The sequence below is a fragment of the Micrasema longulum genome, unplaced genomic scaffold, assembly GCF_059751315.1.
Source record: "Micrasema longulum isolate JH-2025_06_02 unplaced genomic scaffold, ASM5975131v1 h1tg000410l, whole genome shotgun sequence".
Lineage (NCBI taxonomy): Eukaryota > Metazoa > Arthropoda > Insecta > Trichoptera > Brachycentridae > Micrasema > Micrasema longulum.
Genome location: NW_028277610.1, coordinates 32,247 through 156,692, shown reverse-complemented (window position 1 = coordinate 156,692; position 124,446 = coordinate 32,247). Strand labels below are relative to the sequence as shown.

At 33.4% G+C, this 124,446-nt stretch overlaps 3 protein-coding genes and 1 long non-coding RNA gene across 7 annotated transcripts; all 4 read left to right on the top strand.

The window, feature by feature from the left end:
* The first annotated feature begins 14,346 nt into the window (after positions 1–14,346).
* LOC148281778 (fatty acyl-CoA reductase wat-like) lies at positions 14,347–77,607 on the top strand. 3 transcript variants are annotated; one of them, XM_088226128.1, is made up of 12 exons: positions 14,347–14,560; positions 34,989–35,147; positions 37,033–37,126; positions 42,890–43,012; positions 44,994–45,178; positions 46,978–47,064; positions 48,965–49,074; positions 50,676–50,737; positions 54,912–55,028; positions 55,108–55,249; positions 58,256–58,436; positions 77,109–77,607. In XM_088226128.1, exons 2-12 carry the CDS (start codon positions 34,996–34,998, stop codon positions 77,446–77,448), a joined length of 1,593 nt encoding a protein of 530 aa, XP_088082254.1. In that variant the 5' UTR covers positions 14,347–14,560; positions 34,989–34,995; the 3' UTR covers positions 77,449–77,607. The 3 variants fall into 3 exon arrangements, with proteins under 3 accessions (XP_088082254.1, XP_088082252.1, XP_088082253.1); XM_088226126.1 differs by lacking the exon at positions 77,109–77,607 and adding an exon at positions 64,344–65,976; XM_088226127.1 differs by lacking the exon at positions 77,109–77,607 and adding an exon at positions 64,344–65,976 and having other exon boundaries at positions 14,351–14,560; positions 34,972–35,147.
* A 1,053-nt stretch (positions 77,608–78,660) lies between these two features.
* Positions 78,661–85,322, top strand: LOC148281777 (uncharacterized). Its single transcript, XR_015822280.1, has 2 exons — positions 78,661–78,912; positions 84,173–85,322. It is a non-coding gene; the product is annotated as an uncharacterized LOC148281777 (long non-coding RNA).
* Positions 85,323–86,427: 1,105 nt separating this feature from the next.
* Positions 86,428–101,179, top strand: Brca2 (BRCA2, DNA repair associated). Of its 2 annotated transcripts, none has more exons than XM_088226123.1 (8): positions 86,428–86,693; positions 86,784–91,997; positions 93,143–93,338; positions 95,594–95,804; positions 96,187–96,389; positions 96,688–96,986; positions 97,100–97,835; positions 100,193–101,179. In XM_088226123.1, the coding sequence occupies exons 2-8, from the start codon at positions 86,806–86,808 to the stop codon at positions 100,442–100,444; spliced, it is 7,089 nt and encodes a 2,362-aa protein (XP_088082249.1). In that variant the 5' UTR covers positions 86,428–86,693; positions 86,784–86,805; the 3' UTR covers positions 100,445–101,179. The 2 variants fall into 2 exon arrangements, with proteins under 2 accessions (XP_088082249.1, XP_088082250.1); XM_088226124.1 differs by having other exon boundaries at positions 86,467–86,693; positions 89,601–91,997.
* A 2,727-nt stretch (positions 101,180–103,906) lies between these two features.
* Positions 103,907–122,105, top strand: Fibp (acidic fibroblast growth factor intracellular-binding protein). Its single transcript, XM_088226122.1, has 10 exons — positions 103,907–104,126; positions 105,913–106,009; positions 106,965–107,066; positions 107,645–107,872; positions 108,765–108,864; positions 111,684–111,811; positions 115,234–115,302; positions 116,835–116,921; positions 118,910–119,008; positions 120,995–122,105. The coding sequence occupies exons 1-10, from the start codon at positions 104,042–104,044 to the stop codon at positions 121,074–121,076; spliced, it is 1,077 nt and encodes a 358-aa protein (XP_088082248.1). The 5' UTR covers positions 103,907–104,041; the 3' UTR covers positions 121,077–122,105.
* Positions 122,106–124,446: the final 2,341 nt, after the last annotated feature.

The window sequence follows — 124,446 nt, the reverse complement described above, 5'->3', positions numbered from 1 at the left end:
TCTTGTCTTCCCCCTTGTCTTATATTGGATTCTTTTGTATCATCGTCACATCTGATTATAGCGGCCTCATTCTTGTATAGCGCCTGGATTATTCGTCTATCTGAATATTTGATATGAATTTTCTTTAAAATCTCGAAGAGTCTTTTCCAATCTACTTTGTCAAAGTAAATGACTATCGACGTGCTAATAAGCGACGTGATAACAATTTCTCACCATGGTTGTTTATCGTATTTGCGATCACAATGCAACATCCGATAACACCTAATATTAAATGTCAAGGTATTTACATTTCCCGACGGAAAATCCTGCTGCGCAATCACATATTTGAATTTCACCAGTGTAAATATGTTAAATATTCCAAATCTGCTATTTTTATTTATTTCTTTATTATTTATCACGCTGTTAATTGCATTTAGCCGGCGGTTGGCAAGCTAAATGTCAAGAAAAGTAGTCGCCATAGTAATTGTAATTTATTTTTTATACTTTATTTATTTATTTAACTTTTTGTACATAATGTTATTTGAACATTGGCGGGCTTATTGCCAAATGGCAATTTTTTCCTACCAACCAATAAAATAAAAGTTTTTTTTTTATAATCCAAGTTACAGAACATATTCAATAGAAAAAAAAAAGATTAAAAAGTTAAAAATATATAAAAATAGAAATAAACGTATTTGTTTATAAATTACCTTAAATCAAAACTATTATTCAATGGGAAAAAGGAAAAAAGAGGAAAGAGGAAAAAGGAAAGAAGGAGAGATTAAGGAAGAGAAAGGAGATGTTTCTTCAGACGTGATTTAAACAGAGATAATGTAGTAACATCTTTGATGGTGGATGGGAGATGATTCCACAGTCGAGCCGCATGGACACTATATGAGTTAGAGAAGAAAGAGGAATTGTGTATGGGTATTAAGAGAGTGCCTTGAGAATGAGAACGAAGAGGTAAACCATGAACTGATAAGCGTTGAAATTTTTCACACAGGTATATAGGAGCGTTAGGACTATGAAGTACATTGAACAGAAGTGAGAGGGGTGAAATTCTAATTTCCACTTTTTTGTATGAGATACTTCTTATTCTTTTGCAAATGCAATATATTGTATTCTTTTTTATAGTAAACGCCGATTTTTCGCCAGTGAACTGTATTTATTTACGAGGAAAACAAAAAAAAAACCGACACGAGCGTTGACTTATGACTGCGATAACTTATTTATTTATTAACAGACATTGTCCATGTATGTATACAGTTTATAGGGTTTAAATATTACAATAAAAGAATAGTTTAAAACATTTAAAAAAAGAAAAGAAGCATTGACAAACATAAGGGACATCGAGACAAGATCTGGACTATTTATTTAGTGCTCGTTTAAATCGTTGTAAACTTAAACCAAAAAATTCCAGATCTTGTCTTGAGTTAACAATACGACAAAGACGGGTCATTGGAGAATTAAGGCCATAGTTTGTTCTACGCTGATCGATGAACAGTACTTCATTCTTTCTCAACCTACGAGTCGGAATATTGAATTTTACTTGTCTCAGTGATGATGGAACATCGATTATACCATTTAGTATGCCGAACATATATATGGAGTCAATATTAGTTCTACATTTTTGTAGACTAGAAATATTTAACATTGACTTTATTTCAGCATAAGAATAATTATCTCTCTCTATTCCGAGCATCCGCGCTATTTTTCGAAGCAAGCGATGTGTGGCTGATTCAATGTGATTTATGCGATTGACATAGAATGGAGACCAGACCACGGAGGCATATCCTAGAAGAGGGCGAACAGTAGAGCAATAAAGAGTTTTGATTGTACGGACATTAGTAAAATCAGAGGATATTAATGAAGCCAAGTAATTTCAGTGATGTGTTTACTGTATTATCTATATGCTCGTTGTATGTCATTTTATAGTCCAAAATAACTCCTAAATCTCTGATGGACTTAACTACGTCAATTTTGGAGTTTTCTATTCGGTACTCGAAGGAAATCGGTTGTTTTGTTCTATGAAATGACATTATTTTGCATTTTTTTATATTTAGTTCTAATTTATTGACTTTGCACCATCGGTTAAAAGAGTTAATGTCTGATTGAAGAAGAAAACAGTCTTGTAAAGTTGTCACAATGAACAATAATGAACTTAAGCATGTTCATTATTGTTCATTGTGATTGCTGAAATGCTTAGCATGTTTTTAAGCACGTCGGTAGTTATTTGTGATTGAGCTACAGATGGTGTTTTTGTCCGTCCCTATTTATCGATTGATAGTGACCTCTGTCGATAAAATCAGTAATCTTGTTATGTTCATTTCTGCATCAATGAAAAAGTTCAGAATACAGTCGATAGATGTCAGCAATAGAACTGTTAAATTTTATAACGAGTTAATTATACCGCGCCCGCGGATTGTAAAGGCTATCTTCATCGGTACATACAGAGACGGTATACGTAACTTCTGTTACCAACTATAATATATCTATCTACCTCGGTATGTACTAACGACTTGTCAGCTCGACATCATATCGTCGGGATCGTTGAGCAATGACGCATGTGATTTGCTTCAAGTTTACGTGTCAACATGGACAAAAGAGTATGGTTTACTAATAAACCCATCTAAAACACAAATTATGTTTGCAGGTAGTCAAAGATTGCTTAGTAAGCTAGACGTATCTTCACTTAATCCTCTTAATGTCAATGGTACCAATATTCAATACAGGAAATCCGTAAACAATCTAGGAGTACAAATGGATGAACATCTCTGCTGGCGAGCTCATACTAATGAATTAAGCCGCAAAATATTTTTCAGTCTACACTCACTTAGACCCTTGTACAAGCATTACTACTACCCATTCTAGATTACGCTGATGTTTCCATGACTGATTTAAGCTGTGAGCAACTCGATAAACTTGAACTACTTCAGAATACATGCATAAGTAACATTTTTGGTCTTTTTCCTCTTTCCTCTTTTTTCCTTTTTTCCATTGAGTAATAGTTTTGATTTAAGGTAATTTATAAACAAATACGTTTATTTCTATTTTTATATATCCTTAGCTTTTTAATATGTTCTGTAACTTGAATTATAAAAATAAAACTTTTATTTTATTGGTTGGTAGGAAGAAATTAGCATTTGGCAATAAGCCCGCCAATGTACAAATAACATTATGTACAAAAAGTTAAATAAATAAATAAAAAATACGTGTAGGCGGTTGGATTTTTTTTACACTTTATTTCACAACTTGATAAGTGCAACAGTTTACCATTTGACATTTGGATTATAGTCCTTAAAATATAGCTAGATTAAAATGACAGCTGCCAAACTAATGCTACTAGAGATGGAAAGTACTGATCACTGACCATGTACCTATCAAATCTATTTTATCTGTTTTTCCATGCAAACATTAAACTCTTGTTTCCGAAAATTGACATAAAAACGCAAAAACAAGCCTATTATAGTTTGTTTAAGACAATTATTTACCAAAAATAAGACATTTTATCCTTTTTTTATGAACAATATCAAATGAATTATTTTTTTATCCAATTTATTTACATTGATCAATTTGCTCGAAGTAACCTTGTTCTTACAACGTTCTTACGTCATTAATAATTAGGTTTATTTTAAATTATAAATTATTATGAAAATAAAACTTTATTATTAGTGCTACACAATTTTAATTCTTTTACAAGAACACTACTACAGTTTCGGGATGGAGTTTTATATCACCCGTCGTTAAAAGAAGTGCTCTCCCGAAACTGTGGTAGTGTTCTTGTAAAAGAATAAAAATTGTGTAGTACTAATAACAAAGTTTTTTTTAAATTTTAATTTATAATGAAGTGTTACGAAGTGAATGCCGATTCAATTAACAGGTTTATTTTGGTATTTTTTTAGTTTTAAAGCTGATTCAACAATGTTTTGAGTATGTACAAATGCTTGCAGACTGGCTGGATTTTCTCCCTTTGGAGTTGTTCATATTTAAATTTGTTGCAATAGAGAGGGAAAACATTTTTGAGAGTGGAATATGGTAGTCTAGGGCTTATGACCTGTCATTGCCCGGTTTAAGTGGCTCATACTCAAAACATTGTTGAATTAACTACCTGGTAAAAGAAGAAGTGTAAAAAATTGGAAAATTGTTTTCAGGCGTTGCCTAGTAGGTGAATTGGTTCAGCCGGATGAATCTCAACCACATGATAAAGGTTTCAGCTCTTCAACTTCACAAAAGTCAACAAATGGAAGAGTTGTGGAAATGTGGACGTTCAAACATAAGCAGAATGGTGAATGTTACGCAGTGTGTAAAGTGGCCACTTAAACCAGCCAATGACAGGTCAAAAGCCCTGTAAATGCCTAGACTCCCATATTCCCTTCTCAAAAATGTTTTCCCTCTCTGTTGCAGCAAATTTAAATTAAAGCTGATTTTATATAATTATGCTGATTTATATGTCAAGCATTGTAAGAAAAAAATAAATTAACATGCCAGATACGAATGATTTTTCGTGTATCAATATAAATCACTCCTTAGACGTTACTACAAAGTTATGTCGTCACTTTTGCTGACAACTGTCATTTTAATCAAGCTTTATTTTAAGGACTATAGTTATAAAGATATTTTTTTTTTATAATTCCACATAAAAAAAGACTTAACATATTTTCTTTATATCAATTGAAAAAGATAGTCAACGTCCCATTTTTCGCACATCTGTCGTGCTCTATGATGCTGACGATACGATCGAATCAAACCAATTAATGACCCCGTAAATTCAGTCCTCGTTTCGTACTAAATTAAAATTAAAAATAGTTCTCATTTATATTTTAAATAGGCTTCTATGATAAAAAGTACCCACTCAAAAGCAATTATAAACTCCAATAAATCCCAATTTAAGCAAAAAATACTCGCTTGAACATAATTTTTATATGGCTTTTGACAATTGCCAAGACGGTATGCTGTACGATCGTCTGTATGTATCAACTTAGTGATTTCAAAGTCTCGATACGTATACTCTGGAATATAGTATAACAGATGAAAAAATATAATAACTATAGTCCTTAAAATATAGCTCGATTAGAATGACAACTGTCAAACTAATTTCATTAGTAATGGAAGTTACTGATCACTGATCAAATCGATTTTATCAGTTATTTCATGCAATCATGAAACTCTGTTTCCGAAAATTGATAATAAAAACGCAAAAACAAGCCTTTTATAGTGATTGAATACAGTTATTTACCAAAAATAAGACATTTATACTTTTTTCATGAACAACATCAAATAAATTATTTTTTAATTCGATCATTGATCAATTTGTCCCATCTCTAACGTTTTTGCAAAATGATGTAACCTTGTAAGAACGTCGTTAATAATGAGGTTTATTTTAGTTTTTTTTTTTTTTTAAAGCTGATTTTATATATTTATGTTGAATTATTTACTCATATCAAGAATTATATTTAAAAAAAAAAATTAACTTACCAAATACGAATGATTTTTCGTGTGTCAATATTAATCACTCCTTAGACGTTACTACAAAGTTATGTCGTCAGTTTTTCTGACAACTGTCATTCTTATCATTTTACATTTTAAGGATTATAAACTTATTTTTTTAAGTCCTAACATTTTTCATTTTAAAATCGAGCGATTGGTTAAGAACGAAACCTTTATGTGAAATTTAATTTAGATTGAGAGATTTTATATTTTAATTTTTTAATTTATTGCGAATGTATTTCGACAGAAGACTAACGTGGAAGAACCAAAAGAGAGCCAAAAGAGATGATTTGAATTTTCGATTGAGTCATACAAAGTATTATTGAAACCAGTGTGAACTATGTATGTAAAATTACGTAATTTTACCAAAAGGCGTGGTAAAATACGTAATTTTACCAAAAGGCGCGGTAAAATACGTAATTTTACCAAAAGGCGCGGTAAAATACGTAGTTTTACCAAATAGCGCGGTAAAATACGTAGTTTTACCAAATAGCGCGGAAAAATACATAATTTTACCAAGAGGCGCGGTAAAATACGTAATTTTACCAAAAGGCGCGGTAAAATACGTAATTTTACCAAAAGGCGCGGTAAAATACGTAGTTTTACCAAATAGCGCGGAAAAATACATAATTTTACCAAGAGGCGCGGTAAAATACGTAATGTTACCAAAAGGCGCGGTAAAATACGTAATTTTACCAAAAGGCGCGGTTAAATACCGTAATTTACGGTATTTTTAGGTTAGAAACAAATTCGACATATTAATTTTTATTTTACAAAGATGTAAAAAATACGAGTAGCATTGTTTTAGGACACTTTACATGACTGTGAAAACCAGGTTTAGATTGAGTGATTGTGGAGATTTATTATAAGTATAGGACGTTCAAGATCATTCTGTATGTACTATTTTTGATTAAAAATGTTTTGAAACTTAACAGGATCGGTGGACATAGGGTCCTTAGTTAAGGAGTTAACCTTAAGTTTGTGACCTTGAACGACCACTGCTAATGCCGCGATTTTGAAAATATGGTGCTTAAAATGAGTTTTTTGTGTATAATTACGTTCCTGTAGATTTTATGGAAAAAAAATATACCAAAGTCTGAGAAACTTAAATTTACTTAAAAATCTTAGTATTGTTTTTTTTCTTTAAACCAATATTTTCCACTCTACCCTCACTGTGAAAATTTCACATCTGTTATGTTAGTTTGTAATTAACCCTGAAGAAGGCACAGTATTGCCGAAACTAGTTGGTTGACAAATTTTAAAAATATAAGTGGTACATTAAAACAAAGTGATTTATTTTATTTTAATATATTAAATAATAGTGATCCACTAAGTAAGTGATTCAAACATCAAAATTACTAAAAATATTAGTTAACTTACTGCTGTTTTTATTATTACCAAAAAATATATTGGTTATTTAATCTATAAATGTACAACAGTATGAAAGAGATAAAATGTAAAGGTATTGTAGCAAAAATAGATAATTTTTCAGTAAGCTGCTTCTTGCATGCTGATGATGCAGTTCTGTTTTTAAGCAGCAACGAGGATTTGCAACAAATAGTCTCTAGAATGTATGATGTATGCTTGGAGAGCGAATTGGCGATGAACGAATATAAGTCAAAAGTGATGGTATTTGAAAGAGGAAGTGAGGTTACTGACTGCATAATTTATTAATTTATTTTGTTTATTTGTTTATTTTTGTACCACAACAGGCCAGGAGGCCCAATTACAGTGGTGAATTACATCACAGAACACCTAGGCTTGAGAAAAATCTAATTGTAATTTTTGTGTTCTCACCGGGAATCGAACCCGGAACCTTTCGTCTGTGAGTCAAGCGTCTTGACCACTACACCACGGAGGCCACCATAGTAAATGTAAACAACGAAGGTCTCGAACAAGTAGAAGAATTGGTGTATCTAGGAAGCATGTTTTAAAGAGATGGAAGAGTAGAAAAAGGTGTTGAAACTAGAAGGAATTCGGCCAACAGTTATTTATATTTTTTTATATCTTAAACAAGTAGAATTGTTTGTGTATCTGGGAAGCATGTTTTCAAGAGATGGAACAGTAGAAAAAGATGCTGAAAGGAGAGTGAATGTGGGCAACAAAATAAAAGGCGCATTAAGCACAGTAATTGCTAATAAAAATATATCAATCGAAGCTAAACTGGCAGTGCATAACGGAGTTTTAGTCTCAACATAGTCTCTCATATTAGTCAAAAATGCTGACATACATAAATATAACACCAGACAACAAAAACACTATCATATTGAAAAAGCAAAGACAAACACAGGACAGTCAAAAATACTACATAATGGACTTAAATACTACAACGACCTACCTTACTACTTAAAAACTTTTAATGGAGACAAATTTAAAATCAATCTGAAAAAGCACATGATAACTGAACTAACTAGACTAGACGAGACATAAAATGAATAGACAATATTAAATTTCTAATGTAACCCTAACGGGTTTTTTAAAATTGTAAATAAATAAAATAAAAATAAATAAAAAAACGCCTATGTTGGAAGTGAAACATGGAATTGGCAGAGAATGGATGAAAGCTGAGTGAATGCGGTTGAAACGCGATCTCTTCGACAAATGTGTGAGAAATCAATGTGAGACAGGGTTACAAATGATGAAATCAGACGAGAGTGTAAATCTGAGTGAAGTTTAATTGATAAGATTAAGAAAGGGTCTCTAAGATGGTTTAGTCATGTAGAACGAATGGTAAAACAAGTATATATGGCAAAAATGAACGGTAACATGAGACGAAGACGACCAAGAAAGACGTGGCATGATCAGATAAACCAAAATCTTAATTCTGGTCATGTCAAAAGCAGACAGAACCGAAGGGCATGTATGACAAGTTGTATGCATGCGGTAGAAGATGATGTAGAAATATTTGCCAGGAAAGACGTGTGTGGCGATCCATTCTCTCTGCCTAACCCTACGGGGAATTGGCGTGATGGTTCTTCTTCTTCCAAGTCGGTTCCTCAATGCTGAGGATCGTGATCACCATGAACACTTCTAATTAGTCTGTTCCACTCCAGTCTGTCCTCAGCCCGACGAACTGACTCATCAAATTTAGCCCCGTAGCCACCTTTATTTGGTCAGTCCATCTATATGGGATTCAACCCCGGCTTCTCCTAGCTTCAACTCGGCCAGACATTATTGCATTTTTTAGATTGTCTGGCTCACGTCTAGCAATATGTCCAAAGAAAGACAGTATCCTTCTCAAACACACCACTGATAGACGAGTTGTAATATGGAGCTCTTCCAGTATCGATGCATTCGTCCTTCTGGCTGGCCAAGGCACACGCAGCAGCCTTCTCCAACACCACATCTCGAATGCATCGATCCTCTTCCTCTCGTAGGCACGCACGTTTCAGCCCCATATAGAAAAACGGAGAATACCAGGGCTTCCATCAACCGCTTTTTTGTGTTTATTGATATACCTCGATCTCGCCAAATCTTCTCCAAACGGTTCATGATGGCGTGATGGTAGTAGTTGATTATTAGGAAAGCATCAATACAATTTATGGACCGACCTCGTATTACGCATTACCTACCTAATGGTACCTAACTTAATATTCAACGATCGGTCAAAAGCTAAAAGGTTAAAAACAATACTCTAATTAAAACACGTTGAGTGCTCGAGTTCCGTCTGTAATGAATATTAATGCAGAATACTCAAGCATTGGGTGTCTAAAATACTTTTGAGGTCTTTCACTCCACGAAAATCTCCATAAATATTTAAAAAATGGGCGAACGCGGCTACCACTACGCAACGGGGTGGACTTATCTTCAATCTCCATTCAATAAAAAATAAAAAATTAAATGCATACTGCAAATAAATCATGTTTTCGTAATATCAGCATATGTTAATTTTCATTTCTTTTCATAGTCATGTCATACCATATTTATGTGCTATAAACTTATTAATAATTAAAAAAGGAATGGCCCACGCTCAGACGCTGAAGTCTTTGTGGGCATTTTTTCCAATTTATGTTATAGCTTAATTTTCAGATGTTTTTTTTTTAAGTGTATTTTTGTATTATATTTATTTACATAGGTAAATATATGTATGGAAAAATAAACAAATAAAAAAAATAAATAAAAAAATTAAAATTAAAAAAGGAATTTTAGTGTTACGGAAAATTGGAATTAAAAAATGTTTTCTTACATGCGGTAAAAAATAATATATTTAAAATAGGGATTTTTTTTTTTTAAGGGTCCATGAAATAATGTCGGGTAAAATTTAGTTTTTGTGTATTTATTCATAATGCTTTTAAATTTTAAGCATAAAAAATATCATTTATATTTTAATTCCCGTGAAAACGGTTTATTGCATTGGCCACGCTCCTAATACGTCACGATTCGCTTGAATTTTGAAATTTCTCTGGGTCACATATTTTCGCCGATAAAACAGTTACTCTTTTAATCAATTTAATTTTATACACTGCTATTTAAATTTTTTAACTTAACTGCTTCCATTGCCTCTTTCATTGTGATTTTGGCAAATTATACGGAGGGCTTATGTCGGATGTTTACAATCAACAGTCAACAGAAGGAAAAGTTGAGGAAATATGAATTTTCAAACAAAGGCACAATGGCGAATGTTACACAGTGTGTAAAGTGGTTACTTAAACCAGCCAATGACAGATCGATAGACCTCTAAATGCCCAGACTTCCGTATTCCCTTCTCAAAAATACCACACAGCCACACAGCCAAACAGCCTTATCCACCATTGTTCTGTCGCTGGATCCGACCTATCGTCCACGTGTAAACAACGATTTGTAGGATAGGACATTGTTCCGAGACATTGACATGATATTAACCTCAACACTAATTGTAAATTGAAAATAAAATGTATGCATACACGGTGTTTCAAGGCCAGACAGCGAAACTTCAGAGGCACATTCCTCATATTGAACTTTAAAAAAAAAAAAAAAAAACAAAAACTATTTTTTTTCCTTTTTTTAATATAATTTGGGAATGAGGTCTATATTTATTTCTCGGACTAAAATATCCTTCGTAAAACGCTACCTAACCCTTAAAAAAATTAGATAAAAAACGTATTTTAACAACAAAGCGATACGCATCACACACGAAAAAGAAAAGCGCCTGGGTAGGTGAGGGGTAGAGGTTTTTGGAAGGAATGCATGCCCGATAAATTAAGGATTTACTCACTTTTAAAGTTATAAAAAAATATATTTTATTATTAAAAATCATTTTTAGGAAAAAAAATTATTAGGATTCTTTTTAAGGTTTACTATAAGGAATGTTCCTCTAAAGTTTCGGGTCTGGTCCTGAAACACCGTGTAAATGTGTCTGTGTAAATTTATTAAAACTATTTTTTTTTAGTTTTTTTTATATTTTTATTTTTAAATTGTTAATTTTATTATTCTTTTTTATGCATTTCTGTTATTTTATAAACTTGCCAAACACAAGAACCAGACTCTTATTTGGCCAGGTCAACCTTAAGTGTTTTTTAAATATTTTTTTATGTATAGTTTCCATGGTGTTAAAGGTTACTAATTACTAATTTTCAATATATTTTTTTTCATTTTAATTTATTATTTATTTATAAGTTTGTTTGTTTGTTTGTTTGTTTTTTGTTTATTTATTCTTTTTTTTTTTTTATTTATTTTTTATTTGTTTATTTTTTTTTTTTTTCATTCATTCATTTATCTTTTTTTATTTTATTTATTTATTTATTTATTTATTTATTTATTTATTTATTTATTTATTTATTTATTTATTTTTTTTTTTTTATTATTTATTTTTTTTTTTTTTTATTTATTTATTTATTTATTTATTACTTATTTATTTATTTATTTATTTGTTTTTTGTTTTTTATTTTTTTTATTTTTTTTATTATATTTATTTTAAAAAAAATATTATACGGCACAAGTGTCTTTTACAATATGAAATATACCAAACAATGATAAATCACTACTCAAACAATGATAATCAAACTAAAGTTTGATATGCAAAAATTTAAAAACAATATTAAAACATAACATGTATGTATGTCAGCATACAAAAGATATAAAAAAATATTAAAGAAATAAACACCAGATCATTAGCATAAGTAGCTTTTGCAAATAGTTCGTTAATTGTTACTATAGAACATTATAAAATATTTTTGATATTAAAATATTATTATTTAAAAAATATAATCATAACACAAATTTAAGGAAAAAAAAAAGTAATCTGTTAATTTCACTAAAATTTTATTGTGCACGCGGAAACATTTATTGACACAACAGAGTAGATAAGTAAAGGGTCATTTAATAAGAGTAATTGAATTAATGAACTTTGAACTTAAAATATAAAACAAATTTTATTTGACATAAAGCGGATATTTTTATATCATGTTAAATAATATTTGTTATTTTAAAGATAGTGTCATTCAAATTTCCCCCACGGCGTTGTTTAATCTGAGGTCTAATTTTCATTAATTCTTTCATTAGATTAGCAAAGTAGGGTAAAACAAAATTACTACACTGGCAACACTAACGAAAATTCCATTTTGTTTATTCGACAGTCTGACAGATGGAAAAATAAATTAATTTTTAAGTAATGCATTTGTTATATACACATTCTTTTACAAATTACAGATGAAATGTGATTGCATCCCGTTTCTCTAAGATCCTAGCAGTATTTCTAAACTTTAAAAAGACACGACACGGCATAGTTGAATTAAAATCAGGAGTTGTGTACTGAGCGACGTCTACAAAGAAACTAATGAGTCAAAACGTAAACCTACTCATTTATGAGTAGCTGAGTCGCCTTCTGTTTGATGTGCGTATGCGGTTTCTGGACTATTCTTAATTCTATGGGTACGGTACATTCATTTCTTAGTCTGTGTATACTAATATATGAGACTCACGATTTATGAAAAGGTATATATGAATTTGTTGAAATAAAAAGGCATCTACAAAAAATCGGCGTTACAGCTGATTTGTTTATAAACGAGTATCTACTTAATGTAATAATAGTGAACTTTGACTTCATTATTTAAAGTAAAATTTTAAAAAATACATTTTAAATTACCATATAAAACGGCTTTTCGATGCACAGATTCTAAAAATGTAACAATAAAATAAACTCATTCAAAGGGGGAAAATTACTTCAACTATTTATTTATTTATTTCGACAGCTTACGCCTTTGACAAAGTATAAAATAATATTAAAAAACAATTATAATGAAACAAAACACCTGAACATAGTATAGAAAATATAGGTACATGAAATATAATCAGCAGAAAATAAGAAAATAATAAAGAAAAATTAAATATGAAATTATAACATAGGTATGCAGCAAATTAACAATAAATAAAGGGTTTAATTATAAAAAGTATAGAAGTAACAGAGGCGATGTATCGTAGCATAAACAGTAACACAAGTATAACATTTTTATAATTTATTTTCAATATGAAGTACTTTTAATCCAGTGTCTTTATTGAAGTTATGATTATTTTCTATCAGATGAAATCTTAGAAATTAAAAAAAGCTATTCATAATAAGAAAACAATAATTAATAACCAAATAAACAATATTTCTTTTAGTCCTCTCCTGTCTTACTTCGAAAATAATGATATCAAATTATCACCCGTGTAAGGAAAAAAAAAACACTTGATTTATTGGGTCCACGTGTAGTATTTAGTGAACATGATAGAAATAAAATAAAAATGAATCAATTCATTAGTTACGTAAACCTTGACAAAGAAGCTTGTTTGCTTTGAAACCGGTCGGTGAAAAATAAAAATTAGTGGTTAAAAACAAAGTTGTTCTATTTATTTTATTATAATGAATAACCACAAAGTTAGTGCTTCAAATATAAACTTTATATATGAAAAAGAAGTGGTTAAAAAGTAATGATTTTAATTGGTATAAAGATAAATTAAATAAATCTAAGTTTCCACGTTTGTTTGCTAACATGTGGAGCCGTGGAGTAGGTTCAAACTATGCCAAATACTCATTTGGCATAGTTTGAACGATGCAAATCAAAAGCAAAAGAAGTATTTTGTCTCGTCCCACGCTGTCTCACATAAAAATTCACACAATTTAAAAGTTTGGGACTGTCAAGAACATTATTTAATAACTTGAAAAGCAGCACTAAATCTGACATTTACCTTCTATCACTAATACATATTAATTTTAGCTTCAATTATAATGTTTAATTTGAAATTCATGCATCTTAAAAACTTGTGTTAGACCTTCTCCACACTGTTTGTATGGGTACCCATATTCTAACTGGCTTTTTACTAGGGTCAAGTATAATATTTGCAATGCATCATCCTATATACATCCGTCAACGTTTATCAGTTCACGGTTTACCTCTTCGTTCTAATTCTTTAAGCGGTCTCTTAATACCCATCCACAATTCCTCTTTGTTCTCTAACACAAATAGTGTCCATGCGGCCCAACAGTGGAATCATCTCCCATCCACAAACTGAGATGTTACTACAGTGATGTTACTGAATGTTTAAATCGAAAAAACATCCCGTTTCTTTTTTAAATCTCTCCTCCTTTCCTCTCTTCTCTTTATTGCTTTTTTCCCACTGAGAAATAGTATTGATTTTAGGTTATTTATATCCGAATACAGTTAATTATATTTTGGTTTTTCTTAAGCTTTTTGTTTTATTTTTTATTGAATGTGTTTTGTATTTTAAATTATATAAATATTTTATTGATTGGTTGGAGTGAAAAAAATATATTCTTCACACTTCGCCCACTCCTCTGCAATTGGTGTTTTATCAATAAATAATACAATACACTAATACAAAAAATGACCCACAGTTGAAGAACAAGTGTAATTTTTTTGCTTTACTTTTATTCCATAGTTTGATACATCATTTTATGTACTTGACCAGTATGCGATTGATGGTCGCTCATAAAACATGTTTTTTTCTATGTACAAGTAAATATATAATTCTGAAGTGCTAAGAACTCGTAAATTTAATAAAATAATTATAAATCATTAATTGAACGGTTCTTTTTCTAATTGCAAAAAAAAATTAGTTCAGTGCATTAAATTTACTAAAAAGGTTTTGTGAAAATTGTAGTGCCAAAATAACAAAGGTAAGCAAAATGTTTTTTTTTTATACTTACGCATCGACAAAAGTTTCAGCTCTTTTTTTAATTTTTTTTTAAAATTATTTTTATTATTTATAAAACATATAATACAAAAATTTACATATTATACTCCCAGGAGTTATTAGAAACTCATTTGGGACCGTGCATAATAAAAAACATTTTTTTTGACAGTACATAATAGCATACAAATTAATACATCACAAAGTCAACATACGGAAGAATTGAAGGAATACAGATGTTCAAACAACGGCAGAATGGTAAATGTTACACAGTGTGTAAAGTAGCCAAACAACAAACCCTCTAACGGGTATGTACCCGTCAGAATAGTCGTTCCAATAAATGAAGGTGCTGGATATGAGACAACCGTACCTGAAAGAAGCACTTACACACTTCTTATTTTTATTTATTTATTTAACTTTTTGTACATAATGTTATTTGTACATTGGCGGGCTTATTGCCAAATGGCAATTTCTTCCAACCAACCAATAAAATAAAAGTTTTATTTTTATAATTCAAGTTACAGAACATATTCAATAGAAAAAAAAAAGATTAAAAAGTTAAAAATATATAAAAATAGAAATAAACGTATTTGTTTATAAATTACCTTAAATCAAAACTATTACTCAATGGGAAAAAGGAAAAAAGCGGAAAGAGGAAAAAGGAAAGGAGGAGAGATTAAGGAAGAGAAAGGAGATGTTTCTTCAGACGTGATTTAAACAGAGATAATGTAGTAACATCTTTGATGGTGGATGGGAGATGATTCCACAGTCGAGCCGCATGGACACTATATGAGTTAGAGAAGAAAGAGGAATTGTGTATGGGTATTAAGAGAGTGCCTTGAGAATGAGAACGAAGAGGTAAACCATGAACTGATAAGCGTTGAAATTTTTCACACAGGTATATAGGAGCGTTAGGACTATGAAATACATTGAACAGAAGTGAACAGAAGTGACTTCTGGTCGAAAAATAAGAAGAGATTTCAGCAAAATGTCCGTACGAGGTTTTCCCAAAGCACGAATTATGTCATACCCAAAGCCCGTACGACTTTTGCTCAAATACGTCTCTTCTCTATCGCGCCGAGAGTGTTTAATATTTAAGAAGACCGTATTAAGCTCTTAATAACAAAAAATCTTTTGAAAGGAGGAATTAAGGACTGGATTTTCCTTAGTGGGCGGGATTTGAGTGGGAAACTCCTTGATGATTTTCCAAATGTTTGAGTTTACTGTTTACCATATTGATGTGCCATATACTTGAGTTTTTATTGTAATTAATATTGTTGTGTTTCTGATCCTTTATAATATTTGTGATGATACACTCATGTGTCAGTGTCAACTAATTGCTCGTCTCAACTCAACCAAGGACTTTGGGTTCCACAGAGTTGGATCTTATGTCTCAAAAAATGTGTAATAAACTGTTAAGAAGTAAATAAATCGGAAGATCCGGCTATGGTCTCGTGGCTAGTGTCTCGGACTCGCGGTTTAAAGGTCCGTGGTTCGAATCCCACTCTACCCTAATTGTTAATGGAAAAAATTCCGGTGCCTATAAGTGTTCCGCTATTGCAGATTAGTCGGGGTGCCCAAGTTTACATGTTATTTTGTGTTCGTCAATCCTTTTCTTTGCTATGCACCCTGTTTGTCCTGTATTTACTTTATCACATCCTTGGCAACTTTATAAGAATCCTCTGGAAACGTAAGCTGTTTATAAACGGACATTTTTTCGCCATCGAACCGAAAATTTTACATAAACTGAATTGAAATACGCAGACACCCAAATGACATAAACAAAGACGACGAACTTTAATTAAACTCATGGTTCCCGGCACTACATACTTCGAAAACTAATAGAAATGTGCCTACTGCCGACTGCGGCACGGTACAAATTACTAGTACTTATACACATACTTTTTTCTACAAAACACTTAGTTTGCCCTGAAGATGGCTCCTGCAATGGTAGCCAAAACGTCGGAACAAATCCAGCACACACGGTATCACCCAAAAAATAAAAAAAATTATAACAGTGACCGCGAAAACCTTCGCACCTATATACCTTAACTTGATTCCCATTTTCTAATAATGATTTATTTACAACTCTTTAATAAAAATAATAAAGTGTTAAAAGTAAATAATATGGAAATATTTCACTTTAGGAAAGCTTTAAAAAATAATATTCCTTTATTAATAGTAAAAAAAACCTTTCAATATAGCCCGTTATACGATTTTCCATTGTAATGGTCACCCTTAACCTATAAAACTAACCCCGCTCTCTCCATCCCTTCGTGTTTTTTTCAACTATTTCTCAAACAACATAGAATATTTTCATAATCTAATCAGTGCATGTTTGTCCTAATCAGTGCATGTGCTTATTGAAATTAAACCCTGTGATATACAAGGCACAGCGTGGAACTTTGATTTCAACGTATCTAGATAATTTTTGTTACATGGTAGGTAAGATGATTAGTCATACGCTTTAGGTACCTATTCTGAAAAGTTAAAATATTACAATATTTGAGTTTGTCCAAATGTTTATAGACAAAATAGTAAATTTCACCCACTCGGGAGTCATTAAGATTAACAAATTACAACAGGGATGGAGAATACCTTAAAGAAGGGCACATGGAAGTCTAGGCATTTACAGGGCTTATGCTAGCAATGGCTGGTTTAAGTGGCCACTTTACACACTGTGTAACATTCACCTTTTTCCCTATGTTTGAACATCCATATTTCTTTAATACTTCCATTTGTTGATTTTAGTGAAGTTTAAGAGCTGAAACCTTTATTGTTGTAAAGATATTCTTCTGACTGAATTATTTCACATACTAGGCTACCAATCCAATTTTTAAACTTCTTCTTGGACCAATTGGTTTTATTACAATATATGAGTTTGTCCCTGTGTTGTGTTCTCCAAATGTTCTTCATCTCTGTTTTAATTTGTTAATCTTAATGACTCCCAGGGGGTAAAATCCAGTCATCTGTCTACAAACATTTGAACAAACTCAAAATACTGTAATAAAACCAACTGGTCCAAAAAGAACATTAAACATTGGAAAATTGATTTCAGGCGATGCCTAGTATATAAACTAAATCAGTCAGATGAATCTCTTCACAACAATAAATGTTTCAGCTCTTTAACTTCACTAAAATCAACACGTGGAAGAATTTAGAAATGTGGATGTAAAAACATAGGCTAAATGGTGAAGTTACACAGTGTACAAAGTGGCTACTTTAAACCAGCCAATGACAAGCTATAAGCCCTGTAAATGCCTAGACTTCCATATTCCCTTCTTAAAGGTATTTTACATCCCTGTTTATTTATTTATTATGGATAACTTATATAGCGCCATTTTCGTAATAAAATACCTCAAGGGCGCTTAACATGGTGATTCTATTGTTAAGTTAATTTAATTGAAGCTTTTAAATTTTTAATTTAATTATAATAATTTATTTTGTTGTCACGTGCTACGGATTTATTCAAATGATTTAGAGAACAAGTGGGTTTTAAGTTTTTTCCGAAACATCACTTCACTTTCACAGCCTCGCACCTCTGCTGGGAGAGCATTCCATGCCATAGGGCCTGCGACCGCAAATGCGCGTTCACTAAATTTAGTGCGCTGTTTGCGTAGAGGTATAATAACTTTTCCTCTCGCCGTAGACGTAGCTGATCTAAGCGTGAGGCGCCTGTCAGCTAGTTCATCTGGAATGCATAGTTCCCTTAGATATTCCGGAGCCGAGTTGTGCAGTGACTTATACATAAGCCAACAGAGTTTGTTGTAATTTGTTAATAACTGTGCTTTTTTTTAATTCATTATCAAATGAAGTTTCACTTGAAACGTGATTTCAAAATTATTGTATCGCTTGTCAATGTCAAAATACGTATTTGAAATATATTTTTATTTATTTATTTATTTATTTAATTTTACAATACGCCCAAGGGGCATTTACAAAAAATATACAGGTAAGTACAAACATAGTGAGTAAAAATTTAAAAGATAAACAACGCTTTTTTGTATACATGTAGAAACAATAAAAAGCATACTGCCATGCAAAATAAAAAGTGAAACTTTACATAGTAAAAAATAAAAAAATTAAAAAAATGTATATAAGAAAAGTAATCGAATTAAAAAGCAAATTGTAAATAACTTGTTAAGAATTTAAATAAAAAAATATATACATTTACATGTACTTAGACGTATAAAAAAAATTATATTAACATATAATTGTTAAGAACAAATAATAAAAATTAGTTTACTGTAAGTATATATAAAATAATAACATAATATCTGGTACACAAAAATATTTGATACATTAATTTCAGAAAAAGAAAATAATAAATAATAATACACATCAAAAACGAGAAAAAATTGTATGAAAAAGAAAGTTTTATTACGACATTAATAATTAGTTTCAAACAGTGCATTTAACTCTTAAAAGACTTTAGTAAATAATCCCTTTACGCGCGGTGATGTAACGTCGTGTTACCACTAGTAAAAGACGGAATATTCTAAAGTTCAGACATTTGAAAAAAAATAAAAACACGGAGACATACTGCTTAATAATTTCTTTCCCATAATTAATGCGAATACACATATAATTTAGCCCTGTTATAGCAAAATAAATTTAAAATCACAAATACGCCGCTCATGTTACGCGCGCGTGCGTCCCCCATCATTGTCATCAACCGACTGAAGACTAAATCTGTTTTAGACGACACCCGCCGCAGAACAGCGTCTCTGTCTTCCTTGATATGACTTATATCTTCGTGCTCTCTCCTGTATAAAGTATCTGTATAGATGTGTTGCTGAATTAGCGGACATTAATTCTTCGCATAGCAAGGATAAATATTTTTTGTATTAACATTTAGTATGGTTATACAAATGTTACTTTCTAAATCAAGTGTGAAAATGTCCATTTGAGGATTACAAAAAATATGAATTCAACTTTTTTTTTTAAATAAGAGAGATATATCAAGTCTTGTGTCCTATGTCGACTAGTGTGACATCACAGCCACACAAAAGTTAAGAACGTTTTAAAATGGATAATTGTCGTATTAAAAATGTCTATATCACAAGTAAGTTTGTTGGCTAAGGAATGTAAACCTGTATAGTATACAATATGTTCTTAAAATCCATTGAATGAATATGAAATATTTCTAATAACATGTAGACATTTGTTATGTCAAAGACAAATAATAATTATCAATGTTGCAGTGTCTCAGTAAACCGTTTTCATAATATTACATACACAAAATACCCTACGGAAGAAGTCTGACAAGAAACAATCAATGTTAGAGGGCCATAGATCAATACGGATTAGCAAGTATTGGCACTTCATTCGTCTTTGTAATTGAATTGTCGGAGGGTTTTCAAGAATCTTCAAAGAAATTTTCAAAGTCCTCCACTCAAGTAGCGAATGCCGAATCAGAATCAACGATGTTGTCACAGATTGGGTGGAGGTCACCACCGGAGTTCGTCAAGGTTGCGTTCTTGCACCGCTCCTTTTTATAATCCTCATGGACTTCATCCTAAGGAAGTCAATTCCACTTGATCGGGGAATATTCATCTCCTTCTCCCAAAAACACTGCAACCCAGAGTATGCCGATAATGCGGTTGTATTGACGAGTCACGGGTCTTTAGGCCACTGTTGACAGCGTAAACGGGTACTCCGCATGTTTAAAAATCAATGTTGCGAAAACCAATGTAGTGTGTAACACTTTATTCCTTGGTGTCCGAAATCCCCTGACTCTGTCAAACCAAATCATCGAAAAGGTCGAATGTTTCAAATACCTGGGAGTATATGTTACGGAAAATGGCCGATTTCAAAAAGAACTGGGAGCGCGGCTAGGAATAGCAGGCGCCGCATTCAACAGTATGAAGGCTGCCTGGAGATTGAATATTTACTCATTGAAAACAAAATGCCGCCCATATAACATCTGCATAACACCTATTCTCCTCTATGGAAGCGAATTGTGGCACCTCACTAGGGCCCAAAACAGCAAAATTTAGAGTTTTAAGAATAAGTGTCTTAGAGGAATCTTGGGTGTGCGGTGGTTTGACTTTATGTGGAACGAAAAACGGACGCAGCAAACTCCGGTGACAACTATCATCGAGCAAAGGTGATACTTTTGGCTTGACCGTGTACTGCAGATACCTCCTGAGAGCCTTAACCACGTTTGCTTATTTCACAAGGCATCAGGTTCTCGACGTCCTAGACGGCCACTGCTGACTGTTCGTTGGCAGTTCATGTCAGAACTACGAGCCGCGAACCTGACTTGAGAGGATGAACAAGAGCTGGCAGCTGACAGAGATGCCTGGAGGATCTTCGTGGACACTATATGCTTCAACTAGGGAGCGGACGTGGAATGATGATTTCAAGAATAACATAATGACAAAGAAATCGAGATGTCCAATCGACTATTGTCGAGTAGGTGACCAAACGTCTCATCTTTCCAGCATAAGGCTCCAGGACAGAGACAGGAGATAACTCACAAATTAATAACATATTAATAAAACGTTTTTCGACATTAAAATAACAATTTTAAAGAAGTATTGATTAAGCTAAGAACATGAGTTACCGGTGAAAGATTATACTATCGCTTTTCCAGGTCGATTTGTGCAGTATCTTAGCGTACATATAGGCATTTTAGTAATTGCGAGGAGAAAAGTAGCCGGCGAATGCTCGCAACAGACCAAAGTCCATTTTATCAAACATATGCTAATTGGCAGCAGGTTGGGGGACCACATTTCGAACGCTTACGTTTACTCTTGTTATACAGAGTGTTATTTAAACCCTGTCACATCCAAAACCACGATTATCAGTATGAGTAAGAAGACATTTTGGCACATTAAAATTAATTTTTTGATCGACTAAAATCTAAAAAAATAAAAAACAAATGGTTTCTTACTCCCATAGGGGAGAAACAAGGTGGGGGAGGGGAAGGCATGATACACTGTCAACCGCACAGCCGCGCCTCCCTCGCTTCTCCCCTGGAGAAGTAAGCAACCATTTGTTTTTTTTAAACATTTTATTTTTAAAATTTTCTTCGTTCTAAATCCTTTTTTTAATATGCTAATATGTCTTCTTGCCTATACTGATCATCGTGGTTTCAGATGTGACGGGGTTTAAAGAACACCCTGTATACCTCAATGACCACTCATGATATTATACGTATAAGTACCTAATATTGCTCTTACAAGGAGACTACAACAACAAACCATCACGCCGTTTCCCCGTAAGGGTAGGCAGAGAGGAAAGAACGCCACATCTTTGCATACAGATCTCGCTTTCTCTACATCGATACATCTTCTCATGCACGCGCGCCGATTATTCCGACATTTGACGTTCTTTCGCTGTCCATTCGCTCTACATGTCCAAACCAGCTCAGAGCTCCTTTCTTGATTTCGTCGATAATGCTTATCTCAGCCTTACATAATGTACGGATCTCAACATTTCTGCATCTATCGAACATAGTTTTACCGCACATTCGCCTGAGAGATCGCATTTCGACAGCATTCAGCCTACTTTCATCCCTGTTGTTCCAAGTACATACTTCGCTCCCATACATCAGGGTCGGGACCAGAACTCCGTTGTGAACTGCTTATTTTGCCTCTTGCGACACAAGGTCATAAGCCCTATAAATGCCTATACTATATATATTTTTCTCAACATTTGTGCATCTATCGTACAATTTTTTTACCACACATAAGCCTGAGAGATCGCATTTTCACGAGGAGACTATACACAGAAAATCCTTATTGTGCATGTTTTATGTTTTCTTATTTACGCGGACATTACTAAGTAATTAATAATAATGATTTAATTACTATACATGCCATTCGGTTGTATTTATTTAATTATTTTGTCAATGAATTTATAATTGTAATACATAACGTGTACCTATTTGTATACTGCAGAGGCGAATTGTTCATATAAGCAAATATAAGCAGCTTATCATTATTTTTAATAAAAACATGGTAATGATTTTCTGTTATTTTACGATTTGTCGGCCTCGTGGTGTAATGGTCAGCGCATTTGCCTACCATGCCTCGGGTTCAAATCCCAACATAGTTAATATGAAATATTATTTAAAAGGGTGTTTTTACACCCCAAGATGTTTGAGTTTATTGTTTACCATATTGATGTGCCATATATAATTAATGTACAGGAACTTTTAAAGATTTATTTTGCATTGTGCCAATCAATTTTGGAGTACGGTATAACCAGATGGGGTGGTGCGAGTGACACAGTTTCCAATAGTGTATTTGTTGCACAACAATCCATCATTAAAATAATACTCAGAGTCCCGATACAGACATCTACTGAAGAAATATTCCATAAATCACAACTTATGACACCAAAACAATTATACGCTAAAACAATCCTCACTTATAGATTCAAAAACTACTCTTACTCAAATGAAAGACATAACCCCCACAATACATCACATACAAATAATATAATCACTAGGATCTAGATCCTCAACACATAGACAACTTAAACAAATACAAACTAATACCACTTTCGGACAAAGGGATTTTGAGTATTATTCAATTAAAATCTATAACCTACTTCCACTATCTATTTAAGCAATTAGTAATGAGAAAATGTTTAAAAAGGCCATAAAAGAATGGATAGTGGAGCTAGGTAGAAGTAAAATGGATTGTCTCATTCGTCCATACCAATGCTGAATCAACTGCTCCACAACTGTATAGCTTATGTTAGGTTTTTGTTATTTTCATTGTGTGTTTTGTAATATAAATAATATAGATGTATATTATTGTTATCAAAAACATTTTTCACTTTGTGGTATGACATTTTACATTTATTTGTTTATAAATTTGTATAAACCACTTATTTTTTTATTTATTTTTTTTTAATTACACTTCGACCGGTTTCGAGGTTACTACCTCATCGTCAGGAATTTAACTAACTTATAATTACACGCGTTGCTATTTATATAATAAAATATTGTATGAAAGAGACAGAAAATTGAAAGAAAGAGAGAGAAAGAAGATAAAATAAATCATAACGGGAATAGTTTTAAAAGAGGACTCGAAGTTAAATTTAATTGATTATTTATTATTTGAAGTTTTTGATTAATGGCTTTACTAATTTCTAATCGTTCTAAATTATCTAAACGTAAACCATTTTTATTGACATGCAAAATTTCTACACACGTTTCTTGATTAAATTCATGGTTTTCGGATATAAGATGATTTGCGAATTCTGAAAAATTATTATTACTCAGACATCTTATATGTTCTTTGATTCTAACTTTAAATTTGCGTGAAGTTTTTCCAATATAGAAATTTGGGCAATTTAAACAATTTAATTTATAAATTCCCGAATGATTTAATTTATCATCCTTATCTTTACAATTTGTTAATATTTTACCTATGTTATTATTAGTATAAAAAGCTGGCCTAATATTGTAAGGTAAAATTTGTGCTATATTATTAGAAAATGAACTAATGTACAAAATTCTACGCCAGTTCTCATTTTTATTGGAAATATTTTGGGAACTGTATAAGTATTTTTTCCTATAGTTTAATTTAAGTTTTTTATTCAAAATATTGTCAATTAAATTTAGTTCATAGCCATTATTGAAAGCAATACTCTTTATTGTATTTAATTCTAAGTCAAAATTATTTTTATTTTTATTTATACCACTAAATTTATACCAGCTTCGCTTATTTCCTCCTAAAGAAAGATTACTTAAATTATTTGAAGATACTCGATTGGGAAATCGGGATTTTATAACATTATTTCCTAAGGGCTATTTTTCTTTGAGATGATACAGTTGACATATGACCATCGTTACCTTCGTGCAGTCAAATCGCGAGACGTGTGGCGCTCGATAGATACTCGATTTGGAAAACGGTATTTGGAACATTATTTCCTAAGGGCTATTTTTCTTTGAGATGATACAGTTGACATATGACCATCGTTACCTTCGTGCAGCCAAATCGCAAGACGTGTGGCGCTCGGCGTGGCTATTTTTGGCATTATTCATTTCTATTTTTTATAAACTTTGAAATATTTTTTGCATTAAAAAAATGGAGCATATAATACATTTAATACATACGCAGTGTAAATTATAATCGTTGTTTGAGTTGATTTCACAGATGAGAGATATTATTGTATCGTAAAAAAACATAGAAAAGTAACAATTTTATGCTATCAATATCAATACATATAATTCTTTTGTACGTTTGATGTCACCGAACTCCTTCTAAACAGCTTAATCGATTTACGTGCGGTTTTCGGTGAAACGTAGATCTTTGCGCTGCGCGTGTTCGTAGATATAATTTTATTTTCATCGACCTACCAGGATTGCATTCGACGAAAATGCACATACAAAAAATGGAAGGATGTTGTTTTTGTGTTTAAAAAAAGTTTGTTTTTGAATGTTTACAATCAACATTAGCTTTTTATGAATCCCAATCAGATTATTTCCTTAAATTATTTTTAATTTCTTCCCATTTATATATTTTTAATGGATTTTTAGTAATGGTCAAATAATGTTAACTTACATTCAATACATTTTCGAAAATCGCATTCATGAATAAAGTGCATCCCTGTTGGTGAGAAGACCAGAGTTTGACATTTGAAAAAATAATTCTATATTTAAAAATGAATTATTTTTAGTTTTGGGATTCAATCATAAACAAGTACCTAGGTACCTACTCATCAATAAAAAGTATTTTTCCTTTAATCCGGTCAGTTTTCCATGCTTTCACGACACAATTAGTCTTTTTTTAAATATTTCTTTTGGTTTTGAATTAAATGTCAAGGCCACGCTCAACCCGGCTGGCGTTTAAAGAATGACTCAATTTTACTTCATAATTTTAGAGGGCTCAGGGTAAAGTGTGGTCTGACTTTTCTTCATTAACACGTATTTTCTCCCTGGATTATGGCACTTGAGACGAGGACTCTTAGCCAATCGCATGAAGCGATAAAACAAAAAACTAACTATTATTACAAATATATGAATAGCTCAAAAAAGGCAAAAATAAATAACGTGTGCCCTTATCTCGTTCGCCTAGATCAGCCGTCCTTCCTTTATTCTTTCAAACAAGAGAAAATAAATATCATCCTCATTCCCTTTCCGCATGATGGTGCATAGGGCACGGCATTGGTAAACCCATCATAGCGTATCTCTAAAAAAAATACATGAAAGTAAGAAGATCAGTCTTACGCTTCAGGTACCAGTCCAGTGACTATGAAATATTGTAGTGTGAAAACCCGCCTTTTAAATAAATATTTCATATCAACCATCAAATTCAGGTTGTGGTCCTGTGGCTAGTGTCTCGGACTAACAGACTGAAGGTCTGTGGTTCGAATCCCACTCTACCCCAACTTGATTCCCAATTTCTAAGAGTGAGTTATTTACAACTCGTTGAAAATGGCCCTCAAAATTAAATATTTGGGTAATAAATAAGAAAGCAAATATTTATTTAAAAAAAAAAAAAAAAATTTAAAATCATATCGGGAATCGAACCCGAGACACATTACACATTACACCACGAGGCCGACATGTTGTATAAATCCATTAAAATATTTTATATTAAGTTTGATTTTTACATTTCTTTTACATTGTTTTAAACTTCTAATGAATGTGTTATGTAATTTTAAGGTTTGACTTTTGTCAGTAATATATGTTTTTTTTATTTTTAAATAATTAAGCCAAATATATTAATTTAAATTTCGCCGTACATGTTTGTAAAGTAAGAATAGAATTAAAATAATTATAAAGGTGCACATTTATAAACATTTTTTGTAGCTTTACTGTAAACAAAATCACCGTTCGCCACTGGTATATTGTTACTGTGTAAATAGCATGTCGTCCATAATTGACCTTAGCACCCCGACTGTCGAAGAACGTTATAATATGTCTATCAAATGCGTTCGATACAATACGTTGTATGTAGATAGTTTTATTTTATTTTTTACTTTATTTCGGTACACGAACATAGGAAATAATACATTAAATCTTATAAATTATAATGTAATACTTGATTTATACTTCCCAACAGTAAAATGAGGAAGTTCAGTGTTTTTTTTTTTTTTAATTATTTGTTAATAGACTGTTAAACTAAGTCAAAAATTATTTCACCTATTTCAAAATATAGAAACAGGACGTGCGAATTGAAGAATTATTTTTTCCAGAAGTACTTTGAATAAATATTGTTAGTTTATAGAGAATGCGCATCTTGAACATATACCTTTTAATATTTCACCGTTTTTGCTTGTATATGTAATTTTTAATACTATTTAAATGTTATTTGTGTTTTTTTCTTTTTATATACTTTTTTTGGCTTGTATACATAATTTCAATTTTTTCAACGTTTTTGATAAAAAAAATTAACCTGTATTGGGTGTGCGCATATTTTGTTAATTAAAAAAAATGATTTTATTTTGTACTAGTTCAGTATGTATATATACATCCATGTAATTTTTAAACTTTTTCAATTTTCTTTCCCAGATTGCATAATGTAAACATTATTTTGAATTTATTTCCATGCCTAGTATTCTGTTTATTCTGTTATTTTCAAGTATTTTTCATACCCTTTTTAATTTGTAGTATATCATAATTTTAATTTTTCTGCTTTTGTTAAATAATATTATAGTTTAAAATTATTATTTTTATTTTTTTTATTTTTTTTTATTTTCTTTTATTCAGGAAACATACAGTACAGTTACAAAGTTTAATATTTTACACAATTGGACTTAATTCTAATGGACCAGTGAAGTTTCCATATTAAAAAGCAATTAAATCTAATGTTAATTATGAAAGTATAAAAAAGAGAAGGAAAAAGAAAACATAAATGAAAGTTGTTTAAAAATTAAAATTTAAGTAAAAAAAAGATATTTTAAGGTTTGCAGTTTGTAGTGAGTATTTACAAATGGAAATAATATTAAAAATGAAGAAAATTTGTAAGAGTAATTAAAAATTAAGAATGGAAATAAAGAATGAAAAACATGCTCAGATGTAAAAAATAAATAAAATAGTAATAACATTATTTTTAAAAAAGGAAAAACATAAACACATATTTATTTTAAGGGATTCAAAGAAGCGATGAGAAGAATCTTTAAGTGAAATATAAGACAATAAATTTAGGTCAATTTAAAAAACATCTTCAAATTTAATGACACATTATAGTAAGAGCAGCAATATATTGATTTTATTAACATATATAATATAAGTAATTAAAAGTAGTTTAAAAGTTTAAAAACATGCCAATGGCAGCAGAGAAAAAAGAACAAATAAAGAAGGAATAACAAGTATAGCAAGTAATCTTTAAAATTTGAAAAAGCAATATAAGGAGAAGATTTTAAACCAAGAGAAGTCGATAAAATTTCATTAAAGCGATTTTAGTAGTAATACGAAATTTCAAAAGAGAAATTTGATTTATAATAATAATATTAATGTATGTAATTTGAGTGATATAAGAGAAAAAGGGACCAACCGGAGTTTTATTCAAAAGTTTTCAATACACTATTTTTAAATCATTGTAATCCTGTATGATAGATATCTATATGGTTAAAAAAGCAGACGTGTGCGTAAAAATATTTGTTTACTAAGTTGAACGTATATATAAATATGGTATTATTTAATAATATGTACTTGACCATCGGACTGTTGGCGGCCATAATAAATCATTGATTACTTCTGAATACACAGAGAGTTTTGTTGACAGTAAAGATACCTACATATTGCGCGGTTTTCTTTGAAATCCATTGAACGTGCCTTCATTTCAAAATAATCATTATGACGCACAAAACAGGTTACGGCAATCGACATTTTCGATGATTCTTAACCCTTTCCATCCCGAACAATTAAAAAAAAATATGATTCAATTTTTAAAATATTATTTTGTAATAATTATAATAATAAAAATACGTACATAGTTTTATTCCACTTTTATTTTTAAATTTTTACCAGTGACCGGGTTTCGTCGTGACCGACATTGTCAGACTGGTGGAAGACTAAACGAATTTCTATGTTATATACAAGTGCAAGCGGGAGATGTAAATCATGATTTTATGTAATTATGGAAATAAAAGAGTTTAACAACAACAACAACAACAACAAACCATCACGCCGTTTCCCCGTAAGGGTAGGCAGAGAGGATAGAACGCCACAACACTCTATCTTTGCATACATATCTCGCTTCCTCTACATTCATACATCTTCTCATGCACGCTTGCCGATTATTCCGACTTTTGACATGTCCATCTTTAAGTATTTGTTGGATTCGGTCATGCCATGTCTTTCTCGGTCTTCCTCTATTTCTGCATCCATCAACATTCGCATTGTAAATATTCTTAGCCGTTCTTTCGCTGTCCATTCGTTCCACATGTCCAAACCTGCGCAGAGCTCCTTTCTTGATTTTGTCGATAATGCTTGTCTCAGCCTTACATAATGTACGGATTTCAACATTTGTGCATCTATCGTACATAGTTTTACAACACATTCGCCTGAGAGATCGAATTTCGACAGCATTCAGCCTACTTTCATCCCTGTTTTTCTAAGTCCATACTTCGCTCCCATACATCAGGGACGGGACCAGGACTCCGTTGTGAACTGCCAATTTTGCCTCTTGTGACAAACATTTATTTGCCAAGGTCGATTTAAGTGCACCGTTCACTCTGTTCCCGGCACTCACCCTCCTTTCAATATCTTTCTCAGTCATTCCATCCCTAGTGACCATACTTCCCAGATACACAAATTCCTCTAGTTGTTTTAGTATAACTCCATTCACAGTGGTTTCACATTTAGTCATACTTTCATTTCTTTCAAAAACCATTACATTCGATTTATCGACATTCATCAGCAAATCGCTTCTCTTGCATACATCGTAGACCTTTGTTACCAAGAATTGCAGTTCCTCTTTGTTATTAGCAAGGAGTACAGCATCGTCAGCATACAAAAGACAATTGACTTTTAAATCATCCATTTTTGTTCCCATTCTTAAGCCTTTCAGTTCTTTCATGCAGTTATCGATATACACGTTGAACAACCATGGTGCCATAAAAGAATTTAAATAAAAATAATTTAAGTCAAGGGTTATAACAATACGTAATAATAGTAATATTATTATTATTATTATGGATAACTTATATAGCGCCATTTTCGTAACAAAATACCTCAAGGGCGCTTTACATAGTAATTCTTTTAAATTTGTAATTTACTACTACTACTACTACCATCACGCCATTTCCACGTAGGGGTAGGCAGAGAGAATGGACCGCCACACACGTCTATCCTGGCATACAATCCTAGCCTCTTCCACATTCATACATCTTGTCATACATGCCCTTCGGTTCTGTCTGCTTTTGACATGACCAGACTTAAGATTTTGGTTTATCTGATCATGCCACGTCTTCCTTGGTCGTCCTCATCTAACGTTGCCGTTCATTTTTGCCATATATACTTGTTTTACCGTTCTCTCGTCGTCCATTCGTTCTACGTGACCGAACCATCTCAGAGACCCTTTCTTAATCTTATCAATTATACTTGTCTCAGATTTACACTCTCGCCTGATTTCATCATTCGTAACCCTGTCATACATTGATTTCCCATACATTCGTCTAAGAGATCGCGTTTCGACCGCGTTCACTCGGCTTTCATCCTTCCTCTGCCAGTTCCATGTTTCACTTCCATACATAAGTGTTGGGATTGTAATTTAATTAAAATAATGTATTTTGTTGTCACATGCTACGGATTTATTCAAATGATTTAGAGAACAAGTGGGTTTTAAGTTTTTTCCGAAACATCACTTCACTCTCACAGTTTCGGACTTCTGCTGGGAGAGCATTCCATGCCGTAGGGCCTGCGACCGTAACTGCGCGTTCACTAAATTTAGTGCACTGTTTGTGTAGAGGTATAATAACTTTTCCTCTCGCCGTAGACGTAGCTGATCTAAGCGTTAGACGCCTGTCAGCTAGTTCATCTGGAATGCATAGCTCCCTTAGATATTCCGGAGCAGAGCTGTGCAGTGACTTATACATAAACCAACAGAGTTTGTATTCGACCCTCTGTGGAAAACGTAGCCAGTGTAGTTCCCGTAATAACAGTATAAGTGGAATAAAACTATTTACGTATTTTATTATTATAATTAAATATGCAGTTCCACCAAAAAATTTAAGTAGAAAAACTCCAAATGTTTTAATACTTTATGTTTATCTTCTTATAATGTATTATTTTTGTAATAATATGTGTATTTTATTGAATAAAGACTCATTGTTATTAATCAACCAAAACTTTGGCAAAAGGTATCAAGAAAATATTGGCCATTCAGAATTTTATAAACTGCCCGATAAGCTTAAATACGAAAAGTTCTGTAGAAAATCCAAGTATCGCAATTTAAAAATATTACTCAAATCGTTTTTATAGTGATAGTAATTTTTTAATTTTTTTTATTTTTATTTATTTATTTAATAACACAATTATACATTTTTACAATTTAAAAAAAATTTCACTTGTTATATTTTTACAAAAACTAAAATCCCACCAAGCCACTTTTTGTAGCTTGTTGGTGAAGATTATATTTATACTGACTTAATAATATTATTTACATTTATAAAAACAATGAATAACAGATAAAAATTAACATCCGGAAAGATCAGAATAAACATGTTTATACAAATAATAATATATAAATTTATTTTTCAAATACAAGAAAAAATATGAAAAATTAAAATATTTACACCTAAGCTACTATTCATATATAAACTCTCGATCGAGTAGCCACTCTCTTATTTTGCTCTTGTTACAATGTGAGTTAAATTTAAGTTCTTTTGGTAATAAATTAAAAATTCTAGGCACTAAATATTTGAGAGTTGTATTGCCATATTTATTACATACTTTTGGTACTACCAAGCCATCATTAGACGTGAAGCGTGTATTATGGTTATGTTTGAGAGGAAACTTGAATGTATTACTATGAAATTGTTCCAAAATGATGCAAAGCCACAGTAGTCCTCGAACAGGCAGAGTTATGATTGTTTTGTACAGGAGATCATTATTACTTCTTTGTTCGTAAATCTCTGCAGGTACAATTTGCTTAACTATAGAATACTGTAGACCCTGGATCATTTTAATATTAGTTTTAGTCGAATGTCCTACGACTATAAATGTAATTTATATAGATTGTGTAAAGTACGGTGTTTTATGTTTCTTATATGATGTTTTATGTTTTCTTACTATTTCGGATATATACTATGTATGGTATTATGTCGTCACAAAAAGGTTTTCGTTTTATGTACGGTCCCAAATGAGTTTTTTGTAATAACTCCTGGGAACATAATATCTACTATTTGTTTTATTATTAATAATAAAAATAATAAAAAATAATAATAATCTACCAACTAATGTCAGCGACACTTTTTTTTATTTATTTTTTATTTATTTACTATTTTTACAAACCCGTTAGGGTTACATTAGAAATTTAATATTGTCTAGTCATTTTATGTCTCGTCTAGTCTAGTTAGTTCAGTCGTCATGTGCTTTTTCAGATTGATTTTAAATTTGTCTCCAGTAAAAGTTTTCAAGGTAGGTCGTTGTAGTGTTTAAGTCCATTATGTAGTATTTTTGACTGTCCTGTGTTTGTCTTTGCTTTTTCAATATGATAGTGTTGTTGTTGTCTGGTGTTATATTTGTGTATGTCAGCATTTTTGACTAATATTATGTCGTCGTTTTGTATGTTTCCCAGTGTTATTTTGTGTACAATTTTTAAGGTCTCAATTTTAGTCAAGTAGTTTATGTCTAACTGGTGTGTTTTTTTGTACAGTTCAGTCGTAGAGGTCAGGTAGGGTAGGTTGTATGTTAGTTCAAGAATTTTATTTTGTTGTCTTTGTATTCTCGTTATGTCTGTCTTGTTACCAGTTCCCCAGAAGGCGATCATGTAACTCAATTACTTTTGACATAGGCTTCGTACATCATAATTTTTTCCTTTCTCGGTATAAAATCTTTAATTTTGTAGAAGAGGCTATGTAGTGATGCCATTACTTGAGTGAGTCCGTCTATGTGTTTTGTCCATTTTAATTGTCTGTCCATTGTGAGTCCTAGGTAAGTCACATGTTCTAGTTCTTTAAGAGTTTCGTTGTTTATTTTTATGTTCATGTTATGGTTCTTCTTTTGTGTTTCGAAATGTATTATATTGCATTTCTTGACATTTAGTGTTAAGAAGTTTTTGTTTGTCCATTCTAATAGTTTTTGCAAGTCATTGTTGATGGTTTAAGTCGTTTCAATGTCATTTTTGTTTTAATATAAAATTCCTAAGTCGTCCGCATAGATTGTTTTTTTTCCCATTATGTCAGTGTGTATTATGTCGTTAATGTATATTAAGAACAAAAAAAATGGTGAGGAATTTTTAAATACAATATTAAAACATGATTGAGAAGGAATATGGGAGTCTAGGCATTTACAGGGCTTATGGCCTGTCATTAGCTGGCCAATTTACACACTGTATAACATTCACCATTCTGCCCATATTCAAACATCCACATTTTCTCAACTCTTGCATCTGTATGACCTGTCATTGACTGCCACTTAAACCAGCCAATGACAAGTCATAAGCCCTGTAAATGCCTAGACTCCCATATTCGCTTCTCAATAATGTTTTCTCTCTCTGTTGCAATAAATTTAAATATAAATATCTTCCTAGGGAGGAAATCCAGCCACTCTACAAGCATTTAGACACACTCAAACATTGTTATTAATTAATGTTTATTACGCTTTTTTTTGTATTTCTAGATTTTCTTAATTATTTATTATTTGTCCTTTTAACAAAACATATACTTTTTAATAAACAAAAATTTACTAAATATCTACACTTTACTATGAAGAGAGGAGGGGAAAAGAGGGAAGATAGAGGGAGAAAGGAAAAACTAAAATATTTGGGATATTAAATTTCATACGTGATTGGAATGTATGTAAATAAAGAGGCATAATCGAGGCCCAGGGCCCCGATTACAATGGGAAGTTTACAATTATCTTCAATTTTATCTACAAAGAATAATTAAGTTTTCTGTATGAAAAGCAGAATATGAATACAATTTTTTTTCATCTAAACAATTCAATTATAGGTTACGGACGAAGATATTTTAAATGTTCATGTAAATATACTAATTTTCGTACACAAATATCGGTTTTTCTTTATAGACAGTCGAAGATAACCCTTGTTACTTCCCATCGTAATCGGGGCCCGAATCAGCCTACCTTCCTTCATTCTTTCAAACAAGAGAAAATAAATAGTATGTGATATAATTATATATTTAATAACGTTTTTTCACAAAGATAATGCCGATTTAATCAATAATATACATTCTTCATCGCTGTAAGGTATCTGTCAACCTGTTCTTGAATTTTCCTTGGGCATTTATTGCTTTCCTAGTACATGACAATTTTACGTCACAAAATAATTACCCCATACTTGGAAACGATCAATACCATATCAATTATGGTCATTCAGTTTCTCATATCGGTGGTCAATGTTAATCAATCTAGGGCAATAATTATATAATCCTTACATTTTTATTTTTTTTATAAATGAGAGTTGCATTATTTTTTGCCTTGTTTATAATATACAAGGTTTTTTTCCTGGGTGAAGATCTATGCGACATCCCATTGGTGATAGGTAATAAAGAACTCACACGAGAGGTAGTAGCAAGTTCTTCCTGTTGATAAATTACCTGGTCCATGAAGAAGTATAGAAATTGAAAAAATAATATTTTCAGGCGTTGCCTAGTATGTAGGTGAAATAATTCAATTAGATGAATCTCACCAGCATAAGTAAAAGTTTCAGCTCTTTAACTTCATAAACATCAACAGATGAAAGAATTGAAGGAATATAGATGTTCAAATATAGGCAGAATGGTGAATGTTACACAGTGTGTAAAGTGGTCACTTAAACCAGCCATTGACAGGTCATAAGCCCTGTAGATGCCTAGACTTCTATATTACCTTCTCTTAAATGTTCTTCATCTCTGTTGTCATGTTAATTTAATTTAATTTTTTAACAATTTAATTTGATTTAATTTAATTTAATTCAATTTAATTTTTTCTCCTCTCTTTATAGTTAAGTGTTAATTTTGTATATATTTTTATTTTGTCATCTTTGTTTTTAATTTTTTATAAAATTGTAAGATTCAATATAATTTTTTCTTCTTTATAAATTTGTATAATGGAATTTATTTTATAAAGAGTGTGTAAAGTGGCCACTTAAACCAGCCATTGACAGGTCATAAGCCCTGTAGATGCCTAGACTTCCATATTACCTTCTCTTAAATGTTCTTCATTTCTGTTGTAATATGTTGATATAAACAGCTCCCAGGGAGTTGAATCCAGTCCTTGTCTACAAAAATTTGGACAAACTCAAAATATTGTTAAATAAATAGTATTTTATTATTTCTAGAAACAAGATGGCGGAGCGTGAGGGTGGCGATATATCGTACAGAGATATGGTCGAACCTGAAGGTGAATCTCCTGTGAGGGATTTCTACGAATCAAGTGTTGTGTTCGTCACAGGAGCGACAGGATTTATGGGAAAGGTCCTTATAGAGAAATTACTCAGGTAAGAATTACGACCTTTCTGTGTCCGGGTGGATAATATTTTTGGTCGTAAGAAATATGACCAAATTCCTCATTCAAATTTGGTAAGGTATCCAAAACAAAATATTTTCATTGGATTTAATTCTACTTTCATTTTTTTATGTACAAGAAAGTATAGTGTATCGAATTTCATCTTGTTATGACATTATCAAACAAAAATATTAGTTTGATAGTGATCACGCCACTTGCCCGTTGGCAGATTGTTTGGCTCGCAATTATCTGGTTAGCGGAATGTGTTATCTTTATGCTTTGCCACCATGCTTTTACTTTTAAAAGCAGCCTTTGTTGTCCATTAAAAAAATATTCAAGTGCTTCTTAAAAGCATGAAATAGAAAAACAGGGTGATTGCGCCATTTGCCTGTTGGCAGATAAACGCTCGCAATTGTCTGGTTCGCGAAATGTGTCATCTTTATGCTTTGCCACTGAACCCTAATACAATGAATGCAATTCCTACCTTGCACTGGGGTTCCGATACCTTATTGTTTGGAACTTGTCTCGCGGCAGTCAGGATCAGATCAAATCCTGTGGTCATGAAGGAGGAACACTTGACGTGGTTTCTTGATTATTCTTACTACACGACACAGTTGATTACATTAATTATTAATCGCAAAGGTAACTGATTCGCGATCGCGGTAAGAAGTGAAAATATCTGCCCATGAATACTGACGGTTTGGTTATTAGCAATTGTTCTTTTGTTTTATGCATTTGAATACAGAATATGTTGGACCGGAGACGTAGTACCTACCCACGGTAAGAATCGCAACATCTTAACCGGAGCCCAGTAGGCAGCGAATAAATCCAACAAAGTAAATGTGGCGTAACCAGATAGTGTCCTAACAAGACGAAACGCGTCACATTGTACACCCTCGAATATTAAATAAAAATTGTACACCCTTGTATATTTTAGCGTGGCTATTATAATCACGTGTTTACACGGCTCCGGGATACAAAACACGAAAAAAGGAGTGAGACTCTATATATATGTGCAAACATTGCAATGTGACTCTCTATAAAGGCCAATGTTGACAAAATTTTCATACAAAACTGATTTATTAAATTGTTTCAAATAAATATGAGGAGTTGACATTTTAAGTTTGGGAGCTCTTGTGACGGACAAACAAACACGTGGATTTTTATTTTAAAATACAGAAGGTATTAAATTATGTTACGTTGATACGCAAGAGAGTATACGAGATTTTTTAAGAAGCAAAAAAGTACAATTAAATTACGCTTTTAAATAGTGAAAAAAGTTGATGGAAATTAGAATAAAATTAATCCGAACAGCTTTGCATAATAAAGCAATAAATAATTTTAAATGATATATTTTATTAGACTTCCGCTATTTATTGACAAAGGGGAAATATCACAGAGTACGAATACCGATAAAAACATGTAAAATGGATTTAGATTAATTAATTGTATTTTCAAAATCAATATGGATATTTTGGAGAAATGTTTTCATACATAAACGTTAAAAAAAAATTCAATAAAAATACGTTCGTAGAAAAACGCAACATGTTTGGCCTTGGTCGTTGTGACGTCAAGATTCGTGACAACGTTCTAAACAAAGTTGAATGGGCAGGAACAAATAAACATGAATTGTGACGTATTAGGGGTGGGGCCAATGGAATGACCGTCTTTGCGAAAATTCAAAATTACATAATAATTCAAAGTATTTTTTATGCAACTAATGAACAGCGAAAAAATTTTTTTCATAGACCTTTATTACTTAAAAAATGTAACAAAAAGCCTGATATTTCCCTATTGTTGATCGAATTCTATTATTTATATTAGGCTAAAACATTGTATCGTGTGAAGGTATACTCAAAATTTTTATTTATTTTCAGATCGTGTCCAAAAATTCCAAAAATATTTATTCTCGCTCGAGCCAAAAAGGGTAAAATGATAGAGGAAAGATTCAAGGAGCAATTTGCCGATCCAGTGAGTATATTTAACCCTTATACTGCTAAACAACGATATATCGTTGTTGTTAATCCCTATCATAAAGTTCTAACTAGACTGATGCTGACGTCATAATCCCCAAAAGGGTAAATGAATTCGGGAACTGCTTGTTGCACTTAACCGTCAGTGGTATAAAACATTTTCAAAACATAAAAATGACTTATTCGACGGGTTATTATTTAGTTTCGTACCTATTTCAGCCCTAGGGAAAATTTTAAACAAAAAATGTTTTCTTACGCGCTGTAAAAATTTAAGCATTAAATTGTACGGCAAAGAAAATGAATAAAAAATCATTAAAAATAGTTTAATGAAAACGAACAACTTTGAACGACGTCACTTGTTCATATGAATCAATCAATGATAAGAGGGTTGCGTAAGATTTCCGGTTTGCTAATCGTCAATGGACCAATCAACAGAACTAACCGAGAAAAAGCGGAAGAGAACTTGCGACGTCACACGCGGATTAATGTCAGAAATACAAAACTTTAAAATATCGTAGCGCTGATAATACGATACATAAAAATTGAAAAAAAAAGCTTTGTCTATTAACATTTTTTTTTTTTAAAACCTCTAAACATCCTCATTATAAATTTACTTATGTTGTTTAAATTCGCAGTGCTTTTAAGAAAAGAGAAACGACTAAACACGGGAAACTTCTAGCTAGTCGGGACCTGAAACTGAACTTTTTTACATTCCAAAAACAGTGAAATAAAAAATAAATCAATGTTAATAGTTAGATTTTTAATCACTTATATGATATTTGAGGAAAATTATTATATTTGGTGTTTTCCCCGCTATTAAACCCGAGTCAGTGATTACGAAAATATTGATGTACTTCCGTAATGAATAACTAATTGAATACTTTACCTTTAATATAATAACTCTTATCTAGTGAGGTCCCTATATCACCGGAAAACCCCATAATTAAGAATATAAACAAATAAGTAAAGAGCCATAAAACATAAAAATAATTCACCATGGAACCTAATGATTGTCAATTAGGACGTTTGAATGTAAAAAAAATCATTTGTTAATTTATTATAATGGGTACGCATAGTAATGGGAAATCAAAATGTTTTAGCTGTTCATTAGGTAGTAATTATTACTATACTAACAAAACGTAATTATTACCATACAAACTCTATTCTACAAACAAAACGTAAATGAGGTATATCAGCTCGATATTGATCCAAAAATACTTCAGAAAAAGCTTCTTTGATTTCGTGCTCTTCGTAAGAGTCATATTATAAATTATTATCACAACCACTTAAAAAATATCGTTATTGTCATATTCACTTTCGGAATAGGTTGAGCTACTAAGCCTCCGAGTTTCTCGGCGAGGTACTATTATTTCTTTATCACTTTCACTATCCGTTATCATTTTGAATTATATATTTTGTAAATTTATTCATAATAAAAAGGACGCTTTGCAGAGTTAAATTGTTAATTAGAGTAACAAAGTAAGATTAAAAATATATATAAATGTAAAAAATATGTAATTTACCTCAGCTGTTTGTAATTTCGGCAACTGTTGTCTATCTCGCTCAGTCCATTATGCGTGAACTAGCTATTATCGAAACGGAATATTTTTCTTAGAAGAAATATCAATTTGTGAGACAGTTGTACAAAAACATTTTTTTTTTAAATTTAAATTATATTATAACAACTACCAAGAAATAATATCACTTCTTTGTACATTTACCGGTTTTTTAGGTTTCAATCTAAATAACTCCCTACAAACATTTAGACATACTCAAAATATTGTTGATTAAAATAACTTGCATAAAAAATTAAAAATAATTTTAGGCATTACCTAGGAGGTGAAATAATTTATCCAGATGAAACTTACCGACATCAATAAAGGTTTCAGCTCTTTTAGTTTGCAAAAGTCAACAGATGGAAGAGTTGAGGTAATGTAAAAATAATCATGAATATGTATGTGTAGACATACCCAGAATAGTGAATATCTCGCAGTGTGTAAAGTGGTAATTTAAACCAGCCAATGACAGATCATAAGTCCTGTAAATGCCTAGACTTCCATATTCCCTTGGCAAAAATGTTTTTCCTCTCTGTTGCAACAAATTTCAAGATATATTTTACTCAATTTTTGTTTAAATGCATTGATGGAAGTGGTAGGTTTGATAATTTATAACAGAGCCCTTTGCTCCGCAATTAACAAAAAAACTATAATAATTATTTCGTTTCAATAATAACAATGCGCCTTGAGATTGCAGTACGAGATCAGTTTGTTTGTTTTTATTTTCAATTAAGAAAGGGTTTACAACCGCTGTACGAAAATTGTCTATTTGCGGCACGAGTTGTCCATCTTGCTCACTCCATTAGGCTTGAATTAGATATTTATGAAATGGAAGATTTTTCTTGGAATTGCTATTAATTGATAAAACAGTAGTGTGTTTGGAAAACAACGTATTCGATAAAATATTTTTGAAATGTATAAATAAGAGGATTTCTGATTAGATTCTTGAAAAACTGCGTAGCAGCGTAAGGGTTAAACAAGCATATTTTTCCAAATTCTTCAACTTCTTCAACTTTGATTTCTCCTCTGCTGGATATAGGCCTCTTCCAAACCTTTCCACCTTTCCACATCTTGTGATTCATTTCGGTGTCATGTAAGGTTTTGCAGCAACCAATATTTGTGTACTTTCGAGGGTTTCTTGTACAAAGACTAAGAATCACAAACTACGAATGGATAGTGCGTTTCGTTGACTACCGAAAATGTTGCGAGGTGACGTCACAGCGCTGCACGTGGGGGTCTAAATTTGGGCTTGTGTGGGCACGGCGCGCGCCAGTTCAGTTGTATCCCCAGAACGACTTAACGTTTGTACGTCAATTTAGCCCAATGATTTTGCCCAACGTTTCATATTTTAGTTACCACAGACCAATTCTTCGTAAGTTTGCCATTTTTACATGATATCCATGAATAAATGTTATGCATAGCGTAATTTTCTTTCTTTAGCTCTTAAAAGACTGTGGTAAATAATCCCTTTGAGCGCGGTGATGTAACATCGTGTTACCACTAGTAAAAGACGGAATATTCTAAAGTTCAGACATTTGAAAAAAATGGAAAACATGGAGACTACTGTTTAGTAACTCCTTTTCTATAATTGATGGGAATAAACATATAATTTAATCCTGTTATGGCAAAATAAATTGAAAATCACAAATACGCCGTTCATGTTACGCGCGTGCGTCCCCCATCATTGTCATTTACCGACTGAAGACTAAAGCTAGGGTTTCCTAGGACAGCGGTGCCCGTATTTTAACGGCCGTAGTGAACGGTGATGCAGTGAACAGCCGTCGTAAAGGTGATTAGAGAGTGGTTTCCTAGGAAAACGGTGTTAAATGGTGTTGATAACACCGTTTTCCTAGAAAACCACACTCTAGTCACCTTTACGACGGCTGTCCACTGCATCACCGTTCACTACGGCAGTTAAAATACGGGCACCGCTGTCCTAGGAAACCCTAGCTTAAATCTGTATTAGATGACACCCACCGCAGAACAGCGTCTCAGTCTTCCTAGTTATGACTTCTATCTTCGTGCTCTGTCTTGTATAAGGTATCTGTATATATGTGTTGCTGAATTAGCGGACATTCATGCTTCGCGTAGCAAGGTTAAATATTTTTCGTATTTACATATAGCATAGTGATACAAATTTTACTTTCCAAATCGGGTGTGAAAACGTCCATTTGAAGATTACAAAAAATACGAATTCATCATTTAAAAAAATAAGAGAGATATTTCAAATCTTGTGTCCCATGTCGACTAGTGTGACATCACAGCCACACATGAGTTAAGAATACTCCCTGCAATTTTTTTCTTTGCAATATCATTAGCTCATCATTTTTGTGGCCTAACCTGCTGTGTTTGCCCATGATCTTCACTTTATTATTCTAGATGTCAACACGACCGATACCCACTGCCATTTAATTTTATAACATATATTTTGCAGCGCCATTTTAAAGTAAAGCAGTGTTGCGTTTCTAACCCTTGGTGTTGAAAATGTAATCTGTGTTTTTATTATATTTTCATTATTATTAGTATTCAGTTTTAGTGCTGCAGAGCAGCGTTTATTTTATAATTAAAAAATACACACAAGAATTTGTTACCCACAAAGTCAAAAGACTTTTCGGTGGGACACATTTTTTAATTTAATTTTATTTTATTTTATTTTATTTGGGAAATCAACAGTTCTACATACATATTTTCAGTAAACAAACAGATATAGTGTATAAACTCAGAACTAATAACAGATTTCCACATAGTATACAAAGTTAGTAAAGAAAATATATTACATATTAAATAAATACATACAATTTAAACATAAAAAATGTTATTTTCATGTACTCAATAATCAAAGATTTTTTAAATATTTATTTTAAGAACATTAAGTTACTGTAAATTGGGCGGGATAAGGACAAAAATGCTTGAAGAGAGGATGAGGAGGGGAGGGGAGATGTGCATATTTATTATTATAATGTCTACTAAGTTACATTATACATTTTTAGTGTAAATTTTAAATCTGACAGAGTGATGTTTGTGTAATCTATATTTTTAAATTTTGTATTGTACATTGAAAAAGTCCTACGAAAAAAAGCATTTTTAACATACGACGTTTTACTTATTGGTACATGAAACAGGTGGTACCGTCTACAAATCCTGGCTGGCACATGTATTGTTATTAAACCAAGCAGCTCTGTTCAGTCAACCATTCCTGTCATAATTTTGTAAAGCAGTAGTTGGTCCGCACACACTCTGCGGTATTGTAGAGAAATGATTCCATGGAAGGTGGAGGCAGTGAGAGTAGATACATAAGAAATAACGGTTTTGTATTTAAGGTACCTTATAAATTTGTTTTGAATATTTTCTATTCTACTTATATAAATGGCATACTGGGGATTCCATATCTGAGAGGCGTATTCCAAATGGCTTCTGACAAATGTATAATATAATGAAATAAGGGCCTTTGGATTATCAAAGTGTTTACTCATTCGAATTATGAAACCTAACATGCTCAATGCTTTGGAGGTAATTTTAGTGATATGCGATTCAAAAAGTAGTTTTGAGTCTAAAACAATCCCAAGATCTTTAATTTCGTGCTTTCTCATTAGTACATTATTGTTTATGAAAGGTTTATATTACATTTATTTTATTTATTTATAAACAGGCACTACAAAGTATCTAGAAGATATTTCTTCAGTTTTTTTTTTTCATTTGAAGATCTTTCATGTTAATGATGGTTTGTGGGAGATCATTGAACAATCTTGGAACAACGCAATTTAATGTTCGCTCTCTGAAGTAATTTGTAATTCGGGAAACAAACAGGGAGCCCTTAGTTTTTAACCTAGTGTTGTGAGTGTGGGAAACTCTTTTTTTATATTCCGGATCAACGAAGTGATCTACAATCAATTTGTAGTCACAAAGTTGTTTTACCGGCAGGACATCACAGAATTTAAAATATACACCTTCGCCTCACGGATTGATTTTAATTGTTTTAGTATCATTCGATGAAAAAGCACATCTTATCAAAAAGTCATGGGACTTAGAACAATGAATCTCTGTGTACTAAAAAACAGTGAAATCAAAAATAATAATACGCCTTATGCTCGCTTGCTGTAGCGCTATGACGCTATAACGCTTAAAAATTGTAGAAATTTACTTTGAAAATCGTTGTTTAGTTCGTCAAACGTCAAACAGGGCTTGTATTTTTTTTTTAATTTCAGCTTTATGAACGACTTAGACGGGAGCAGCCAAACTTTCTCAGCAAATTAACTTTTGTATCAGGAGACGTTGGATCTTTGAATTTAGGCCTCTCTGATGCAGACTACAAGACACTCACAGAAGAGGTAAGTAACGCATAAATTTACCATCTAAATTTGTGGCAACAGAGGGAAAACATTTTTGAGATGGGAATATGGAAGTCTAGGTATTTACAGGGCTTATGACCCATCATTGGCTGGTTTAAGTGGCCACTTCACACACTGTGTAACATTACCATTCTGCTTACATTTGAACATCCACATTTCCTAAACTCTTCCATCTGTTGACTTTTGTGAAGTAAAAGAGCTGAAACCTTTATCATGTGGGCAGTGGCGGCTTTCCCTTATGTCCATTGGGTCAAAAACCCCCTCAAAATTTGCCACAAAAAAAAAACTTACATAAAATACATTATAAAGAAAGTGTCTTAAGTAATATAATGCACTTGGGTTATATAATATTTTTTTAAATCATCATTCATTCAAATATATAAGGACCTATTAATCTTCATGTTTTTATAGATGTTACATAGAATACTATTGCCTTAATTACATTGTACGCCGTCAAATATTCCATGTTAAAATTACTCTGGTATTTGACCAGATTTGAGTAAAATACGGTATTTTACGGTAATTTTTGGTAAAAAACGAATATGACGTACTAATTTTTGTTTTTCGAAGATATAACAAATACGAGTAGTCGTGTTTTGGGACAAGTTACATGACAGGTAAAACCAGGTTTAGATCCATCGAGTGATTGTCGATATTTATTTTAAGTATGAGACGTTCATGGTCAATCGTTATGTACTTTTTTCACTTTTTTTTATGAAAAAGGTTATGATGTTTTGAAACTTAACAGGATCGGTGGACAAAGGGCCGTCAGTAAAACTTTGGCTATGTGACCTCGAAAAACTACCGCTCATGCCGCGAGTTTGAAAAATATAATCAAGTTTTTTGCGTATAATTACATCCGTATAGATTTTATTGGAAAAAATTACAAAAGTCTGAGGAAATAATATTTAACAATGTTTTGAATATGTCCAAATGCTTGCAGACTGGCTGGATTTTTTCCTTAATAACAAAATAAATGTTTTGAGTATGTCCAAATGCTTGCAGACTGTCTGGATTTTCTCCTTAAAAACAAAAATAAATATTTTGAGTATCTCCAAATGCTGGCAGACTGGCTGGATTTTCTCCCTAATAACAAAAATGAATGTTTTGAGTATGTCCAAATGCTTGCAGACTGCCTGGATTTTCTCCCTAATAACAAAAATATATGTTTTGAGTATGTCCAAATGCTTGCAGACTGGTTGGATTTTCTCCTTAAAAACAAAAATAAATGTTTTGAGAATGTCCAAATGTTTGCAGACTCACTGGATTTTCTCCTTAAAAACAAAAATAAATGTTTTGAGTATGTCCAAATGCTTGCAGACTTGCTGGATTTTCTCCCTCGGGAGTTGTTCATATTTAAATTTGTTGCAACAGAGAGGGAAACATATTTATATCTCAAAAATGTCTGCAAGCATTTGGACATAATATAAACATTGTTGAATTAACTACCTGGTAAAAGAAAAAGTGTAAAAAATTGGAAAATTGTTTTCAGGCGTTGCCTAGTAGGTGATTTGGTTCAGCCGGATGAATCTCGCCCACATGATAAAGGTTTCAGCTCCTTTACTTCACAAAAGTCAACAAATGGAAGATTTGAAGAAATGTAGATGTTTGAACATGGGCAGAATGGTGAATGTTACACAGAGTATAAAGTGACCACTTAAAAAAGCCAATGACAGCTCATAAGCCCTGTAAATGCCTAGACTCCCATATTCCTATCTCAAAAATGTTTTCCCTCTCATCTGCTTTACATAGCCAAGCCAGCCGTATCACCTCCGATTGTCACCGGAGTTTGCTGCACCTGTTCTCTTATTCCTTCATAAATGTTCAAATTACTTCGCAAATGCCCAGAAATCCATATTCCCTCTTCACAAAGGTGTTTTCCCTCGTCGCAACAAATTTAGAAATTGGTGCTGTGAATGAATAAATAAATAATCTCTGTTTCGTTCTCTCGCGTGGGCAGGTCAACGTGTTCTTCCACGGCGCCGCCACCGTCCGCTTCGACGAGCGTCTGCAGCGCGCCGTGCACGTCAACGTGCGCGGCACGCGCGAGGCGCTCCTGCTCGCGCGCCGCTGCGCGCGCCTCGCGGCCTTCCTGCACGTCTCCACGGCCTACTCCAACTGCGTCTCCAAGGACATCGACGAGATGTAATGGACTCATTTCACACTACCACATTTCATTTCATAATACTAAATTCAAAGCGAACGAAAGGTGAAAACGTATCTTTATATATTAATTTTTCGATACGTGCTGTACAACTGTGGTTCGAGCGATTTTTCCATAAGTCAGATTGTCGAAGAAACAAAATAGACATTTCGTTAGTGTTGCCAGGGTAGTAATTTTTTTTACCCTAATCTAATGAGAGAACTAATGAAAATTAGACCTCGGATTAAACAACTCTGTAGTAGACATTTGACCGACATTATCATGAAAACATCAAATATTATTTAACATTATATAAAAATATCCGTTTTAGGTCAAATAAAATTTGTTTTATATTTTAAGTTTAAAGTTCATTAATTCAATTACTCTTATTAAATGACCTTTTACTTATCTACTATGTTGTGTCAATCAATATTTCTGCGTTCACAATAAAATTTTAGAGTATTTAACAGATTGCTTTTTTTTACCTTACATTCGTGCTATGATTATATTTTTTCGCATCGTGCAACATTACGCGGTGACATCACGAATGCGCGCGGTGAATGTGGGGCATAGTGGAGGGATTTTTGGACCCAGTCCGATGCATTCAAATATGATTCTACGCTCCTTCTGGACTATTACTTCACCACTACTGTACCACTACTTCGGGAACTACACTGGCTACGTTTTTCACAGAGGGTCGAATACAAGCTCTGTTGGCTTATGTATAAGTCACTGCACAACTCTGCTCCGGAATATCTAAGGGAACTATGCATTCCAGATGAACTAGCTGACAGGCGTCTCACGCTTAGATCAGCTACGTCTACGGCGAGAGGAAAAGTTATTATACATCTACGCAAACAGCGCACTAAATTTAGTGAACGCGCATTTGCGGTCGCAGGCCCTATGGCATAGAATGCTCTCCCAGCAGAAGTCCGAAACTGTGAGAGTGAAGGGATGTTTCGGAAAAAACTTAAAACTCACTTGTTATCTAAATCATTTGAATAAATCCGTAGCATGTGACAACAAAATAAATTATTGTAATTAAATTACAAATTTAAAAGAATCACTATGTAAAGCGCCCTTGAGGTATTTTTTATTTTATTTTTTATTTATTATTTTTTTATTTTTTTATTGATAAACCCTTACGGGTTACATACATTTAACAAAATGTTTTCACTTTTAAAATTCACATTCTACTGTTAATAATAATATTTTTAACATCTTTTGTAAAGGTTGTCTGAGTCTTTTGTTTAGTTTTGTCTGGTAGTTTATTGTATAATTTCAGTCCATGGTTTATAAGTCTCAATTGTCCCTTTCTCGTTTTAAAAGATTGAATATGATATTTTTCTGATATTCTCGTATTGTGTTCATGTTTACTACAATTTTTTTCAAGTTTTAATTCTTCGTCTACAATTACATCAGTGGCTAATTTATGAATAAATTTTAAAGATTCTAGTTTAAAGAGTTCAGTTACGTTTAATTGTTTAGTTTGTTCAAAAAGTTCTTTAGTTGCTGTTAGATAGGGAAGGTCATATACCAACTTTAATATTTTATTTTGCTGTCTTTGTAGTCTGTTTATGTCATTTTGATATCCTGTTCCCCATAGTAGTTGCATATAACATATTTTAGTTTTTACATATGCTTCATACATTATTTTTTTTTCCTTAATTTTATTACAAAAATGGCGCTATATAAGTTATCCATAATAATAATAATAATGTTCTTAATTCTATGGCCAATATATTGTTATTATATTTTACGCAATTGCATGCCTTTAAAATACATTTTTTCTAATTTATAGATTCTATGATCCGCCAATCTCTGCAGAAAAGCTGATAACTCTGGTAGACACCTTGGATGAAGACATGTGTCACAACATTACCCCCACGTACGTACATTGTCAATAAAGTTTATTTATTTATTAACGGACATTGTCCATGTATACAATTTATACGGTTTAAATAATACGGTCAAAATGTTTACGTTTTGCGACGTATAATCCTGCTGCGCAATTACATATTTCAAATCCACCGGTGTAAATATGGAAAATATTCCAAAAATGCTATTTTTATTTATTTATTTATCATTTATCACGATATTTATTGCATTGGCCGACGGTTGTCAAGCCAAATGCCAAAAAAAGCAGTCGCCATGGTAATTGTAATTTAATTTTCACTTTTCAGTATTAGATACTCCTTACTATTTTGCAAATGCAATATATTGTATTATTTTTTACAGTAACGCCGATTTTCGCCAATGAACTGTATTTATTTGTTTAAATTTAATGTTGTGCACACAGTGCTATGTTAATATAAATCTAGACAATGTTACGAACAAAAAATAAACAAAAATACTTCCTTTCAAGGTAATGGCACTGTATGACATCACTAACACTATTTCAAACATCATAAACTTTTCTGCTCACACAAATTTAAAACTTACATTTAATCATGAAATTCACAACTATAATACACGACATGCAAAAAATCTTCACATTTCTAAATTTTGTTCCACGAAGTTCGGCAAAAGGTCTCTGGAATACATTGGTCGTATACAATTTAATAAACTGCCTGATGACCTTAAAAATGAAATGTCGAGTGGTAAATCTCAAAAACCAGAAATGAAGACCTATTTCTTGAATCTTTTTGAAAGTGATAGTTTTTAGCTCAGTTTCTGTGAATAGTCTATATATTGTGTTTTAGGTTTAAATGTTTTTCTTTTCTTTTTTAATATTAAGTTCACAGAATGTTTAAATGTTTTTATTTTCTTTTTTAAAATTAATTTCACAGAATGTTTAAATGTTTTTCTTTTCTTTTTTAATATTAAGTTCACAGATTGTTTGAATGTTTTTATTTTCTTCTTTAATATTAAGTTCACAGATTGTTTAAATGTTTTCTTTCCTTTTTTAATATTAAGTTCATAGATTGTTAAAATTTGTTTAAATTTTTATTGTTTAAATGTATACTATGTATTGTTACAAGAAATGTACTATTTTTTTTATGTACCGTCCCAAATGAGTTTTCTCGTACAACTCCTGGGAATATAATATCATGATATTCATGTCTTATATGTTTTATTAATAAATAAAAAATAAAAAAATAAACCTAACACAGCACCAATTACGTACACAACACAATATATGAAACAACTATCTAACAGTACAACAAGATGTAAGAAGAATTTGTGCTTTGCGTGAATTTACTAGTGATTGTGTTTTTATTGTTGTGAGTATGAAATGTAGTGCGTGGAGTGAGGTGTATGGAGTGATGTGTATAAGATGTGGTGTTTATGTAGTGTGTATTCTGGTAGTACCTAGTTTAGTATTAATTGTTTCTGTTTATTTTCAAAGAGGCTAAATGATACTAATATTCCAGTAACTTTAAAATTTAAGAGTAAAATAAAAAACAAATCGACACGAGCGTTGACTTATGACTGCGATAACTTGAGCATGTTCATTATTGTTCGTTGTGATCGCTCGAATGCTTAGCATGTTTTTAAGCACGTTGATAGTTATTTGTGATTGAGTTAGCTACTGGTCATTTTTGAAAGAGTTGCAACGTCGAAATGGCGCCGGGCCGGTGATGGCGGTGAAGATGTTTAAACATAGGCAGGATGGTGAATGTTACACCGTGTGTAAAGCGACCAATTAAACCAGCCGACGATAGATCCCGTTTTCCCTCTCTGTTGCAAAAAAATTATGTGAAGATAACTCAGTGTCGAGCAACATCAAAACGTGAAGAATTTGTCAATCTAATACGTGATGTTGTAGTTTTTAAATTATTTTCCAGATTGTTGGGAGCATTTCCAAATACGTATGCTTTCACAAAGGTCGTGGCAGAGAACGCAGTCAAAGAGTTATCCGTTGGACTTCCGCTGGCCATGATGCGACCCTCCATCAGTAAGAAAACACGCCAATCTATTACAAATATTTAGTTGATACATTTCTTTAATAAATTATTATTTTTGTAATTATTGATGCTTTTAAAAGGAAGCAGCCATTGTTATTCCTTTAAAAAAATATTTAAAAGAGCACGAAATAAAAAAACAAGTTGATCGCGCAACTTGCCTGTTGGCAGATGAACGCTCGTAATTGTCTGGTTCGCGGAATGTGTTATCTTTATGCTGTGCCACTGAACCCTAATACCATGGAATTAAGAATAGTTCAGAAGGAGCGTAGAATCATATTTGAATACATCGGACAGTGTCGAAAAATCCCCTCACTTTGCCCCGCTTTCACCGGGCGCACGCGTGAAGTCGCTACGTAATGTTTCCAAATGGAAAAAAATATAATCATAACACAAATGTAAGGTAAAAAAAAGCAATTTGTTGATTTCTCTAAAATTTTATTGTACACGCGGAAACATTGATTGACACAACAGAGTAGATATGTAAAGGGTCATTTAATAAGAGTTATTGAATTAATGAACTTTTAACTTAAAATATAAAGCAAATTTTATTTTTATTGAATTAATGATATTTTTATGTCATATATTGTTTAATCCGATGTCCAATTTTCATGAGTCCTCTCATAAGATGAGCAAAGTAGGGTAAAAAAAATTATTACCCTGGCAACACCAAAGAAATGTCCATTTTGTTTTCTTTGACGGAAATCTGACGGAAAAAAAAACAACTTTTAAGTAATGCATTTGCTACTTAAACATGCATTTGCTACTTACACATGCGTTTGCTACTTACACATGAAATGAGATCCCATCCTGTTTCTTTAAGATTCCAGCAGTATTTCTACACTATAAAACGACACAACACGGCATAGTTGAATTCAAATCGGGAGTTGCGTACTGAGCGACGTCTACAAAGAAACTAATGGGTCGAAACGTAAAACTACTCGTTTAAGAGTAGTTTAGTCGCCTTCTGTTTGATGCGCGTATGCGGTTTCTGGACTGTTCTTAATTTTATGTGCTACTACTTAATAAGCAACGAAATTGGCGGCCTCCGTGGTGTAGTGGTCAAGACGCTTGACTCACACACGAAAGGTTCCGGGTTTGATTCCCGGCGAGAACACAAAAAATAAAAATGTGATTTTTCTTAAGCTTGGGTGTTCTGTGATGTAATTCACCACTGTAATTAAAGCCTGTTGTGGTGCAAAAAAAAATCTTTTTACTGGAGAGCATTTCACAGATCTTCATTACTTTATACATGTAAAATTAAAAGTTTTGATATTTTTTTTCCAAAAATCTGTGTTTTTTATGAAAGAATACTGCACATAAAAATTGTTACATGAACAAAAATTTCAATAAAACACGCTCAACAGTACCATAATATATCAATCTAAGCTATGTCTCGCAGCAGTCTCCTGCAATGGTCTCGTCCCTTAGACAAAATCCAAACTTGATATGAACGTATACTATAAATATGTTTTCCTTGTAATGTTGTAATTTTTATTTGTAGGCTGTAAATGTAATAAATAAAATAAAATGTACAATTTTTCAATGAATTTGGGCAAGATTTTTTATCAATTTATTTGAATGTTTATTTCAGTTATTTCATCATCAAAAGAACCGGTTCAAGGGTGGATTGACAACGTGTATGGACCAACTGGTGTAAATATATGTGTATTTTTACTATTTGCGTGTTTTTTTTATTTTATTTATTATATTATACATATAAAAATGTACAATACAGCACAGTACGTGTGATGTTATGGAACTTCTCCTGAACGGCTTAACCGATTTGGGTGCGGTTTTCAGCGAAATGTAGATCTTTTTGCTGCGCGTGTTCGTATATATAATTTCAATGTAATCTATAAAAAAGACAGGAGCATAAACCTTTTTTTCGTCGACCTACCAGGGTTACATTAAATGAGAATGCAACCCTAGTTAGTACTAAAAAATTGGGAAGAGGTTATTTTTTTGGATATAAAAAAAGTTGGGCAAACAAATGTTTATCGCTGGAGGCTAAGCTAGCAGCTTACAATGGAGTTCTAGTGCCAACTGTATGCGAGCGAAATATGGAATTGGAAAAAATATGATGAAAGTAGGTTAAATTCTGTCTAAATGCGATCCCTCAGGCGAATGTGTGGTAAAACGATGTATGATAGGTGCACAATTGTCGAGATTTTTGATTTGTGTAAGGCTGAGACATGCATTATCGACAGAATCAAGAAAGGGGTGCTGCGTTGGTTTGGACATGTAGAGCGAATGGTCAGAGAAAGAACGGCTAAAAGGATCTACGATGTGAATGTTGATGGATGCAGAAAACGAGGAAGACCGAGAAAGACATGGCACGTGGAGATGTCAAGAGTAGGAAGAATCGGCGTACGTGCATGAGAAGATGTATGAATGTAGAGGAAGCGAGGTCTGTATGCAAAGATAGAGTGATGTAGCGTTCTATCCTCTCTGCCTACCCCTACGGGGAAACGGCGTGATGGTTGGTTTGTTTGTGTTTATCTAGGATTGTGAAATATTATTTTATTTTTTTATAAAAAGTCTCTAACAGGCGCACGGAGCATGACAGAAAAGCATTTCTGCTAATTTTTACAAAAGTTCCTGCATTTAATTCTCATGAGTTTGACCTTTTCAAAAAATATTTGTTTTATGTTTTTAAATTCAACCATAAAAAAGTACCCAGGTACATACTTAAATTCAGTATTTGAATATTAATCATTCATCACACGTACAGAAGAATTATATATACGGCTGTTGATATTGCTCTTTTATTTTTCTTTGAGCAAACAGCAAATCAAGCAATGACGAAACGAAAAGATTGAGATGTCAATGTCAATGTCAAATGTCACTTAGTATATAGTTTATCGAAAATTCGAATATCAAAAAAACGTTTGGTGAACCAGCTATTAGCAGGCAAGCCAACGCTTGGACAGAACAACGTATGTCAGGTCCGCTGGTAGATTATATAATTAGGAATTTACAAAAAAAAAAATATAATGGGAAACGTTAATCTGATGTGTATTTAGTAGTAATATTGTATACTCATATTTTTAATCTGAATAAGCTTATCCAAAAAAAAAAAATCTGCTCCCTAATTGAAGTCACGAAATATGGCAATAAATTATGAGATATTTTTTTTTTTAATTGGAGGTGCAGTATTATTGACTCGGGTATTATGTACAGGGTTTATATTTCACAAGTGGATTTTGTGTCCTGGCTATCTATATCTAAGAAGTGTTGGGAAAGGGAGGGAATTTTGGCTGTGGAACTTTATAGGAACTTCTCCGCATTTGCTTAGTGAATTTAAGCCAGACTATTGATAGACACTCAGACTAATTATACACGACACCTCGCCGTGTGTATAGTTGAACTGTAGATAGGGATGGCTCTGTAGCTGCTGTAGTCCGGCTATCTCGGATGAGATAGGCTTCTCTGGCTGGGTCAGCGGTGATATTCTCCAAGAAGGGCAGGCGGCGGAGCCGAAGGCGGAGAGGACGTAATTCAAATAAAACACACTTAGTCTTTTTTTTTCAAGAATTAACGGTATAAGTACCTTTTACATTACATACATACATAAGTATTTACAGTGGAGTATATACAGTAATAACTTTTTCAATGCTTACTTAGAAAGAACAAAAAATTTAATAGTCTTGATATATTTAACACTCCATACAATATGTACAGAAGAGAATTAATAGGCTTGATTCATGCTCTTCATTCATTATTCGTTTAATCATTAAATCAAATGCAATTTTCCACTCTCACTTTCCTTCAATCATCCTTTACCACTACTTATCAATTTCCTTCTTTTCCTTTCCACTATCTCCTTGTTTTGTCCATATTTATCTTATTTTAATATATAGTCTATTTATTATTTATATAGTTTAAACTTCAAGCCGTCGTCGCTTTATTACAGTATTATTTAGTGAATACATATAATTGGATGGCAGGCCCTACTATGAATACATTTTATATAATTTATTTTTTTTAATATTCATTTAACCTGTACATCTGTTTGTATTCGAAATAAATAAAATAAAAATAAAATAAACATAATTAAAATATTGATTCCACACTAAAATGTTTTACAAGTAATTGTTTATAAGCTGGAAATTTCAATAAAAATATGTCACCTAAATCCGAATGTTTATTACCCAGCGCGTGTAGACGATTCAGTACTGAATTGCTAGAATATATTGAGATATGATTGTTGCAGTGATAAAGTTGAACTAGCCTAGTCACTCTAACTGGTACTTTAAAACCAATGAGGGCCAAAATTTCAGGGCTGTCCAATACTGAATTAACGATTTTAAATAGAACTAATGAATCATTAATTGTTCCCCTGTCCCTTAATTTAATCAAATTTAATATATTTAATAAATAATCATAGCTCCGAAATTCATTACGTATTCCTAATTTAAAATTGAACTCTTTCTATGGTAATTTGGTGAGAGGCATAATAAGGGCTCCATATTGTAGAATTATACTCCAAGATGCTTCTCACCAAGGAGGTGTATAAAATGTTAAAAGTGTTTATATTTTTAAAGTCCTCAGTGATGCGCAAAATAAACCCAAGCGTCTTCAAAGATCTACTAGTAATATCATTAATGTGACTGATAAAAGACAATTTCTGATCAAAAATCACACCCAAATCCCGCATCTCAGTAACTGAATCCAATGCAAAAAAGGCGGATTGATTTATACACAACTTTATTCACAAAAAACACACGGGTTCTATTAAATTATTTGCACCGTGTCGCTGTCGGACAGGGTGCGGGACAGCATACATAAGCCGCAGGAGAGAGCGAGAGGGGGTCGGGCTGCCCCGGATTAACGCGTAGGACGCTCTCTCATTGGCTGGACATTTTTGCATTTTATTTTTACATCAGTACTTTTAAAGTCATATAACACTCTCGGTATACATTTTACATAAAAATAAAGTATGTCGGCATTATCCCCGTGTCCCAATTAATACATCAATAACACAGGAAAAGATCCTTCATACCGATTAAAAAGGTGACACACGTTTTAGTGGAATTTAGTGAGGCCATAATGCGATACATTTTTTATGGCTAGAGTCTCGATATTCTAACGTCTGCCCCCGCAAGTAACCTAATTAACCGTTTTTATTAAAGGGGCAGCTTATTAGATTACAAAATCGGGACTACTAACCGAAATAAGCAAGAAAACTAACATATAGAAAAGTTTGTAAAAACACCGGTGCCGGCCGCTCTGATTGAAGCGCCGCGTGTAGCCCTAGCGACGATTCGCAAAGCTTCAGCTGCCATCGAGGTCTAAGGATTTCTCGGCGCTCAGTCGAACATTTTTCCTCGTTCAGAAACCGCCTCCGTCTATGAGCCCCAACAAGGGCCGCTAGGTTTGATGATGTTTTAAATGATCAGCACTTGCCTCTGCATTCCGCTTTTTTTGCCATACGAGCGGTTATGTCCGATACAGTAATAATGCACCATGAGAAGCCTTATCGCCATGTTTCATAGAAAGGAAGTGTTGTTGGTTAGCGACAACTTCACTCTGCTGGCGGCCATTTTGTTTTGTTTGAAAACATACGGTTAACGGTCCTAACGGACGCTTTTGTCGCTGTACTTGGCTTTGTTTGTAAATAACTTGGATATTTATTCGTTAGAATAAATCAAAATCGACAATGGTGAATTGCAGTATGTTTAGTAGGCCTTCCGTTTCACTTGAAGAGATCACTGCATTTTATGGCATGTTATCATCTATTGTCCTTATAACATGTACTATACCAACCATGAAAGATACTACCTCTTATGATAAGTTATTGTGACTAAACAACATTTTTTTATTGAAGGTTATAGTCGGCGCTGCTGTGGGACTCCTTCGAACACTTCACTGTGACAGTAACAAAATGGCGGATATTATTCCTGTGGACTACGTTATCAACGCGACAATTGTAGCTGCTTATGATGTGAGTTCAATTACTATACCCTCCGGATTATAAATCCATGGATTTATTAACGCCAGTGTTATATTCAAACTATTTTCAGGTGGGTCATACGCAAAATACGCCGAATAAAGAAGAATTACCAAGAGTTGATAATGGATGGGAAGATTTCGGGCCAAAACCAATAGAAAAAGAAATTCCCATTTACAACTACGTTAGTTCGAACGATAGGCCTATCACGTGGGGTTAGTATTGAAATTTGATCAATTTCATAATATTAATACTAAAAAGATAAACGCAAATCTGTCGCTGAGAAGAGAGTTGGTTCTTTGGACTATACCGCCATTCGGCACATCATTACGGGTAGTGAGACGTGGTGTATGAATATGACGTGGAAAAAAGTCGACTATCTTCGGAGTGGGGCTTGCCAACTGAGCCAAAACCCAAATTACCAAGCCAAAGTCACCCAAAAATCAAGGATTTTGACGTTTTTTTTCGATTATCACGGTGCTGTACACTCGGAGTTCCTTCCAAAAGGCCAAAAGGCGGTAAGTCAAAAGTGATGGTATTTAAAAAGAAAATTGAGGTAACTGACTGCATAATAAATGTAAACAACGAGTGTCTCTTAAAAGTAGAAAATTTTGTGTATCTGGGAAGCATGTTTTCAAGAGATGGAAGAGTAAAAAAAATATTGAAAGGAGAGTAAATGCGGGTAACAAAATAAACGGCGCACTAAGCACAGTAATTGTTAGTAAAAATATGTCAATTGAAGCTAAACTGGCAGTGCACAGCGGAGTTTTAATCCTAACACTTATGTATGCAACTGAAATATGGAATTGGCAGAGGAAGGAGGAGAGCCGAGTGAACGCAGTTGAAATGCGATCTCTTAGATGGGAAATCAATGTATGACAGGGTTACGAATGATGAAATCAGGCGAGAGTGTAAATCTGAGTTAGGTATAATTGATACGATTAAGAAAGAGTCTCTGAGATGGTTTGGTCATGTAGAACGAATGGACGACGAAATACTAGTAAAAAAGGATATATGGCGAAAATGAACGGTTACGTGAGACGAAGACGGCCAAGGAAGTCATGGCATGATCAGATAAACAAAAACTATATTTTATTTTATGTAATTCAATTATAACGTATGGCATAATAGGATGGGGAGGCACTAATAAATCGATTTTAAAACCTCTCGAATCTGCTCAAAAATCAATCATTAAAATAATTTTTAAAAAGCCCTTCAAGTACCCCAGCGTCAAGATATTTGAGGAATTCGAGATCTTAGATATAAGACAAATATATTTTTAGAATAATAATGTTTGTGCGAGTAAATTATTCTATCAAATCCCAAAAGGAACACTCCCACACTACCAGAAGTCAAACTAGAGGATGGGTCATGGGGTCTATCGCAAACTCTGAATTCGGGCAAAGAAATTTCAGGTTTCTGGGCCCCAAAATATTCAATATGTTACCCAAACATTGGAAAACCATGACCCGGATTCAATTTAACAAATTTGTAAAAAATTGGTTACTGGATTTAGGTCGAGAAAAATCGGAAAATTTACTTGAAATAAATTCCTAATAAATTAATATTGTATAACTGTTTAGTATATTGACAAGTGGGTAGTTAAATTATTGTTTATTTGGCATAAAAATGTCTGCCTTAAAACAGGTTGTACCTAGTCAGGCAGACTAGACATGATCCAGAGAAATCTATTACCCAAGTTTTACAAATTACAACAGGGATGGAGAATACCTTAAATAAGGGAATATTGAAGTCAAGGCATTTACAGGGCTTATGACCTGTCATTGGCTGGTTTAAGTGGCCACTTTACACACTGTGTAACATTCACCATTTTGCATATGTTTGAACATCCATGTTTCTTCAATTCTTCCATCTGTTGATTTTAGTGAAGTTAAAGAGCTGAAACCTTTATTGTTGTGAAGAGATTCATCTGACTGAATTATTTCACATACAAGGCAACGCCTGAAAACAATTTTTCAATTTTTAACTTTCTTGGACCAGTTGGTTTCATTACAATATTTAAGTTTGTCCAAATGTTTATAGACAAAAGACTGGATTTCAAATGCCTTGACTTCCATGGTTAGGCCGATTGAAAATGTGTCACAGCGTAAATAAATTCCTATGCCTGTCTCCTTTTCTCTCGCCCACTTGAAACCTGTCCCTTTTGCACCTTTATAGTTCTAATAACTATTGAGTTGATGATTTTGCCACTTGGGGTCAGTGTCCGATTTGACCGCGATCGAAGTGCATGTTCGGTTGGAAGTTTCGCCGCTCGCTCCGCCTTATCGCCGCCTCAGCTAAGTTTGGAGAAAACAAGAAAATCAACTAAAAAGGTCAGTCCATTCACTCCATTTCCTTGCATCCATTTGCGCTGTGACATTTGCAAAATTTTATACACCTACTGCCGAGAACCAGCTCACGCATCGCCATCCATATTCCCTTATTTAAGGTATTCTTTATCCCTGTTGTAATTTGTTAATCTTAATGACCCCCGAGAGGGTGAAATCCAGTTTTTTGTCTGTGAACATTTGGACAAACTCAAATATTGTAATATATTAAGTGTTTATGTAGTAGATAAATTTATTGTTATTTTTGTTAATAAACTTTGATTATTATTATTATTATTATTTATATTTTAAGTCTGGTCATATCAAAAGCAGGAAGAACCGAAGGGCATGTACGACAAGATGTATGAATGTGGAAGAAGCTAATTTTTATTTATTTTTATTTATTTGACACTTTATATACATATACAATAAATATACATATAAAGGCGGGCATATTGCCTTAAGGCAATTTCTTCCTACCTACCCAAACCGTTCAGTTTGAGAAAATTATAAATACATGGACATATTGAATCTTACAATTTTATACAAAAATTAAAAGCAAAGATTAACAAAAATAAATATATATTTATTGAAAAAAAAATAACACTTTACTATGAAGAGAGGAATGTGTGGCGGTCCATTCCCTTTGTCTACCCTTACGGGAAAATAGCGTGATGTTAGTAGTTGTAGTAATTATGTGGAAAAGCAAATAAAACTGTGGTCTTTCATGTAAAAACAACATTGTTACAAAAATTTTACTTGTTTTTTTTTAATATCAAAACAAAACTTACTTAAAAACACGGCTCGTATTTTAATAAAATGTGTGTGCCATTATTGAATGGACTGAATAAGTCCCTAAATATTTATTTAATTTTTACTTTTTTCAAATTTTAGGTACCTTCATGATGTTGTCAGAGAAGCACGGTGTTGATATACCAACCATGGCTTGCATTTGGTACTATTGCTTCACCCTCAACAAGCACAAATCTATTCACCTCATCTACATTTATGTTCTGCACTTGTTACCAGCGTACATCGTGGACACAATCCTCTACTGCATTGGGAAAAAACCCATGTGAGTACTGAAGCATTTCAGAATATTTTGTAACTAACATTGCAAGAATTTCACAATGGCATTAATATCAATGAAAAAACTTCACTGTCTACTTCATTTTTCAAATTTTTCAACAATCTTCTCATAATGATATTATTTCGATTCCTCTCGAACACATACTGTCTGTATATACACCCTAAAATAAAGCTTAATTTTTATTTTTATTTATTTAATTCATTTTTCACGCCCATACGGCTTTTACTTACATGGAAGTTATATTAAACATGAGTATATTAAAAACATAACATTTAAAAAATACAATATAAATCAATAAAATATAGAACAGTGTTTAAAAGTAAAGTTGGTATAAAAAAAGAAGATGAGTATACAGGATGTTCATTGAACCCTGTCACATTCGAAACCACGATGATCAGTATGCGCAAGAAGACATTGGCACATTAAAATACATTTTTAGAACGAATAAAATTTTAAAAATAAAATATTAAAAAAAGCAAATGGTTGCTTACTTCTGCAGGGGAGTAACAAGGGAGGTGAAGAGCGGGGAGAGGGGATTCTGATAGGCTGACAAGTAAATATTTAATTTTAAAATTTTTTCTTTGCTCTAAATATTTTTTTTAATATGCTAATGTGTCTTCTTGCCCATACTGATCATCGTGGTTTCGGATGAGACACGGTTTAAAGAACATCCTGTATAAACAACATTTTTTTTAAAAATACAATATAAAAAAATAAAAGATAGGAACAGTGTTTAGAAGTATAGTTGGTATAAAAATACAAATAAAAGTATGGGTGTATAAACAACATAAATTTAAAATATTAAAAAATCAAAATAAATAAGTAAAATATAGAACTGTATTTAGAAATAAAGTTCGTTTTAAATTATTATTTTTTTAAATAAGCTATAGAAGCTAGATAATAAAAATTATAAAAATAATTAAAATGACAGCTGTCAAACTTATGTCATTAGTGATGGGAAATTACTGATCACTGATCAAATCGATTTTATCAGTTTTTTCATGCAGTCATGAAACTCTGTTTCTGAAAATTGATGTAAATACGCGAAAACCAGCCTATTATAGTGTGTTTAATAAAATTATTCACCAAAAAATAAGACATTTATACTTTTTTCATAAACAATATCTAATGAATTATTTTTTTATTCAATCAATGTACATTGATCAATTTGTCCCATCTCTAACGTTTTTGCGAAATAATGTAACGTCGTAAGAACGTCTTTAATAATGAGGTTTTTTTATTAACGTATTACAACAGAGATGAAGAACATTTAAGATAAGGTAATATAGAAGTCTAGGCATCTACAGGGCTTATGACCTGTCAGTGGCTGGTTTAAGTGGCCACATTACACACTGTGTAACATTCACCATTCTGCCTGTATTTGAACATCTTTATTCCAACAATTCTTTCATCTGTTGATGTTTGTGGAGTTAAAGAGCTGAAACCTTTATTTATGCGGGTGAGATTCATCTAATTGAATTATTTCACCTACATACTAGGCAACGCCTGAAAATGTTATTTTTTCAATTTCTATACTTCTTCATGGACCAGATTCTTTCTGTTAATAAATTACCTGGTCCATGAAGAAGTATAGAAATTGAAAAAATAACATTTTCAGGCGTTACCTAGTATGTAGGTGAAATAATTCAATTGGATGAATCTCACCCGCATAAATAAAAGTTTCAGCTCTTTAACTTCACAAACATCAACAGATGAAAGAATTGTTGGAATAAAGATGTTCAAATATAGGCAGAATGGTGAATGTTACACAGTGTGTAAAGTGGCCAATTAAACCAGCTATTGACAGGTCATAAGCCCTGTAGATGCCTAGACTTCTATATTTCCTTCTCTTAAATGTTCTTCATCTCTGTTGTAATATGTTAATATAAATAGCTCCCCTGGGAGTTGAATCCAGTCCTTGTCTACAAAAATTTGGACAAACTCAAAATATTGTTAGGTTTTTTATTTTATTTTTTATTTTGAAGCTGATTTTATATATTTATGTTGATTTATGTGACAAGCATTGTATTAAAAAAAATCATTAACACGCCAGATACGAATGATTTTTCTTGTGTCAATATAAATAACTCCTTGGACGTTACTACAAAGTTATGTCGTCACTTTTTCTGACAAATGTCATTCTAATCATACTATATTTGAAGGACTATAAGTAAAACTTGTTTTAAGGCAGACATTTTTTATGCAAGAATAAATCGTTTACCAAACAAAAGCATAATAACAATATAGTAAAGCTCAGTTGGCCTCGTGGTGTAATGGTCAGAGCCATGCAAGAGGTCTCGGGATCGATTCCCGACAGAGCTAATATGAAATATGATTTAAAAGGGTGTTTTTACACTAAAATATTTCATAGTCCCTAGACTGGTACCTGAAGCGTGAGTCTGACCCCCTTACCTTCGTGCAACAAAAATCATCAAGATACGCTGATATTGGTGTACCAATGCAGTGCCCTATGCACCATTAGGTGCGGAAAAGGAATGACAATGATGATCAAAACTCGAGTTATCCGGATTAATGAATGCCAGATATTTTTACATTTAACATAACACGGCAGTCCGTCAAAGTTATTTTTTATATCCTGATAATAATCTGAATGGCAATATAATATCGAAATGGCAATCCGGATGACTGGAATTCGGATAAACGGAGTTCTTCTGTATTATTTAGATTTAATACGTGATTCAAATAACTATTATAGAATAGGAAAATATATCACGTTACGAATATTGATAAAAATGTGTGAAATGGATTTGGAAAAATTGATTGTGTTTCCAAAATCAATATGGATATTGTAAAGAAATGTTTTCATATATATTTTTAAAAATGAAAAATTGTTCAAATGTTAAGTCTTGAAAATTGTGACATCATTTTTGACCATTAGTGGAACAAGTTAGGTTGATGATATTTTAAATATATTTGTTTTGATATTCAAATACTTTGGAAAATAAATGAGTGTAAATCTGAGTCAAGTGTAATTGATAAGATAAAGAAAGGGTCTCTAAGATGGTTTGGTCTCGTTGAACGAATAGACGACGAAAGAATGGTAAAACAAGTATATATGGCGAAAATGAACGGCAACGTGAGACGAGGACGACCAACGAAGACGCGGCATGATCAGATAAACCAAAATCTTAAGTCTGGTCATGTCAAAAGCAGACAGAACCGAATGGCATGTATGACAAGATGTATGAATGTGGAAGGAGCTAGGAATGTATTCCAGGATAGACGTGTGTGGCGGTCCATTTCCTCTGCCAACTCCGACAAGGAAATGGCGTGATGGTAGTAGTACGAGTAGTTTAAATACTTTAATGGCTCAAAGTAAAAATGCGTTACTTCATTTTTTAGCAATGGATACGAATTATGATCTTATACGGAGAAATAAACAAAAATTTCAATGGCACACAAGTGAAATTGGTCCAGTAAACCAAAAAAATTAAAAATATTCATCAGTTGGTAAAGTAAAATAATCACCGTTTATTTGCCAGATCATGGATGACTAAAAAACAGAACAATCATATTCTATCATGAGCTCAATACTATAACAAGACATTTCAAAATCACGTGTGGTCAAATTTTTTCCCTACTAATTGTTATTTCAACAAGGATTAATGCAAAATATATTATTAAACATCTTTAAAAGGATAACAAGGAAGCCTTTGAATGTATAAACATTACTAAAAATACTTTGTTATTTCAAAACACCGAAACCGTAAGATTTAAGATGACTAGTTACTGTAATGATGTTATATTTCTTCTTGCTTTGATCATATTATTAACAAAGTAAACGCCGACAAATACGCTGTTTTATGTAGTCTCGTGATAAAAATCAATAAAATTTCAATTAGTGTTATACATTTAGGTATCCCACAAGGCTTCCACTTGGGGCCTCTGCACTTTTCATATTCTACTTCGCACAAAACACTCTTCCTTTAACATGGTTGCGTCTTGACAGTGTATTGTGATGCAATGTCTTTCTATATTTGTTACCTCTTCCTTCTGTGATAAATACTGCATCATCTTCACCGATCTTTCTTAACATCGCACTGCGCACTATGGTGTTTGTGGGAATCTCTAGGACCCGCACTATTAAATCTGTGACAAATTGCACCTTGCAACAGTGGATCGAGGTGAGTAAGATTTTGATCGTTTGTGTTCATTCTGAAGCATTTTATTTTTGATTGAAACACTTAATTCACAAAATAGCACAAATTTAAACAAGGGTAAATGGAGAAAGAAGAATGATAACTTTTCATTTGATTTTAATGATAATTGATTCAATATCTAGTTGAATAATATATCAGCCTTGATAGGAACAGAAGAACGCTTATATCGGGGCAGGAATTTGACCTTTGTATTAACCAATTTCAGCACATGAGTTTTCAACATAGCTTTTAAAAGATCATGTCTTCTGCTAACTGGTCTAGTAGGCAGGCAATCCTTTTTCCAATCCCAGTTATCTTATCACCTGCCTGGGGTCAAAACTTTTATTATTGTGTTTATCAGTTCAACAAATGCTATTAAAAAATGTATTGGCAGCCCACCAGACCAGATAGAAAAAGAGAAATGGAGAAAGACGTTGACCTTTAATTTCTGTTCCTAATACTCAGATGCTAATTAATCATCATTTACATTTATCTACCTGCAACCAGATATTGACGGTGAAAGAGAATTTCGATAATTTAGAACATGAAAGCTGGATGATAAGAATCAACCAGAATTCCCTTCTCTAAAATGATCTACACCTCTGTTGTAATATGTTGAATATTTCATATTGATCCTGCTAGGAGTCAAACCCGAGACCTCTGGCAGTGTAGACAAGGTTTCACTAAACCACAAGGTGGACTTGTCTTTCCTCGATTACTTTTTTTAAGGTTTTAAACCAGGTGTAGCCGTTGAGTCCTAAACACTCGTCATTGGTTCTTCTTGTATTTTACAGACACAACTTTAGAGTATAATGTATATACTCTAAGGACACAACAGTTTTCTGCATTCTACTCAAAGGCGGCAAAGAATTAAAAATTAATTACTGATTCAAGTAAAAGCGTAAATACGTTTATAAATCTATGTTTGTTGCATATTATACGCTTGCCCCTAAACGAGTTTTTCCCCGAATGCTCCTTGGGAATATTCTTTTTATTATTCTGAAAATGGGAGCCAGTGCTATGGTCAAGCCCAAGCCTTTAAAAAGATATAGGCTAGCAGAGTATTTTTGTGAAAGGGTATTTTCATTGTTTTTCCATCACTGAACTGAACCAATTTTGCTGGTTTTCTTTAAAAAGAACATCAAAATGAAATTTTTGTCGGTTAGTTTTCGCATTTTTCTAAAATAGTAATGATATTTTATTTGTATATCATACGCCCGAAGAAAAAACATAAAACTGGGCGCTTTTAAGTGTTTTTGGGTGGTTCTAGTTCCCAAAATAAACAATTGATCAAAAATATAAAAAAATCGAAACACGCCAGTGATAAATATCTATAGCTTGTAAAAACATGTCTCTAGTCTCAAAATCCAGGGCAGAAATATGGGAATACGTTTGTAGGAAGAAAAGTCAATAATTTGAAAAGTAAAACCGAATTCCGGTAAAATTAAAATATTTACTTCAGGATGGCAAAATCAGGATAATGTTGGTATAAAATTAAAAACCCTGGTTGGTACTGAGTGTGGGACAAAACGTAGGAAAGTTCAATCTATACTTTAAAAAAATAACAGTTTAAAAATCTAAAAAAATTCATGTAGTTTATGCTGTTGATGTTGTTAATTTGTTTTGTTTAATTAGTATTAGGTGTTTCAATTAAACTGGGTATTTTAAGTGGATTTTTGGTATTACAATGACTACATTATCGTATTTTAAAACTTTTGATTTGATTTTGCAGGCTTTTAGAGGCTTACACGAAAATCCACAAATTTGCAGACGTAATTTCCTATTTCTCCACCCAACGTTGGACTTTCCACAACAAAAACGTTCGAGGACTTCGAAAAGGACTCACTCCACTGGACGAGACAATCTTTTACTTCGATATTTCCAAACTGAGCTGGGACGAGTTTTTCTATACGTACATGAGAGGCATAAGACTCTACCTTATCAAAGAATCATTCGATACTTTGGATGCTTCTAAGAAGAAATACTTCCTGTTAAAAATGGGTCATTTTGCTATAGTGAGCTTTGGAATTTTAGCTATCGCTTATTCGCTGTACTTCTGTGCAAGATTCTTTTGGATATTCTGAAAAAGTAATATGATTGAATTATTAATCATATTTGGTAATTTTAATTATGAAATAAGGTATAATGTAAAGTACACTTTTTTAAGAACGGTCGTTTGACCGATATTTTACTGAGGGCCCGGCACCAAATGACATCGGCGGATTCCAGGTAACAACGTTTTTGGGAGGAAAATATAGATGTTCCTGGGTGGGAAGACTTAGAAAGATACTGAAAAGACGGGAACATAGTGATCAATAACTTTGGCAAATAAATGTTTGCTGCTGGAGACAAAACTAGCAGTTCACAATAGAGTCTTGGTTTAAGTATGGTATTGAAAAAACAAGGATAAAAGTAGGCTGAATACTCTCAAAATACGACCGCATAGGCAAATATTTGGTAAATCTATGTACGATAGGTGCAAAAATGTAGAGATTCGTAGATTATGTAAAACTCAGATAAGCACTAAGGACAAAATCAAGAAAGGATAGCGAAAAAACGCCTAAAAAGGTTTACGACGCCAATGCTAATTGATGCGGAAATCAAAGTAGACCAAAAAAAAACATCGCTTGACAAAATCTAACAAATATTTGAAGATGGACATGCGCGTAAATGAGAAGACGTATGAATGTAGAGCAGGCGAGATCTGTATAGAAAGACGGAGTGATATGGAGTTCTGTTATCTCTGCCTACCCTTACGGTGAAACGGCGTGGTGGTTGATTTGTTTGGTTGTAGCGGAATTGACTTCTTAAGGATGATTAACATAAAGATTTTAAAAAGAAGCAGTACAAGAACGCTGCCTTGATGAACGCCGGTGATGACCTCAAATCATCATTCGCTATTTGAGCGAACGGGTTTGATAAGTTTAACTAGTTTTGTAGGCACCCGTACGCTTTTAGAACTTTGAAGAGAATAGGTCTGAATGGACTGTCAAATATGTATCTAATCTGTCAAATATTAGTGTTACTCATACCTACAAGATGTCAAATACTTTGAGGGGCATCAGATTTGAGGGTAAGCACATCCCTTAGTGGACTTCTCAGGCGACCGTACTTGGAAAAATCGAAGGTACTCTAGGTAAATGTAATTTTTGTATTTGTGTTTTTTTCGTTTCCTCTTAAAACTGAACCCTTCCTGAGAACATTTTTTTTATTGCACATTTAATGTATGTAATAAATTTCTTGAATAAAAACATATTATTATATTTCTACTGTCAGAGAAAGATACGAACAAAGGGGTAACAAGGAAGGGTGAAGCTGCCAGACTCTCGAAAATGAAGGTTTTATGAATAAATCATTGGATTTTATGTTTTTTATTTATCGAAAATTTCCTGTCAATATCCCATTTAATTGTTTTTTGTGTTGTAAATGGAGGTAAGGTAATCAGTGTCATGCTTGAGGGGAAAGCCAAGAAAAAATGAATATTGCGATTTAAACCTTCATTGATAAAATGGCAGCTTTCAAGAAGAACTGTAAGTGCAGTTAGAAGTGGCAGGCACCACATTCAACAGTATGAAGGCTGTCTGGAGATTGGATATTTACTCAGTGAAAACCAAATCCTGCCTATCTGACGCCTGCCTAACACCTATTCTTCTCTATGGATGCGAATCTTGGCCCCTTACTAGGGCCAAAAACAGCAGAATACTGACTTTTGAGAATAGGTGTCTCAGAAGTATCTTGGGTGTGTGGTGGTTTGACTTTGTGCGAAATGAAGTAATAAGAGAGCGGATTCAACAATGTTTGAGTATGTCCAAATGCTTGCAGACTGGCTGAATTTCCTCCCTACTTGTTCACCTCCTTATTTCACAAAGGTCAACAGATGGAAGAGTTGAGGATTTCCTCAGTGATGTTACACAGTGTGTAAAGTGGACAATTAAACCAGCCAACGACAGGTCATAAGCTCTGTAAATGCCTTGACTTCCATATACCCTTCTCAAAAATGTTTGCCCTATCTGTTGGAATGAATTTAAAGAGAGCGGATGCAGCAACCTCCGCTGACAACTGTCATCAAGCTGATGGGCTGCTAGGGCTGGCTGTTTCTGCAAAATGCTCATCTAAGGTTGTGTGGTCAGCCAGACTTTCAAAATTATTAAAACTGGTCAAATACAAGGGTCATTTATAAAAAAAGATTCCCACATTTTCAAAAAATATACAGCTTTATTGTTTTCCTTAGCATTATACATTAATTTAAAGCTTAAAACTTTTTTTTTTCTTCATAATTGCCGTTTCTGTCTAAACACTTGCAGACGATACTCCAACTTTTGTGTCCCCAAGTCATAAAATTCTGCCGCTATTCCTCTGAGAAATCGAGTAACTCTTCCTTGACTTCATCATCAGTATGGAAGCGCATTCCACCCAAGTGTTCCTTTAATTTCGGGAATAAGTAGTAATCACTAGGAGTTAGGTCCGGACTGTGGGGGGGGTGGGGGAAGACACTCCAGCCAAAATCTGTCAGCAGTTCTTGAGTTTGATTTGAGACATGAGGTCAAGCGTTGTCGCGAAGAAGCCTCACACCACTGGACGATCTTCCTCTCCGGCGATTCTGGATTGTACGTCTCAGTTTTCTTAATGTGTCGCAATATCTATCGGAGTTTGTTGTTGTTCCATGAGGCAAAATGTCGATCAACTATAGGCCTTTTCTGTCCCAAAAAACGATTGATAAGACTTTCCCAGCAGATTGGATTTTTTCAAACTTCTTCGGCTTCGCTGAAGTTGAATGACGCCATTAACGTGATTGCTGCTTGGTTTCGTGGTGAAGTGAAACACCCATGTTGAATCCAGGAATCCTTCCTCGTTATCTTCACACTGTTGAAGAAACTGCTGGGCACACTCAACACGTTTCTGCTTGTGGTTTTCTATGAGCATTCGTGGTACCCACCACGCACAGATCTTTCGATGGCCTAATTTTTCAGTTAAGTCCCAGGAATACGAAAAGCAAGTTCGTTAATGGTAATCCTCCGATCCTCAAGCATTATGCTCTCAACTTTTTCGATGATTCCGTCTGAAACTGAAAGCCTCTCACTCCGGTCTTTATCGTGAATTTCCGTGCGTCCTTCACAAAATTTTCTACACTATTTGCGAACATGCTGGACAGATATGCACCTTTTCCCATTAATTTAGATTAACTGACGATGAATGTCAAAAGGCAGAGTTCCTTTTGCGTGTAAAAACGTATCACAGCGCGAATTTTGCATCTGGTGGAAACAGCGATAGGAAGCTCCATCTGCGATGGCTGCCAGGCCGGCACTGAGCGGTGTAGCGTGGCGGGAGCGGCAGGGATAGAGAGTGGGGAAGTTGATTAGTCAGCCAGTGTTGCCAGATTTCTCCCACCGCACCGCTATCTTTATTACCTTACTTTACGAATTACTCTCGTACATAAAATTATGTTTGTAGTATAAAAAAACCGAATGTATGCATTATTAATCATTTGTCAAAGTAAAACACATAAATCACAAAAGTGCTTTTATTTCCAATTCGCTTTTCTATTTATATATTTATTTATTTGCATACATAAGTTTATTGTACATTATTTGAGACAATAAGTCCCAACTCCATGGGACTAAAAGTCTTGTGTTGAGATGGGACGAGCAATTATATGACACAGACACATGAGTGTATCACCACAAATATAGGATTAGAAACATAAAAAATAATTACAAAAATATTTAAAAAACATATATAGGGCACATCGATATGGTAAACAGTAAACTCAAGCATTTGGAAAATCATCGAGAAGTTTCCTTCTCAAATCCCTCCCACTAAGGAAAATCCAGTCCTTATCTCCTTTCTTGAAAATATTTTTTGTCCTTGAAAGCTTAATACGTTCTTCTTAAATATTGAACACTCTCGGTGCGATAAATGAGATATGTCTCTGAGCAAAAGTCGTACGGGTTTTGGGTATGACATAATTCATGCTCTGGGAAAACCTCGTACGGACATTTTGCTGAGACCTCTCCCCACTGTTCGACCAGAAGTGAGTAAGTGCTTCTTTTAGGTACAGTTGTCTATTTATTTATTTATTTATTTATTCACACTTTTTATCAAAATACAATTCCATGTTCACTTTGCCCAGCTAACAAGGGTACATACCCCGTTCCAAGCTAGGCAATTACATTTTTATATATTATAATAGTTAACAAATTAATATAGAGCACAGACAAACAAAATATAAACTTATTCGGATACACATTTTGATTCATATACATACAGACATACACATATATACACACATGTATATATAAAAATACACATATATACACATGTACATACACACACACGTACATACACCCATGCGCATACACATACATACATTCATAAAAACATAGACAATTTATTTATGCGAAACTTCATGGTTGTCATCTATAAATATATTATTTTTAAATTATTCCTTATTTTTTATATTTTATTTTTGACATCCAGTAAGGTTCTCCATCTCCAATCCGTGGCATGCATCAACTTTTCTGACTCCCTATGACCAATGTCACGAAAGAGCGAGGTCAACGCCTTCCGCAACTTGACAACACTCCCGTCTTTCCACGATTCTGGCAAAAGGTTATGGACCTTTTTGCCTACGTTATAGTGTTGTCTCGATGCCAGAACAGTGTTGACCCCTTCACTTAGTATCAGATCCCTATTAGAGTATCTTGTATTATGGTTGTGGTTGACGCTCGGGTAAATGTCTCTATTGATGTGTGTAACCACTACCGTTCTCAATATATACTGTTGAATAATATTCAGTACTCTGAATTCTTTGAAGAGCAAGTCACTTGGATAACGAAATGTTTTTTTTTAAATGACTCGGATTAAAGATTTCTGTGCAATTGCTACAGGTTATTATTGCTATATCCAGCACCTTCGTGTATTGGAACTATGGCTGGCTGCTTCCGGCGTAACTACGTTCAATTGATATGAACATTTCATGTGCCTTATGCTGAACTCATCTGTCTTTGTCGCATACGACTTGACGAGTGACAATATTCTTGAACCACCCAGGCGAACGAGTCGATCAAAAACCAGTCGACTTTATCTCAAGTGCCCCAAAGCACTCGACATTGACAATCGAATGCGACATTGTATCTTCAGCTATCAAACTTTCTCCGTATAAAAAGTTTGCCATTTATCTCCGAATGACGAGTATCTCAATTTCTAAGTAATATAATTAAAAATTAACTGTAGCGATGAACGTAAATAATATATCTTTACATATTTCCAGGCGCTTTTGACATGAAACACAATTTTAAAAATTAATTTATCCTTCGTCGATGTCAAAATACATTTTGTGATAATATTATAATCAACAATGTTTGAGTATGTCCAAATGCTTGCAGACTGGTGAGATTTCCTCCCTAGGGATAACTCCCTAAGTTAACTTCATAGTTAAATTTATTTCAACAGAGAAGGAAAACATTTTTGAGAAGGAAATATAAAAGTCTAGGCATTTACAGGGCTTATGACCTGTCATTGGCTGATTTAATTGGCCACTTTACACACTGGGTAACATTCACCATTCTGCCCATGTTTGAACATCCACATTTCCTCAACTCTTCCATCTGTTGACTTTTGTGAAGTAAAAGAGCTAAAACCTTTATCACGTGGGTGAGGTTCAGCCGGATGAATAAAACCAACCAATGACAGGTCATAAGCCCTGTAAATGCCTAGACTTCCATATTTCCCTTATACTTATACTTCCCTTCTCAAAAATGTTTTCCCTCTGTGTTGAAATAAATTTAAATATTATAATCTATTAACAAATCATAGCAGGGATGTTGAACACATCAGAGAAGGGAAAAATATATATCGTCTAGGCATTTATAGGGCCTATGACCTTATGTCGCAAGAGGCAAAATAAGCAGTTCACAACGGAGTTCTGGTTCCGACCCTGATGGATGGGAGCGAAGTATGGACTTGGAACAACAGGGATGAAAGTAGGCTGAATGCTGTCGAAATGTGATCTCTCAGGCGGATGTGTGTTAAAACTATGTACGATAGATGCACAAACCTTGAGATCCGTATGTACATAATGTTATGTAGGGCTGAGACAAGCATTATCGACGAAATCGAGAAAGGAGCTCTGCGCTGGTTTGGACATGTAGAGCGAATGGACAGCGATAGAACGGCTAAGAATATTTACAATGCGAATGTTGATGGATGCGGAAATAGAGGAAGACCGAGAAAGACATGGCATGACCAAATCCAACAAATACTTGAAGATGGACATGCCAAAAGTCGGAATAATCGGCGCGCGTGCATGAGAAGATATATGAATGTAGAGGAAGCGAGGTGGAGTGATATGGCGTTCTATCTGCCTACTCCTACGGGGAAACGGCGTGATGATTTGTTTGTTTTTATACAATACAATGTCATAAATACATTTTTTTTCTTAAATAAAACAAAGGGATTCGCGGTTAAATGGCAGACGTATTGCCACTGATAATTTAAATGGTGTATTTTAATACACGTGTTTTTTTACTATCGGCAACTTCAAACAAAATGATTTATAAATAAATTAACACCGAAATAAAAAAAGACGCGCTTAAAATAACAAAGCATATTTAAGCTAACATTTGACAAGATGGCGGCGCGCCAAGAGTCAATAAAGGATATTCCAATTAGAGAACTTAAATGTCAAACTACAGAACAATTAATTATAGATTCTAATCAACTAACACGCAGTGCAACGTTCGCCATTCTGCCGATGTTTGCAAAAAAAGTTCACATTTGTCACATCCGATAAAATTTAATCAAAACAAAAAATTACAAATTATTTAACAGAGATGTAGAACATTTTAGAGAAAGAAATATAGAAGTCTAGGCAACCACAAGGCTTATGATTTGTCATTAACTGGTTTAAGCGGCCACTTTACACACTGTGTAACATTCACCTTTTCGGCCATATTTGAACATCTGTATTCTTTAAATTCTTTCATCTGTTGATATTTGTGAAACTTTAACTTACCCGCATACATAAAGGTTTCAGCTTTAAAAAGCCGATAAGATTCATCCAATTGAATTATAACAAATGTCGGCTCCGTGGTGAAATGGTCGATGCATTTGCCTACCATGCAAGAGGTCTCAGGTTCGATATGTGTACGTAGATACGTGTACGTGACGTTCACTTCCCCTTGTTTCATATCGACGTACCTACCCAAAATTTGAAGGTGGGGGGTCGGAAGTATATCTTTTTAATCGCTTGAGGGAATTTATCTTCAACTATACCATCAAGGTGAAGGTGTGATGTCTTTCTTTCCATCGTAATAGAGGCCCTGTGCCTCGATTATGAACGCCATCTTCATCTGTGTATATCGAGACGGTATACTTAACTTCTGTACTATCTGTATCTTACCTCGGTATGTTCTACCCACTTGTCATATCGACATCATATGATCGAAACAAGCCAATGGAATGACCGCAAACAATTAGTCCGCGTTCTTTACGTCATTAACATTTAAAATACTTCTCATTTTTATTCTAAATAGGCTTCTGTAATAAAAAGTGCTCACTTCAAAGCGATTATAAACTCCAATAAATCCCAATTCAAGTAAAAAATGCTCGCTTGAACCTGAATTTTGCATGACTTTTGGAAATCACTTAACGATCGTCTGTATGTATCTACCGATCTGTACCGATCGACTACAAAGCCGGCTCCTATAACATTCGATACATACACTCGGAAAGATAGTAAAACAGATTGAAAAAATATAATAACAAAATTATTTTTTTAGAGTGGTAACTTTCTGACGCATATAATTTGTGTCTGACGCCTAAATATTCGTATTTGTTCATAGGAGAGAACCTAGCGACATTATTTCCACATCTAGGCGTTCGTTGTATTAAAGTGACAGTTATGTCGGAATTCAATTCGAATTCAAAACTTCTTATTTCTCTCATATTTTTAAAAGGCTTTTAAGAAAAAAAGTGCCAACCTGATTTAAATGATTTAATGATTTAAATTTTTAAAGATTTATAATTAAAGGAAAAATTGTTCCGTGAAACAATTTTTTTTACACTTTTAAAAGTGTAAAAAAAATTGTTTATCGTTTAATCGTTTATCTATGCATTAATGCATAGATAAACGTATCGAGGGGTTCTAGACTCCTCGGTATAAAATGATGTACTTACATGAAAACTTGATGGTGGGGGTATCGGTACCATACCTTTGTAGTCGGTCGGGGGACTTTTACGTACGGGTACGTACGTACGGATACTTGTACGGGTGACGTACGCTTTCCCTTGATTCATATCGATGTACCTACCCAAAATTTAAAGGGGGGGGGTCGGTAGTATATCTTTATAATCGCTAGAGAGAATTTATCTTCAACTATACCGTCAAGGTGAAGGTATGACGTCTTTATCTTCCCATCATAATTGAGGCCCTGGTCTGCAAATATGAACGCTACGAGTATCTTCATCGGAACATATCGAGACGGTATAAACTAACATCTATATTTAAGTACGAAGGTATGTATATTTTAATCACTCTTGCCTACTTTACAAGGCATAAGGTTCTAGACGTTCTGGACGCCCGCTGCTGACTGTTCGTCGGCAGTTTATGTCAGAACTACGGGACGTGAACCTGACTTGAGAGGACACACGGGAGCTGGCAGCCGACATACATGCCTTTTTTAAATATGTTTTCATATGTTAGTTGCGTTATTCTTTTACCTTGCTTGTAATGTAAAAGGTTTATATTTACTTTAAAGCAAAAGTTATTTATTTGTTTACTTAATTTATTTATTTTTAATTTTTATTAACATACATGCCTGGAGGCTCTCTGAGGACACCATGTGCTCCAACTACGCAGCGGACATAAAAAAATGATGGTGGAACTTCAGCATTACGGGAAATTGAATACAAAAAATGTTTTCTTGCGCGCGGTAAAAAATAGAGCATTAAATTGTCGGACAAAGTTTCTTGAAAATGTACCAAAAAATTCATATAAAAATGTTTTAATGAAAACGATTTACTTTGAACGATGTCACCGTTTCCGACTTCTGGTTTGCTTACCGCAAACGGACCAATCATCAGCAAAACTGACTGAGAATAAGTGGAAGAGAACTTCTGACGTAACACGCGTAGTTATTTCAGAAATATAAAACTGCAATCAATCATCGCGCTGATAATAAGATACAAAAAAATTGGTGAAAAAAATATTTGGCTTTGTTTCATAGTCATTAACAAATAATAAAAAAATATTTAACTCCCTTATTCTAAAGTTGATTCCATCGCTACAATTTTTTTTTTTATGCAAGTTTTTTTAAAATTAACTTTATTATTTAAGCTTTAAATTATTAATCAAATTTCACTTCGATGTACCGATGGAAAATTAAAAATACTTTGTTTTGTGAACCACTTTATTTGTTCACACAACCGACAAGTTTAGGCAACAAACATTTGTAGTGACTAACCGAAACAAGGTTTTCCGAAACCGAAGTTTATTTAAATAGTATGTTAAAAGTCACTTCAAAACACCTAAAATTAAGCGTTTTTATTGTTAAACCTATTCTTAAACCTATTCTTATTCTGAGTGGTGGGGTCAGTGCCATGCAAGCTCTTGACGTCACTGCGACCTGTGAAGATCTATTGTGACGGGGGTGGTATTCTGAATCTTCTCTATGCTGGCTTCTTCCATCTCCGACAGATCAAATCCGCGCGGAGAAATATTCCTATAGATGCAACTTAAGCTATTGTAAATGCTTATGTCGTTTCGCGTCTAGATTACTGTAATGGAATATACGCCAATCTCCCAAAATATCAAACCAATAAACTTCAATCTGTTTTCAATGCAGCAGCAAGGCTTATTACGAGAGTAAAAAATATTCTCACATCTCACAAAATCTTTGAGATTTGCACAAGTTAAAAAGCCCAGAGATAATAAAATACAAGCTTTGCTGGGCAGTATTTAAATCCATTCATGAAATGGCTCCGAGATACATATCGGACCTTTGTATTAGGGAAAATACATGTCAAAGAAAATCTACTCTTAGGTCAGCATTTGATTCAGGAAGAGGAAAACTTCTCGAAATCCGGCGCTCCCCAAACACTACATTTGGAGATCGTGCTTTTAGCGCCGCCGGCCCCTCTGCCTGGAACCGATCGCCTTCAAACTTACGAATCATCGACAGTCCCAGTCAGTTCAGATCCCAAATAAAATCCCACTTATTTAGACTATCATACTCTCAATTTTAAATCTGGTAACATATTATATCACTTAAGTTTAGTTAGAATATAATTTTAGGTATACAATTGTAAAGCGCGATTGAGGTGATTTTTTTTAAAAATGGCGCTATGTAAATCAGCCAAATATTATTATATTATTCTCTGCCCCGAGAGGGTGGGTAATTTGGGAATTTTAATATTTTTATTACGACGACATTTTAATTCGTATAATGGCTACTCTGATGATTAAACATCAAATGAAGTACAAAACTGTTAAAAAACGGAAAAAAACGTAAAAAAACGAATGCCGTTTGGTCAATTCGACCTAATTAGTATAAAGTATCAATGATGTGTATAACCTTAATATATATGTATATGTGTGTATAAAATATAATACAAATATATATACATGCGAATATATATGTATATATGTGTGTGAATGTATGGTTATGAATGCATTACAAGTGCCCCGACTCAACACGGATTTTCTAGCGAGTCGGAGCAAGTTCACAGACATGGGTCGTTCCTGATTGTGCCGCTATAAACTGTGTCTCTGTCCTTAACAAATGTATGTATAATGTAATTAATAAATAAAATAAAAAATAAGTGTTTTGAGTAATGTTTAAGGTCGCAATAATGTTCTTAATGAAAATCATCATGCTTGATTTCACCTGTTCATATTTATTTAACAATTAATCATCAGTGTGGCTAGATATGAAGCAAAATGTAACCGCATGAAAAAAAAAATCCGTAAATTAATCACTCTCTAGGGCAGATTCAGAATACCACACCAGATGTTTATTGAAATATGTGTTTTTGAAATAATTTTTGCAATTGTTTAATAATAGCTCAACACAGGGCTCTTGGCCTCATAGATACGTTTTTTTTTTGTAATATACACGATTTTTCAAGGCCAGACCGCGAAACTTCGGAGGAAGATTCCTCGTGGTAAGCTTTGAAAAGAATCCTAATTTTCTTTTTTACAAAAATGTGGTAGGGGTTTGCGGAAGGGATGCTAGTCCGAGGAATTAAAGATTTTGAGATTACAAAAAAAATAATAAAAATAAGCTTTTTGGAAAAAAAAAATTGAGATTTTTTTAAAGCTTATCGTGAAGAATGTTCCTCTTAAGTTTCGTGGTCTGGCCCAGAAAAATCGTATATTTGTATTTGTATGAATAAAATAAAATATAATAAAAAAACTATGTTTAGTCGAAATTTCAAAACGGTCGATTTAAAAAATTTAAAAAAATAATTGACTACAGAATTAAGAATAGTCCAGAAACCGCATACGCACATCAAACATGAATGAGTAGGTTTACGTTTTGACACATAGCTTCTTTGTAGACGTCGTTCAGTACGCAACTCCTGATTTGAATTCAACTATGCCGTGTTGTGTCCTTTTAAAGTGTAGAAATACTGCTAGGAAATTAAATAAAAAGGATGCAATCACATTTCATGTGTAATTTGCAAATGAATGTGTATGTAGCAAATGCATTACTTAAAAATTGAATTATTTTTCCATCTGTCAGATTGTCGAAGAAACAAAATGGACATTTCGTTAGTGTTGGCAGGGTAGTATTTTTTTTTACCCTACTTTGCTCATCTAATGAGAGAACTAATGAAAATTGGACCTCGGATTAAACAACGCCGTGGTGGACATTTGACCGACATTATCTTTAAAACTTAAAATATTATTTAACATGGTATAAAAATATCCGTTTTATGTAAAATAATTTTTGTTTCATATTTTAAGTTCAAAGTTCATTAATACAATTACTCTTACAGGCGCCGTGGCACAGTTGATTAGACGGCTATCTGTGAAACTGGCGTCGCGGGTTCGATTCCCACCAGTTGCAAGAAAAAAATCCAAGAAAGGTTTTTTTCTCAATTGGTCTGGGTGTTGTGGTATATTTTTTATTACCTCTTTCCATATCCCCTCTATCCCACCTGCTGACAAGCCTCAAAATAGAGGTAATTCTTTTTTAAAAAAAGGACCCTTTACTTATCTACTCTGTTGTGTCAATCAATATTTCCACGTGCACAATACAATTTTAAAGAAATTAACAGATCGCTTTTTTTTACCTTACATTTGTGTTATGATTAATTTTTTTCCATCGTGCAAAATTACGCGGCGACATCACGAATGCGCGTGGCGAGAGTGGGGTATAGTATGGTGATTTTCGGACACAGTCCGATGTATTCAAATATGATTCTACGCTCCTTCTGGACTATTCTTTATTCTATGCAATTGACATTTAAATATTGCATTTTCTGTTTTTTCCAGGTTAATCGACGCCTACAAAAAGGTTCACAAATTTTCTGGCGTCATAGAATTTTTCAGCACTAAGCGCTGGCGTTTCAAGAACAAACACGTCAAGGACCTCGACAAATCCCTGACACCTGGTGACAGGACGCTCTTCGACTTCGACATCTCTAGCCTCAACTGGGAGGAGTTCTTCCGCACCTACGTCCGAGGAATACGGATTTACCTGCTGAAGGACCCATTTGACACTGTGAAGGCTGCGAAGAGACGGCATAATCTCCTAGGAATTGCGCACTATACGCTTCTGTCCATAATAGCCCTAACGTTTGCTTATATTTTTGTACATTTATTCTTTAAATAAATTCAACATTAGGTAGACAATCAATTTATTACTAACCCAATTCGGAGTAATCAAAGCATACACATTTGTGTACACGTTTGTGTATGCTTCGATATTTATTTAGTTCAGTGATTTGTTAAGAAAGATACGAATTTAAATTATAATAAAATATTTGTTTAATGGGTTTGTTTTATTATACAATGTTTGAGTATATCCAAATGCTTGCAGAGTGGCTGGATTTCCTCCCTAGGGAGTTATTCATATCTAAATTTGTTGCAACAGAAAGGGAAAACATTTTTGAGAAAGGAATATGGAAGTCTTGGCATTTATAGGGCTTATGACCTGTCATTGCCTGGTTTGAGTGGCCACTTTACGTCTGCAAGCATTTGGACACACTCAAACACTTTGAATTAATTACCTGGTGAAATAAGTATAAAAATTGAACAATTGTTTTCAGGCGTTGCCTAGTAGGTGAATTATTTCATCCGGATGAATCTTACTCACATGATAAAGGCTTCAGGTCCTTTACTTCACGAAAGTCAACAGATGGAAGAGTTGAGGAAATGTTGATGTTCAAACATAGGCAGAATGGTGAATGTTACACAGTTGACAAGAGATAGTATAATCGACTTAATACTTACAAAAAAACTTCAATGATCCATATTTTTAATTTATGACATGTACCTATTATATCTTCCAAATAGGTAATAATCCACTGGCGTCAAATCAATGAATCGCGATCGTGGAGGCAAATTAATAAGATCATTTCTGAAAACAATACTGTTGTTAAACTTGTCACATAGTGACGGAATACGCAATGACGAATTTATTGCTTCACGAAGAGCCCTCTATTATACGTTTGGCTAATAAGATGGGAAACTCTGGAGACAGCTACCATCAAGCGAAGGCAATACAGTCCTGACTTCTATATTACATTCTCCAAAATGTTCTTCATCTCTGTTGTAATATATTGATATTAACAGCTCCCCGGGGAGTAAAATCCAGTCCTTTTCTACAAAAATTTGGACAAATTTGAAATGTTGTTTGAGTTTTCTATTTACTCTAAAAACTTTTAACTACATTGAAAGTATATATTTTCTTTTGTTTCAAAAAACTAATGGAGTTGTTCGGTTTGAATCAGTTGGCGACATTTAAAAACAGGACTTAAAAGTGTAATTATTTTTAGCAGCTTGTTAGTTATTGACAAGTAAATTAATTTAGTGTAGCTATTGCTAATTGTGGCTCACTACTGGCAACACTCGAGCGCAGGTTCGAGGAGTAGGGGTAAAAATAAAAAGTGTGGCGTGCATTTATTTTAGTCCACAGAATAGGTTCGGGACCGAGCTGGGGCGCCTGTCTTCGCAGCTAGGCTCGCAGCAACCGTTGGCTCTCTATCCTCGCCTTGTACGCCCGTAAACTCTAACATGGCCGACAGGAGAACAGCTAAAGCAGCCGCCGACAGGGAAATGGAAGAACTTCTGCAAAGTAAGTTTTAAAAATACGTTTTTTAACAATGTCAGTCCAAATTTTTAGTAAGTGAAATAATTCAGCCAGATGAATCATCCCCTTTCCTTACATAATGGTGCATAGGGCACTGCATTGATACAACATCCGCAGCGTATTTCGCGTTTTTGTGATAAATGAAGGTAAGATGAGCAGTCTTACGCTTCAGGTGCCAATCAAATTAGTTTAAAACTTTCAAAATAAAAACACGTTTTTCTTTTTTTTACGCCACATAAACCAGAAGGCCAAAAAATAACACCCAGGCCTAGTAAAATTAATTTTTGTGTTCCCGCCGGGAATCGACCCTGGAGCCTTTCGCGCGTGAGTCAAGCGTCTTAGCCATTACACAACGAAAGCCGCCTACGTTTTTCAATATATATTTTACATGAACTATGTCGAGAATATGTCGGACCCAAGGCATCTTGTGTGGTAGGCAAACGTGCTGATCATTAGACCGCGAGGCGGACGAATCTCACCCACATCAATAAAGGTTTTGGCTCTTTTACTTCACAAAAGTCAGTTAATAGAAGTGTTGAGGAAATGTGAATGTTCAAACATAGACATACTGGTAAGTTTATAACGTGTCTTTGACTGTTTTGAAATGCCACTTTACACACTGTATAACATTCGTCGTCTGCCTGTGTGTAAACATCCTTAGTTCTTTCATTCATCCAGCATTTGAGGTATGTAAAATTAAATTATCTTTATTGATAATTATTTACTCCTCGTCCAGGCGGATAAAGAAAACAGTACTGTGTGTAAAAAAAAAAAAAAACGTTAAAAGGAAATTGAGTGGAGATAAGTCTACTTCGTAGCGTAGTGGTGACGCGTTTGCCTTCCATGCTTTAGGTCCCCAGTTCGATTCCCGCTAAGCTTAGGCCTGATCGCCTTACCTTCCATGTTACAAAAATGATCCAGATTTATTTTCGTCATTTTATTCTCGATAGTAAACCGACAGGCATGCGAAAGTAATATTCAAACCAAGCATATATAGAAAATCGGAAATCGGCATACGTGAACATGTAAGTCAGCTACCTGTGGCAGAATGGTAAATGTTAACCCAGCCTAAATATAAATAAATCATCATCATTCCATATTTGGAGCATATGGTGTCCACAAAGACCCTCAAGGCATCTCTGTCGACTCCAGCTTTCGTGCGTCCTCCTAAGCCAGGTTCACGTCCCGTAGTTCTGACATAGACTGCCGACGAATAGTCAACAGCGGTCGTCCAGGACGTCGAGAACCTGATGTAAAGTAGGCAAGCGTGGTTATGGCTCTCAGGAGGCATCCGCAGTATATGGCCCAGCAAATCGAATCGCCTCCGCTTGATGACAGTTATCACCGGAATTGGCTGCGTCCGTTCTCTTATTTCCTCATTCCTTACAGAGTCAAAACACCGCTCACCCAAGATTCTTCTGAGACATCAATTTTCAAATGTAAATAAATTTCTACTAAAAAATTTATGACTGTCAAAAATTCCTAATTTGTTTTCTAATATTTGGACGTACCCAAAATAATGTCCAGCACGTGGTCAAATGGTCACCGCATTTGCGTACCGTACAAGACGTCGCTGATTTGATTCCCGATATTGTTGACTCAAAATATTGATTTAAAAAGGTGTTATATACTGGAAGACTTCGGAGTTTCTGGACTGGAACCTAAAGCGTAAGATTGATAAGGATGACCTTCTTGTTACAAAAAAATACTATTATGATACACTGCGGTTAGTGTACTAACGCTTTTTCCTAAGCACAAATTCATTTTCGTACATAAATATCGATGTAAGTTAATACTGTCTCGATATGTACCAACGAAGATAGCGTTTGTAATCGCGGCCCTGCAGCTCAATCACAAATAATAAGCGACGTGATAACAATTTCTCACCATGGTATCGTATTCGCGATCACCAAAGAACTTCCGTGAACACCTAATATTAAATGTCAAAATATTTACGTTTCGTGACTTATAATCCTGCTGCCCAATCACATATTTGAATTTCACCGGTGTAAATATGGAAAATATTCCAAAACTACTATTTTTATTTATTTATTATTTATCATGCTTATTATTGCATTTAGCCGACGGTTGGCAAGCCAAATGTCAAAAAAAGCAGTCGCCATAGTAATTGTAATTTAATGTACACTTTTTGTATTAGATACTCCTTACTATTTTGCAAATGCAATATATTGTATTATTTTTTAAAGTAAACGCCGATTTTTCTGCAGTGAACTGTATATATTTGCGAGGAAAACAAAAAACAAACCGACACGAGCGTTGACTTAGAGATTACACACGCGTTGACTTATGACTGCGATAATTTAAGCATGTTCATAATTAAAACTTATTGCAACAAAGAGGGAAAACATTTTTCAGAAGGGAATATGGAAGTCTAGGCATTTACAGGGCTTATGATCTGTCATTGGCTGGTTTAAGTGGCCACTTTACACACTGTGTAACATTCACCATTCTCCCCATGTTTGAATATCCACATTTCCTCAACTCTTCCATCTGTTGACTTTTGTGAAGTATATATATATATATATATATATATATATTCTTTTTCTGTTGATTTCAATAATACGCTTATTTTGTTTTTTTTTAATACTATTATATTTTACTATAATTTTGTTGATTTTAATAGCACCATTATTTTGTATATTTGATTATGTGTGATTCTTAATTTGTATGATTTGTATTTTTAAAATTATTTCTGATTATCTCTTTTGCATTGTATTCTTTGGAATTTTATTATTTATTACTTATACCTTTTTTTATAGATTGTTATTCTATTGCATCACATGTCATTATAATTTAATCTAATTAATTTTACTATGGATTTTTATTGTTATTTATTATGGCTTGACACGGGCATAGCCTAAAAAGCCTTAATAAGATCGTTAATATTTAAACTAGTGTAATTTTGAATGAATTAATAAAGGGGCTGAAACCTTTATTATGCGGGTGAGATTCATCCGGCTGAACCAATTCACCTACTAGGCAACGCCTGAAAACAATTTTCCCATTTTTCCCGTTTTGTTGTTAATTGAAAAATGGGCACTGAAAAAACAGATGTTCGATACTCTGTGAAGAAATTTCATTGCATGGATAATAGTCATCATTCCTTAATTTAAACCTATATAGATTACTTCTCATAGCTCCGTGTCCGGTAAAAATTCGAGTCGTTTCAAAAGTACTTTGGTGATGATGACGGAAGTTTGCCGCATCAGCCAGCGTTGGGTGTAGTGATTTTACCTGTAGAAGAAGCGCGGTAATGATCCTTCCAACGCTGCTGCGTATTTTGTTTTATACAGCGTTTAGCAAAGCTAAAGGGAAATTCTGAGAAGAAAGGAGCCGTTCTTTTACAAGTTGCGGCTCTTGCTCGTTCATCCGCTCTCTCATTTCCTACGATACCAGCGTGTCCTCTTATCCAGCATATTTGAATGATCATCACTTTTATTTTTAGACGCTTAATTTTACTCTGAATATCTACAATTAATGGATTTACCGACCGAGTATCAGTTATAGCTTGAACGCCCGAACTGCAATCTGGTAATATTTTTGCAATAACCCATCTCTCTGGTGGTTTTTTTAATAACCATTCGAAAGCTTCTCGTATTGCGAGTAGTTCAGCCTGAAAAACTGAGCAGAAATTATCTAATTTAAATGTTCTGCCTCGTAATTCTTTATCAACATCGTTAGGTTACGCCTTTGTATCTACTACGCCGAGTACTTACCTGTAATCTAAGGAATATCACACAATGCAATTCCGTTGCACCGGGCAAGAATAGACTAATGTATAATTAGAATAAGATGCACTTTTGAAATGCCAATGAGCAGTTGAGTTAGTCTTTTGATAGCCAACTCGTCGGCGAAATGACGAAAGGGGTCATCGATCCTAGGCGCGTTAATATTGACAATCACAATGAGGAAGTTGAGCGGTTTCTAATTATTATTTTTTTAAAGTAGTCTATCAAACTAAGCCAATTTTGAAAAATGTATTTTTATATATCGTACCATCAGCATTATGATTTTTTAAAGTTTTTTCATTGTTAAATTACTCCGCGTGTCCCGTCACAAGCTCTCTTCGGTGAATTCTGCTGATTCGTGAGTTGGATTCCCGTCAACCTGAAATCTATCTCAACACTTAACATAGGTTGATTCTGAATAATTAGTGATGTCAATCAAAGTAGTTTGTTTTTAGTAAAAAAAAATTTTTTCATACATTTTCAAGAATCTTCGCCGTAGGTACAATTTAATGCTCTATTTTTACCGCGCGTAAGAAAGCATTTTTCATATCCAATTTCCCGTAGCACTGAGCTTTCTTATCGCATAATTTAAATAAGGTATTTTAACAAATTTTGAATGTTATTTGTGATCGCCAGAACCTTAATTTTATCACTCAACTCGTATGTCAATTATTTCAACGGCGCGCGGTGGCGTATTTGATTTTATTTCTATTGAGACCTATTATTATTATAAAATCAAGTGAAAAAAATCGCAGCAGGCTGTCAACAGCAAGGCCTATAAATTAATATTATATCTTAGCTCCTGACGGAATGCATAAAATAAAATGAAATTGTATAAGATTAAAGGCTTCTGGATGTAGAGACAATTTAAATGACAAGAGCTAGCAAGGAAGGCTTTGAAATTATTAGAGCCGTTTGCCAATTTCTACCTATGTGAACTTAGTAGAGATAAATATAATCGAACCTAATACCAGATAGTTGAGATGGTCGTTTTGATTATTGGAGCTGGGGAGTCGTGGTCATTTAAAAATTGGCATCCTGGGGAGGGGTGGGGTTCTCTTAATCACATTCATTCATTTATTGATTTAGTACAATTACATTTGAATTCATTGCTGCATTCGATAACTAAATTCATTCAAATGAATCATAAAAGCTAAAAATAGAAATAGACAAAACCAATTAGCAAAAAACTCGGTTGTTGGTGTCTCAAAAATAAATCTATGATTCAACAAATCGTTGAAAAATTAACAAGCATAGCATTCTTATTGAAATTATTGTTTTTTATTGTAGCGTATCGCCTAAAATACATTTTTTTCACCTTGTTTGTGACCAGGACCTCAACCCTCCTACGTAAGACTTACGCGACACACGGTTGAAAAACTGGTCTAGTTAAATCCATAAATAAGATTTAGGGACTCGCAATACATGATTTCAAATTAACCTATAATTATTAAAGCGGCAAGTTTATGCGTAGTTAATTTGGTATTTTTCTGCAGAGATGAACGCGCAAAGAAGGAAGTCCAGTGTTGGCGGTAGCAGCATCAATCCTTCTACAGACGGAGTAGAGTGGAACCCCGCGGAGCACGAATTCAGCGAAGACTTCATGAAGAGAGCTGCTGAGAAAATAGAAATGGAACGCCGCCATTCCCGCGGCTTCGACGACTTCAAAAAATAAACAAATCAACAGTTTAACTTCTATCCTTCATCACACATTGATCATCCATCAAAATTAAATAAATCCCGTCAAATTTCCATAACCTTCCGTCATGACGTAAATCCCACCGAACTCGCAAATGTTGTACATTTATTTTCCACCTTCTACTCGGTTAAAACTGTTTTATTGATTGTGATAGCATTCACAAAACCAATAAATTTCAATGCGTGTACAGTAATAATAATTGCAGTAAAAACTAATAAGCCAACCATTTTTTAACAAATTATAATTTTGTGTTCCTCACCAAATTAAAGTTTTGTTGGTAATTAAAAATCTATATCCTAGTACATTTTGCGCCGAATTTGTTTATTTGGCCTTCTCCAGCGGCCATTTTTATTTGTACCTGTCTAAATCGTTTTGGTGGTGGTTGGTGGTACTAAGGCAACGTCGTAGATTAATTTTCAAAAATTGACAGTTAAGTTGACAGTTGACATTTAAACTTTTTATGGTTAAATGATTGTTGTTACTAGCCAGTAGCGACAGTATCTAAATAAAAACATTTTAGCACACAAATCGTACAAAGTTAATCCTCCTTTTAAATGCTTTTTTTGTCACTTAAAAAAACATTATCAAGGCCTTCAAATAAAGTCTCTATTATTTCAACTTTGGTGCGTCTTATGATTAATAAATGATGCATAGTTTTTGTTTTTCAAATACCTATAATGATAACGTAAATTACGTTTGCGTTTTTTTTAAATTAACTCCCATTGCATGCATTTATCACGATATGTTTTTTTCATCTTTGACATGTTTTTGTTAAACTTGAGTTAACTTATTTAAATTAATTATTTTTAGTTTTAACTTATCATTTAATGTTTATTGTATCAATTATTATCAAAACAGTTCATTTGGTTCATAAATCGTCAAAATAATAATTGTAATTCTATGTGTATTTTAAGATTTTTATTTTCAATAAATACTATTACTATCTATATTACTTATTTTCATTTATTAGCTAGAAAACCACAGAGTAAAAGTTTACCCCTGATAGCGTGGATGGACGTCTGAATATTGCGTTTTTGCTGGTTCACGGGATTTTGGCGTTGCTTTGTGTTATCTTTTGTTTACTTTGCCACCAAGCCCTAATACAAATTAATTCAATTCCCTACCTTGTACTGGGATTCTTGGCACCTTATTGTTCGAACTTCTCACGCCGCAGGCTCCCTCTGATTCTGTGGTTAAATCGGCAATTGTCGGTTTCACGATTATTAATTCACACGATAACACGACACAGTGGATTGTAATGACTTATTGAGCGCTAAAATATTTTTTTGTCGATCGTGCTGGTAATTTCAAATCACACGTATGTTTGTTGAAGTTTAGTTCTTATTGGGCCGGAGAGAAAGAGATTGTACCCGCAATAGGAAAATTGCAACATTTTAATTGGAAATAAAGATGCTCAGTTGTGCCAAACGCGTATTTAGTCGTTCATCAATGATTAGCCAGGTGTGACGTAATTTAATGTGATGCATTCTAAAGAATCGAAACCAAAATGCCTGCTTGTGTAACCTTCAATGGTAAACATTATTTGTTCAGGAATGATAAACAAAAAAAAAACTCAAAATATTGTATTTTGTAAACGTAAAACTACGCCTAGCAACGCAATTGCGAAACTCTTCTTTCTCACCCGAGTGCACTGATAAAAATGTGTCTTTAAAATATAAAGTATGTGAGTTAACATTATTTTTGCATCCCCAAAAATCCAATAAAATGAAATAAATGAGTCGAAATTCTAAAGTAAGAATAAAGTAATCCGTCAAAAATGAATTTTGTTTGTTAACATTAAAATACAAACTTTTTGCATTTATAAAAATAGAATTTCCTATTTTTGGTCATATATGCATATTTGTTGAATGTAGCCCTGGTGTAAATAAGCAAACTCAGAAAATATGAGTTTGTAGGATTTAATATAGGAGAATGTCGTATTTTTTACAATAACTAATGCCATAATTCATTTTTAACAAAAATACCAAATTCAAACCTAAAAGTTTCAAAACGATTGATCAATGATCAAAGTATTCATTAGAACGCGCTTTCAACGTGTGAGAGAAATTTATCTAATGGCAGCCCAAAATCTTCTGTCACGAATCAAAATAAAGCGGGAGCTGTCAGAACTTTATAGCAATATTTTGAAATCGTTTATATTTATTAGATATATTTCTCGTGCCGAGTGTTTGTCTGTGATTTGTTATTGTAATATAATTGTATCTACAATGAACTATGGCTTATACGTACATTTAAAATGTCCTTAAAACAATGCCATGTAACGAATAGAAAACTTGTTTGAAAGCGTTGATAACAAGGTTAGTTGTAGATTTATTATAATATTGACAATTACAACCTTTTATGTGTGATTTTTTTACCGTTTAAATGGTTGATTATTTTTATTTTAGACTCATTTACGTATTTCACAAGATGTCTCAAAGTCAAAATACCAACTTTTATAAAAAATACACTCAAAACTGTGCCGCTGTCAACATTTCCGATTCGGAAATAAATCTCAAAAAATACTTAACAGCTAGGCGAAAACAAGAAGATGATAAAAAATATGAAAGCGCTTCTACTAATCTTAGTTTTAACAGTGTCAACTTAAAAAATGTCGTGAATAATATTGTGGATTCTGTAAAAAAAATAGAGGCTGCAAATTCTAAAGTTAACGGCGGTAAACTGTCAAAAATGTACAAAGAAAAAACGAATGAATTCGTTTGTTTTTCAAATTTTAAGGACTGTTCTAAAACAAATGAAACTCGTTCCAAAATAAAAAATGACAGTAAATGTTTGAATTTTGATGATAAATTGGATTCACAGTGGGATTGTAATACACAAATCACAGCGTTGGCCGAAAATGCTGATGCTATTATGAATTTGATGAATGCTAAAGAAATCACACAACAATTTCAAATTAAAAACAATTTTCATCCACCTTTTGGTAAACAATGTTTTGAAGCTATTGAAGATTGCCAGAGCGCAGAAAAAAATAAATCAGTGGAAGATTATTTTGGGTTTAATCAAGATGGTGCTTCTTGTTCTAAAGATTTTGCAACACAGTTTGTTTTCGACACAGAAACATTTGATCAAATAAAAGATGTTGAAAATCTTACTAAATCCACTTGTAATAATGATTCTATTTTTAAAATACCAAAATCTCCATTGTTAACAGCAAAAAATAGAGTTAAAGATTCAAAAGTTGAAAAACTGTCCAGTAATTTGAATGTAGATAATGATTTTTTGAATAATAAAATAAAATCTGATGAATTGAATCCGTTATTGGATGTTCAGTTAGCTTCATCAAAAGATGATGCTAATATTACCACTTTTGATTTGACATCTAATTTAGCAGAATCAAATGTTGTTTTTGAAAAGTTTTCTGGTTTTAAAACAGCAAATAATAAATGCATAGATGTCTCAGAGAAAGCAAAAAAAGATGCTTTGGAGTTGTTTAAGAGTATAGACGATCATTTTGATGAGGACGGTGTTGATTTAAGAACTGAAATAACAGGATCACAAAACGATGTAATCTTGTTAAAAAATAATGGTGAAAATAGAATAATAGATGATGAACGAGCTGATAATAATGACAGTGCAGAAAATTTTGAAGAAATTAATAGAACATTTACAATAAGTGATGCTGGCGTTGATAACATTCACATTTCATCCAATTTACAAGTTCAAGAAGACTTTTTCAACACCACAATGGAATTAATGCATTGTGAGATGTCACCTGAGAACAATAATAAATTAACTTGTGATGATGCAGATGCTGATGACTGTGATAATAGATCTCCCAGCCCTGTTCTTGTATCACTGAGGAATCGGGCGAATTTTCATCTTAAAGATCCGCCCGTAACTCATTTGAAATTAGATTTGAAAAAAAAATATGATAAAGATTTTGCATCATCGCATAAAGTAAAGCATGAAAACAAATTAGATATATCAAACATCAAATTAATTTCAAGTTGTATTACTGTTAATGGAAAATTAGTTGAAGAAATAACTGAAAATCCTGACGATTGTATGCAAATCACATCGCAAGATGATCTTTGTAATAAAAGATCTCCAAAAAATGAAGCGTCGTTCAAAGAAGTCGGCGAAATTCAAAGCTTTGTTTGTAATAAAACTAGTCCTGGAGATGTTTTGAATGATGAAAAAATTAGCAGCAAAAATATAAGTCCAAATTCCAAAACACTGACCGTAGAAAGTAGTAAAATAAATTTTACCAAAGACAATATCCTTAAAATTCAAGTATCAGACGTAGAAATATTTCATCATCAAGATATCAAAGCTGATTCAAATGGTGCGGATAATTTTTGTGGATTCAAAACAGCCAGTAATAATGTTGTTTCTGTGTCAGAAGATGCTATTGCCAAAACTAAGAATCTTTTTCAAGAAATTGACAATGATAACTTTGAAACTTCTCCGATTTTATGTCGGAAATTGGAATCTGTAGATGAAAACCCTGATGATAAATTTACTGGTTTTAATACTGCAAGTGATAAACCTATTGACGTTTCTGATAAAGCACTTTCAAAAGTTAAAAGTATGTTTCAGGATATTGATGAACAGTTTCAAAATGATCGTCCTAAATTTTCTTCAAATGTTAAATCAGTTGAAGAAAACTTTGTATTTACAGGATTTAAAACGGCTAGTGATAAACCTATTGGAATTTCTGAAAAAGAACTTTTGAAAGTCAAAAAAATGTTTAATGAAATAGATGAACAATGGGAGAATGATGATTTTGAATTATCTTTGAATAAAAAGTCAGTGAAAGAAAGTATTGAATTCACTGGATTTAAAACTGCTAGCGATAAACCTATTGAAATATCTGAAACGGCACTTTCAAAAGCTAAAACAGTTTTTGAAGATATCGATGATCAATTTGAAAGGGATGATTTAAAATCATCTTTAAATTATAAACCACAGGACGAAAACGTTTCACTTGCAGGAATTCGTAAGGCTAACAATAACCAGACATCAATATCTGAAAAAGCGTTATCAAAGAATACAACAATCGAAGAATTGAGTGACTTGCCGAAAAAAGAAATAAATAAGTTATCTAATGTTGAATCTTTTGAAAATATTAAATTTAGTGGGTTTCACACAGCCAGCAATAAACTAATCCCGATTTCTGAAAAGGCACTTTCGAATGTCAAAACATTGTATCAAGAAATGGACCAACAGATTAAAAGCAAAAACTTAAAATTATCTCCTAGTGTTGAATTAAGATTAGAAAATGTTATAAAACCCCTTTCAATTTCTGAAAAGGCTCTGTCAAAGTTTAAAACAATGGATAATGATATAGATCAATGGGAAAATGAAGACTTTGAAGATAGTTCTGATGCTAAATCAAATGATAAAACCAACAAATTTACGGGATTTAACACAGCTAGTAATAAGCCTATTCCAATTTCTGCAAAGGCTCTGTCAAAAGTTAAAACAATGTTTAATGACATAGATGAACAATGGAAAAATGAAGACTTTGAAGATCGTTCTGATGCTAAATCAAATGATAAAACCAACAAATTTACGGGATTTAACACAGCTAGTAATAAGCCTATTCCAATTTCTGTAAAGGCTCTGTCAAAAGTTAAAACAATGTTTAATGAAATAGATGAACAATGGAAAAATAAAGACTTTGAAGATAGTTCTGATGCTAAATCAAATGATAAAACCAACAAATTTACGGGATTTAACACAGCTAGTAATAAGCCTATTCCAATTTCTGCAAAGGCTCTGTCAAAAGTTAAAACAATGTTTAATGACATAGATGAACAATGGAAAAATGAAGACTTTGAAGATAGTTCTGATGCTAAATCAAATGATAAAACCAACAAATTTACGGGATTTAACACAGCTAGTAATAAGCCTATTCCAATTTCTGAAAAAGCTCTGTCTAAAGTTAAAACAATGTTTAATGACATTGATGAACAATGGAAAAATGAAGACTTTGAAGATAGTTCTGATGCTAAATCAAATGATAAAACCAACAAATTTACGGGATTTAACACAGCTAGTAATAAGCCTATTCCAATTTCTGAAAAGGCTCTGTCTAAAGTTAAAACAATGTTTAATGACATTGATGAACAATGGAAAAATGAAGACTTTGAAGATAGTTCTGATGCTAAATCAAATGATAAAACCAACAAATTTACGGGATTTAACACAGCTAGTAATAAGCCTATTCCAATTTCTGAAAAGGCACTCTCAAAAGTCAAAACGATGTTCAATGATTTGAATGAAGATCATTGTGAAACTGAAGTTGATAAGAGTGCAGAAATATTTCAAAAGCGTACTAGTCCATTTATCGGCTTTATTACTTCAAATAATGAAGATGTCCCTGTTTCTAAAAAAGCTCTGAATTTTGCTACAAATAAATTCAAAGATATAGACAATAATGACGCTGAAGTAGAGATAAATCAAGAATTGAATAATGTAAATAAAAACAGTAGTAGAAACATTGGTGATGAAGGTGCAGCTAATTATATCATTCCTGGTGATGGAGGTACAACTAATTATAACACTGAGAATGTATCAAATGTTATTCTAGACAATTACAAAATAGAAAATAATCAACGAGTAACAGGGTCTTTTTGTGGTTTTGCAACTGCCAACAATAAAGTTATTACAGTTTCTGATGAGGCATTGTCAAAAGCGAAGAAATTGCTTGAATCCTGCGATGAACAAGCTATTTGTGAAAAGAATGATGAAAAGGTGCCATCAGTTGATGTTGTAAACGATTTTAATGTTTCTGTTAAAAATACGGACGTAAAAAATTATGATCGTTGCATACCCTCAACTTCTAACCGAAGATGTACAAATGAAATAAAAGTTCAATCGAGCCATGTTTCTTCTGAAAATTTGACACAGGAAATCAGCGAAAGTGCAATGGCGATTCTAGCTGATGAGAATTTAAAAGATAAAGAGAAAGATGCTCCTTCCAGTCCGATTCTTGAATGTCGCTGGAAAAAGCGTAACAAGACATTTAAAGTGCCTTACAAAAGGAAAATCATCAACGAAGTAGATGTTGTAGATGATCGTATAGTTAAAAAGCAAAAATTATCACCAGAAATGAATCAAATCGCGAATAAAGACATGGCTATTATTGATCTTGGTAATTTACTAAGTGAGAAAAAAAACAGGCAGGAAAAAAAGCTTAGTTTAATCGATTTGAAGAATTTAGATAGCGAACTTCCTCATAATGTTTCTGAAGCAATTTTAAACATTACTCCGGAAAATTTCAACAAATTTGTATTTACTAATGAAAGATTTGATATTGCAACGGATTCTAATGACAAAGAATTGACGATCAACAAAATAGAAGACATATTCGCAAGCCATGAAGACATAGATACCAAGTTGATTGCGGAGAATTGGATTTTGAATCACTTAAAATGGATTATGTGGAAGCTTGCATCTTACGAGCGGTATTTCGGTGATGTTTGTAAAAATGTTCTCTGCGTTTCAACTGTTTTGAAACAATTGAAGTATCGGTATGATAAAGAACTGTATGGAGCAGAGAGGCCTATTTTAAGAAAGATTTTAGAAATGGATGATGCTCCCGGTAAGAAGATGATTCTGTGTGTCTCGAGAATTATTCGAGTGGCCAATGGGTAAGCATTCCGAAACAATATAAGTAGAATTATGCTTATGAGGTATGCAAATTGAGTAATTTTACTGATAGCATTGTATTATAGGCAGGTAAATATGCAATTCGCCATCTGTGTGAGTTGGACCTCGCTAAAGTAACGTTCATTGTCCATAGCCCTTGTTTTAGTGCAGCAGGTTTTGCTTGCACGTTCTGACAATGAGTGCCACAAATTTCGAGAATGCTGATTAGCTCTTTTGATAGCCAGGGAATCGTTCACTGCGAGTTTGTCCACTAGGTTCTTGAAAGACTTCGCAGAAGGATCATGCTTGTGAAACCAAACATCAATAACAATTGGGTGTTGCATCACAACAATGCACCATTCACACAGCAATTTCAGTAAATCGTTTTATGGCTAGTAAGAACATTCCTAGGGCTCCACAGCCTCCTTAATTGCCCGACTTGAGTCTTTATGACTTTTCCCTCTTCCCGAGATCAAAAAGACACCTCAAGAAATGACGTTTTGTGGCCCTGTACAGCATCCAAATGCTTTAACCTACCAGCTGAAGGTTATTCTAGTATCCGAGTTCCAGCACTGCTATGAGAAGTTGAAGATACATCTTCAGCAATGTATGGCTTCCTAAGGTGATTAATTTTAAAGGGTACAGTGTTCAACCGTAATGTTATTTGTAACAAAACTCGAGTTGTGGTCCTGTGGCTAGTGTCTCGGTCTCATGGACCAATGGTCCGTGGTTCGAACCCCACTCTACTCCAATTTTGTTTCCATTTTCTAATAGTGAGTTAATTACAACTCGTTGAAAATGGCCCTTAAAATGAAATATTTGGGTAAATCATAAGAATGCAAAAATTTCTTTTTTTATTAAAAAAAAAAAAGTAACAGGTGAAAAAAATCAATCTCATTACTTTATTTACACATTGTAAGTGCTTGGTTTTTATTTCCAATAAATCTATCAAAGAGCTTCGAGAAAGCATCTGGCAAAGTGGTATGGAAACTACCATCCATCGGAATAAACAGAGAACTTTTTAGAATTTGTAACATAACTCAACTTGTAATAATGGTTTTGAATCTTAATCGCCAAACTTAACATCAGGTGTACCTCAGGGTTCCAATCTCGAACCCCTTCTATTCTTTATTTTTAATTTTTTCAGGGCTGATCCGACAGCAAATATTCTTCCCAGTTGCGCCTTTGAACTAGAATTAACAGATGGCTGGTATGGCATTTTAACTACAGTGGATAATCTAATATGCTCAGCAATAGTCAGTGGAAAAATTCTAGTAGGAACAAAATTGATTATATCTGGTGCTGAGTTACATAATTGTGGGCAAGGAAAGTCTCCGCTAGAGGTAAGAATTCATTTTTGTATTATTATTAGAGGAATATCCATCTTTTTTTTTCATTAAAATTATTTATTGACAATTATTGATGGAATTCCATTGTAATGATGTAATAACTTATATTTACATTTAAGTTATTAATTTAAAAAATACTTGGTACACTTCCACTTATTTATTTTGACCAATTAGCGCTTTCACCCTCTAATGGGCATCTTCAGACTGGTGAATATTATCTTAAGTGTAGGTACATTTAAAAATAAGTTGAAAAATATACAATACGCAATATTGCAATGGAACAGAGTGAGACAAATTATTGAAACATGTGTTGGCGGTGTACTTTAAGAGAATATTCTATTAAATGAAAAATATTTATTGTTTTATTACAATGTACAGGGTCTAACTAAGGTCCGTCTCTTCCCAAAAACTCTGCAACCTAGAGTATACCGATGATGCAGTTATAATTGACTATTCAATCAGAGTTCTTCAAGTCACTGTCGATCGGCTAAATAGACACTCTGTATGCATGGGTTTAAAAATAAATATTGCAATAACTGTGTAACACTTCATGCCTCGATGCCCAAGATCCCCTCTGTCAAACCAATCTTCGAAAGGGTCGAGAGTTTCCAATACCTCTGAGTATATGTTACAGAAAATGGCAGTTCTGTTTCATACACAAAACTAGTACACATTTCTTAAGAGGAAATGCGTTCTCACTTTTCTTCATGCAAATGTATTCTTATATCTTCTCCCTGGTTTGTGGCACTAGAGCAATGATTTTGTACACACCATAGATATTTACCATTGGCGTGTCTCTCAGACGTATGTGTGGTAAAACAATGTACGATAGATGCACAAATGGTGAGATCCGTACATTATGTAACAGTGGCGAGCTGTGATTTATTTTATAGGTAATCTATTAAAAATGTTCATTAATTTGTACTACATATAAGTACTTACATAACATGTAAGTAATGTTATTATAAATTATTACTTTTTCTGTGGTTCTGTGAAAATCAACTCAAACAACAATTATTACTAACCACGCGATATACGTAGCTTTTATCAACACTATTTTATTAGAATACTAAACTTGTACAAAAGTTTATTAACACATACCACAGTGACATTCAGCAGATATTTTCATTATGATCTGTCATTGACAGTACTGTCAAGACTTGAGCACTGGCCGATTTCTTTTAAAATGAATAATGCCTAAAACGGCCACTGCGAACGCCACCTGTCCTATGTGATACATAATATGTCAACGGTATCCCATCAAAGAAAAATAGTCCTTCGGAAATAATGTTCGAAATACTAGTTTCCAAATAGAGAATCCTCTAAAAATACTTGTAATCTGCAAGTTTGTTTTAGTACTAAAAAAGCCGACTTGGGTTAAAGGCAAAAAAATACAGTGTACTTTTTTGTATGGAAGAATAAGCTGAGGTAATCGGCTAGTTTTATCGTTCAGTGAGAATGGACTGGGCGCACTTCATAGATATTTTTGTGTAGAAAGATATAAACGGTGATTATATAATAAATAACAATTACTTTATATATTTTCCCATAAACATGGTTACTATAAATTATTATAATTTAAAGTCAAATATAATGGTAAGCTGTGCATAATCGCTTACTTTGACGATTCGCCCCTGTTATGTAAGGCTGAGACAAGCATTATCGACAAAATCAAGAAAGGAGCTCTGCGCTGGTTTGGACCTGTAGAACGAATGGACAGCGAAAGAACGGCTGAGAATATTTACAATGCGAATGTTGATGGATGCAGAAATAGAGGAAGACCGAGAAAGACATGGCATGACCAAATCCAACAAATACTTAAAGATGGACATGTCAAAAGTCGGAATAATTGGCGCGCGTGCATGAGAAGATGTATGAATGTAGAGGAAGCAAGATCTGTATTCAAATATAGAGTGTTGTGGTGTTCTATCCTCTCTGCCTATCCTTAGTTTTTTCTGCCGTCTTCGGATACAAATATGATAAATAATTTAGAAAAATGGAAAAAGTACTTACACAGAAAATTTTATTCTAATACTTTCTTTAAAAAAATAACCAAATTAGTTAAATTTTTTTGGTGCGGAAAACAACAGTAAATAACAGCATTTATCAAAATTATTCCTGGCCGATTACCTTTCTTTCCCATCCTTCCCTTGACCCATCTTAAGGTACCTACCTTACATCAAGATAGAAGAAATACAAAAATATAATACCTTCTTAAAATATGTATTAATATAATGCCTCTATTTCAGGATATATCCGCCGTGCGTCTTCGCATACATGGCAACAACACACGCCGCGCCCATTTTGCGTCCCGTCTCGGTGTGTGTGCCTCACACACCCCTCTGCGTGTAGCCACGAGCACGCTGCGTCCACGCGCTGGGCCTGCCCCCGTGTTGAGGATCAAGCCCGTCCGCATATACCCAACACTGCACGCAGAAAGACTGCCCAATGGAGATACAAGTAATACATATATTGTTCATTTTATTTGTTTATTTCATTTCATTTATTTTTTAGTTACAGTTAAAATTTTCAAGACGCCAGCAAATAATAAAAATTTGGAAAATTTTATTTCGTTGCTAATGTCATTTATAAATATTGTGAACAGCATTGGTCCTAAATTAGACCCCTGGGGTACTCCTGAGGAGGTGTAAAAAACTGCAGATTGATAGAGTCCATATGACACATACTGCTTTCGATCTAATAAGATAGCTTGAGAAAAATCTCAGAAGAATGTCACTGAAGCCAATCTTATGAAGTTTCTGAAGCATTACCTAAAGACCTTATTTTCTTTTTTCTTTCTTTGTCTTCCGAATGATGTCAGTGCTTCCCTTTCTTTTTCCAGTCACCAGGTCCGATCGCATGTGGCAATTGGTATCCCAGTGTCGACAGAGCGCCCAGCAAGCCCGGGCAGAGATGCTGTGGGGTAGGGCGGAAGAGGAGGTGGCCAGAAGCTCCAGCAATGCCCGAAGCGAGCCAGCCGACTCGCAACTAGAAGATGATCTTCTCTACAGGATGGAGATGTCCAATGATCCTGTTGAATTTCTGGTATTTTAAAATATGATTTTTTCAATAAGTAAGACTGATCATCTTACCTTCATGTATTATAACAAAAATGATCGAGATACGCTGGGATTGGTGTACCAATGCAGTGCCCCATGCACTATAAGTTGCGGAAAGGGAATGAATGATGATAATGAATTTTTACCACACGTAAGAATACATTATCCCATTTCCCATAGGGATGAACTTCCTTATTTAAAAGGTACTAACACAGTGTCGTAAGCTCCACTGTTTGTGAATAAGGAGATGATTATGGAATGGTGATTTATTTTTTTATTTCTAGAATAACTTATCTGCCAGCCAACGAAAATCCCTTGAATCGGCGATTTTCGAACGCAATGAATCAATCCGCACTAAGATAGAAACACGCGTGAAGGAGTTGTTGGAGACCGAGGAAAATCCCTCGGGAAAGGTCATATCTATCCTGAAGGTCAGGGCTGTCGTCCTCGAGGTCGTGCGAGGTCACCATCAGGTCACGCCGGTCTTGATGACCTTGTGGAAGCCAAACGAAGCAACGGAACAAATGTTGAATGTTAAAGATGTGGTTTTGGATGTCTTTAAAGCAGTTCCAACTGGTGTAAGGTAAATACAAATCGTATTGTTCTTTTTTGTCAATTAATATGCGCAAAACCTGCATTTTTCAAATCAAATAAAACTGAATAACCCTTTGCACTCGAATGGTACCTTATTTTCAGAATGGGAGAATTGAATCTATCGGCAAACAAGCAGACGATATTCAGCGAAGTCACGAACCACTCGATTTTGGATAGATTCCCTGCCTTAGAAAAATACAAACCGAAATGTACGTCTATCCGAGACGCCAACCATCCGATCTTCGCTCCGACATTCAACGAAGTCGACACCGTGGGCCTCGTATTCCAGATAGAGCCATCTGCGATGAGCGAAAGCAAACTTAATGTTCAAACTGTATATTTTGCCGATGAAAAAATGAATTTTTTAGCCGTCAACTTTTGGGGTGGCATCGATAAGTTCGGATACGAAAAAAACATTGAGATCGGGAAGGTTCTAGCCTGCAGCAACTTGCAGCACAGAGCCAAAACATCAAGAAAGAGAATACGCTTTTTATACGCGACGGAGTTTTCAACGTTTACGCAGTGTCCGAAAAAGGTGCATATGCAAGAGTTCTTGAGCGATTTCAACACCAGTTTGAAACCCGTCAACTTGGTGGAGTTTTTAGATAATTGTCGCAATGTTTTACGCAATTTGAATGCGTTTAACAGGAACGATAATGCGCTATCAAAGTCAAATAATTATTTGACGTCAAAGTCGGACTTGGACGGTGGTTGTAGTCGTATGTATGATTCGAGAAGTATCTTGAAGGACCAGAGTAATATCAATGAAAATAGTCTCTCGGGACTGGATTTTGAATCGACTTTCAAAGAAACAAGTTGCAACACATCGACAATGGTGGTAAGATATTTTTTAATATACTTTTTTTTCCTGTATAAACAGCTTTTTTTTAGTTTTATTTATTTTTACAAATAAACAACAAACATATTTGTATTTTTGTCCCGCAAAGCCGAAGCTTGTCATTACATTTTTTTTTCTTACGATTTTCAACAGGTATTAAATTAAACAGTTTTGGTACTACACTCCCCATTGTTCTATCTTCATAATAGTTCTTCTGTCGTGGCACCGTCAGCTGCTGTGCCGATACTTGTCGGGTCACGATCTGGTGGGTTACTTTAGATTTAAAACTGCAATCGAGGGAATGATCTGTCACTATCTTATTCTGACACGGTTCGTTAATTGGCAAAACGTTAACATAATCAAATAATATTTTTATATTGTCTTTTGCCTCAATCTTTATTTTTACAGGTACGATAGTTTTTAAAATTTGTACTTGTAGGTTCAAGACTTTGTCGGTCACTGGGTATAACCCCTGTGGAGGCATTAATTTGTACTATGCTCCTAGTTATGGTAATAATTGGTATCTTAAAAAATGTACTTGTTCTTAAGTAATGGTAAAAAAAAGTACTGAGCAGAGAAACAAGCCACTGTCCCAGGCTATTAGACATCTCTACATCGGCAAGTTCCCGGTAGCGCAACATCTGCTCAAATATGAAATATGTATGACAGTATTCTTCTTCTTCGCAGTCTCAATCCTGGGGATTGGTTTTCAGCAAAATCCCATATCTCGTCCTCCATTGGTCTCTGTTCTCTATTCTTTATTCTCTGCAGTCCTCTTCAGCTCGACATATGAGGCGCAGTTTAAATCCTCGCACACTTGCTCCAAATACTCTCAACGGGGGCGCCCTCTGTAATTTGTCCCCTCAGCCATTCCCTCTATTATGTCATGCACCGGGCTTGCCTCTCTGAGATGGTTTTGATTGGGTGCCTCCCCTCTTTGACTCTGCTGAGAACCTCGTCATTAGTGATGTGGTTTCTCCAGGAAATTCCTAATTCTCTCAGCAGCACGTCTCAAAGGCCTCTAGTCTTTTTTTATCTCTTTCGGTAAGGCACCATGTCTCACAACCGTACATCAATATGCTCCATACATATGTCTTGGCAAGTTGCTTGCGGAGTTTATATTATTTGACTCCTCTGTGTGGTCTCCTCAGTATTCCATACACAAGATAAGGCTTGAAAATATTCAGAAAACATTTTTGAGACATCTCAATTGGAGATCCAGATTCACGGATCTTAACTATAAAACTTCTTGTCATAAACATAATGTACTCAGTCTTGAGGATCGTCGTTTGGTATTAGATATGGGGATTTTACATGATATTCTTAATGGACGTCTTGATAGTCCTGTTCTGGTTTCTGAGTTGGCCCTTAATGAAAAAAAATATGTTTCTTTATAAAAAAAAATATTTTCACATTATAAATTTAAGTTGTTTATAGAAACACTCATATCAAACACACACTCACCTATCCATAAACCTACCCTCACACCCATATACAATCACACACATATTCACATACCTACCAAAACCACGCTCCACTTTTTTACGCACGTATCCTCACACAAAAAAAACTCACACACATGCACTTATATGAATTAATATCTAACTGAACTGGATTTTTATATTTGTATTTATGTGGAAAACTGATTTGGCTTTATTTTATGTTTTTTTTTTTTATAATGTTGTGTATATTTTTTTGACTAATATTTTGAGTCTGTCCAAATTTTTGCAGACAAGGACTGGATTTAACTCCCTGGGGAGCTGTTTATATTAACATATTACAACAGAAATTAAGAACATTTAAGAGATTAAATGTTCTTCATCTCTGTTGTAATATGTTAATATAAACAGCTCCCCAGGGAGTTAAATCCAGTCCTTGTCTGCAAAAATTTGGACTGACTCAAAATATTGTTGATAAATTACCTGGTCCATGAAGAAGTATAGAAATTGAAAAAATAATATTTTCAGGCGTTGCCTAGTATGTAGGTGGAATAATTCAATTAGATGAATCTCACCCGCATAAATAAAGGTTTCAGCTCTTTAACTTCACAAACATCAACAGATAAAGAATTGAAGGAATATAGACGTTCAAATATAGGCGGAATGGTGAATGTTACACAGTGTGTAAAGTGGCCACTTAAACCAGCCATTGACAGGTCATAAGCCCTGTAGATGCCTGGAATTCTATATTACCTTCTCTTAAATGTTCTTCATCTCTGTTGTAATATGTTTATATTTTTTTGTATTGCTGTTGTTTTTCTGAATAAACAAAATAAAATAAATAGATGCCGAGACTTCCATATTTAAATTGTTCTTCGGCTCCGTTATAATATGTTAATTTAAATTGTTTTTTTCCAGGTCGAAAGGAATGCGTCAGATACAGAAAGACGAATCAGCAAATTAGAAATGTACGGAGAACCACCTCCCCTCGCGACAATCGCTCTTGATGTGTCAAACCTGTCGAGGAAGGCCTTTGTTGCGCCGTCGATAGATCCAAACCACTCCGGAAACTCTGGCGGCGGCTGCAAACCAACCGGCAAGAGGAAAAGCACTGACGAAGACCACTTTAAAGACACCTTTGAATACAGTCCGCCATTAAGCTTAGAATAATTTATTTCTAGTTTTTCCAATGAGGAACTTCAGCCCTACGGGAAATTGGATACAAAAAATGTTTTCTTACGCGGGGTAAAAATGAAAGCATTAAATTGTAGGGCAAAGTTTCTTGAAAATGTACAGAAAAAATAATAAAAAATATTTTGATAAAAACGCACTACTTTAAATGATGTCACTGGTTCATGTGAATCAACCTATGATCTGAGAGCTATGGAAGATTTCCCGTCTGCTTGTCGCTTCTGGACCAATAGGAAGAACTGAATGGGAATAAGCGGAAATGAACCTCTGACGTCACACGCGGAGTTATTTCAGAAATACAAAACTTTGAAAAATCGTAGCGCCGATAATACGATATGTAAAAATTAAAAAAAAAAATTTTTGACTTAGTTTAACAGTCTTTTAACGAATAAAACATTTGAAAAAAAACACTGAACTTCCTCATTGAGCGCTACGAGAAATTGGATACAAAAATGATTTCCTACTCGCGGTAAAATTTTTAACATTCAATTGTACAACAAAGTTTTCACAAATGTATGAAAAAAAATATTATAAAATCATTATAATTATGTAACTAAATTCTATGCAAACTGTTACACCAAGCTATTTTTGTTTCAGACACTAATGTACACAATATTTAAGTTGATTGTTAAAATATAAATAAACTCTTTTTATAAACAATGTTATCTAATTTTTAGTAAATGTTTAACTTTAGCTATTTTTCAAAAAATAAAAGTTTTAAAATGAAGTACTGAACTCTTTATTATTAATATTTGAACCATTAACTTTGTGGTCACACATTTTACTAAATTACAATATTTGAGTTCGTCCAAATGTTTGTAGACAAAAGACTGGATTTCACCCCCCCGGGAGTCATTAAGATTAATAAATTACAACAGGGATGGAGTATACCTTAAATAAGAAAATATGGAAGTCTACGCATTTACAGGGCTTATGACCTGTCGTTGGCTGGTTTTAGTGGGCCACTTTACACACTGTAACATTCACCATTTTGCCAATGTTTAAACATCCATATTTCTTCAGCTCTTCCATTTGTCGCAAACAGCGTACTAAATTTAGTGAACGCGCATTTGCGGTCGCAGGCCCTATGTCATGGAATGCTCTCCCAGCAGAGGTGCGAGGCTGTGAGAGTGAAGTGATGTTTCGGAAAAAACTTAAAACCCACATGTTCTCTAAATCATTTGAATAAATCCGTAGCATGTGTCAACAAAATAAATTGTTTTAATTAAATTACAAATTTTAAAGCTTCAATAAAAATAAAAAAATTAACTATAGAATCACTATGTAAAGCGTCCTTGAGGTATTATATTACGAAAATGGCGCTATATAAGTTATCCATAATAATCAATGTTTTTTGTTCTAATCGCCCGGCCCGCGTCCTAATTCCTCCTCAGACTTTAGTATAAAAGTAATGTGGAATATTGAATGAAGAACAATGTATTTATTTTATTTTATTTTTATTTTATTTTATTTTATTTTATTTTGGAAAGCCAACAGATTACAATATTTATTAATTACAGTGTAGGTTAAATTATATATTAAGATCCAATTACAGGCCTTCTCGTAAGCTAAAAGATAAATATTACTAATAAGAAGTTAAGAATAGATATTAAATTTAGATATGTATGTACATTTTACAGTGCGGATAACATAATAATAAGTATACATACATATGCAGCGAGTATAACATTTGCGATAATTATTGAGCCTTATAAGAAGAACAACTTAATTGAAGAAAATAATAATTATAAAAATAAAATAAAAAACTCAAAAACTAAAATAAAATAAAGTGTTTATAATAATTAACCAAATATCAAACTCACATACACATGTACATGTACATATCCATACACAATCTAACTGCACAGGTAGGTATTTCGGTTAAATAAGATATTATATAAGAGAATATTAAAAAACATATTTTTTTAAAAATAAAAAAAATTAGTGAAACATAAATTGATTTTCAATTACTTTTCTAAAATTGTTGCATGTTATATTATTAATATCAATATGGTTAAATTTATTGTTATACAGATTGCAAGTTCTACATATATAAGAATTTTGGCAAGCATTAGTTTTATATTTAAAAATATGAAATTGGTTTTTGTTTCTAAAACTTTATAAAACTTTCTTTAAATAATTTACGTCCCATTAATCATTTATGAAAATAACAGGTAAATATAAATTTAATGACATGTATAAATAGCAATAAAACAGTAATTGAATGTAAACAGTATGTGAAAAAAGCAAAGTAAAATAATGAAATTAACAGCAAAAGAAATGACATAGGTAATGGTTAAATTTGGTTGATTATGACAATAAGACTTAATCTGCTGCAACAGAGGTAGTTTGTTATAAAAATGGTGTAATTGATTCGGTGTCCACTGCTTTACCAGAGTATTATTACTGCCCTACTGGTGTACTGGTGTTTTAGGACGAGCTATTTCAGTAGTGGTATACCGGAGGACTCTGATGTTTTCAGCATTAATATAATCTGAATATATGAACAAAATAACATTCATAACTCAATTTTGCAAAAAATGAGATTTCCAGCCTCTCAGCTTTAAGGTAGGTACAGATTTTTTCAGAACAAATTTTTTGTCAATAAAAATGATAAATGTTGATAAATGCTATTCATGAAAAAAGGCTATTTAAATTGGCTTTTTTTATCCAAAATTTCAACAAAAATTTAAATCTAAATAAATTCAAATAATAATTAATCTCTATTCGTAATAGAGAAATATAACTTTTTAAAACATTTTTAAAGTAACAGGGGTCTATGAAAAACTGTGGAGTAAAAAAAAATCAACTTATTAGTGGCATAAAAAATATTTTTAAATTTTGAATTTTGAATTCCCGCAAAAACGATCATTGCATTGACCACGCCCCTTATTCGTCATGACTCATATTTTTTATAAATTTTGATCTAAACCATTTGAAATTTTTTAGAACATCATCCCAAATCTAGACATGATAATAAATTATCAATGCCAAACATGCCGCGTTTTCCTAGTGGCTTTTTTAAAATTCTTTATTTTTCAAAGTTATATATGAAAACATTTCTCCTCAATTTTGCCAATACAATTATTAATTATTCTAAATCCATTTCATAAATTTTTATCGGTATTCGTAGTATGTAATATTTACCGATTGTCTTTATGAAATACATTGAACAGTTTTGGAACTATGAAAAATGAACGTCTTTGCCCAAGTATGAATTTACAATAACGGATTTCTAAAAAACTCATCAACCTTCGACTAGATCTACTAAATATTTTAGGAAATAAATTTTGACGCATAAAAACATATTTTAGATATAAACATTCAGATTTTTCTTGTTTTGGAAATAGTCACCTTTGAAAAGAATCCTCCAATTAAAAAAATATCGATTTATCAAAATGTCGATTCTAATATACAACGCTATTTTCCAAGATTTTTCCTACTAAAGACCAGAGAAAACAGAATGACAGAAACGTCAAATTCCGCTCGCGAGGTGTATAATCTAATCTCTGCTGTCTGCTCGTGAACGCCGTACAAAACTACATAAATATTTTGATATTTTCTACATTTTTGATAATGTACGCCGATGTTGACGTATTCATCAGCAACTACACTCTCGTGGACCCGGAAATTTACGAGTTATGGATTGAAGGACGCTCTTGTAAGTCTAAATATTGCGTTTTTTCTCGATATATTTTAAGGTTATCTTCATATCTAACTCCTAATGTTCTGTGATATAACGCGTGTAAATATAAACAATTAAAAAATACGCTATTAATCTTACGTAAGTATGCTTAATTATCATACAGATAGTACTAGTTATCTTTTATTTTTACATGTACATAACATTATATTCTACTAATACTACTGAATTATTTTTTAATGTGTTTTTATTACGTATTTGTGAAATTGGCTTCGGCTGTGAATAAATAAAGAGTTAAATACAACGATTAATAATACAATCAGATGTAATTAATGTTGTTACTACTAATATCATCATCAGCATTCCCTTTTCGCACCTAATAGTGCATAGGGCACTGCATTGGTACACCAATCGCAGCGTATCTTGATCATTTTTGCTACTTCTTACCTTTGTAAGATGATCAGTCTTACGCTTCAGGTGCACACATTTTTAAATAAATATTTTACTATTTTTTTGAGTTGGTCCAAAGTTTGTAAACAAGGACTGGATTCAACTCCCTGGGAGCTGTTAATATAAATATATTACAACAGAGATGAAGAACATTTTAGAGAAGGGAATATAAAAGTCTCGGCATCCACAGAGCGGGCTGTCATTGGCTGGTTTGGAATGGTGAATGTTACGCAGTGTGTAAAGTGGCCACTTAAACCAGCCAATGACAGGTCATAAGCCCTCTAGATGCCTAGACTTCCATATTACCTTCTCTAAAATGTTCTTCTTCTTTGTTGTAATATATGTTAATGTTAACAGCTCCCCAGGGAGTTCTCCAGTCCTTGTCTACAAAAATTTGGACAAACTCAAAATATTGTTGATAAATTCAACTGGTCTATGAAGAAGTATAGGAATTGAGAAAAATATAATTTTCAGGCGTTGCCTAGTATGTAGGTGAAATAATTCAATTAGATGAATCTCACCCGCATAAATAATAGTTTCAGCTCTTTAACTTCACAAACATCATTTCTTATTCTTCCCATTTATTTCTATTTCCTGGATTTTTGATAATACTAAAATAATATTAACTGACATTAAATACGTTTTTGAAAATCAAAAAGTGCACCCTTGTTGATGAGAAGAGCCGAGTTTGACATAAGCAAAAAGAATTCTATATTTGAAAATGAATTATTTTATGTTTTGGCATTCAACCATAAACAAGTACCTAGGTACCTACTTAACTTCAATATTTGAATATTTATAATTTTTAGTTTTGGAATTCAATAATTAAAAGTACCTAGCTACCTACTTATCAATAAAAAGTATTTTTATTTATTTTATATTAAAGAAAAAAACAGTCGACAATAATATAATAAAAAAAAATTAAAATACGGTTGAAAGACAGACCAGCAAAGTTTCTAAATAAAAATCATACATATTAATTTATTGTGTTGCAACAAAAGGGTGTGTTTATGTGTATGTATGAGAGTAAGTGTAGATGTGTGTTTATGTTTATTAGTGTGGGAGTCAGTGTTCAGGTGTGTGAGCATCATTAAATAGTAAGTGGAATCCTATCGCAGCCAGAAATAATGAGTCTTAATTTATTTTTAAATAAATTAAGGGGCATGCAAAATATATCAATAGATGAAGAAAAAGCATTATAGTTAGAGCAAGAATCAAGGTAATAGTAGGAAAGCTAACGTTCGAGCAGGACAACTTCTGTCGGGTCCGCTAGTATATAATAAATGTGTAAAAACAATCATTTACAGAGTTTATTTGAAAGGAACCTAATGAAATTTCTCTGGATTATTTTTAGCAAGCGAAGCCGTGGCAACACTGGAAAAAAGAGGCGTTGTTAAACAAACTGGAGCCCCTCTAGACCTCGTGGCCAGCGATGTTCTAGATCACTATAGGTAATTCTATTGTATACTGTGCCATTCATTTACTTACAATCATCACATTCATCGTCATCATTCCGTGTCCGCTCCCTAGTCGGAGCATATGGTGTCCACAAAGAGCCTCCGGGCATCTCTGTCGGCTGCCAGCTTCGCGTCCCGTAGTTCTGACGTGAACTGCCGATAAACAATCAGCAGCGGGGACGTCCAGGACGTCGAGAACATGATGCCGATGTAAAGTAGGCGAGCGTGGTTAAGGCTCTCAGGAGGCATCCCCGGGATACAGCCCAGCCAGCCGTATTCTCCCATTACTCCATTACTTTCAAAGTCCAACCACGCACACCCGAGGTTCTTCTGAGACAACCATACTCAAAACTATTTATTTGAACAGTTTTACTAATGAATGTTTTTATGTGTCTTTATCTTCATTGCGTCCAATAACTATAATATCTTTATAAATATAATAAATATTGGGTTTAGATTTTCAGTATTCCTCCATTACACATTTACGTATCCACTTAAATAATCAGTACTTATTAGGCACAAAAAAAGCATTTTATCAGAAATCGGGGATAAATTATACTCACAGTATACCAATGTTTCGCATTGTTGCGTATGAAAAAAAAAGTAAAGAATTTACCCCCGTCGCGGAGTCAGTCACGCAGTCCAGTACTAGCTACTCAGTAGCTCTCGGGAAGTTGGCGCGGGTGCACGTTTCGCCCGAGTCGTTAACGATACCCAATGGTTTTTTCATGTTTTCAGCAGTTAGATTTGAAATATTATCATCTTTGAATTAAATTATGGTTCATTAAAGCCATTCCCTATAAATATTCCATTTTTCCCTTTTTAAATCTCTTATTTTTTTATGTGTAGTGACTACACAGCACCGTAACCTGCGGGCGTTTTAGGACAGCAAGGTAAAAGTTAAGCATGTCATTGGCCGGTTTATATACTTTCTATATCTTTTTTGCAGAACGTTTTCCCTCCTAGAGCGTCTTCTTGTGGTACCGACAAAACTTTCCGAACAGTTTTGCTTCCAACTAGATCCACAAACCAAGCAGCTACTAATTGAAAGGTAAATCTTTATAAACCTATTACAACAGAGATGAAGAACATTTTAGAGAATGTAATATAGAAGTCTGGACATCTACAGGGCTTATGACCTGTCATTGGCTGGTTTAAGTGGCCACTTTACATACTGTGTAACATTCACCATTCTGCCCGTATTTCAACATCTATATCCCTTCAATTCTTTCATCTGTTGATGTTTGTGAAGTTTTTGAAAACCTTTTTTTGTGCGAGTGAGATTCATCTAATTTAATTATTTCACCTACATACTAGGCAAATCCTGAAAATCTTATTTTTTAAATTTCACCATTCTTCATGGATTTTTGTAATTTTAAACAATTGTCACCGAATTTTTGTTTTTATATTTTAAATATAAAATAAAGTGTTCAGTAGACTCAATTCAGTGTTTGATTTTTATATTAAATGTATGTTTGAACAAGAAATTCATCCAATGCATTCAATTGAATTGTTGCATTCAGACTTTCATTCAAATGAATTTAGTAATCGAATTCATTCGATTATTTTTATTGTAACGAATCATCTCTAGCTGAAACCTGAGAAGATGACTTGGTTATTTGACTCTAGGTATTATTCCCTGGAGGACACCGTGGCCCGCGAGATCCTCGGCAAGAAGTTGAGCTGGCGACAGCGCCGGGAGGTCGAGGAGGTGGCGGAGAGGGCCGGAGTACCAGCCAGGGCGGCGCGCAGACAGACACACAACCTCAAGCGCGTGTACAAGGCCGTCGAGGACCTTCCTGGGACGCTGGAAAACAATATTCGCCAGCACTTCTTGCTCTCTGATCGCCTCGCCAAGTAAGTTTTATTTATATGTACGCCCAATAGGCATTTTTAGGGACATATTTATGCATAGAAAGTTATTATAAAAGAAAGTAGAAAGACACAATGGTATATATTAGACTATGTGGAAGTGGAAGCGGGAGAGAGGTGTTTATAATTGAATTCAATTCAGTGATCATATGTAAGAAGACAACTTGTTATCAAAGAAATCAAGACTGGTATGTTTGTTGGCAGACCTAAGAATTATGGGCATAGGAGAATGAAAACCATAGTTAGTTCTATGGTTATTGGTATGAAAGAGTAAGTTTTGTCTGAGGTTTCTAGTTGGGATATTTAATTTTATTGTTGTTATGTCAGCAGTTCAGGCGCATAAAAGAGTGAGTTGAAAATTTTAAATAGCACTAGAAGGTCGGATTTATTTCGACGGTCTTGAAGAGAAGATATATTCAAGGTAGTTTCTAACTCATTATACGTATATAGGTCTCTGGATAAGCCCAACCTCCAGCCTATTTTTTTAAAAATCGATGTTGAACTGATTCAATATTTCGATGTGAACATCACAATATGGAGACCAGATAACTGAGGAATACTCTAGGTGCGGGCGAACTGGGGAACAGAAGATAGCTTTAAGGGTATTGATATTTTTGAAGTCAGTTGTGCTTCTGTTAATAAAAAAGGAGTATTAAGAATTTATTGGTAACATGTTCAATATGAATTGTAAAAGAAAGTTTAGTGTCAATCGGAAATGTTTGATTTTGTTTCTGCATTGTCCTTTATACGATAATATTTTCCTCTCAAATATAAGGAGAGATGTCTCATTCTTTTTACTCAATACTAGCTTAACAGTTGAAAAAATATTTTAACAAAAATATTCCTAACTGTAGTTTTTTTTCTTTTATCTTTCCAGAAAATATGCTGCTGTGGTATTCATCGGTTGTATGAGATTTGAAACGTCAAAAAAGAAACTGCAGTACCTGACCTTTGGAGATTTCTTTCACTGTGCTTTGGTAAGAAAAAAAAACATTACAATATTTTGATTGACTTTATATTTTTTGTCTGTTTGTGTCCAGGTGGGTGCAAAATACCGATCATTGAAGGAAAAATGGCCGCAGTAGGAGGAGAGACACCACCAAGTATTTTTGCAGCGTGTCAACCCTCAGCCACATGTTGCGAGTCTAGTCAAAACACTCAAATTTGGAGTCCTACCCCACCAGCCATATTTACTGGACATTGCTCCTTTAGGTTACCGCTTCCAATCGATGACTCATGTCCTGGCCAAGCAGCACTTCCATTCTTATGAAATAAACAACGAAACTCTTAATGAACTAGAACATGTGACTTACCTAGGACTCACAATGGACAGACAATTAAAATGGACAATCTTCTACAAAATTAAAGATTTTATATCGAGACAGGAAAAAATTATGATGTACGAAGCCTATGTCAAAAGTAAATTGAGTTACATGATCGCCTTCTGGGGAACTGGCAACAAGACAGACATAACAAGAATACAAAGACAACAAAATAAAATTCTTAGACTAACATACAACCTACCCTACCTGACCTCTACGACTGAACTGTACAAAAAAACACACCAGTTTGACATAAACTACTTGACTAAAATTGAGACCTTAAAAATTGTGCACAAAATAACACTGGGAAACATACAAGACGACGACATAATATTAGTCAAAAATGCTGACATACACAAATATAACACCAGACAACAACAACACTATCATATTGAAAAAGCAAAGACTAACACAGGACAGTCAAAAATACTACATAATGGACTTAAACACTACAACGACCTACCTTACTACTTGAAAACTTTTACTGGAGACAAATTTAAAATCAATCTGAAAAAGCACATGATGACTGAACTAACTAGACTAGACGAGACATAAAATGACTAGACAATATTAAATTTCTAATGTAACCGTAACGGGTTTTTTAAAATTGTAAATAAATTTTAAATTTTTTTTTAAAAAAGATGCCAAAAAATGAGTTGATTCGTGGATAACCTAAAAAGATGAGTCGTTATTTCGAGAGGGGATTCATTCACTACTTTTTTTTATTTTTTATTTTTCATTTATTTATTGAAATCTACAGTAATATATACAATAATACCGTTATAATATAATAGATACTAAATTTTTTAATTTATTTCAACAGAGTGAGAACATTTTTGAGAAGCGAATATGGAAGTCTAGGCATTTACAGGGCTTATAACCTGTCATTGGCTGGTTTCTGGATGCCTAGACTTCCATATTCCCGTCTCAGAAATGTTTTCCCTCTCTGTTAAAACAAATTTTAATATGAATAACTCCCTAGGGAAGAAATCCAGCCAGTTTGCGAGCATTTCGACACACTCAAACATTGTTACCTTGATTTTATTCACCATTATGGGAAATCAGATCAGAACAGACGGATCGAATGAGTTTCGAAAATTTTTTAGAACATAAAAGCTAATGCTCCGCATAATTTCAGGGTTGTCAATAATACCGCGCAACAATCGAAGAAGTGCGCAGTTAAATACACATTCCTTCTGGTCTTCAAACTGGTGTAACGGAGCATACTCTGGAGGAACTCGGTGGGATAAAGCCATGGATAATATCCGCACTCCCTCGTGTAGAGAACCGAAGAAATTTCTTCTGAACCCTCTCCACCGTAAGAGAGTACTTTAACCCACACGGTCCCCAAATCATCGAGCCACTCTCGAGCTATAAAGCGTTCTCAGTACTCGTGTATTACCAATAACCCTGGCAGTGCGCGAGACGAATCCTAACATCTTCAACGAACTACTTCAAACTGTTTCGATCTGATCATGAAATGTCAGGGAACTCACAAAAGTGATATATATATAGTTGGATAATTTATAAAGCGCCATTTTTGTGAAAATCACCTCAAGGGCGCCGTACAATTAATAAATATCCCAGTACGTCTTGCAGCTACAGAGCGCATGGACGGTTGGGATTCTAGTTCCTCGTTTTCAATTAAGATCAATAAAAAATTATAATAGATAGGAGCTAGATTACAGGACGTCTTGCAGCTACAGAGCGCATAGACAGTTAGAAATTTAGCCCCCATTTACACATTTTAAAAATTGACAAATAAATTTAGTGTATTACAAAATAATAATAATATGAATAGTAAAAAGGAGTAAGATTACAACACGCCTTGCTGCTACTAAGCGCATAGACGATTGGAATTCTAGACCCCGTTTACAAAATTAAGGTATTTTAAAGTTGATATATGAAAGCTAGATAACCAATCATCGTGCAGCTACAAAGCGCATGGATGAGAGGAATTCCAGCAAAGTTAAAACAATATCAATTAATTTATAAAAAATAGAGTATAGTAGTAAATTGGTCAAGTGTTCATACCAAGAAGTAAGCAATAAAAAACTAAATAAATCAAACACTGTTTCAACTCCACAAAGGGAGATAGATGTCCGAAGAGAAGCTTTTGTAGACAGTAGGTAGATATCGTCGCCATGTGGCCCGCTGGCTGGTAGATAGTTTCTGGAAACGCACGTGTGTAGTACTATTATGCCTTTTGTTCCAATGACTTGGTGTCCATTTTGGTCCGTATTATTTCGTTTTATGAGACGCAACATTCCTGTTAAAATTCACTTCTTTACATGAATATTACACAAACGCGTGTATGAGCGGTTTGATTTATAATTTTGTATATTATTAGAAGGCAGATATTTGAAATATTATGTATTTATCAATAAATGTCAGTTCACTTTTAGTAGCATTAGTATGTGCCTAGATCTATGTAGTATACTACAAATTAATTGATAAAATTGTTTGTTTTTCAGGTGATCAAAGGCAATTGGACTTACACGTACACGGGTCCCGAGTTCTACGACACCGAGATGGACAGGGAGTTCCTTCTGGACTTGAGAGATTTGCGAGTTCTCCAGGATAAAGACAAAGAACACAAACAGTAAGCACCACCCAGCAATTTTACTGTTAAGATTTATTTATCGATTTGACAAATGTAGTCTGCATTACTTTGCGGGTTGCTTAACCCATCGCGTAATGTAGACCGTAAATGTTAGTTAGAAATTAATGAATAGAAAGCAGATAGCTGCTAAACTGCCGATATGCACAGAAAAATAGATCCATATTTTTTTATTTTATTAACATAAACGGCAAATCTGCCTTTTACAAAAATTTATGATACGAACATATTTAGCTTAATATATATACATATTTTTAAACATAAATTTCCTTTTATTTATTTATTTATTAATGAAATCATACGGTCTTTATATAAAACAAGGAACAAATTAACAATTTTAAAAAGTAAGACCAATTACAGATTTCACACTAATGAATGCAGGAGGAGAGGGGAAAAATAATTTTATTCTAAAAAAGTAAAAATAAAAATATTACATAAAAAGGAGAAGACATTGTAAAGCTGCTTTACTTTCCTCCCTCTCTCTCTGCTTCCATGAACATTTCAATTTAATTGTAAAAAAAATCACAACTAACAATAAATTATTTGATGCAGTTAGTAGATGTAGGTAAGTATAAATTAAGAGTTGAAATCAAATGATTAAAATTAAAAGTAAAAGTTAAAATTGAAATCAAATGATTAAAATTAAAAGTAAAAGTTAAAATTAAAATGAAATGTTTAAATTAAAAGTTAAAATTAAGAATTAAAATTAAAAAGTTAAAATTAATTTTATTCTTAAGAATTAAAATTAAAAAGTTAAAATTGAAAGACAAAATTAAGAATCAAATTAAAAGTTAAAAGTCAAGCAGGTTTACCCAAGATTTATAAAAAAAAATATATGAGATTTATAAAAAAAAAAAATAACCTCAAAATTATACATCATAATCCGTAGAAAGTTTAAACAATTCATGAATAAATGTAAAAAACAAATAAAATAATAAAATATTTTAAAGTAATATAACAAGAAAATCATAAGTACTGTTTCATACAGCTGGGCAAAGTGGACAAAAAATTATATATTATAAAATGCATAGATAAATAAATATAATTACCATTCACCATCTTTGAAAAAGTTCAAGAGGTTTGTTCTATAGAAACAATACCCTACACTAACTATTTCAGATACGGGGGAATAACTATTGCCGAGTTCATGAAGTCTACATTATAGTATTATTTTATTTTTTATTTATTTTATTTTATTTTATTTGGGAAATCAACAGTTCTACATACATATTTATAGTAAACAAACAGATATAGTGTATAAACTCAGAACTAATAACAGATTTCCACATAGTATACAAAGTTAGAAAAGAAAATATATTACATATCAAATAAATACATATAATTTATACATATAAAAATGTTATTTTCATGTACTCAATAATCAAAGAATTTTTTTATATTTATTTTAAGAACATTAAGTTACTGTAAATTGGGCGGGATTAGGACGAGAATGCTTGAAGAGAGGATAAGGAGGGGAAGGGAGATGTACATATTTATTATTATAATGTCTACTAAGTTACATAATGCATTTTTAGTGTAAATTTTAAATCTGACAGAGTGATGTTTGTGTAATCTATATTTGTAAATTTTGTATTGTACACTGAAAAAGTCCTACGAAAAAAAGCATTTTTAACATACGATGTTTTACTTATTGGTACATGAAACAGGTGGTACCGTCTACAAATCCTGGCTGGCACATGTATTGTTATTAAACCAAGCAGCTCTGTAAAGTCAACCATTCCCGTCATAATTTTGTAAAGCAGTAGTTGGTCCGCACACACTCTGCGGTATTGTAGAGAAATGATTCCATGGAAGGTGGAGGCAGTGAGAGTAGATACATAAGAAATACCGGTTTTGTATTTAAGGTACTTTATAAATTTGTTTTGAATATTTTCTATTCTACTTATATATATGGCATACTGGGGATTCCATATCTGAGATGCGTATTCCAAATGGCTTCTGACAAATGTATAATATAATGAAATTAGGGCCTTTGGATTATCAAAGTGTTTACTCATTCGAGTTATGAAACCTAACATGCTCAATGCTTTGGAGGTAATTTTATTGATATGCGATTCAAAAAGTAGTTTTGAGTCTAAAACAATCCCAAGATCTTTAATTTCGTGCTTTCTCATTAGTACATTATTGTTTAGTTTGTAATCAAAATTAAGAATTTTTCTTTTCCTTGTGAATGTAACACAGACACATTTATTTATATTCAAAAACAGTTTATTTTCAATACAATAGTCAGTTAGACGATCAAGATCGTCTTGAATCATGAGGCAATCTTCTCGAGATTTTACTTTAGCGTAGATTTTCATATCATCGGCATAAAGAAGAAATTTTGAATAATGAAAGCAAACATCAATGTCATTTATATATATAAGAAATAATAGGGAACCGAGTAGACTTCCCTGGGGAACACCAGAGGAGATTTCTGCCCATTCAGATTTATACCCACCAATTACTACCGATTGACATCGATTACTAATATATGATATCAGCCAGCGCAGAAGTACCGTATTTTCCGCAGTTCACCATTCTGCCTATGTTCAAACATAGGCAGAATGGTGACCGTTACCCAGTGTGCCAAGTAGCCACATTAACCAGCCAATTACTGGTCATTAGCCCTGTAAATGCCTAGACTTCCTTATTTCTTTAGAAGAAGTTGTTTCTGTATTCATTTTACTATATAGTACTGTATATATTGAGAACGGTAGTGGTTACACACATAAAGAGAGACATTTACCCAAGCGTCAACCACAACCATAATACAAGATACTCTAATAGGGATCTGATACTAAGTGAAGGGGTCAACACTGTTCTGGCATCGATACAACACTATAATGTAGGCAAAATAGTCCATAACCTTTTGCCAGAATCGTGGAAAGACGGGAGTGTTGTCAAGTTACGGAAGGTGTTGACCTCGCTCTTTCATAACATTGGTCGTTGGGAGTCAGAAAAGTTGATGCATGCCACGGATTGGAGAACCTTACGGGATGTCAAAAATAAAATATAAAAAATAAGGAATAATTTTAAAAAAAAATATTTATAGATGACAACCATGAAGTTTCGCATAAATAAATTGTCTATGTTTTTATGAATGTATGTATGTGTATGCGCATGGGTGTATGTACGTGTGTGTGTATGTACATGTGTATATATGTGTATATTTATATATATGTCTGTATGTATATGAATCAAAATGTGTATCCGAATAAGTTTATATTTTGTTTGTCAGTGCTCTATATTAATTTGTTAACTATTATAATATATTAAAATGTAATTGCCTAGCTTGGAACGGGGTATGTACCCTTGTTAGCTGGGCAAAGTGAACATGGAATTGTATTTTGATAAAGAGTGTGAATAAATAAATAAATATAATATGTATTTTCTTATTTTAGTTTGGTCTGTATGAAGTTAAAGCCAAAATTATTAGAGAAGACGTATCAAGAATTGGAACTCAACTTTAGGTAATAAAAACATTACTTTACTAGAAGTACACAGAATTTGTCTATATTAAAAAAATATATATATGTTTTTATTTTTCTAACTTTTCTAGCTAATTTCACATATTTTTCTGTACATTTTAAGTTTTATTTTTAAGTATGTTTTTTTTGTAAATGCCCCTTGGGCGCTTACAAAATAAATAAATTATATCCAATGGTGATTATTTTGACGGGGACAGTATTAATATTGAAACCTAACTATGTTGACTAAATGGACAAACACAAATTTACTTACACTTAATGAAAAAAAATGCAATATTATCCATTTTGAATCCAGAAAAAAATGTCATAAAGTAGATGCTTACATAAATAATGAACGACTAACTGAAATTGAACATGTTTAATACTTAGGACTAACAATTGACGTGGACAATTCATATTAAAAATTTAATTAGCAAAGTGGCGACATTATCGAGTCTTTTTTTAAATCTAAAAATTCTAATGTATGAAGCCTATGTAAAAACTAAAATATCTTATATGCAACTACTATGGGGAATCGGATGTCAAAATGACATAAACAGACTACAAAGACAGCAAAATAAAATATTAAAGTTAGTATATGACCTTCCCTATCTAACAGCAACTAGAGAACTTTTTAAACAAACTAAGCAATTAAATATAACTGAACTCTTTCAACTACAATCACTAAAATTTATCCATAAATTAGCCACTAATGTGATTGTAGACGAAGAACTAAAACTGGAGATAATACGAGAATATCAGAAAAATACCATATACAACTTTCTAAAACAAGACAAGGACAATCAAGACTAATGAACCAGGGACTGAAATTATACAATAAACCACCAGACAAAACTAAACCAAAGACTCAGACAAACATTTCAAAAGATGTAAAAAATATTATTTTGAACAGCAGAATATGAATAAAAAAATTATATATTATTGTTGTGAAATGAATGTAATAATCCGTAAGGGTTATTAATAAATAGACAGTCTCTTGTCTACGAACATTTGGACAAACTCAAATATTGTAATGAAACCAACTGGTCCAAGAAGAAGTTTAAAAATTGAAAAATTGTTTTCAGGCGTTGCCTAGTATGTGAAATAATTCAGTCAGATGAATCTCTTCGCAACAATAAAGGTTTCAGCTCTTTAACTTCACTAAAATCAACACATGGAAGAATTGAAGAAATGTGGATGTTCAAACATAGGCAAAATTGTGAATGTTACACAGTGTGTGAAGTGGCCACTTAAACCAGCCAAAGACAGGTCATAAGCCCTGTAAATGCCTTGACTTCCATATTCCCTTATTTAAGGTATTCTCCATCCCTGTTGTGATTAAAAAAAATATCACACACAAGTTTTGTCAATTTTTTTATTGTGTCAGTCACCGCAAAACCTGCTTACTGGTGAAAAATCACATATTAAAAATGGTAACAACTAATAACACATAAATTTATTTTTTATTTTAATTAAAATACAGTAGCACAAAGTTAATTGTAAATCTCGATATTAATGTTTGCTTTTTATTACAGATCGTATACAAGAGGCTTAGTTGGACTGGCGTGTAATCTCCACCGCGCAAGAGAACTGCGGTCTTATTTCCTCGACATTCTAGAAAAGTTAGTAACATTCATTTAATCCTCATAATCTAAACACTATATTATTTTATCTCTTTCTCTAAGAACCTCATATTTCTACCAACAAACACAATGTAATATGAGGATATTAGCAAACTTAGAAATATCCACCAACAACAACAACAAACCATCACGCCGTTTCCCCGTAAGGGTAGGCAGAGAGAATAGAACGCCACATCACTCTATCTTTGCATACAGATCTCGCCTTCTCTACATTCATACATCTTATCATGCACGCGCGCCGATTATTCCGACTTTTGACATGTCCATCTTCAAGTATTTGTTGGATTCGGTCATGCCATGTCTTTCTCGGTCTTCCTCTATTTCTTCTTCTTATATTCAGAGCGGTTTTATGAATGGAAGAGGATGTATGGATCAAATATTTTCTTTACGAAACATGACAGAGAAATTTCTTGCTAAAAACCAAAAGCTTTTCTGCGCATTTGTCGATCTGCAAAAAGCGTTTGATAGAGTTGACAGAGAAAAATTATGGAAGGTGTTATCGGAGTACGGAGTAAGCGGAAATCTAACACGTGCTATTGCTTCTCTGTATAAAGACAGCGTAAACGGATCATACACATCGCGTCAACATTCGCGTTGTAAATATTCTTAGCCGTTCTTTCGCTGTCCATTTGCTCTACATGTCCAAACCGGCGCAGAGCTCCTTTCTTGATTTTGTCAATAATGCTCGTCTCAGCCTTACAGAATGTACGGATATCGACATTTGTGCATCTATCGTACATAGTTTTACTGTGTTAGTTACCGTTTACCGTAAGTGTTTTATTTTTGTATAGTATAAAAATACAATGAAATTAAAGGTCAGTGTGAACGGTGCACTGAAATTAACAGTGGCAAATAAATGTCTGTCGCAAGAGGCAAAATATCAGACGTTCACAGTGGAGTTCTGATATCGACGCTAATGAAATCGAAAAATTAAAAATGGAGGTAGGCTGAATGCTGTCAAAATGCAATCTCTCGGGAGAATGTGTGGTAAAACTATGCGTGATAGATGCACAAATGTCGAGATCCGTACATTATATAAGGCATAAGCATTATCGACTAAATCAAGAAAGGAGCTCTGCGCTGGTTTGGACAACCAGAGCGAATGGACAGCGAAAGAACGGCTGAAAATATTAACAATGCGAATGTTGATGGATGCAGAAATAAAGAAAGAGAAAGGCAATGTATTTATTTATTTATTTATTCATATTTTTCGCTTACAAACTATAATTAATAATAAAAATAATGTGACCTCACTGGGGTTTCCCGTGCCGAGGACACTTAACAATTTAGTTTTTTTTAAATTACATTTGAGAATAAACAAGGAAGACTCACTTAAAAAACAAACATGATTAACAAATATTCAGACAGTTTTAAAAACAAGGTATTTATGTACATCTATATTATTTATATTACAAAACACAATGAAAACAACAAAAACCTAACATAAGCCATAAAGTTGTGGAGCAGTTGATTCAGCATTGGTATGGGCGAATGAGATAATCCATTTTACTTCTACCTAGCTCCACTATCCATTTTTTTATAGCCTTTTTAAACATTTTCTCATGTTATGATTAAATCCGACCAATACTTGAGGTGGACATGTTAAAAATCGGAATAATCGGCGCGCGTGCATGAGTAGATGTATGAATGTAGAGGAAGCGAGATCTGTATGCAAATCAGGCGGCCTCCGTGGTGTCAAGGCGCTTGATTCACGCACGGAAGGTTCCGGGTTCGATTCCCAGTGAGAACACAAAAATTAAAATGTGATTTTTCTCAAGCCTGGGTGCTTTGTGATATAATTCACCGCTGTAATTAGGCCTCCTGGCCTGTTGTGGTGAAAAAAAAAATTGTTTGGGTTTTTGTTTTTGTACAAACTGATCTCTTTCAGTGTATTTGGGTTATATATACTTCCAAAAATCAGCTTATAGAAAGGTTTTGTATTAATGTTTTTTTTTTTTAATTTTTAGGTGTATAGAACCCCTTCGCGCTGGAGGTTGGTCAAAAATAGAAGTTCAGCAGTTCCTAACTGACTATGAGCAATGCGCGTTATCTATGGATGTTTTGCGGTAAGATTTAATTTTTTAAATTTCATTTTAATTTAAGCCGCGCAGAGCTCCTTTCTTGACTTTGTCGATAATGCTTATCTCAGCCTTACATAATGTACGGATCTCGACATTTGTGCATCTATCGTTCATAGTTTTACCACACAGAGATCGCATTTCGACAGCATTCAGCCTGCTTTCATCCCTGTTTTTCCAAGTCCATACTTCGCTCCCATACATCGGGGTCAAGACCGGGACTCCATAGTGAACTGCTGATTTTGCCTCTCACGACAAACATTTATTTGCCAAGGTTGATTTAAGTGCACCGTTCACTCTGTTCCCGACACCCACCCTCCATACTTCCCAGATACACAAATTCCTCTACTTGTTTTAGTATAACCCCCATTCACGTTGATTTCACATCAATTAAATATCGTGGTTATACAAGTAAATGTGACCATTTGCCAAAATGTCGAAATTGAGATTATTGACTTTTTGACATCGTATTAGCATAATGCTTGACTGGTAAAAATGTCAAGTCAATCCGACACTCCAAAAAAAATTGAGTTTTTAAAATATGTGACCATTTGATAGAAGCTCACAGATTTTTGACAAGTAAAACTGACCAACACACATTGTCACTTTTATTAGTAAATTTAAGATCCAAAGAATTTGACCAAGTAACAGTTAGTCAATTTTACTTGTAGGCGATGTCACCAGTAGAGAGTTAGTTGGAGTTAGTAGTCGGTAGTTATTAGTTAGTAAGTTTGTATACGTTTTGTATTTGACAAATATGTTTTTTTTAAAATTTATTTCAACAGAGAGGGAAAACATTTTTGAGAAGGGAATATGGAAGTCTAGGCATTTACGGGGCTTATGACCTGTCATTGGATGGTTTAAGTGGCCACTTTACACACTGTAACATTCACCATTCTGCCCATGTTTGATTATCCACATTTCCTCAACTCGTACTAAATACGCTATAACGCGTATTTAGCACGTAAAAACGCGCTATACCGCGCTATAATTGCGTTCGGAATACCAGCTCTGGTCCTGCTGGATAACGGCTGGGCTGTTTTAACAATAAGAAGAATTACTATCTAAATTTATTGCTACAGAGAGGGAAAACATTGTTGAGAAGGGAATATGGAAGTCTAGGCATCTACAGGGCTTATGACCTGTCATTGGCTGGTTTAAGAGACCACTTTACACACTGTGTAACATTCACCATTCCGCCACATTTCCTCAACTCTTCCATCTGTTGACTTTTGTGAAGTAAAAGAGCTGAAATTTTTATCACATGGGTGAGATTCATCCGGCTGAACCAAATCACCTACTAGGCAACGCCTGAAAACAATTTTACAATTTTTACACTTCTTCTTTTACCAGGTAGTAATTCAACAATGTTTATGTCCAAATGCTTGCAGACTGGCTGGATTTCCTCCCTAGGGAGTTCATATTAAAATTTATTTCAACAGAGAGGGAAAACATTTTTGAGAATGGAATATGAAAGTCTAGGCATTTACAGGGCTTATGACCTGTCATTGGCTGGTTTAAGTGGCCACTTAACACACTTTTTAATTATTTGTTCTTTTTTATTTATTTTGTATTTCTGTGTTTATTTGACCTTTATAAATATTTTAAAACCCAAAAACATTTATAATTATAAAATAAAATAGTACCTCCCTCAATGAATGAAACAAAAATGATTATCTGCTAAATTACATGACAAATTTTACAGGCAAAATTGACTAGGTTTTTAATTTTTTTTATTTATTTAAAAGTGATAATGTTTCTAATATACGTTTATACTTTACATTAAAGTTGAAAGTGACGTACATATAATGTATAATTACTAACCACCTACTTGAAAAATCTTATCTTTGAGAAGCAATTGAACTCTAGAAAAACACTAAAATGGCTCCCCTGAAAATGATTGATTTGTCACTCGGTCAATTTCGCTTGTGTGCCCACGATATCTAATATTAACATGTATGTTTCCGTTTCCAGCGAGCAGGACTTGAAGTGCGCGTTTGAACGCTTCATGAAGGTGACATCGGCCTGCGTGCTGCGCATGTACCCCGGAATCTGATCCTCGACTGCTTCCGGTCTCCTAAATACTCTTAAGGAAGTCAGCTGATACAAACCGGTTCCTGTTTGCCGACGGTTCCCTGATCTCTGCGGACCGAAACTGTCATAGTCACGTAAGGGGTGTTCGTCCAGTGCTACGGAAAATTGGGTGCAAAAATTAGTAAAAATTGGAACGTTGAATTGTACGATGAAGTTTCTCAAAGGTGTCTGAAAAAATGAACTAGCTATAGTCCTTAAAATGACAGCTGTCAAACTCATGTCAATAGTGATGGGAAATTACTGATCACTGATCATGAAAATAACAATTTTACTTTGCATAAAATGCATACAATGATTTTTTCCCTGAATATTGGGAAATTTCAATCACATGGTATCGCTTTTTTTAGTATGGTACCACATAATTTCAACTGTCATTTACATCGCGGCAAAACCATTTCACACTTTTATGATAACTGTTTAAACAAGCTTCTTTCCAAGTTATGTTTATAACTTCAAATAATATTTATATTATCAAATTTTTCATCATCATGTACCGATCAAATTGATTTTATCAGTTTTTTCAGGCAAACATGAAACTCTGTTTCCGAAAATTGATAAAAAACGCAAAAAAAGCCTATTGAATACAATTATTCACCAAAAAATAAGACATTTATACTTTTTTCGTGAACATTATCAAATGAATAATTTTTTTATTCAATAAATTTACATTGATCAATTTGTCCCATCTCTAACGTTTTTGCAAAATGATGTAATCTTGTAAGAACGTCGTTAATAATTAGGTTTATTTTAGTTTTAAAGCTAATTTTATATATTAATGTTGATTTATATGTCAAGCATTGTATTGAAAAAATTAATTGACATACCAAATATGAATGATTTTTTGTGTTAATATAAATCACTCCTTGGACGTTACTACAAAGTTATGTCGTCAGTTTTTCTAACAACTGTCATTCTAATCATGCTATATTTTAAGGACTGTAATGTTAACCACTTTTTGTTGAAGCTAGCTCTGAATTATTTTTTGCAAAAAGAATACAATAGGAAATAGATTTACAAAAAAATACACAAAATATTCATTTGCCAACGTATGTATTTGAAAAAAAAAGCATTTTCTTTCTACTACTGTGGTTGCTTAAAAATTGGCTCGGTATAATTTTTTTAAAAACAGTCCTGGATGCAGACCAGGTTTCGCAAAACCACACCATTTATTTTCTTCTTCCTTTTTTATCTCAGTCACTGCACAGTCTTTGGAGCCGCTTTTTTCTCTATTGGCTAAGAAGTGTAGTTTGCTATCTACGCGTTCTTTCACGTCCAGAGTACGAGGTCTTCCTATTTTTTCCGCCATTTTTCAAACATTGAATGACCATTGAACAAATTTGATATATTTTGTTCCGTAATTTCAAATAGAAATCTGTTTAACTGGATATTTTTTCTATGTTGAAATGAAATTTTACATACAAACAAAAAAGGATATGCACATGATTACTTTGAAATATTTGAGATTAGAAAGGCTGTAAATAAAAAATAAAATATTATTAATCAAATATCAAATAAATCTTAGTAATAGTCGTATTTTAAATATGTTCCCTCTCCCTAAATCCACACACAAACCCCCTCTCCTCTCTACTTCCGTAGCCACGCCCCCTCTACCCTCACTGTGAAAATTTTATATATGTATGTTATTTTAGTTTGTAATCAACCCCGAAGAAGGCATAGTACTGCCGAAACTAGTTGGTTGTCAAATTGTAAAAATATAAGTGGTACATAAAAACAAAGTGATTTTAATATATTAAAAATCATAATATTTAATGCGTTTTAAATCTGCCAAAATTTAAATAGTTTTGTAATATCGGTTTCAAACCTCAATGTATAAAAGTTATATAATGTTTTGGATAAATTACAATACAGTCCCAATGATATTTCTTTGACGGGCGGACAAAAGAGTATAACGGCAAAAGTGTAACTTTTCATGAGAGCAAAAAACATTATTATGAACCCAATTATTTAGCTACAGAACTGTTTTATTTGATAAATGATTATTAAGTTTGTTATTAATTATCCCTAATATATACGTCTTTCCTCTTAGTTTTAAGGAAAAATATATTTATGTTTTTTGTTAATAATATGTTTTGTAAATAAATGTACTTGAATAGAGTAACTGGTATGTGTACCTAATAAAAAAATTGGTTAAAAAAAACCTTGTTTTTTTTCTCTAAATGCGCTGTGTCCGCCAGCAGATTTGACACATTAAATCACATTGTCTCTGGTTATAGAAGAGGCAGCGGAGAGATAGGGGGTATCATTCGACACGGGAGAGTTGCAGATATTTTAATACAGGCGTACTTCGCGAACAAGAACTTGACCAATTTGGCAAGGCGACGTTTTTTTCTCCGCCCGATTTTCGTCGTACCAGCTGATATTATTATTATGGATAATTTATATAGCGCCATTTTCGTAATATAATACCTCAAGGGCGCTTTACAAAGTGATTCTTTAGATAAATAAATTGAATTGAAACTTTTAAATTTATAATTTAAGTAAAACGATTTATTTTGTTATCACGTGCTACAGATACAAGTGGGTTTTAAGTTTTTTCCGAAACATCACTTCACTCTCACAGCCTCGCGCCTCTGCTGGGAGAGCATTGCATGCCGTAGGGCCTGCGACCGCAAATGCGCGTTCACCGAACTTAGTGCCCTGTTTGCGTAGAGGTATAATAACTTTTCCTCTCGCCGTAGACGTAGCTGATCTAAGCGTAAGATGCCTGTCAGCTAGTTCATCTAGAATGCATAGTTCCCTTAGGTATTCCGGAACAGAGTTGTGCAATGATTTATAGTTAAGCCAACAGAGTTTGTATTCCACCCTCTGCCGAAAACGTAGCCAGTGTAATTCCCGAAGTAGTGGAGTGATATGACTGAACTTAGAGATTCAGAAAATAAGTCTCACTGCAGCATTTAATACAGACTGTAGGTGAGTCATTTTGTTCATTGGTAGACCTGCGTAGATACCATTACAATAATCAACTCTAGACACTAAAACACATCTATTAATTGACGGGCGGCATTATGGGTGAAGAAGTTTAAAAGAACAGGATCAGTTGGATGAGAACCTCGACCCAGACCTTCGACTTCTGTTTTGAGCGTGTAAACGTAAGCCACGTGAGAGATTAAATTTAGCGAAATTTGAGCAAATCTCACTGTAAGGTTACAGCAAAAACTGGTATTAAAAAGACTTAGGCACACAAATGTTTTAAGAAAGATTTGAAATTCTACTCCCCCCCTCCCCTCACAAGATACAAATTATATAACGAAAATGATCAGTAGCAAACGGTGACTTTTCCAATAGGTAAGCCACATATATTTTTTTTCATA

What these genes read in the sequence shown, in the direction of transcription:
- Fibp (XM_088226122.1), top strand. Translation starts at nt 104,042, where the DNA reads ATGTACGCCGATGTTGACGTATTCATCAGCAACTACACTCTCGTGGAC. An exon ending in GATGTTCTAGATCACTATAG is followed by an intron (nt 106,010 to 106,964) that starts GTAATTCTATTG and finishes TCTTTTTTGCAG; the next exon opens with AACGTTTTCCCTCCTAGAGC. An exon ending in ATTTCTTTCACTGTGCTTTG is followed by an intron (nt 108,865 to 111,683) that starts GTAAGAAAAAAA and finishes TTTGTTTTTCAG; the next exon opens with GTGATCAAAGGCAATTGGAC.
- Brca2 (XM_088226123.1), top strand. Translation starts at nt 86,806, where the DNA reads ATGTCTCAAAGTCAAAATACCAACTTTTATAAAAAATACACTCAAAAC. An exon ending in AAGGAAAGTCTCCGCTAGAG is followed by an intron (nt 93,339 to 95,593) that starts GTAAGAATTCAT and finishes CCTCTATTTCAG; the next exon opens with GATATATCCGCCGTGCGTCT. An exon ending in ATGATCCTGTTGAATTTCTG is followed by an intron (nt 96,390 to 96,687) that starts GTATTTTAAAAT and finishes TTTTATTTCTAG; the next exon opens with AATAACTTATCTGCCAGCCA.
- LOC148281778 (XM_088226126.1), top strand. Translation starts at nt 34,996, where the DNA reads ATGGCGGAGCGTGAGGGTGGCGATATATCGTACAGAGATATGGTCGAA. An exon ending in ACAAGACACTCACAGAAGAG is followed by an intron (nt 43,013 to 44,993) that starts GTAAGTAACGCA and finishes TCGCGTGGGCAG; the next exon opens with GTCAACGTGTTCTTCCACGG. An exon ending in TGCATTGGGAAAAAACCCAT is followed by an intron (nt 58,437 to 64,343) that starts GTGAGTACTGAA and finishes TTGATTTTGCAG; the next exon opens with GCTTTTAGAGGCTTACACGA.